The sequence below is a fragment of the Equus asinus genome, chromosome 2, assembly GCF_041296235.1.
Source record: "Equus asinus isolate D_3611 breed Donkey chromosome 2, EquAss-T2T_v2, whole genome shotgun sequence".
NCBI classification, from domain to species: Eukaryota; Metazoa; Chordata; class Mammalia; order Perissodactyla; family Equidae; genus Equus; species Equus asinus.
This window is the reverse complement of record NC_091791.1, coordinates 108789406-108933584: the sequence shown is the minus strand read 5'-3', so window position 1 is coordinate 108933584 and position 144179 is coordinate 108789406. Positions and strand designations below refer to the sequence as shown.

Here is a 144179-nt window from a genome sequence, read left to right as displayed (position 1 = left end):
ATTGGACCTATAATCTGTGGAATTAATGAAATCCTTTAGAAATTGAAGAGCCTCTAAGAAACGATTTAGAATTGAAGATCAAACTAAAGATAATCTAACCATTCAAAATATTCCATACATGGAAATATCTGATGGCACTCTAAAAGTACTCAATAAAACCAGTGCAAGTCAATCTGACAATTAAGAATACTTGTTGCATTGTTATTCCCTTCTTTTAACAGGGAGGTAGAAATTCTTTTAATAGGGAGGTAGAAATTATTAGAAGTTATAGGCACACTAGGGTGATTATAGAAGACGCTCAAATCCAAATGCAGTCTGGATTGTAGAGAGGGGGTGGAAGATTGATTCTGTTTAATAAACACTTACCGCTGTGGCAGGTCTGAGAGATGCACAGGCAAATGAGGCTCACTCCCTGCTCATGAGGAGTCCACTGTCCCATGGGAAAGAGAACAGGCAGTCAAAGGGACATATCACTCAAATACCGATTGAAGCATGCAATAACAGAAACATGCACAAGATACACAAGAGGGATGAAGAAAGAGCCAAGAGGAAGGCCAAGAGTTTCAGAGAAGTCCATATTTCACCCAGTAAAGACATCTTAGAAATAAAAAGTGGCCTCTCTCACATAGCTATGCTTTAATTGATACAACTGAGACTTATAAAGTCCTCTCCATGACAGAAAGGATGACCTAAGCAAGATGGGGGCCAGAGAGTGGAGTGATGTGGCGTGGGTGTGTTGGTGGAAACCCAAGTGGTTTTCTCTTGCTTGAATCCCAATACCAGTGTAAGAAGGCATCCAGGTTGAAAGGGGAAAGAGAGAAAAATGCTGTTAGAAGAAAGAGTCCATTTTTCTGCCCAGGAAGTACAATTTTCTGCCAGACCAGGCTCACATAGTATTCAACAAGCATATTGTGAATGCCGAACTTCAGCTCACTCTGTTTCTGAGCGAGAGGAATGAGAAAGTAATTTTCCAATTCATTTTGAAGACAGTCCTCAGTCATACTCAAACAACCAGCCAATCCAAATGGAGGGGAAGTTAGAGTCAGCATCAGCCTTGTGCTGGGAACCGGCAGGAAAGGTGATCCCCATGGCTGGGAGCTATGACTATCATTATCCTTACCAACTACTGACTTTGTAGAACAAAAGTGTGACATTGTACCTGCCCACTGGGTATACTGTGTGAATTTAAATCATCGACTCTCTTCACTCTTTTCTCTGGTTTTGCTGACTAAGAACTGTGTGAGCATGAGATACTTATGAATTCACACAAAAACCATCAGGAAACTACGCTCTCAGTCCCTTAATCTGCTGAACATTAGAACTGAACCAAACGAGAGGGATGTCTTCTTTCATTTCCTCAGGAGAGGAAACTGAGGCCTGAGGAGAAGTGCTTTACCCAAATTGTCAGCTCATGACAGGTAAAGGTGAGACCAGAATCCACATGGCTGGAATCCTTGTTTGGTGTTCTTTCCACAACACATAAAAGACCTTGTTGTCATTCTGATTACTGCTAATAACCCATTCATTTAGCCCACTCAGAGCCAGACATTCTCAAGAGATATGAAAGTGAACCTGTTGTAAGTCCAGCCCTCAAAGAACTTGTAGCCTGGTGGGATGACAAAGAAATAAGTGGAAACTGCAGTGGAGTGTCTAGCAGTGCATGGCACTGACTGGGGCTTGAATAGGCAAAGGATAAGGGCTGGGTTAATTATCATTTCTCTTTTCCTGGTTTCTACTCCTTTCGCCATGAGATATTATGCCTGAAGATCTTCAGCAGCTCCACATGAGGCATTAGGAACTCTTTACTGATGCAGACAATAGACAAACATGCATTTTGCATCTTACCAGAGACATGGGGTAAGGCGGCACAGACACAACCCATACTTCAATATGGGAAGAGACCCAAGCCCAGAAGCCATATGTAGATTGTTGCTTCAGCAAAATGGATAAATACTTATTGTGGCCTCACTTGTACTGTTCAATCATGGAGCAAGCTGTGAAGACATCTGAGAGCAAAGGGTATATGTTGGGTATAGGTGGTGCACTAGTTTCCTGCTTTCTTCTCGTCACCCTGGGTCTCTTGCTGCACAAAACTGTGGGAAATGCAAGACAACAGCTGCATAGCCACACAGAGCACACCATGCAGAGCAAGAGCCCTGAGCAAAACAGCTCTTTGCTCTCCATCCCACCATGTAGCACACACTTGAGATTATTGATGCCAAGTACTTTCCTTCAAGAATTTTAAATGTCCTCCCACTGAGCAGCAAATCATATACCATCCAGAGTTCTGAAGCGAGCAGCATGAGTTTCCCAGGGCTTTGCAGAAGACATATGGAATTGGTATTACTTGCTTCATGAGCTGCCAGCCCAAATGCATGGACCATTTCTTTCTCAGAAAGGTATGTGCTTCATTTCCAAAGGGTTTGCTTTATGACAATGATCTTGCAGGGCACAGAGGCAAGTCAGTGAATCAGCTACAAGTCTCCCTGTTGAGGAAGGTGCTGGTGGGAAATATCCTGGAGAACAGTCCAGATGGGGCACGTCCCTTCCAGATTGGTAACAGGCTATGTGTACCCAATTCCCCTTCCCCCGGCCCTGGCTCTGTGGTGGAAGACTCTCTTACTCACAATGAGATGTCCTGGAAGTGAAGTGTGAAGAGACGGGGCTGTGGCAATGCAGGAAGTTTAACCTAAGGGAACACCTGAGACTGAGGCAGTTGCACTCCAGGGTTCTCTGTGGCTTGGTACAAGCCAGCTTGGTACAAGCTGCATTTGATGGCCAGGTATTGGACTCAATGAGTGCTGTTACTGTAGCATTTTTCTGGAAGCAGGGAGAAGAAGTTTTTGCAGGAGTTTCCACATAACTACAGAACCTCTAAAATGTAGGCTCTAGAAGGACAGAGATTGTTGCTATCTAGTTCACTGCTGCATTCCCAGAAAGGCCCACAGCCTGGCACTCAATAAATGTTTGATGAATATCAATAAACTGACCCATCCCCTCCTCTCTCTCATCCAGGAGACATTTGGTCCAAGACCTCCTCTTACTCTCTACTCCAATCACTGCATTTCTCTCATTCAAATGGAAGTCACAAGAGAAAAGCAGCCAGTAGATGGAAAACAAAATAATAATTGAACACAGTTATACGATGCTTACTGCCTGCCAGGCTCTGTTTTAAGCATCTTCTTTATTTAACTTCACTTAAACGCTATGAAGTAGATACTGTTATTATTTCCATTTTACAGAGGAGGAAACCAATGCAAAGAGAAGCTAATAAGCTGCCAAGAACACACAGCTAATAGCTAACAGATCCAGAATCATGAACCCAGCAGTCTGGTACAGGATACCAATACTTTCTTTTCTTAGAACCAATGGGCTTTTCTGTATGCCGGACACTTGGACCTTCTAGAGAAATCTTCTACTGGGAAACTTATGGCCATGGTGTTTTCCTCAAATTGAAGAACAATGGGAAATGAGGGCTCACTCAAAGTCTCCCTTTACACATACCTTCAATTCCTTCGTTGATGAGCTACCATGGTTGAGATTGGCATTGTCCCTCTCTCTCCCTCTCTCTCTCTCTCTCCTCACTTCTAGTCTCACCAACCAAGGAAAGTGAATAAACACTGCAATGACTTCAGGGTAAAGGGGATGGACTTACTGCATGCATCTATTTCCAATAATGAAAAATAAAGGGATTTTTCAAGGAAAAAAACTACAAGGACAGGAAGAACTGAAGATGGTACACCAGCATCAAAATTTTCAAAGCTGTAAGTCAGATGGAAAAATAACTGACACAAGAAAACAGAATCTTAACCTAGCATAGGAAAAGCAGACAACTGACCTGATTTATACCAGGCATCCCCAAAAGACTCAGGCATTGGTACTATCACATAATTCCGGAAAAGAGCACGAAAACAGGTGCTAACACAAGGAGGGTTAAATGAAAGTGTGTTTTTAAGAAAATAATTTCGATTTCCAAATCCCTCCCCATTTCTTCTCACAAGGCTTAACTACTCTTCCTCCATCCTGGGAAAAGATGAGAGCTCCAATCTTTGAAGAGGTCAAAAAAAAGAGTGTTTGGACTGAGGGAACACCAGATGTATCTGAGGGTGGGCCTCATAGATGAGCCAGGGGGATTCCAGCACTGGCTGCTGTGGGACCCACAGCCCTCCAGCATCTATGCCTCCAGAAGGCTGGCAGCTTGACCTCTAGGCAAGAGTTTAAAAGACACTTTTATATAGGTTACTGCCTTCTCCCCAAAGGAAAGACTGGAAGATGCTAACATTGATGAGTCTTCAAATAAATGGCCCAGTTAAAGCACACTAAAGCTAAGCTCCCAGATGGCAAGCTCCAATCAGCTTTTAGAATGCCTGTCTCTCGAACACAAGAAGACAAAGGGAAATTATGACACTAGGAAATCCTCAAACATGGAAAACAGGGACGAGAAAACACAAACAGAAAAAGCAACTTGGAGGGACACAAAACTTCAAATAAACTATCATTCATATCCCCTCAAAAATAGGAGAAAGTAATGCAATTAGTGCAAAATTTTAGAAAATAATTAGGAGCAAAATAAAATAAAATAATGTCCCTTAGGGTATTATTTTTAAAGGAACATTTAGAAAACTAACAAAAAATATTAGAAATCAAAAGCATAATAGCAGAAATAAAAACATCAATAGAAGGGTTAGAAGTTAAAGTTGAGGAAATGTAAAAGAGTAAAGCAGAGAGACAAAAAGAAAGTATGTGAATGTTTCACATGTTCACAATATGTGAATAAGACCTACCTTGGACCTTCAATATCTAAGTAACAGAATTCCAGAATAAGTAAACAGAGAAATTAGAAAGGAGGAAGTCTTCAATGAGGTAATCCAAGAGATTTCCCCAAAACTAAAGGATATAGATTTCCAGATGGAAAGATCCCACTGAATGTCAGATATAATAAATGAAAACAGATCCACACACAGGCATATCATCAGGAAAGTTGAGAATGTTGGGGGCAAAGATAGGATCCTACCATCTGAGGGTAGAAGATAACGGATCACACAAGAAGAATTAGGAATCAGAAGGACTTTGAACATCTTCACAGTAACACTAGAAGCTAGAAACCAATAGCATAATGCCTTCAACAATTGAGAGAGAAAAAAAGCATGTCATCCTAAAATTCTACTTCTGGAAAAGCTAACAAATAAATATAAAAACGAATATAAACGTTCTCAGACGTGCTAGGTCTCAAAAACATTTTCCCTCCTATATCTTGTCTCAGGAAGCTACTAAAGGATGTGCACTGCCAAATTGAAGGGGTGAATCAAGAAAAAGGAAGATGGAGAAGAGAGAGAAAAGAAGACCCAACACAGAAGAGCAGAGAGAATCTCCAGACTCACAATTAAATGCTGGCAAGATGGCAAGTGAGCCCCAGGTGGAGAGGGCAGCCAGACTTGATGAAGCAGGTTCAGATCAGATTAAGGCAACTCTGGTAGAAAAGATAAAATTAATAGAATATGTAGTATATCTGATTGTCTTGAGAAGAGTGTTTGCATGGTGGTAATTATATAAACACTGAATATTGATCTAACCAAAATTTCAAAATAACTGTACTGGATAAATGAAGATATAGGAAAAGCATGAGTTAGTTTAAAACTGAAAAATCAAGAAATAAACATACAAAGCCTACCAGTTATAGATATGGAAAGATTATCAAAAATGATCAGAAAAGAAGAAAATACTTGCTCTGGGGGAAGGAAAATGTGGGGAAGTGGGACAGGAGTCTAGTGATTTTCAGAACAAGCCTTGTAGCACAACTGTGATTCTTTTAAATTGTACACATATATAACTTTGGTTTTTAAACAATGAATGGCATTGCCCTTCCAAGTAAATTGCTGCAGACATGACACTAATGAAATATCAGCAACAGTTAAACAAAAACTAAAATAAAAATTCTTGTATTGGCAAGGCAGGCAGCAAGAACAGAAAGGGAGTAATCAAAATTTGGTTTAAACGACCTCAGAAAAAATTGAAGTTACACCTAAGGAAGGACTGCTTGACCATCAGTGTGGCACATGGCCATGTAAAAGGAGTGGAAAGCTTCAGGACAGAGGAAGGAAAATCACCCACCTCCGATGGCTTGGCTGTCCAGCCAAATCATCTTGTATGCTTTTTATAATTCTTAATGGAGATAGTTAGCAATTCTTAATCTATTCCTACAGAGAGTGCTTAACCTATTAGCATGTTTGCCAACTAAAACTAAGCCTTGAATCTCAAGGAAGCTCAAGAGACATTAAAAAGAAAATGACCCTAAGTTAACTTTTTCTCTATTGGGGAAAACTTAAAATATGTTGAACTGAGTGGGGGAAAAGAGCTACTCTGTTCAAAGGAAGTAGTGTTTCTGCCATAGCACAGCCTTAAGCATCTTCCCCGATAATCCAGGGCTTACCCTGGTTTACTGTCCCAGCAGGTAACCTGCAACCCAGCCACAATATACTGCACATACCATTGCCCTCCACACTCCCAACTTGGGGAAAGGCCCCGTATTTCCTCCCCAGCATTCCATATCACTGACATCTTCTTATGTCCCATCTACTATCATGTCACTCACCCCAAGCACATGGGTAATTATGACATTAATAGGACACTAGTGAAAATCAGTTACCATAAAAAGAAAAAAATCGCTGGTTTGGAGCAGTTCCCACTGCACTTACTATAACTCTACCTCATTCCTCCCCCACTCCAGAAAAGCAATGTCAAGAAAATAAAGAAATGAAAGAGACCTTCTCATAGTATGACCAATATATTACTAACCAATTATTAGCGACACACCCAAGCATACGCCCCCAGCAATGCAATTGAGAATCTCTCTTGTGATGTAGTCCAGGTAAAGTCATATACTGACAACATCCCTTCCATGTGTCCACCATGTTAATATTTGAAGATGGCTTGTGAGGCCCGCCCCCAGAGTCATCTTTGCGGAGCAGGTATTTTTTAGAACTGGGTTGATTCCCAGTTTGAGCCTTTATCAAGTGTACATTAAAGGTTGTATTTTTATTTTATCTAATATTTACAGTTTTATTTTTTTCTTAACCCTCTCCCCGACTAATGCTCCACCTAGGCTTAGAATAAACTAAAGACTATACATCTGTTCTAATAGTTCAGCTGCTTGTTGATCTCTCCCTCGTGCTTTGATATATAAGTGGACATTTTTATTTTCTATGTACTCTCACCTTCACACGTTTTCCTCATAGAATGTGGTTTTGGAAGATTCAGTCCATCATCCCAGCCTGTTGTGATTAGTTTTTGTCTTGACTTTCTCAGCTTTAGATCTCACTCACATTCAATAAGTTCACTTATATCCTCAGAGATAAAAAGGACATTTTGGTCAAGAACAAAGCCAGGTGGCCAGCCACTAAAGACTTCTCTTTTGGTGGATCCAGATACATTAATCAGTTCCTTTGTTTTAAGAACATACTCTACCCTAGTTGTAGCCAAGTAGGAAAGCCATTCAAAAGTTGATGTGACACAGGGGCATGTCACCTAATTAGTTCCCAAGCCAAAGTTTTATCCAATTAGGTCCTCTCTTCTTTGAACACCTTGTATCTGAGTTGTCCCCTTTCCTGTTCTGTTCTTTCAGTCATTTCATGACTAGCCTTTTGGCTGTTTTCCCTCTTTCTCTGTCGACGGACTATAATGAAGCATTCTCTCTCCTGATATGGTGCTACTTTGGATTTCTATCCTAATAGCTCATCTCTCATGACATGACACTGAAACGTTCCATACCTGTAAGATACCCTGAGGGCTGGCATTGGCCTGGCTTGACTTCCTCTCTCTGGTCTGTATGTCTGTCACAGGGAGGCATCAGGGCACAGTGGTTAAGAATAGACTCCTGGACCAGACAACCTGAATTCAACCCCCGGCTGCACTCTTTCTGGGCTTTGTAACCACTTACTGGCTTTGCACCTTCTTTGTGCCTCAGGAATGTTGCTAGACACTTGTGATTCTCTCCCAGCTCATCACTGTCACCTCTGGGAATTTTAGAGACACTAGATCCTTTCTGGGTTTGCAGGGTAATGGCAGTGGTGGCACCAAAGGGATTTTGAAGAGCTTTAGCTTCCCTCATCCTCTGCCCTGTAATTTCAATTATTTTCCCAATCCCATGTAAGTAAATGCTCAATTTATGTAAAATCCAGATACTTACTAAATAAATGCATCTTTATGACAAGTCTCAAGTCTCCTTCTTGACAGCCAGATTCTGCCCCTAAATCCCTCTTATATTGGGAAACCACCACTGGTCAGTGGAAAGTGCTTTGAAATCAGAAACCTGGGTTCAAATCACACCTCTGCATTTAGATTTGCACATTTTGGAGCCAAATAGCTTCTTGCAAATGAATCAGAGAATGATCTTGGTTCATATGCAACTTCAAGCATAATAACAGGGTGCATTTTATTTTCCAAAATAAGAAAAGAACTGGAAAACTTCAACTGACTATATGAAAGTCATGAGATATTTCTGCATCAATGGGCAGGGTGGACTAATTCTAGAAGAATATCAGATTAGGGCCTAGTAAGAGATTCCGATACTTATGAAGAGAGTGACAATGATTCAGAATTTTGAAAGCAGAACTAGGAAGGAAATGTTCTACTGGGAGGGCTGAGCCTATGAGAGCTCCAATAGCGGTATATATCAAATAAAAAAGTTATTACCCCTGCGACATCAAACAGCTGTTTGCCATTTCCCCTAAAAGCAGCGGGAAATTGGCTTAAACTGCAAGAATTTGAGTTAGGCATAAGGAAAAAATTCCTGACAGTAGGGATTGTTAAACAATGGAACAAGTTAGTAATAACAATCATGGAATGGTTTTCCCAGGGCTCTTTGGACTGTGGACCCTGATTGTCTGGGAGATTTTGATATAACCCTGCTTATTGGAGACCTCCTAGGATCCTTTCCAGTTCTCTGGCTCTTAATTAGTTCAGCATGCTTTTGCATTAATAGCATTATAATCCTGGCCACAACTGATTAAAAGGCAAAAATCAATTTCCCACTCAAATCTCCCAAACTAGAAGGTGTTTTGCTCCCCTGTGCACAAAAAATGGGATGGTCTGCACATTTTCATTCATATGTTTTTAATTCCTTTGGGGAAGTTTCAAAACTGATATTTCTGTAAACCAAAGTTTAGCCCAGGAATACATTGAATTATAAACTCGTGGAAACACTGAATAGAGATGTATAATGGAAACATTAACAGAGCTTTAGCGATGATGGCAATAGCATGTCACTACAATGCAAGGAAATCGTGTTAAAGTAACTGCTATTGTAGATAAGGGGGTGCCGCTCTAACAATGGATTTTTCATGCATTACTTCTATGCTTTTAACATTTTTTCCATCGTGAATAGTGACCTTGGAATAATGCTAAGAATCATATTTTGTATTTAACCTAAATACCAAATTTAAAGACTTAAATAGATAATAGAAAGGGTTTGATTCCACGCTGCTGAAGATTGTGCAAGGTCGTAGAATGCTTCTACAAACTCATATGTAATGGAAGTAAATCTTTTTTTATTGAAAATATGCAATTCACAACTGCTTTCTTCCAACAAAGCCAGGAATAGTTCATGGAATGGAAAAAAATTGGAACTAAATTGACAGGTAGATACCATGTAGGTGTAAAGAGGTGTGGGAGGAGTTTTTGCCTCCTCCTGATCATCTCCATAGCCCCCCCACAAGCCACCCTAAAATGGGTTAAAGCAAAAATAGTGCACTTGCAGCCACAGCTTCCAGTGACTTCCCCAATCCTTCTTCCAACCAGACTGCTATCCTAAGACCCTCCTCCATCTAAATTCTAGAACTCCAGTTTGTATCAAGGGAAACTAACAAAATAAATTGAATGTACATTTATCTTGATTGTAGGAAAAACTGAAAAGTGTGGATTTAAAGTTTGTTGACCCATGCCTCTTCCCTTAAAACACTCAGCCATGCTTCCCCCTGGCATCTCATCCATCACCTGAGCGTACTTGTGTCACCCCTCATTTCTCTGGTTTGTCCCTGTCCTGATCCTGCTCACCCCACTGCACACCCTAGTCTCTATCTTTCAGGATCAGGATGCTAACCAGCAGGTCTGATAAATTCACCAGCTCCCTTGTCTAGCGGGAAAGAGGTAGGTGAGTGAAGGGCACATAATCTGAACAAGACTGCCCGCAGTTAAACGCCACCAGCTCCACCTCCACCTGTGACTGCTTGCACAGCGTGTTTAACCTCTCTTTGCTTCCTTTCCCTTGTCTATCAGATGAAGATGATAATAATACCCATCTCTTAGGGTTAGTAAGGATTAAATGATTTAATACACATAAAACATAGACAGTGACTGGAGCAAGTAAACACATAACGTGAGCTTGTTATCTGGCATTCAAGAAATGAGACCCTGCTTTCTCCACATTTTGGGACTACATTGGTCAGAATTTCAGCCCGTGGCAAGCAAACAACTGTAATCTTTGAGCCAATGGGTCCTAGAATGTAAGTAACCAATTTCTGTGCCCGTGAGCAGTGACTAGACAAACACATGTAGTGCACAATTGTGCATCTATGTACCAGTCAGGGTAGAAAAGAGGAACTTTTCCCAACAAAACCCACCAGCCAAACTGTCCCTTAAGAATCACTTTAGTTCTGGCTTCCACTACCTTCAAACTGTGTGACTTTGGGCAAGTCTGTTGACCTCTGTGAGCTTCATTTTTCTTATTTGTAAAATAGAGACAATACTGATCTTACAGGAGTTCTAGGAAGTGCAAAGTTGACACTGTCAGTGAGAGGAGTTTACGCCAAAGGAAAATTTAGAGAATGATATAATTTGATATATTACATTTTTTTTTTAAGATTTTATTTTTTCCTTTTTCTCCCCAAAGCCCCCCGGTACATAGTTGTGTATTCTTCGTTGTGGGTCCTTCTAGTTGTGGCATGTGGGACGCTGCCTCAGCGTGGTTTGATGAGCAGTGTCATGTCTGCGCCCAGGATTCGAACTAGGGAAACACCAGGCCGCCTGCAGCGGAGCGCGCGAACTTAACCACTCGGCCACGGGGCCCGCCCCTGGTATATTACATTTTTTTGTTGAATTTTCTCCGCGTGCCTAATTTCTCCAATTTGGGTCTCAGAGCAAATTGCCTTTCAGAAAAACTTAGTGTTTTTTTCCTGGTCTCCTCATCTCCAAATTTGCATGCAGAAAATCTGCTTCCTGTCTCAAAAACTATACTTGGAAAACTCACTTTTGTCTGCTCTGGGGTCGAAGCTTTACCTACCTGCCCCCTGCCCATTTTCTTTCACTCTCCCCAGTTGAAAAGGAAACCGTCTCTCATGTTGGCACAGCTCTTCACATGCTATTATTTATTTGGTCTCCTTTAAAAAAAGAAACTTCACCTGAAGAAATGACTAAGAAAGCTTTTCACCTTTCTAAGAAACTACTAATTCCTTCTCCACAGTCTATCATGTAAGAAACAACTTAAATTTTTTAAAAATCAAACTTAAACTAAAAGAATGCCAAAACTAAAAGCATAAGTTTTATTTTTTAAAGTTCGCCTTGGTCTCTTCTCTCCTCTGAGGATATCGTGAGCAGATGAACAAAGCATCAGATAAAAGGACCCACAACCATCTTGAAAAGATCCCATCTCCAGGGAGACTCTACATCTCCCCATCCCTTCCAGGTTCACCTGGACCACAGACCACCCAAGGTCAGACAGGATATCCCAGATATCCTATAAACAAATGATGAGAAAGAGAGAAAGGAAAAGAAAATGCATAGAGAATGCAGCAGCTACATTTATTGAGCACTTACTATGGACTAAGCATTTCCTTATTTAATCCTTATAGCAATCTGTGAGCTAAGGATTCTCATTTTCATTTCCAGGTGAGAGACGGAGGCCCACGGAGCTAGTAAGTTGTGGACCTTAGGCTCTGAACCCAGATCCGTCTTATTTCAAAGCTGGTCCTCTTGACTCCTGGCTTCTATAACCTCCTACCCAGCTTAGGTACATGTTCCAACTTTCATACTTCTTACATATAATCAAATTAAACTTGCACACAATCACAATCTAACAGGTCAACTGTTTGAGGTAAGAGCAGCCAACAAAAGTGGAAGCTTTTGATTAAGTCGATTTAAGACTTTGTTACTTTGATTCTTCTCTCCTCCCTGTGGAGGGAGTACTCAACAATGCATCCTCCAGAATCACACCCACTCTCTTTCTGACTCACCTTAGACTGGGTCTCAGTAGGTTTCTTATTTACGTAATTTTTTTTTTCAAATCTGTTTCAGGAAGCATCAGGCTAAGCGCTCAATGTTGCCACTTTGTAGAAAGATCACTCTTCCTTCCGAAAGACTCTTCCTTCTGCAATATTTCTGTGTTCACACTCCCCGCCAGAGCTTGCAGACCCAGCGAGATGTAAATCAAATCCAGCTCCATCACCAGGTGTGTGACAGTGGGCAAGTTCCTTGGTTCCCTCATTTTTAAAAATGAGTATAACTCGCAGGATCATCATGAAGATTAAATAAAAAGGTGTGTACAAAGTCCCAAGTATATAACACACTCTGTTAATAGCAGCTATTGATGTTGTTAGTCATGGTGAAGCCCAATAACTTATTCTACAAAGACGGTACCTCTCCTCAGACCAAAATATTCATACTATATTTCTTCCCTGGATATTACTGGAGAAACCCTACTAACTCCTGGTTCTTCTTGTGTCTTTTTATCAGGCCCTACGCTGGTGGTATACAACCTTTTTGGATAAGAAAACATTTTTAACACACACAAAATACTCACTGATGTCTCTTAAGATAATAGTTGTTAATTGAGAAAATGGCTGTCACTAGACCCCTTTCCCACATATTGAGAAGCTTACTCTCAGCTTCTTGTGTCCCTTCTTGTCAGAAATTCTCTCTCCAAAACACGGTATAAGAAAACACCTCTTTACTCACCAAACAGCAATCACATTCCTGCCTCCAGTCCTGCCTCCTGTTGAGAATTACAGGATTGCCTGGATTGGACTGTTGGCCATTCTCAAACTCTCCTGTTCAACTTTACAGAAAACGCCTTGGTTTACTCTCACAGATGATTCATCATGCCCATTGTTTATGAATTTTTAACAGTTTAATACTCTGAAAACAACCGTATTTCCCTTTATACTAAGTTCCTGGCAGAGCATATGGGAAAGAAAAGATCCCCCTTGACTCTTTGTGTTTACAACAGAGACATCCAGTAAACATCTCCTAATTTGGTTCATGATGCTGAGATTTAGGGTAGATATTTGCATTCTCCCTATTTGTCCAACACTTTCCCAGCTCTGAGTTTTCTCTACCCAGAGGTGCTTCTCTTCATATTCAAATTCAGGCAATGCTTCTAGACTCCAATAAGATTCTAACAGCAGCTCCTCTACAAAATTCTCCTCCCCTGAACTCCTGACAGCTTGCATCCAGGCCTGGCTAGGACTTTCTGTGGCTAGCCACAACACGAGGATGCATCAATGCCGTCATATGTTGCCAATGTGCCAGCTTACAACCAAAGCCCTGGCACAACGTCCCACAATCTTCATTGTTCTCCATGCTACCCACACTCTCATCTCAAATTTTCTCCACACTACTTGAATCATTCTCTTATACTCAAGACTTGGATCCCTAGATGTAGGCCTTATTTTAATTCGTATTTCCAATACCCTGGGGAACAGTAGATAGTAAACCATAGAGAACTGGAGTGTGATGAGTTTGCACTATCACTCTTTTTCTCCCCTTGCTACCTCCACTGTTTCTCTACTTCTCCATTTTCCTTCCTTCAGACAATATTGACATTTCACTTATAGCAAATAAACTCAGGGTGTCCCAGCACCCCACATCCATATAGATTCACATAAAAACCAACACAAAGTAAACAGAAAAGAAAATGGCTTATATTTCCCATTACATCTGCTATCTGATCATATTTCAGTTCTAGACACATTTTCCATTGCTATTTTTTTGGCTCAATTAGGTTTCTGGAATTACAAGGTGAAGATTATGGATATGAAATCCAGTGCCCATAAGTTCATATGAGATTAGGATGCTAAACAGTGGGTCCCAAGGATTTCTCCTACCCACAGGACTGAAATGATTAACACAGAGTACTATTAGATATGGATATAGATATGGATCCCAGCCATTTATTTTTTTACTTGTTGCCTAATACCTCACACAGTTCAGGAACCACTTTAGTGGTTACTCAATCAACAAAGCCCATCAAACCCAGGTATTACTTTTTACCTAATTGCCTCCCTCTTTTTCAGAGGGCTATACTCCACAGCATTGGAGTGTGCTTTGACTAGAGGGAAGGGGTCAAGGTGCGAGTGACGGCAGTGTTAATGTAGGTGTCACATAAATGCATTAGCTCGGTGGACCAAATAAGGGAAAATATTTTGATGAGAAAATGGCATTTAGAAGCGTTAGTGCATTTAAACATTTTCCCAGTGTGGTTACATTAGCAGACCTAAACAATCAAGGGCCAGGAGGCGTTGTTGCAGGGATTGTGAGCTTAAAAAGTTACCCTTGTTCTGACACCTATTAATAATCACGTTTAGAGAATTATAAAGCACAGTGAAAAGAGAATTGTTCATCTCTGTGCCTGCAAATATTCCATAACTGTGACTCATACAGATAAAAAAAAAATCTATCCAGTATGATAGGTTTATTCTCTGCTGAATAAGAGGCTTTTAGCAATAAGAAATCTACTGTACATAATTCTAGGTGCCAGTGACATTTAGGACCTTTTCCTGACATTTCCTACTGAAGAAGCAGATTTGTTGCAAATGCACAACATTCATTGGAAGAAGAATTCAGAACGTATAAGTTTGTTCCAGCTTTGAAGGAATTTTCACTCTCTAGGCTAAAGAAAACCTCGACATGTGGGAAAAAGAGAACTTTTTTCATCTTAAACCTTTTGATTCAATTGCCTCCTGCAGCAAGTTCTGGAAATGCCCCCGCTGGCATTAGCTACTTAAACTTTTCACTGGAGGAAGAAGATGATTGGTGGAGAGGGAGGGAACCTCAGGATGTGCTGATCTTTAGGGTTGTACAATCAGATGTCAAATACCAGCTTGTTTGACAGAGTCAAGTTTACAGGATCATGCTGCATGATGAGAAGAAGCTTTAACCAACCTTCCATCTCCACAGGTATTGCTAACTGAGGCATCTTGAAATCTGTCACTGATGTTGAGCTTAGACATCACTGGAAAAATCTTCATTTGTCCCTGAGGCAGAGAATTCCAAGTGTTGAAGACCACCAAAAGGAGTTAAAAATCCTGTGGCTTTTGCTTTAGTCAACTCCTAAAAAGCCAAATTTGAGCTCCCACATCTGACATGTCTGCCCTCAAAGTACAGAGCTTCTTTGACAGAATTCAGACTCCAACCAGGGGCCCTTGTACTTCTGTCTGGGCAGCTGTTGTAAAGTTTAAACCAAAAGAGAGATTCCCTCTGGCCAAAGCAATAGGGGCTATGATAAGCTAGTTGGAGTTTTAAGTCTTTTACAAAGACTTAAAAGGGACTATAGAGAAGACAAAAGCTTAATGTAAATTCAGCTCTGAGGCCAACGTCAGCCCTCAAACACAGGCTCAATCTGGCAAGGCAAAGCCAAGTGTAGAGGGATGCTCACATCGGAGGGGACGTCAGTTGGAGCATGTGGATCCTGTGTGAGATGTACCTCTGCAGGACCCAGGCAACAGTGGAGTTACCTTGGTTTTCAGGACTTGAAAGAGTTCTTTCCTTATTACAGATAAGCAAACTGAGGTACAGAATCATAAACTCACAGCAGTTCAGGATTGGCAAGGATCTTAGAGGTTGTGTTGTCTAATTCCCTGCCTCTTTGGATGTTCAAATCCCTACTGCCACATCATCATCAGCTTCAGCAGCAGCATCTTCAGCATCAGGGAAAGATCAGAGCATTAGTTGAGCAGCCATTATGCTGAGCCCTCCTCAAGCATTATTCCACTAATCTTCCCATCAACTCTGTGACTTGGGTATTATTAACCCATTTTACACATGAAGAAACTGAGAAAGTAAATGACTTTCCCAATCAAGAGGAGACAGGACTTGAATGCTGAATATTCTATTATTTCCTCAGTTGGTCACACAATATCACCTTGAATACTATTAAGAACAGGGAGCTCAGTACTGCCCAAAGCAGCCATTTCTAGTTAAAACAGTACCCTTTGTGTCTCCATGAAATAGGCTGAAATTCTGCCCTTTAATTGAAATTCAGTCTGCTGAGGTCCTGCAGAGCAGGTCTAGTCTCTCTTTTATATAAAAACCCTGAAACCCTGAGGAGACAACAATTATGCCTTTCTATTTAAGTCCTCTTTCCTTCAAGCTAAATTCTCATTTTTTAACACTTCCTATAACTAATGATGTGAGATCCTAGCCTCAAAACTCAAGGTTTTCTAGAGAAGGAACCATTCCTTACTCATCCCACATCCTCAGTACCTAGCACTGTGCCTGGCACAAAATGAGTTCTCTATAAATTCTAAAAGATATAGTAGGTGATTAATAAATTTTCAGTAGTAGGTGTTCAAGAAATGTAAAACGTCTTGAATGTCTGTCTTTAAAGTTGTGACAACTTTTTACAGTCCTTCAAAGAGTGTGGAGCCAAAATGAAATAGAATCTCCGTGTATGATGTGACTTTTAAGTTTGTTAAGACTAGCACATCCCTTCTGGGAAGTGCTACATTACACTTAATGCAGCATAAGATGACATTAAAATTTTGACCACTTTGTTACCCTGCTGAATCATGACAATGTCAGCGGAAATGAAGCTCTGGATCATTTTGTACGGTCTGTTCGTAAGCCATGTTGTGCTGGAACAGAAGCTTTCAGATCTAGGTGCAGGACATTATCCATAGTAAAGTTTATGCTAAGCCCGTGATCTAGCCTGCTAGAATGTTTTGGGATCCTTCAGTCTGCCACGGAAAAGAGTCATTACCCTTTCTGCTTTTATTTCACTCTTGAATTTATAAAGCAAGACATCCACAATCTTATTTCTACTGTGGAAGGAAGACCTTTCATGGGTGGTTTCCCCTTTAATCCCTCTTTTCCCATAAAGTGAAATCTTCACTCCCCATCAGCAAATGCTCCTTGTTCCTGCCTCTAAAACCAATCCTTATCCTTGAAAAGAGATTTGTATTCGAGATCTGAGCATACAGTCACCCTATTTCATCCAGTTCTGTTCTCCCAGACTTTTGGTTAATTCCTTGGTACTCTGGTTCCTTGGTTGGTAATTAGTCTAGTATATTAGTCACATGAGGGCCATATTAGTTCAATTAAGCTAGGCTATGCGCAGGAAAAAACAAACCCCTAAAGCTCAGCCAATAACACATGCAAGTTTGTTTCACACTCATGCAAAGGAGGAAAGTTGACTTCCAAACCGATTCCATCTTACAGTGCTACTGTTTCAACACATAGCCACCATAGTCACTACACAAGAGAGAGAACACAGGGAGCCCACTTGTGCTCTTGGGTGCTTCCTCACAGAAGTCACACAAATCATTTCTTCTGGGCCCAGTGTCAGAACTTGGTAAAAGGCCCTCACCTAACAGCAGTGAAGACTCCTTGTGTGCCTTGGGAGGGGAAAATGACATAGGACTTGATGAGCACAGAGCATTGTCTGTGCTGCAACTGTTGTCTCACATTCCCTTTTTCCTCTTTCCCTCTGGGATGAAATTCCTCCCCAAACCAAGGATGGTGATAAGGACTCTACTTTTTTGATGCTTCCTGCATGGCATAGCTCTTATGATCACCTCTTCTTGGATTTATCACTGACAAGCTCGGAAGATCCTATATATCTACCAGGACTCCTGTTACAAATAACAGAAAATTCCACACTGAGAGATTTAAGCAAGAAAGGAAGATTACTATCTCATATAGCAACAAAGTTCAAATGTAGATTTAGTTCTGAATTCACAGCTGGGACGATGTCATCAGGACTTGCCTTCTCTCCATCTCTTGGGCTATGTCTGTCTCTATTTTGGCTTCATTCTCAGGCTCCGTGCATTAGACACTGAAGGCACCAGACTCACTTCATCACATCATCAAAGCACAACTGGAACAGAGGGAGTAGTGAGTCTGATACCTACACAGCTCAGTCGAAAGTGCTGAATACATGTCTCCTTGTTTCTGATTAACCAGCCCAACCATGGGCACATTCCTGAACCAATCACTGTCTCTCATGAGATCTGCTGCTTTGTTTGGTCAGACCTGGGTCACATGGTATTTCCTGGAGCCAGAAGTAGGGCTCTGCAGGGACCACATGCACATAAAATAGGGATTTGGTAGATTTTCAAATGAAAACTTGGGCTGTTTCAGAAAATGGGTAAATAGGTGCTGGGAGGCCACAGACGTTGACTATCCACTAACCATCTCTTAGTTTTTGTGTTAACCAGTCCCTAACAGCAAATCTTGATGCATGCCAGGCTTGAGTTTCAGTTGCCATAGCCTTTGCCTGCTGACCTGCTCCTCTTTCAACCCCTTCCCACCCTCATCTCAGTAGTAAGTTCAGTTCTAGATCACATGGCCACCCAGTCTAGCCATTCTCACCAACAGAAACAAGCCAGGCTTCACTTGTATCCTGACTATGACAATGAGTTGAAAAGAGCCTTGTGTCATATTACTTCTTTACACAACACTCTAAAAAGCAATCAATCCTTCTGCCTCAAATTTCACTACTAATTTACATTTATCCATCTTATTTTATAAGGCTATGGTGAGAGACTGCATCAATTGTCTTTCTGAAGTTCATTCACACTTCATCTCCCTGACTTGTAACTGTATCCAAAAAGGAAATGAAGTTATTAATCTGGCAAGAGTTGTGCTCAGTGAATCCATCCTGGTTTCTAAGACCACCACTTCCTTTTGTCAAGGGCTCACAAACCATCCTATTAATAATCCATTCTAGAATTTCACTCAGGATTGACATTAAGCTCACAAGTCTATAGTTTGCAAAATCCCCTTTCCCCCATTTCAAAAGCCAGGGCTGTGCGTGTCAGCCTCCTGTCTCTCAGCACCTCCTCCTCTTTTTGAGAGGCAGCTAATGGAGGATTTGCCTAATGTCTCTTAATGAGGCAGTGCAGAGCCAGGATTAAAAGTCAGCAGACCGTGAGGGTCCAGCCTTTTGCTTCTCCTTTTCAGCCATGATGATTTCCCCACCCTGTTTTTTCCCTGAGATGAGAGCTCTTTACCAGAACCTCCAAGGCAAGAGTTCTTTACAGAAATTGGCCACCTTCCCTCCCCTTTATGTGCCTTTCCTAGGGCATTGGAACAACGGATCGAATGGAGGGACTGGGGCTTGAGGCCTCCATGCACAGTATAGCCCTAATCTCCAGTGAGGGATGATCTGTGTCACTGTCATTGCTCTAACTGATTAGTATTCTCCCAGTTCATTTGTGAATTGAATGTTATGAAGTGATTTCACCTGGAGGTCCTCTAAACCTGAATGTGAAGGAGTCAAGGAGCTCAGGATCACTTCTGTGCAAGTGGCAGGTTGGGATTGCCTAGTAATTTCCACTGTCTAGGCACCCACATTTTTCTGAAATTCTGCTCCCTCTGAGTTGGTCTAATTGGGCAGGGCTGCCTTCCTTTTAACTTTCTTTCCATTTTCTTATGTGAATACCTTTACCTTTAAGTATCAGCCCAATTTTCACCTCACGTTTTAAAATCTCAACTATCTTAACATAATTGGAAAATCCACATTACACCATCTTTTAGAGCTCAAAAATCAGAGTGGCGTTGGGCATATGTCTGGGCAAAATAGATTTCTAAATTGATGTAAAGTGTAGTTAATATTGATATCCCCGTAATTTCCAGAAGCAATCAGAATCAGAGTGATGTAATTAGGTTTTATTTGAAGTTTTTCTTTAGATTTAAGAGGAAAGAGAGGGGGAAAATCAATATATTACCTTGCTATGAAGTAAAAGTAAGTGAATCATTCATCTGTCTTAATTTATTCCATGAACTGAGGAGAATAGTACTCACCTCTCTGGACGATATTTTACATCATGAATAGTTACTCTGCTAATCTTTAAAGGCTAAATTTAATATTTCCACAAAACAGAAAGATTGTTTTTCACTCCCGACCTACAATATAATTGAATGTAGAAATGACACATAAAATTTATAGGCAACCTTTTATATTAATCTATACACTTAACATTTCCTTTACTTTGTGCCGCAATATGGATCTCATGAGAAAAAAAAAAATACCTTATAAGAAATAACACCACCAACAACAAAGAAAAATAATGAACCAAATGATAAAATTTCTACCCCTCTTCATGTGAAGGAGGGGAGGAAGCAGAGCCGGTGGAGGGAAGAAGCCACAAAAATTTGAAGGGGCTCAATTGACCTGAGCCACCTCCCAGTGGCAGGCCATTAACATCTCTGAGACTTGGTTTCATCATGTACATCACGGGAATAACAAAGCATACTGAATGTATTAGTCAGCTGTTGCTGTGACAGTGTTCTGTATCAAACATTCCCTAAATCTCAGTGGCTAACAGCACAATAATTTATTCACACTCAAGAGTCTGTATATTTGCTGAGGTTCAGCTGATTCTACTGTCCTTGACTGGACTCAGCTGGACTCGGACCTTGGGTGAGATCAAGGTTTGCTCTCCATGTTTTCATTCTGGGACTTGGGGCACACTATTCTCATGGAAGAAATCAGAAATTCAAGTGGGATGAAGAGAAACACATGAAGCCTCTTACAACCTTGGTTCCTAAGGGGAACATGGACCAAAGCAAGTTTTTTGGCCAAGCCCAATGTCAATGGGATGGGGAAGTATATTCCACCCATAGTGATCGGGACAAGGGTGTGATAGAAGAAAATGTGTGCAAATGGCTCATTCCATCCCACTCCACATAGTTATTGTTATAATAAAGATGTTCAAATGAGTTGTTATATGAAGCACCAAGCACCCAAAATATGTGTAGCTATTATTGACCATTTAATTATTTGATTAAGGGATCTTAAAATTATCAACACATTACTCAACTATGATTCTGATAAACCCACACAGACTGTCATTTTAATCACTTGATACTCAAGCATAAGTTTCTTTGACAAAGAAGTGTTTTGTCCTTTTGACATCATACACACCAGCACTTTGGATTTGACCAAGATACAAACTGAGGAATGTGTCTGGAATTGACATAGCTTGGTGACAAGTGGGATCAACTTGTTTCCACTTTCCCACACTTATCTGGACAGATATGAACAGGTGACTGCCTTCTTCTTGGTCAGCTGGTGAAACTGTTACAAGTTGTGTTCCTGAATAAAGAAACCAATGCAAATCGATATCATTTTTGGAATGTCTGGCAGAGCTACTACTACATGAGGTTTCACAAAATTCAAGACCTGCTTTTTTTGATTTTGTGTTTTTCAGTTTGTTTTCAAAATCTCAATGCTGTTTCCACTTGGGAACAAAGGATCACCTTAGGAAATACATCTTTATGGGTAAAAAAAAATCCTCACAAAATTCTGGCCAGGCAAAGGCAGCCCTGAGATGCCGTCCAATTCTTACTCTTTTCTTCTATAAGTACAACTCTTAATCTCTCTGCACCTCCCTCTCTTCAACTGTAAAGTAAGAGGATTGGCCTAGAAAAATCTTTGCGATCTTTTTAAGATCAAACATTCTATGATCCTAAATCCTGCTCAAATTGGAAAGAGTCTCAACAGAGATTTGGCCCAGATGCAGAGGTGATGTCAGTTGTCAGGAACACCGACGGGCACAATCTTGGTGATGCAATTGATCCAAAGGGTTTTGCTGCAACTAAAAACCTGTGTCATCATTGATATTTTTTCCCTCTTTTCCACCATCAACATTCAATCTTTAACAAATACCCCAAATCTGTCCACAACTCCTCATACCCACTGTGACAGCCTTGGTTCAAGCTCACTTTCTTTCGCCTGAATATGGCAGAGCCTTGTCATCAGCTTCCTGAGTCCACTTTTGCCCCAGTCCAATCTTTTCTCCACCCAGCAGACACAGTGCCATTTGTAAACTCAAAGTCAGATCATCCCCACTCTTGGAACCCAATGTCTTTCTCTTGTTCCTGGAATAAAATTGCAAGCCCTTCCATGGACTTTAGGCCCTTATAGCCCCTGGCCCCTTCTTCTTAGCACTCTCTTCCCTCGCTTACTGTGCCCCAGCCACACAGATATTCTCTAGGTCCTTGATCACATTGAACTCACTCATAAGGCCCTTTACTCCATCATTCTCTCTCCCTGGACATCCCCCTAGATTGTCAGGTGTCAGCTCCACCATCACTTACTCAAAGAACCTTCCTGACCATCCCATCTAAAGTATCTCCCTCCCCACCTGGAGTCTGTATCTATCAAACTACATTTTTTTAGACCCCTTATCATTCTGTGAAATGGTCTTGTTTATTTGTCTGTTTTTTACCCTAGTGCATAAGCTCTTTCTCGTCCCTGCTGGACCCTCAGCAGCTGAAAGTATTGCCTGGAACATAGTTGGGGCTCAACAAATAACTGTTAAATCAGTGATGAAAGTAATGAGGTGAGCTGGCACATGCTGTACTTTACCAGCTCAAACACAGAGAGGTAGTCTCCCAATGGCCCTTTGAGTGATTGGGACTGTGTTCTTCCGGGAATAATAAAGTAAAAATGATAAAGCAAAAAATAAAGTAACATCAGGTGTCTCTATCTCATGAGGTAAGCCAAGACTCCAGAAAGTTCTGAGAGAGGTGGAATTCAAGAAGACTTCACTGAGGTCAACACACAAACCATTCAACGTCAGGATGGCTTTCTTGACCCAAGGAAGAGAAAGACCCAGGGACCCAAAGGATCTAGGCAGTGAGCATCAAGGGAAATCATGAGGTAACCCAGGCATGAATCCAGCTTAACCTTTCACCTCTTAACTTCTATCTCTCTCAGTCTTGGGTTCCTTGTCTGTGAAATGGGAATAACGGCAATGATTGTCATCTGGTGGACTTATTGAAAGAACTAAATCAAATGTATGAGAAAAGGCTCTAATACATAATATACACTCAGAAAAATTATTCTCCTTATTTCTTTTTGGGCAGTTATGATGCTTTGGGCAGCAAGTAAACTCTGGAATAAAAGAGGTTTAAACAACAGGAGCTTATTTTCCTCAAACGACATGAAATTGGAGGAGGTGGTCCCAGGGCCCAGCTGCCCCAGGTAGACTTGAGTAAGATCCTCTGCAGCTTCTCCACAGAGGTACAAAATCACCACCATGCTCCATCAGTACCAACATCAGTAGATCTCCCAGGATAAGTACTGAAGGATGAAGGGAGGGAAAGGGATTTCTTTTAGGTCTTTCTCTCTCTCTTTCAAGCAGTACCTTGGATATTTTTCCTTTGGCCCTTCAATGTCCACTCTCCATCTCCCCACCTTCTCCACCCTCTCTGTGCCCTGGAGGTTGACCTTCCTGGACCTAGGTAGCCGCCTTTTACCTCTGCCTTGTAGTTGCATTGGCTTCCTCCGCAGTGAGTCACGTCCAGTGGGCTGCCTACCTTGACTGAAGGCCACAGCTCCTATCGAGCAGCCCTCTCCCACAGTGAGAACTAGTTTCCCCGGGTTCCGGTAACCACTCCCCACATCCCTTTCAGTCCTAGAGTGGTAATGACTCCCCGCTGATTCTAGCCCCACAGCAGATCCCCTTAACCATCCCTTGTAAGCTTCCCTTAACCCTGCTTAGACCCTTGTAAATAGTCACTTTATTAAATTCTCATTAATTACCCTGTCTGAGTGAGCCATCTGTTTTCTGCTGGGTCCCTAAGTGATACAGGAAGAAAAATCTTTCTCAGAAGCTGTCCCGTGCTCCCATCCCTCCTCCTGCCCACCCCGCCAAAAAAAGAAAATGTCTTTCCTTCAGATCTCACTCTCTAAAGTTGGATCAGCAACAGAGCCTGGGAAAGTAAGTATCCAACATTTGCAAACAATCACCATGGGATGCTTACTGGTTGGCAACCAATAACGTTTGCCTAAGGGTTACTCCAACTCTTTACCAAGAGAAGAAACGATGTCTATGGGCAGAGTAGGAGAGAAAGGTCAGACAGGTGGCCCCATTCCCGGTTTTCTGGCAGCCAGCGGGAGCTCTTGTGGCTCACGGTTTGCCAGCAGTTACTATGGCTGTGTGGTGGTGAGCAGAGAGAAACTGCTCCAGAGGTGACCAAGGAGGATGCGGAAAGCTTCCAGTCAGCTGCTACAGGCTCACAGAAGCCCCTCATGGCACTAGCAACAGCAAGAGGAGCTTTTATCTGGGACATAAGAGAGACTTTCAAATCCTCATGAGTAAGCCTTACTTTTCAAACTGAGACCCAAAAAGGAAGTGTGTGCTTTTGTTGTTGTTGTTGCTGTTGTTATTTTGCTTCGGGTTTTTTCCTTTGGGTCCCCACACAGACAAAGCATAAAATTCTCTGGCAAGCGTTGGAAAGTGCATCACTTGCATTTACACAGACAACATACGATTAACTCTTAACCAGCAGGAGCTAACAGAGACATCTGAGATAAATCACGACCTGGGAGGATATTTGGATGGCCATCTATTTTGATCAGATGTGGTCCTGAATGCCTTTTTTCTTTATGTCATTGATAGTGTCAAATGTCCTTTTGGATGGTCAGGATAAAAAGTCACCCTGTCCTCTGCCTCAGTAAGTCATTTTGTTGTTGCTTGTTTTTGTTTTGTGTGTGTATGTTTGTTTACTTGTTTTCTTTAGTTTTTTAGGGAAAGAGTTCTGGCTCTTAGCCATATGGAAATAAAGGGAAAAGGTCTTAATATAAAATGGGAATGCGTTCAACCATTGAACACATATTATCTGTCCAGTCACCCTGGATGTGACATGTAAATTTGATTTCCATGGTTTCTCCTTTGTTCATAAGCCTCTTATGACAGAAGCCAAGCTTGCTGAATATACACAATGTATTGTATGTACTTATCTTGTTTATTGAGTATGTCTCTTATTAGAAAGCAAGGACAGGGATTTTTGACTGTCATGTTCCCTGCCGTATCTCTAGTACATAGAATGATAGCTGGCATGTAGTAGATGCTCAAGAAATATTTGTTGAATGTAGGATTGTATTGATGGATGGGTGAATGGCCAAAGGTAACCTCTAACATTGCCTGCTGCCTGGAGTTTAGACAATAACTGCCCCCTCACCTCACTCTATCCTTTGCCAGACAACATGCTCAGGCTGTCCACAGAATGAGTAAGAAGCTTGAGAATTTGGAGGGTGCCATCTGGAAATTCACACACATCCGGGGCCCCTTGAATCCCTGGGTGGAGAGATCTAGCCAGCAGCTTCTTTATTTTGGCACCTCTCAGATGAGTGATGCCTGAGTAGGTGAATATACAGCCATGATGAAAGAGGACAGCTCAGAACAGTCCTCAGAAGCATCACATTCGGCTGGTACAGAGGGTGCTGATGCTATTGACCAATGTCCTGAAGCATCTCTACCATATTTGACAAATCCTCCAGGCAGACAATCGATCCTACTTTTTTCCAGAGGAGGGGGAATGTTTCAAAGACTAAGACAAGGAGTTAAACCCAGTAAGAACTGCCCAGTATGATTTAGGAGAGGAGGCCATGATGAGGGAAAGAAACCTCTATTCCCTCCCTAACCTCACCCCAGAAAGACCAGACTAATGTACAGGGCACCTGCAGTTTCACATTGCCTAATGGGCCATGCATTCCCAGACTCACGACTAGGTGGACACACCATACTCATCATTCACAGCCTAAAGGGCTGCTATCAAATGTTCTCCTCCTTAGAAGCATCCTTCAAGTCTATTACCCGCCAGTGCCTCTTTCTGGCCATGGCCACAATCTGGGAGGGCTGTGAATTGTACAGCAGTGATGACTGATGAAACCCAAAACTAGGCTTTTGACAAGAGGATCCCAATCTCTCTCCACCAAAGCCTGGCAGTAAATTTCTAATCTCTTTTTATTAGATCAGAGACTCTCAAATTTTTTATCTTATGACCCCTTTACACTCAAAAAAAAAACTAAGAACCAAAGAACTTTTCTTTATGTAGGTTGTATATGTCAATATCTACAGTATTATAAGTTAAAATTGAGAAGTGTTTAAAATATTAATTTTTAATTTATTTTAGAATAACCAAGATGAACCATTATACGTTAACATAAATAACGCATTTTCAATGAAAGATAATATTCACCAAAACAAAAACAATGAGAAGAGTAGGATTGCTTTACATTTTTACAAATCTACTTAAAGTTCACCTTAATAAAAAACAGCTGGATTCTCATCTCTGCTTCTGCACTTATCTAATGTGGTATCACACAGCTTGTAGCCTCTGGAAAGTTCCACTGTACACTCATGAGAGAACTAAAATGAAAATGATCCGGATATAATAGCCTGTGATGACACAGGCACACATTGATTCTTGCTCTGTATTTTTAAAACTTTTGGAAATTTTGAAAAGTAAAAGTAGCCAAAAATAGAAGTAGTTAACCCTTTTTTGAACACTTAGTCTATGTGAAACAGATTATGTTACTTAATCCTCAAAACAACCCAATTAGGCGATTACCATTATTATCTGTGGGGGGATTTCAGGCTTAGAGAAGTTAAATGCAGCTAGTAGGAGGCAACACTAGGCGGTCCAACTTAAGAACTCATGTTCTTGGCCTCTGTGCCACACTAGATTCTCCTTTCACCCAACCACACTCAAATCCCGGAAATAGCCAAGATTCTTTTTATCCTCTACCTCCTGATCTTCACGTCTCTAAAAAACAATACATGATAAAAGCATGTGCTGACTATCCATAGTATTCGTGCTTACCCATTTACCTAAACATAAATCACATAAAGCTCCACATCTACCATACCCAAAGTGAGTAAACTATTTACAAGCAAAATTGCCAGTGCCTGGGTTCTTCATGGTGACCACATTGCTCAGGACCCAGAGTTAGAGCCTTCCAGATCATAACATGCTGGGGCCCATTCAGTGTCAGTCTTCAACATACTCCACCCTTGAAATCGCTTCTGCCACTGAGCTGATAAGGGCAGGGGACTCAATAGATATATCCACTCCTACATGGCTGACCTCCAGGGAATGTGAGCAGATTGCAGTCCAATGATTTCCCTTCCACCCAACCTGCCCACCCACCATAGATGAAATAATAATACAGTATGAAACCCCTGGCAGATGACCTACAGCGTAGTTGGCATCACAAAAGTATCCACTTCAACCCGGAGACTAAAGTATTTTTGAGACTGTGCTTCTTTCAGAAATGATACTGAATAAAACAATAGTGCTCATACTTGTTTGATTTTATGCATTAATCAGAAGTCTTCAACACAAGGCATTTTGGGAACATTGATCCCCTTTCACTCCTCTGTTAAGGTGGAGAGGGCAGAGAAAGCACCCCTTCTTCTTCAGCAAACGTGCTTAGCTCACCCTGACATGGAATTTCTCAGAGCTTCGAGGTGAGAGACTGAGAAGAGCGCCCCCAGCCTCCAAATGGTCAGAGCCCAGCTTTACGATTTAGAAGAGGAAGCAGCTGCCTTGAGGACTTCTGGGTCAGCCTGATTTCCAAAATTATCTCCTCTGCAACAAGAAAATTCACCTTTAAAAGTTAATTTCTTTAATTAAAATAAAACAAAATTATGATGAATATTCTGTGTTTTTTTTTTGAGGAAGATTAGCCCTGAGCTAACATCTGCTGCCAATCTTCCTCTTTTTGCTGAGGAAGATTGGCCCTGAGCTAACATCATGCCCACCTCCCTCTACTTTATATGTGGGATGCCTACCACAGCATGGCTTGACAAGCAGTGCGTAGGTCCACACCCGGGATGCGGACCGGTGAACCCAGAAATGCCAAAGCAGAACGTGCAAACTTCACCACTGCGCCACTGAGCCTGATGCAGATAAAATAATAAATGTCAGCTACTGTTGTAGTTGGTTGCCAGGGCCAAGGAAAAATAATGAGTTATTTTCATTTAAAAATATTAAATACTTAAATCAAAGCATCCTGGATATTTCTGTAGCACTTCCACAGTTTCCTATTTATTCCAGAAAATTCAGGTATTTGGCAGATTTGCTATTTTGGAAATTTACTTTCCTTAAACCTTTCTTTCAGCCTGAAGATTAGAAAGTTTGAGGTTCAGAAGTTCACCGTATCTATTTTTATCTTTAGTTAGTGTAATAGTTTTTCTCTAACAGGCTGTGAAAGAATAAGCAGAAATATTATAACAGTACTATTGTAAAATGGACTATATGGACTGAATATATAGCCCACTTTATTTAAGAAACATCTATATTACAGAAACAGAAAGTTACAATAATAATCCTTAATGGTTTTTGAGAAAAGGCATCTATGGATCCATCATTCACATTTTTGTTTATTTTTAATTCAGAAATCCACTTAACTACATACAGGGCATCATCAAAGTATTTTGTATGCATGTGTTGACACTTATAAACAGGTGTACTCAGCCATTTATTAAAGGGAGTGATGCTGGGATAAAATTAGATGAGAAGTCACTTTTTACTTTTATCTAAGAGAAAAATAGAAGACACTCCAGGGAAGCTCCAAACCCTAAAAGTGAATAAATATGCCCAATAAATATCCATGTAGATGAAGTAACCGAATATTCCTGGCAGTTTTGATTTCAAATATCCTTCTCTGGGGTATGCATAGGCACGTTATTATTATTGCGAGACCATGCATCTCAATTTGGGATGTGGAATATGTGACCTTTGGGTACGTAACAGATTTGTCTCCAATGGCTCCCCAAGTGTGAGGTCCAATTTGGCCACTTGAATTCTGTGCAAGGTTCCCACTTCACCAGTCAATATATCTTCTCCTCAACCAATTCTATTTCAGATATTTCTGTGTAGGAAGCAAGGTGTTTTGATGGCCCCTGTCATGCCCAAGTCTTCTTGCTCATACCACATCTTTCGAGTTTTCCCGGTAATTAGCAGGTGACCCATCTCTCTTCCACAGGCTTCCATAGGTAGGATGTGGCGGGATGTCAGTACACATTTGGTACTCGTTACCCATCTCGATATTAGACTATTTTAAGTTTTATGAAAAATAAATAATAACTATTGATTAAATGCTTGTCATATTTTAAAGCCTCTTCTCTACTCCATTTCAAACTCTGCTGGGGAAGTGGAGGTAGAGCCTGTAGACAAGCCTGGGGAAGACCTGGTTGGGGTAAATTATTAGGCTCGTGTTAGTTGCAGGAGGAAGCCACTGACACTGATGGTTTCCCTGGGTCTCATAGGGTGAAGAGGAAAGGGAAATAGTAATCAGCTGAGTGTCCTTTGCCTTGCTAGCCACACAAGACAGCTCCCTTTGCCTGATAGAAGAAAGGGAAGAGAAACACATAATCTTAACCTTTACCTCATCCCTGTTCTGAACTTCTAGGTGTGTGTTCATCAGAAATGTACATATATCTTCACCAAAACCCATCATGAAAATGTTGTGGTAGTACTATTTGTCATAGCTAAAACCAGAACGTTGTGCAAATGCCCTCAATAGTAATATACCTACAAAGGGATACTGTACAGCAATGATAATGAATGATCTTCAACTACATACAACGTGAAAAAATTTACAAAAGTCAAACTTAGCGAAAGCAGCCAAACACCAAATACTGCAACATTCCATTTACATGAAGTTCAAAACGGGCCAGAGAAAACCTATATCATTAGAAGTCAGGATGATGGTTAACACTAAGGGAGGTGTAAGACTGGAAGGGAACCGAAGAAGGTGACTGGAGTACTGATAAAGTTCTGATACTTGTTCTGGGTGCTAATTACATGCGTGCGTTCAATTTGTGGAAATCCACTAAACTGAAAACTTTCAGGCACTTCTGTGCATGTTTGCTAGACTTCCATAAAGAGTTGTTTTGTTCTGCTTTTTAAGTCTCCTGACAGAGCTTTCACTTCTGGTCAAGATGGAGTAAAAAGGACCAGATACCCGCCTACCTTAAACAATGAGAAAACCAATATATGAGATAATGGTTTTCAAAAATTGAACAATAAGCAGCATAAGACTGTCATGCCTAAGAGAAGGGGAACAAATGAGGTGGTTCCTATCACTGGTCCAGCTTTCTTGTCTGGAGGCAGTTTCCAGGCTACAATACAGAGAGGGGCAACCCAAAGACACTCCAATTGTCTCACTAAATTGAGGAGAGACTAAGAAGGCAAAGGCAGCTATTGTTAGGGGTGGAGGACAGAATAGTAGAGAGGCAAGAACTACCATAAAGAGGGCTCTGGAAAACTGCAGTGGTGTCTCCATAAGTTTTTAGTTTAATACTAATTGGCATGTGCATGAAACTACCTTAAGACAGGGAAAGAACTATGAGAAATAAATGGGCTGAACACTCCCCAGGGCTCAAACAGGGCTGGAGATAATTTTGTTCCTGCTAGTCATAGTGAAAGACCTCATAATATATAAGGAATCAGGTTGAACCTCGGAAATGTATCACTTATTAGTAGAAAAAAAATTAGCCCTAAACTAAAGGCTGCTCTGGACCATTCAGAAGTCTTAAATGCAAGCCTTGAAATGATCAATCTGATCTCAAGTAAATTAACTGTGTGCAACACAAAATCTAACACTATTTAAAAGAGCACATCAAAATACAGCACCCAAAAATGTGAAATTCACAATGTCTGACATCCAATGAAAAATTGCTAGGCATGCAAAGGAGCATAAAAATATGACCCATAACCAGAAGAAAACTCAGTCAATACAAACTGACCCAGATTTGATAGAGATGATGGAACAAGTATTAACAGACAAGGATATTAAAATAGTTTTTATAAATATGCTCAGAGTGGGGAGGGGGTTGCCAACCCATGGCCAAGTGATTAAGTTTGCAGATTCCGCTTTGGTGGCCCAGGATTTCACTGGTTTGGATCCTGGGTGTGGATATGGCATCACTCATCAAGCCATGCTGAGGTGGTGTCCCACATAGCACAACCAGAAGGACCCATAACTAGAATATACAACTATATACGAGGGACCTCTGGGGAGAAGAAGAAGAAGAAGAAAAGAAGATTGGCAACAGATGTTAGCTCAGGTGCCAATCTTTAAAAGATAAATAAATAGATAAATAAATATGCTCTGGAAGTTCAAGAAAGCAGAAGAAAACAAGAACATAATGAAGAGGAAAATATAAGGTATTTAAAAAGATCCAAATGGAACTTCTACAAAATAAAGTATCTGAAAGAAAAAGTACACTGGCTGGAATTAATAGTAATTAGACACTACCGAAGAAAAGATCAATAAACTTGAAACATAAAGAGATTGTTCTTTAAATGAAAAGAGTATCAGATATGTGAAGCAATCTAGCATAACTATAAAGGGTGTCCCTGAAAGAGGGAGCAAGGGAAAAATATTTTGAAAAATAGTGATCAAAATGTTAAAAACATGAGGAAAACTATAAACAAGACACAAGAAGCTCAACAAATTTGAGGAGAAAGAACACTTAAAAAATGCATCAAAGCATACCATTACCAAATTTCTGAAAACCAGTGATAAAGACTAAAATTATAAAACCCCCAGAGAAAAATGACATATGTACAGAGAAACAAAGAATGACTACAAACTTCTGATCAGAACTTATATAGAGCAACCTCTTTAAAGTAATGGAAGAAAAAAGTCTTTCAATCTAGAATTCTATCCCAAGTGAAAATATCTTTTAAAATTAAGTCAAAATAAAGACTTTTTCAGACAAACAAAATCAGAGAGAATTCATCACCAGAAGTCATGCACTATTGTTAGAGTAGGTTCTTCAGACAGAAGAAAAATAATAACAGGTGGACATTTAGATCTATGCTAAAGAATGAAAAGTGAAAAACTGGTAAATACGTGGGTAAATGTAAAACATATTTTTCTCATGTTTTAAATCCTTTAAAAGATATTGACTATTTAAAAAACAATTTTTTAAAAACCACATTATATTTGGAGGATTAAAACATCTGTAAAAATAAACTGTATGACAATCACACAAATAACAAGAGGATGTGAATAGAAGTGTACTGTTACAAAGTTCTTAAACAGCACATGAAATGGTACAATATTATTTGAAGGCAGTCTGTGATAAGAGAACGTTGTATACTGTAAACTCTATGGAAACTACTAAAAAGTAAAACAAAAACAGCTAATAAGTCAATAACGGAGATAAAATAGAATCATAGTAAGACAGTACAAAAGAAGGTAAGAAAAAAGCAAATATAAAATAAATAGCACAGTCATAGATTAAACTCAAACAATTTGATAATTACCTTAATTGTAATGGTTTAAATGCATCAACTAAAAGGCAAATTTTGATTAAAATGCATGACCCAACCATATCCTAACTACAAGAAGGATAATTTAAATGTAAAGACAATGATAAGTTAAAAGTGAAAGGATGGAAAAAGGTGTATATGCAAATACTAACCAGAAGAAAGTTGAGTGGATATAGTAATACCAGACAAAGTAGATTTCATAACAACGAATATTACCAGGACAAAGAGAATATGTCATAATAATTCATCAAGAGGACGTAACAGTCCTGTATGTTTATGTGCTCATTAAGAGAACTTCAAAATATGTGAAGTGAAAACGAATAAAACTAAAAGAAGAAATGAGCAAATCCACAATTAGGCTTGAAATTTCAACATTCTTTCTCTCAATAATTGATAGGACAATTAGACAAAGTAGTAAGGACTTAGACGACTTGGACAACAATCAACTTGACCTAAATGCTATTTATAGAACACTTCCTCCAGCAATAGAAGAATACGCATTCTTTTCAAGTGTACATAGAACACTTACCAAGACAGACAATATTCTGGACCATAACAAGACTCAATAATTTTAAAAGCATGAAACAACACAATGTACTCTGATCCCAATAAAACTAAACTAGAAAATAATAAAGGAAAGATATCAGCAAAACCTGAAAATATTTGGAAATTCAACAATGCACTTCTAAGTAACCCAATTGTCAAAGAAGACACTACAAGGGAAATCAGGAAAAATAGTTAACAATAAAAATGAAAGCAAAACATATCAAAATTTGTGTGATGTCACTAAAGCAGTGCTTAGTGGAGTATTTATATAGTTAAATTTTTATATTAGAAAAAAAGAAAGAAATCAAATCAATTTTCTAAGTTCTAACCCTATGAAACTGTTAAAAAAAAAAGATCAAATTAAACCCAAATGAATGAAGAAATTAAATGACGAAAATAAGAACAGATAACCAAGAAAAGAAAAGCAGGAAAACAGCTGTTTGAAAAGTTAGCTTGCTTGAAAGGAACAGCTCTAGTCAAAATGAAGAGGAAAAAAGAGAAAGAATACACAAATTACTGTTATCAAGAATGAAAGAGTGGACGTCACTATGGATCCTACAGACGTTAAAAGGTTAGTTAGAGAATATTGTGAGCAAACTTTATACCAAGAAACCGAACAACTTAGATGACATGGACAAATTCCTGAAAGATACAATCTACCAAAACTCATTCACTGAAGAATAATTAGATAATGTTAGTAGCCCTGTGTCTATTCTAAAAATTGAGTTTATGAGTATAAAACCTTCCCACAAAGAAAAACTCAGAGGCAGATGCCTTCACTGGTGAAGTCTACATAATATTCAAGGAATAAATAATAGTACTTTATATGAACTCTTCCAGAAAATAAAGAAAGAGGAAAGTCCCCCCAACTCATTTTATGAGACCATCATGACCTTGGTTTTGGCCATTATTATGAAATCTAGACCAAAAAATTACAAGAAAACATACTTTCAGATCAGTATCCCTCAGGAACATGAACAAAAACTTGGTAAAACACTTTTTAGAAAATAAAATGCAGAAATATATAAACAAGATATTACATCAAGACTAAGTGAGGTTAACCCAGGAATGCAAGGTTGGTTTAACATTTGAAAATTAAGCAATGTGACTCACCTATTAACAGACTAACAAAGATGCCAGAAAAGCACTGGCAAAATTGAACATCCATGCATCACTCAGTAAACTTTCTCTACCTGAGAAAGAGAATCTAAAAACCAGAAACAAAACTACAGCTAACATCATGCTAATAGGTGAAAGACTGAAAGCTTTCTGCTTCAGAACAGGAATGAGATTCGATCTACCCTCACTATGCCCAATGCAACATTCTACTAGAGGTCCTAACGGGTGCAATAGGGTAAGGAAAAAAATAAGAAAAGGCCTATATATTGAAAAAGAAGCAAACTTTTCTTTATTCACAGACAGCATGATCACCTATGCAGAATATTCTAAGACAGCTATACTTTTTAAATACTATTAGAACTAATAGTGAGGTTGGCAAAGTTATAGATTACAAGATCAATATTTTAAAAACCAATTGTATTTCCATATACTAGGAATAAACAGTTGCAAATGGAAATATAAAAGATGTAACCTTTGCAACAGCATAAAAATATAAGATACTTCAGGACAAATTTAACAAAATATGTGCAATACCTTACTGAGAGAAATTAAAGAATATCTAAATAAATGAAGAAGTACATCATGTTCATATACTCGATATTGTTAAGATGCCAATTCTCCCTAAATGGAGACACGGACTCAATGAAATTCTAATCAAAATAAGAGAAGTCACGTGTGTAGAAATAGACACGTTATTCTAAAATTTATGTAGAAATTCAAAGGACCAAGAATATCCAAAACAATTTGAAAAAGAAAGAACAAATTTGGAAAACTTAAACTCTCTCTTTTTAAGACTCACTGTAAAGTAATCATAAAAGCACGGTATTGTTGTAAGTTTATACAAATAGTTCAATGGAATAGAAATGAGTATTCAAAAAAAGACCCAAAAGTACATAATGAATTAATTTTCAAAAGAGATGCCAAGGCAATTCAATGGGAGAAAGATAATCTTCTCAACAATAACATTCAAACAATTGGACAGGGACATGTGAAAAATGAACCTCAATGCTTCTCTCACACGATCAACAAAATTAACCAAAATGGATCATATTATACCTAAAGGTAATGGCTAAATCTATTAAACTTCTAGGGGAAAACATAAGAGAAAATCTTTGTGATATTTGTTTAGGCTAAATTTTTTGGATAGGATAAAGAGGCATTAACTATTAAAGAAAAAAATAACGAATTAGATTTCATCAAAATTTGTAAACTGTTGCTCTTCAAAAGACTCTTTAAAAACCAAAAGGCAAACCATAGACTAGAGTAAAATGAGTCTGACAAATAACTTTTATCAAAACATAAAAGAATTTTTAAAACTCAATAATAAGACAAACAATACAATTTTTAAAATACGCAGAAAACAACTAAAGAAGATACATGAATGATAAAGAACATAAAAAGATGTTCAACATCATTAGTCATAAGAGAAATGCAAATCAAAACCACAATAAGATACCACTACATACTCATTTTGTTAGTGCCATTGAGTGGATTCTGACTCCTCGTGACCCTGTGTACAGCAGAGCAGAACCCTGCCTGGTCTTTTTGCACAGTCCTCTCACCTTCCAGCTCGATATCAGACAGTACTCTGCTGCTATTCATAGGTTTCCATGGCCATGTTTTTTCAGAAGTGCATCTTAACCTGGAAGCTTCGCTGAAAACTGTCCACCATGGGTGATCCTGCTGGCATTTGAAATACCAGTGGCATAGCTTTCAGAATCACAGCAACACACAGCCGCCACAGTATGACAACCAACAGAGAGGCGGTGTGGGTCCCTACCAGCAAACAAACCTGGGCCTTGGATGAGAACATCGAATTTTAACCGTTAGACCCGCAAAGCTGACTCACACACTCATTAGAATGGCTAAAATTAAAAAGACTAAGAATAGCAAGTATGTGAAACGACTGGAAGTATCTTAATTTCCTCCTAAAATTAGTGATTTTTATTGTAGGTAAATTATAGTCCAATAAAGATGATTTAAAGAGAAAAAGTATCTATGTATATACATACACATATATACATACCACACATACACACATATATATTTCGAACTAAATATTTACATCCATGCAGAATAAAGTGCTAGTTATCCAAAATAAGATAACAGCCATAAAAATGACAAGTCTTTGCTAAAATCTTTGTATACATGATTGCTTCCTTTGCACCCAGAAAAATATTCTATCCACCAATTGTAGATGAAATAGTATTGTCAGTTTCCCTGGCAGTCCACCCCAAAACATTATTAACTCTAGACCCTGACGTAAACCATACTAAAAAAACCTTTCCATTTGTTAGAAGACAAGATGAGACTATGGTTGATGAAAACCTAATTCTCAAATCATATTCAGATATATTTTACCAGAGTCTTTCATTTAACAGTGTTTGTGAAGAGGTGTTCCATCTGTCTGGATAGCTGTTTCGTAGAGAAAAACTCAAAGCCACGGCGACTCTATCATCATATTGTGACAAGCATTTACTATTTTTCTCACAACATACAGGGCAGGATTCAAGGTTAAGGGTAGAATACCAAAGATTTGCTCCATGAGCAATTTTAATGGCAAAGGAACCTTGACTTTTGCTAATTACGTTACTTCAACTAAAACTGACCTTCAACATATGAAGATTTCATTTCCACAAATAAATGGTTGGACTGGCATCTTTTATTAGACTCACAAATAGTAATCAGCATAGATGCTTTCAAGGCCACAATCTTTCTTTTAATTCAAACTACAGATAACAGAACGGAAGTCATGGGAGGCACTAAAAGCTAAAGTAATCTTTGATTCTTAAGAACACATAACTATTTACTTAGGGATCACATTCTGCCACTTTCCAACATTATCAACAGTTATCATATTTATCCTGTTAACGGGATGGATTTATTGTTTGTGTATAATAATTTGGGCCCAAGCTGCATTGATGTGTTTTATGGCATGTAGTCAACGCCGATATATTGCGGGTCTATAACCGCTCCATAAACTGCAGATGCCATAGTGAAATGAATGAGCCCAAGGATCTACTGAGCTGTTTTTAATTATATGTTTATCTTCCCTCATTCCTTTGACTCGCATTTTATTTATACCACATGTGGTTACATGTGGTATAGAAGCAATTTTAGGGGGTTTTGGAAAACCCTAAGCAATCATCTTATTTTACTCAGCAAAGCCACATTACTTACATTGACAGCAATTATGTCTCTATATATCATAACATTCATACAATTTCTGGTCCCTTTCAACCACACTATTTCCATTTGAATTCTCCTAAAGACAGAAGACTTTAAAATGAAGCTTATTCATTGGTCCTGAAATTTTTAATGATTCTCTTAATTGTGTTCATAGTTATAACCATGACATAATACCTAAACCTAATTATTTGATTATAATATGTCATCCTACACTCAAAATAAATCACAAATATTTACTGAAAACTTTAAATTGTCATAGGAAATAATTGCCTATAGATCCAATTTAAACAGGTATTTTGATTAATAGAGTTTATCTCTACATGTAATACCATTGCTTTGATATAACAGGGCCTTGACAGGCTCAAATTATCCTGCCGCTCACAGCTGAGGATTCCTGTGAGCCAGACATGGTCACTTTCCACCTGTGTGGCCTCCAGCTCACACTTTCCAACCTCACCCCACACTGGTCGCAGTAATATGTCACTATCTACTGGCCTTAGTTTCTCAGAATTGCACTTCAGCTGCCCATGGAACGAGAACCTCTCTCCCAGTGTCCTCCTGGCAAGTGGGGCCCTGACTCCAAGCCTGGCTTTTCCTGACCTCTGCCCTGAAGGCCAGGGCTCTAACTACAGCTCATTCCCTCTCACTAGCCATGACAACAACGCTGGGTTTTTTCTTCTGCTCTCACCCCAGCCTCCTCTATATGGAAACTGTTACTAAATTTGCCATGCCTTTCAAACGTGTTTCATTTATCCCCACAACCTTGTACTGCCTGGGCCAAACTTCCTGCTTCTCCTACAGTCCTCGCACTCAAGCCCACCCAAATTATACCAGTGGCTTGGAAATATCAAACTTCCCTGTATTTTCATTTTTATATGAGCAGTTAATTTCTGCATATAAATAATTACTGTTTTACCTAAGTTTTTCCCATGCTTGCTCTGCCGCTCAGTATCCTGAATAAAATATCACTGGGATGACTTTATTAAGGGGAGAAGGAATGTTCTCTAGCTCTATAACTCAGTATTATCTAACTAGTCAGAATATCTGATTTAAGAGAAGCTTCAGTCTGTGAGTTTTAGCATTACGATTTGGCTCTTGGAAAAAACTCACAGGTTGTCCAGAGACAGCAGAGATTAGAAAAGAGCATTGAGACGTTGAGAATAATTACCATTACAAACCCACTTACATACTTGCCACTTTGGACAGGCGAAGGGTCAAGGGCTTACCAAACAATTGTATCCAGTGCATCCAGACAGCTGGATACAGCCAGGCTCACACACACAAGTTAGTCTCCATCGGATTGACTGACACTTACACTCACAACACTGCCTCCAGATCTGTCTACTTCAGCTAACTTGCTACAAACCAGATATACACACCCAGCAAAGTGCACAGGGAGGCAGGCTCCTCCTGGGAGATATTTCATCACAAAATGGAAGCCATGCCTACCTTCTGTAAACATTCTTGACTCTTCAGAGAAGGAATCTCAAAAAGCCAATGGTTTGTTTCAAAGCAAGGAAAGCAGTGAGTTGTAAGCATTAGTTCATTTTGTTTTATTTTTTTTTAAGAATTCAGATTGTGCCTAAATCTGAATTTACAATTCTAGGGAATACATTTTATAATCTAGAAGTATATGCAGTACCTTTCACGGTCTAAAGAATTTCTGAGAGCTCCTTTTAGTCTTAAAAAAGATGGAAACATTTAGGCTTTGAAGTTCCTTCCTTCATTTATTTGTTCATTTATTGAACAACTACTTATTGCTGTGTCTTCTGTACCAGATACTGTTCTAGATGTTGGGATACTGCAGGGGAAAAAAAACAGATAAAATACTGTCTTCATGGATCTTACATCCTGGTGGGGAAGACTGATGATAAAACAAAGAATCAATACACGGCAGAATGCCAGGCAATAATAGGTATCATAAAGAAATAAAAAGACAGTGCAGGCTAGAGACTGAAGCAGGTGGGGGAGGGAATTTATAGCTAGAACCGACAGGAAAGGCATCTCTGAGGATTGAATAGAGAGATCTACACACCTGAGAAGAGTAACCAGATAAATATTGGGGAGAGGAATCTTCCAGCAAAAGAAACAGAAGACCCAAAGGCCCCAAGGCAGAGAAAAATAGCCTTGGTCTGTTCAAGGAGCAGCAAGAGGCCAGTGTGCCTGGAGCTAAGGAAGTGAGGGAGACGGGTTAACATTCCCCAGCATGGTCATTTCATATCGAGTGAAATATTTTTTTCACTTTTGCACACGAGTAAATGCTGCTTTAAATCAAGACTCTTTTTCCTGACCCCCAACCTGGCTCAGAAGTCACCTTTGTTTGAATTAATTATTTAATCACTTTCATCACACATGACTTCAAGAACTGCCTTGTGTTTAATTCAAGACAGTTGGCTTTCTCTTTGAAGACAGATTAAAAACGGAGTGGCAGAGGAGAGAGGTGGTGTCTTAAGCTTAGGGCTGCTTCAGAGAAGAGCAGGGAGGGGCTGGCCATGGGGCTTTTCTTTGCTTCACAAAAGCTGTTTAGATTCTGGCAGTGACAAGCTCCAAATTTACTCAAGTGCAATGTTCACTTCACAGAACAGGGAGCTTGAGCTAGTATAATAAATAAGTAAGCCCAGTGTATGAGCCACACCTGCCCAATTCCTGTCATTATGCGACCAAGGGGTTCTGGAGACAAGAGCACGGGCGGGGGTTAAGCTAGGTTAGAAAGAGGGCAAAACCCATCGCGCCAAGTCTCGCTCGCAGGCTGGCGTGTGATCTCCTGGCTGCAATGCTGTCTGCTTTATCTGATTTTTTTTTTATTAGACAGCTGTGATCTTCTCCCTTCACTCCTTGTCACTGCTGTTCGCAGGAATGTAAGTGATATGATTAGGGAACGTGGCATCTTGTGTAATCGGTCATAATCACCATCTGAGGGTTTCAGGAACACGACATACTTCGAGGGCTGCGTGAGAGCAGGCGCACGATGACAGGAGCCCCACTCGTATCTCCTCCACCTCGTGCAACCGGGCGAGGGCTTCAGCAGAGGGCTCGGCACAGCCCTCCTCTGGGAAGAAACCCATGCGTTTGGAATCCCTCTGTTTTTCATTTGTTGGAGGAAAGATTTGCACTTCTTCTGTCAAGGTGTTCTACATAAGGGAATTTTCCAGGTAACTGAAGAATTTTCCTTTACGTGTTCAAATAATTCATCTTTCAATGCAAACTTTTTGAAATCTTTTAAAACAGGTTTTAATTCTGTTATTTAAAAGTGATATGGCAAACCTCCCTCTTTTCTCTAAAATAAATGTATCATTATGTGACAGTACCTTGAGGTCAAAGGAGTATCACTTTTATTGAATGAAATAATATAATGAAGTCCTCAGGATTTTTAAAGGTTTAGTGCTGTTCACCTAAATATATGATAGCCTGTGCTGGAAAAACCTGGTATGGGACCCTAGCTCTGCCACTCTCTAGCTCTGTGATCTTGGGCAAGTTGCTTAACCTCTCTGAATTTGTCTCCTAGTTTCTAAGAAAGGATATAGTATAATACACCTCTCAAAGTCGTCCTGAGCGTTTGTGTCAGTCAAGGTTCTTAGTTACAAAGAAGAGAAAGGCACTCTGGCTGATATAAATGGAAAACAAACATTTGAAAAAATATTAAACTCGTGGAATTAAAAGAAAATATGAAAAACTAGGGAAGGAGAGTGAGCAGGAATCAAGAAGCTAGGCAACAGAGAACACAGGAGAAGTCATGCTACAGGCTGTCCAGTTAGAAGACCTCACTGGACACACCACTGTCAGATTTTTGCTGCCACAACCAGGGCACAACCGTGCCATCAACACAAATGGTCTCTAGTTGATTCTCCGCCATCACATTACTCCTTACACGTTTCAAGGCCACCAGGTTGATGGAGAATGGGCAAAGGAGACTGGCTCTTTTTGGAATTCTTAGTGGGAGGCAAGGTCCTTCCTCCTCAAAACCCACACCACAGAGACACCCAAAAGAGATTGAGTTCAGGTGCTGGGCAGACAATAGATCCGCTAGAGAACTAAGCGAGGGGTTGTGTGTTACAATACCTGCCACATAATAGGGACTTGATAAACATCACTTCTCTTTTTTTTTCCCTCTTCTCCCCAAACCGCCACCCCCCCCCCAGTACATAGTTGTATGTCGTAGTTGTAGGTCCTTCTATTTGTGGCTTGTGGGATGCCGCCTCAGCATGGTTTGATGAGCGGTGCCATGTCCGTGCCCAGGATCTGAACTGGGGAAACCCTGGGCCACCGAAGCAGAGCACACAAACTTAACCACTCGGCCACGGGGCTGGCCCTGATAAAAGTCACTTTTCTACTTCCAAGCCTTTTTCTTGGCTTGCTTTCTATCATCTGGTCCTTCTATATCTGCCCTCCACCTCTGAAATGACTATTTTTCATTTACTGAGCTGGTAAACCAGATTACTGAACTGGTCAGAATGGTATGTAAAACTAAAACACCAAGGCTACAAGTGAGACCATGAAAAGTTTTAAATAAAGTGAATGAATAAAGTAAAGAACTAAATAAATTTAGGATATTTATATACATTGTTGTGTTACATTAAATTTAGATTCTTGCTTTCAGCGAGTTGAAGAGTGCTATTAGTAAGATCTGGACACATGAGGTGGCACGATAGCCAGTTTTGGCTCTTCACTTTTATTCCCTTAAAAGCAATGATTGGAGAGATAGAGCTGGCAGGACTTCAGTGCGTTCCACCTCGTTTCTGAGTCTCAAGCTGCAGTTAGAACTTCCCCTAGAGAACCAGAGAACAGTTGTATTACACAAGGTGATATGGATGCAATGCCCCCAGCCCAGTAGCCTGGCACTTAGGAGGTTAATTTTCATCAGATGCTTCTCATTCTTTAAAGTATGCTGAGACTTTGGTCTTTTCTTTTCTCTCTATACCTGAGGGGGTTTTAAAAGTCCACATGCCCAAGGGCCAGCCCCGTGGCCAAGTGGTTAAGATCATGCGCTCTGCTTCGGCAGCCCAGGTTCGCCAGTTTGAATCCTGGCCGTGGACATGGCACCGCTCATCAAGCCATGCTGAGGCGGCATGCCACATGCCACAACTAGAGGGACTCACAACTAAAAATACACAACTATGTACTGGGGGGCTTTGGGGAGAAAAATGAAAAAAAATAAAATCTTTAAATAAAAATCCACATGCCCAGACTGCCCTCCAAACCAATTCTATCAGAATCATCTGTGGGGGATCCCAGAAATCAGTATTTTTAACTCTACTCAGGTGATGGCCATAGGCAGCCAGACTGGGGAGAACAGCTATCTACTTTCTCATCCCTTCTCACAGCTTCACTGAACACCTGTCTTTGGTGGCCTGCGTCCTCCATCTCCAGGCTTTGTGATGTTAATCAGTTCCATATTTTAGCTACACATAGGTAATTAATATGCCTGTTGTTACGTGAAATTCAGAGGCTTCACGTCTAAGTTTTCTTCCTCCCCAGTCCTACCTGAGATGACGTCAGTTCTGCATCCCCAAACCTGCCCTCTCTGTGCCTGCCCCCACTGCTATCCTGGATACCAGGGCTCAGAATCGTGAGTCTACATTTTCTCCCCATCACCTGAGTGACCAACTTCTCTCTTTGCCATGTCTCTCTACAGTCATACACTGTTTATGATGGGGATACGTTCTGGGATATGGGAATATGGCAATTTCATCATTGTGTGAACATCGTAGAATAGTGTACTTACACAAATCTAGATGGTATAGCCTACTACACACCGAGGCTGTATGGTACTAATCTTACGGGACCACCATCATACATGCAGTCCATTGTTGACCAAAACGTTGCTATGTGGTACATGACTGTGGTTATACCTTGCTCTTCAATAGGCTATCCCACCTCTAGTACATCACACCTAGGGTTTCCTCATAGCTTTATTTTTCCCCAGTCCAAATCTATGTACCCTACCTCCATATCAATCTTCCTAAAACTTCACTCCTTTTTTCAATCATGAGCCTTCATTTTCCATTGTATAAATTCCAGGTTCTCGGTCCTAGCAAGATCTTCATAATTTACAAAAACTATCTTAGTCAACCTGTGAGAAATCAATATCTATCAGTAATCAGCACTGATTACTATATTCCAACCAAGATGCACCAGCATAATGAGAGAGTTCAGAGATTCTTGGCAGCCAAAATGGATACCTAATCCTACAGTGAGTAAATTGACCTATATGTGTGAGCTGCTCACCCTACTGAGTGGAATCATCTCCCCTAGGACACTAAGGCTTTTCTGAAATAATCTCTTGCACCCCACAATGGAATCCCAGAGTTAACTGAATGCATCTTATCCAAGTTTGCTACTGAATCAGATTGCCTTTGTTAAAGAAAATTTGCTCCAATCAGATCACCTCTGTTAAAAAAAAAAAAAATCATTCTTTAGGGTCAGCCCCGGTGGCCTAGTGGTTAAGTTTGGTGTGCTGTGCTTCAGCAGCCCAAGTTCAATTCCCAGGCGTGGACCTACACCACTCATCAGTGGCCATGCTGTGGCTGTGGCTCACAGACAAAGTAGAGGAAGATTGACCACAGTCGTTAGCTCAGGGCAAATCTTCCTCAGCAAAAAAAATCATTCTTCATAGAATTTGCAAACTCACTAACTTGTGCTAAGCACTTACTACATGCCAAGCATATTCACTTTTCAACTACTCTCATGCCATTATTGTTCCCATTGTATAGATGAGTAACTGAGATTTCTGGTGGTTAAGAAATTAGTTCTCACAATTAGTTAATGACAGGACTAGAACTCAGTTCTTTTTGCCTCCAGACCCAAAGTCAGAACAACTGAGCTCCAAGGCCCACTGAGCTTTAGAACTGGGAAGAACCTTGGAGACTTTGCTCTAATGCTATCATTTTACTGGTAAATTTTTCATGGTCTTACAGGATAGAAGCGTCAGAGCCAGAACAGGAACTGGGATCTCCTGCTTCCTGTGATCTTTTGCTTATGCAGCTCATAGAATCTTGAACAAACGAGGCCCATTGCCTCACCTGACCTCATGCTATTCTTGACCTTGTTTTCCTTCTTTTCTTACCCAAATCCTACCCTTTTCTCCAAAGCCAACCTAGAGCTTCATTCCCCAAGTCCATTGAGTTCCATCAATTCTTCCCAGTTTTGATGTATAGTGGTCCTGCCTGTATCTGCCATCTCATCATTTAATCATGTGCCCTCTGGTCTTGTTTCCTACTTGTTTCTTGTGAAGACCTTGTCTCCCTAGTGAGATTTTTACAGGCTTTCCGCAGAAGCCATCGGATTCTTATTGAGCTTCACCCCAACGTGGGTGTCCCAGAGGCCTTGTGAGGGAGAATAGTGTAGGTGCTCAATAAATGCATGATAAATTAAATTAAATGTCTATAATACTAACAAACAGCACCTGATCATCAATAATAGATGCTTCAACCCCCTGCATTTACTTTTTGAATTGTATTTACATCTGGGCCTTTCACAGCACATCCAATGAAGACAGAAGACTAAGGTTAAGACTGTGTGTTCTTGGCAGTGTTGGGTGACCAGAAGGCCAGGAACAGCTGACAGGTCTGTTTTCTTAAGTCCTTTTCTACAATTGCCTTAAAATATTAATATTGTTTTATTTTCAAATATAAATGAGCCAATGTTTTTGTACCAATTCCAAGATAGATGGTTTAAAATGCACTTTTCTGAATTGAGTTGATTCAGGTCAAGGCTTAAAAGAAAATCGCATGCGTGGATAAGTAGTTAGAGATTCAATCTGCAAACAGCCCTCCCTTTGCTAATGCTCTTTTGTCTTCCTTGGTTTTCTATTTCGCAATGAAATGGCTTGAAGAATGTGTTGACATCTAAATATATAAATGCAACCTACAAAATTGATTTAAGTGAAAAATGTGTTTTAGGGTAACAATTAGAGTAACAGTCAACAGATCATATAAAGAACATAAGGAGAAAGACTCAAACCTAGTGGAAAAATTCTGCAAATTCCAACATCTACATTTTTCTATTAGAAGCTCCACATGCTTCATCTTTCTATTTAGACAACAGCTTGTGTTTCCTCCCTGTGTGTGTCTCTAGCTTTTCACAAAAAATATTAACTACCTGCCTCAAGCTTGTACTAGGAAATTAACATAAGATATTTTCATTTGACCGTGATCGCATGAAGCCCTCTCTAATCTCATTTGGCACATTACCCATCAGATTTATGGAAATTCTCCGTGAACTCTGACACTGAAGTGTAACAGTTGCATAAACTGTATGTGAGATGCGGCTGCAGTGTTCACAAGGTATACCCTTGACCTTGGCTACCGGCTGAGTCTTCACCTGGGTCTACTAGTCACCCTGGAATCCAAAATAAAATGTGCAATGAAACCAGCCTTCCCAATAGATGACACTGAGGCTGATTAGAGGGAGAGGGGTAAAAGGAATTAATAATGAAGGGAATAAAGATAGCCAGAAACTGCAAACAGCAGGGATCCTATTTCCACGGAACTTGAAAATAAAGTAACAATAGAAAGAGTAGTCACCTAATTAAATAATAATTTTTTTCCTCTTTAATGATGTCCATGTTATTTAATGCTTTGACTTCTTCAATCATTGGAACCATAATTTCAGCATAATTATCAAAAGGAAAGTTGTCAAACTTTTAACAAGCTCATGATCTAACCATAGCAAGTAATATGTCATAGATGGAAGAAAAATTTTTTAAAGCCATTTGGCAGCAAGGTGCACTTTAATAAGGTTGATATTTGAAACCATGTTGGTAAGCTTTCAAACAAGGAGTGCTTTTCAAACCTTATCATCTCCCACAGCTCTGAGGTATTATAGAGGAGGGGAGGACAGAAGAAATTACAGAGAAAATAATTATGAATTTCCTTCAAAATAAGCACTACTGTCATCTAAAGGGAGCACTGGGCAGTGTCTGTAGTTATCTATTAAACCATCTACATTGTCAAATGTTTGTATTTTGATGCCAAAATATATTGCAGTTCAGAGCACAAAGTCAACCTTCTTGGTGTGAATTCCCACCCTGCCGCTCATTAGCATGTGTCCTGAGAACAGAACTTAACCTTGCTACACCTTGGTTTTCTCATTTTGTAGACCTACCTGACCTCTTAGGGTTTGCATGAAGATTAAAATTAAATAATAATTTATGTAATGTGCTTAGTACTGGACCTGGCGTAGAGTTCATATAGGTTAATGCTCAATATATTCTTCTTCTTCTCTTGCTTTCTTTTCTTTTTTTCTGAGATATCTTCTTTTCAAAATAGGGACATCTTCTCCTGACTCCTTTCAGACACATGCCTGAGTAAATACAGCCACTAGTTTGCATTTTTCCATCATTTAAAAAATGCCGTATCATAGATTCCTAGAATCATTGTTGGTTGGTGTCAGAAGACCAACCAATCTCCTCCCAAGAGATAAGAAAATTGGGGCTCAAAAAAATTAAATGGAAACCCAAGCAGTAACCCAACCACTTGCTGCTTTCTAAAATAACAAAACAAAACAGATTATGTCACTCACACCTAGACATTTTACCAAGCATGCTTTCACTGGTTGCTATGAATTACTATGCTGCTACTCAGGATTTTCTGAAATAGATTTTCTAATCTACCGAAAATCCTTTGTCAAACAAACATAACTACTAATTTTTCTTATTGAACTACCTTGCTTAGATTTTTTTTGTTTTTGAATTTTTGATGGCAAGAGGCAAGGTCCAGAATTGCTGAACCCAGCTGCATATCAGAACCACCACTTTTAGAACTTTCTAAAAAATACCTATTTCTCAATCTCATCCCAGCTACTAAGTGAGGACTTCTAAAACATTGTTGCCTGTGATTCTGAGTCTTTAGAACATTGTCTCTGCTGATTCCAGATGTTGGGCAATCTTTGGATAATGTTGATATTATAAAACATCATCTTTTAGGCATAGTAGAGTGCAATGACGGAATGCAACAGAAAGTGAGAGATTTTATAGGCTCTGAACAGTTTTTCTTTGTTTTTATTAACTCGCTTACTAATAAATATTCTAAAGATATATCTTATTTCTTCATAACACGCCAATATATGCATACATGTCTAAATAGTATTTTCTCACTCAGTATTTTTAATTCTGTATTTATACATCTGCAGCCATGGCATCATTGAAACCTGTAATTAGCTACTGTGATCCTGGTTCTATCACCAAGATAATCTCCCTATGTTAAGATTAACTTGTTCCCCAACTTTTATGATGCCCCCACAACTTATCAGATTTAGGTTGCTTTAAAAGAACTTGTCCTTCCAAAATATCACTAAGAGTCCATATAGACATATACATATTATTTATCTAATTAATTAAAGGTAACTTGAATTTAAGAATTTCACAGCACCCCTGCAACAAATAAAGGCAATTTAGGGTGTCACAAAGCCAGAGTCTCTGAACTAGAAATCATACATTTAAAGTGGTAATTTCCAAAAATTCACTTCTCTAGAGCTGTTTAGAGCATGGAAGAATATGTGGACACACTTCTTTTGGCTTGTAACACTTTGAACCACCATGCACGTTTTTTTCCCCTTTAATCTTTATAGTAACTTCTTTTCTACTGGGTCTCCACCTATCTTAAGAAAATCCCCCCTTATGTGCCAGCATAGTGAGAGGTTTCAGAGATTCTTGGGAGCCAAAATGGAAATCTAATCCTACCATGAGTAGATTGACCTGTACAGGTAAGCTGCTCACCCTGCGGAATGAAATCAGCTCCCCTAGGACACTAACACCCTTCTACAAATAATCTCTTGTACCCCACAATGGAATTCCAGGGTGAACTGAATGCATCTTACCCAGGTTTGCCACTGAAAGATCAGCCCAATGTAGCTTTACAGGTAAGTCACCCTCCTTTCTACTCTGCTGTTGAAATCATTGGTTAGAAAAGTAGTTGCAAATATCAGCGCTCAACAGCACCCACAAAGAAACAAGAGAGAGCTTCTTTGATTGTCCCAGGGAAATGCTAAATGAAGACTTTGTTTTATACTTTGTGTTAGCCATTTGCTATTACTCTTTAACACAATGAAACAAAGAAACATGGATGGGACATTGTAATGGAGTTTGAGTGAGTATCCTGGGAATGCGACGTTTCTTTTCTGCTATAATTGCATTACTGGTGCTATTCCATTCAGCATAAATGTGGCTACTAGTATTCATCTAAAAGATGCCCTAAGGCTTAAATCTTCCCCAAGTGGTGAGTAAGGATAGTAGGAATGTGGTCAGGGAATTTAAAACCCACTCAAACATCATTAATTAGAAATTCCCCGATGAAATTAAACCTTTTTATTTTGTTGGGATCATTTCTCAACATTCTGAGTGATTCCGTTTGTTTTAATTGCATGATATTCATAGCCATGTTTTTAAAAGTGTACTGAATTTCTAAAAAACTTACCAGATTAGCAATGTTTTTGCAAACATCCAAAGCTAATGAATAAATACATTGAAAGACTTTAAAGAATTTCATACTCAAGTGACTTCCATGTACCTAATTCCAAGGCCTGAGGCAAGATTTTCAACCTCCAAATCCAATGTCATCACTGAATACCCTTATCAGGCAAGTGGGTGGAAGCGTGCGCCAGGAGCACTCATGGATGTCAGGGGCGTTAATGACCTGAAGCACAGCAGAGCAGGGGGCCACCGGGCCTAGAGAAGAATAAGAATTATTTTAGCTAATTTTAATTATATTTTAGCTTCTGTACATTTCAAACACAGAAACAGAGGGAGATAATAGACTGGAAGATTCAATATTCTATACCAAAGGGGGCAGCCACAATCCATTAACCCTATAAAGTCCATCATAATTGTCAACAGGAAGTTGGTCCCTGTGACCAGTTTTCAGTCTAAAGCATTTTTCCACCAGTGTCTCTATAGCAAGTCGCAGTCTGGATTGTCTCATATATCCTAATACCTAATCATATTAATACTAGTTATGGGCTATATAGAGCCATCCATTATTATTTGTTAGTAGCTACTGTTTATTGAGTGAATAATATATGGAAAGAACTGTGCTAAGCATTGTATACACTATATCTCACTTAATCTTCACCATGACTCTCTGAGATGAGTATCATTACTCTCCCACTTTTCAGGTGCGGAACCTGAGACTTAGGAAATGTGAGTAACCCTCTTAGGTCACACACCTAGTAAGAGAAAAAACTGGGGGGTCCAAACCAGGACCACAGCAAAGACTCATTCAAAGACTCAACTCCTGATGCACTTTGTTCAGAATAAGTCTCAACACATCATAGTTTCTCAGTGATTTCTTTTGAATCAAATTTTTTATTTGAGTGTATAAATCTAGATTAATGCATTACAGAATACTATAAACTACTCACTTTAATGTTATTGAACTGAGGGTCACGTAGAAGTTGGTGAGGCTAGAGTTATAAAAAGATGTTTATCTAGTTGCCCAACTAACAAACTATAGCTTCTGAAGACAAAAGTAGTCCAATCTGTTGACTATTGACATCAACATGAAAAATGTAGAATGTACTTTAAAAAGTTAATATCTTCTTTAACCACCTTAAACTTGTCAGCTGGTATAATTCTTCTTCTCCCAAATGGTTTCATGAGTATACTTAGCTTGGGTCCCCACAGCCTATGATAAAAACCCTGATGATGGCTTCAGGAATTGTCAAAGCTTAGTTATCAACCATTACCAATGCAACCAGCCCAATGGTGGAGTCAAAAGTGCAATTGTCTGGGATCCAGGAGAACTGTGTCCTAATCTTGGGTGAGTGATCTTAGGAGAAACACTTAGCCCCTTGAGGCTCTAGAAGATTGCGTGGTTTTATTTTCCAGGTTGATGTTTCCTTATGAGGGAATTTAAATAGCTCTTTTTTTTTTTTAGCAACTCATCATTCAATAAAATGTTAACTAGAAAAGGAGATTTTTGCTGTATCCACCTCTGACACTATAGTCTGAGAATAAGGACTGCTGTCTTTATTAGATGACTAATTAAAGAAGCAAGCTAATTTCAAGAGTCAAGATGTGTACATATATGTTCAAGTTTGCATAATACATAGAGAGCCTGGCTATAACTTCTGTCACAAAAACTACTTATTTCATTCATCAAAAGTAAAAAGATTTATTGTACCAACATAAAATCCAAGATCCACCAACGTGATTATATCAGCTGGATTTTATGTCTGTTTCTTTATTCCATGATCTTTCCAGAGAAGCACATTGATTGGGGGAAAAAAAGTGTTTTTCTTTAGTAGGAAGAAAGTATTTGTACAAGTGAAAACTTAGGGTCAGAGAAAGCAAGTGAAGACGTTGAGCTGTATGTCTTCAGGCCAAGCAATAAGCCAGAAGTTTCCCGGTTGTTTCAGCAGGGATCCATTCTCTAACCCAAAGATCTGGAGGTGGGATACAAATGCTGGTGGTTCATTCTGAAGTCCTACTGATGAACTTTGAGTAGCCATGACTGCCCAGTTGCTCAGGCAGAGCTAAAACAGGTGTGAGCTCTTGGAGTGTCCACTCTTCTAGTTACATAGCAGAGCTAAAATGAAAGAAACAAAACAAAAGCATTCACAATGACCCAATTTTATAGATATTTTCACCTTCTGAGTTAAATACGTTTGTACCATTTGAAATTTCACAACCAGTATGTTTTAATTTTATCATTAAAAGAGAACAATAAAGATATCAATAGCACTTTACAAATGATATTTTATTTGACTCATTCCTTTCAATAAATATATATTAAGACAGGTTTGAGCTAAGTCCTGGAAATACAAAAATGAATAGGAGTAGCTGTTGCCTTAAAGGACGCTCAGATTTTTTTAACTTTTAAAAAACATAATACATTTTATCATTTTCTTAAAAATCTAGGTCAAAAAAACCCCACAATCTAACAATGACTCAACAGCTTGGGAAAATGTGCCAAGAAAATTGTTAGACAAAAAAAAAAAATTATTTTCCCCAGAACAGGATAGAATTACCTGGACGACAGACTGTCTAATTTCACTGCCAAGGAATTCAAGTAATGATTTTCTGTGGTGTTAATCTTCACATTTTACAGCCATTTCGTTGGTTTTATTTTTTTAATTGGAAAAGACAAACAAACCACCTATAGCAGATATTTCTGTCATTTCGCCCTTCTTCATGTCATCTTTGAGTAGGACTCATGGATTTTGCTGTACAAATGATGCTTAAGCATAAATATTCATATATACGGTATGTTCTCCTCTAGAGCTTAAATTATTCATATATGGTTATGTATGCATATAAATATACACAACATAAAATGCCTGGAATGGCATATATCAAATGTAAATAATATATTTATTCTGTTGAGTGGAATTCTGGATGACTTTTATGTTCATTTTTATAAAATAGCCCAATTTTCTATAATGATTATGTGTAACTTTTATAATTAAAAACATAGATTTATAGGTTCTTTTACTTTCCAAATTTTATACAATAATCGTGCATTATTTTTATAATCAGAAAAAGTACACATTTTTTATTCTTATAGAATAGAAATTTTTATTCATATAGAATATATATGTCTCATAAAGTCACAATTATGTTTTGAATACATAGAAAATATAAGAGGTGGAAATACACATACCTATCAATAGTGATTCTCTACATAGAGGGGGGCCAAATGGAACTGATCCTTCTATTTTCTGCTTTTCTCCCTTATTTTCTAAGATGAGCATGTATTTATTTCATAATAAAACATGAACTTTATTCTTTAAATGCAAGCCAAATCAGAAATGTCAAATTGACCTAACTGGAATACATAGTTTTCTTATTTTTTTAAATTTCTGCAAAGCTACTACCTTTTATGTACAATCGAAATATGCTTTAGGCTTATGGACAACTTTTAGAGTTTAAGCAAATAAGTAATAACACATTTTATGATAGATTTAGAACAAGAATGTTCCAAAGTATGCACTAATAAAGAAAAATTGAGTTCTAAAGCATTATAAATGGACTCCACATCATGACTGCATAGCCATCAATTAAGGCTAACATTGGAATCCTATAATGAAGGTTAAAAATCCAAGTGTACTATCCTATTTCTCTAACACAACGGAAGTGAGATCCATCAATGTACAAGTCTAACCATATGGAAATGTAAAAGCCAGGCAGAAAGACACACAGAGTGACTAAGTCTAACAAGTCTGAACTGCCCTCCTGGAAATCTGACCTGTTTATCGAGCAGGGTTGTTGCTCATCTGACTAGGCAGAAAAGAGAAACCAGGTTCACAGCATCACAAATACAAGAGGGTTTGAAATGGAGGGGCAGAAGGCACAGCCCAAGTGGTCTCCAGGGCTATGAAGGCAGCTTCAGGGACTCTTTCTGGGGTATGCAGCACCTCAGCCACTATCAAGGGCTTAAATGGAGCCCTCCAAGACAGAAGAGGTAGGCACATAGTAAGCTCCCCCAATCATAGAACTTCAGGGAGGTTTCAATCTCTGTGTATATTAATTTATTCATCTCAAACTTGGTGATAATTCAGTTATTCATTGAAGGTATATTTATTTTGCATATACTATTGCCAGACACTATTTTAGGTACTAGAGTTATAAGACTGAACAAAAAAGTAGCATAGTGATAAATATCATAAAGAAAATGAAGCACAGTAAGGGATGGAATAAAGGGGAAATGATCTGGCCTCGTGAACTGTTGGCGTTAATGTAAATTTGTGCAGCCACTATGGAAAGCAGTATGAAGGTTCCTCAAAAAATTAAAAATAGAACTAACATACGACCCAGCAATCCCACTTCTGGTTATATATACAAAGGAAATGAAAACAAGATCTCAAAGGGGTACCTGCACTCCCATGTTCATGCAGCATTATTCACAATAGCCAAGATATGGAGACAATCTAAGTGTCCATCAACAATGGAATATTATTCAGCCATGAGAAAGAAGGAAATCCTGCTATTTGCAACAACATGGATGAAACTTGAGGTCATAATGCTGAGTGAAATAAGTCAGACAGAGAAAGAGAAACACTGTATGATATCATTTATATGTGGAATCTAAAAAAAGCTGAACTCATAGAAACAGAGAGATGAGTCGTGGTTATCAAGAGCTTGGGGGTGGGGGAAATGGGGAGACGATGTTGTTCAAGGGTACAAAATTCCAGTTATAAGATGAATAAGTTCTGGTGATCTAATGTACAGTAGGGTGATTATAGTTAATAACACTTGAAAATTGCTAAGAGAGTGGATCTTAAATGTTCTCTCCACATAGAGGAAATGGTAATTATGTGACATGATGGAGGTGTTCGCTAACGCTATGGTGGTAATCATTTTGCAATATATACATTTATCAAATCAACATGTTGCACACCTTAAACTTACACAACGTTTTATGTCAATTATATCTCAGTTAAGCTGAAAAAGAAAAAGAGAGAAAATGGTCTGAGGAATCTCTGAGGGAGTGAGCAGATTTCTAAATGGAAGGAGAGAGTGAGCAAGGAGAAGAACCACAAGATCAGCCTGAGCAGTGGTTGGTCAGTTTGAGCAACACACAGAATATTGTGAGACAAGAAAGCAGCAACCCCTGAGCAAGTAGTAGGAGAAAAAAACTGGAGGGGTCTGGGGGCAGGGGAGCTCATCATAAAGAGATGTTCTTCAGGGGATGGGAAGCCATTGGAGAAGGAACTGAAAGGTAACTTGAGCCAATTTGCATCTATGAGTTCCCTCTTTTATGTGGAGAAAAGACTATGGATGGATAAGAGTAAAAGCTGGAAGATGAGATCAAAGAGCCACTGCAGGTGTTCAGTTCTGATCCTGATCGAGGAGTTAGCCTTTAGGAAGCCAAGAAGTGATCCAAGTCTGGGTGCATTTTGAAGGCAGAGTGGATAGGGCTTGTTGATGGACTGGATATGGAGAAAGTGAGAAGTGGGGAAAATCAAGGATGACTTATTATTTATGATCCATTGGGTGGGTTGTGGTGTCATTTATTAAGAGTGGGAAGACTGGAGAAGGGTGGGGTGGGAGGTTGTTGAAGAAGGAGGCAGAAACTCAAGACTTGTGATTTAGTCATATTAAGTTTGAGATCTCTGTTAAACAGGCAGGAGAAGATGTAAACTAAGCAGCTAGATAACACATCTGGAGCTTGGAAGAGAGGCCAAGACTGGGGAGAAAAACCCGGAAATGATGGTTTCGATAGTACCTAGAGTCGTGGCAGTAAATGAGATCACATAGGGAGAGTAAATATAGAAAGAAAGAGGGCTAAGGACTGAGCTCTTATTGAGCACACCAACATCTAGAGGTGAGGAACAGAAAAAAAGATGCTGAAAAGGAGAACCAGTGGAGTGCAGTAGCCTAGAAGCCAAACGAAGAAAGTATTTCAAGAAGGAGAGGGAAAGATTACTTGTGCCAAATGCTGCCAAGAGGTCAAGAGAGACAAAGAGAGAGTCAGATATTGTCATTTGGAGTTCATCAATGATCCTAAGAAGAGTAGTTGAATAGAGTGGTAGGAACGGGGAGAAATAAGGAGAGAGGAAAATTAATAAAATTGTTTCAGGGTGTCGTTGACAGGTGCTGCAAGCATGAAGGAAATACACTGACATATTGTATCCACCCTAAATTGAACTCTATGATGGGATAATGGACCAGATGCCTATATGGAATCACATGCTTTCCTCTCATTTACGCTACTTATTCTAAGCTTTATAAACTCAAATAGAAAATGTTGATAAGATTGTGCCATAGGATTTTAGAATTGTCATTTTTTTCTTATTAATTGCAAAGAAACCTGTCTTACTCCAAGTAAAATAAAATAAAGACCTAATCTTTTAGGAAAATTTTCCCTGATATGTCTCTTATGAAATTTTACTTATTATGTTTACATGGAGTTAGTGGTTTATATTAGCACTCTCTTAAAATAGTGGTGGAAAAGTCTGTCTCCTGTCTCTTTTTGCACTACAAATATCAACATTTTAAAAAATTGAGATACGTATTAGGATGTCTTTCTTTAGTCTTTTGAAGTGTGTCTCTCCCTTGAAGTTTTAATTAATTATTGATTGTTTTTTAATCCATTCTATGCCTTCCATATTCTTTTTTGTAAGAAATTTAAGTTGATATCTTAGAGAGTCTGAAAACGTTTTGTTTCTGCCTGAAATATTTATGACATTACACATGTACTTTCTTCCCATAAGACGCAAAAAAGAATAACTTTATATTCTTATCAAAATATTTTGGGGAAAAAAACCTCTTTTGACAAACATAGCATATCTATCCCCTTACGGTATATGTATTTTGTGATCTTCAAGCTTCAGATTTTTAGTTGTGGTTTTTTTTTTTTTTTGCTCAAGAATATCTGTCCTGAGCTAACACCTATGCCAATCTTCCTCTATTTTTTAGTATGTGGGCCACCTGCACAGCATGGCCACTAACAGAGCAGTATAGGTCTGCACCCAGGAATTGAACCTGGCCTGCCAAAGTAGTGCATGCTGAACTTAACCACTAGGACACCAGGGCTGGCCCCAAATTTTTTTATTTTTGATGCTCATAGATCATTATAAACTTAGATATCTCAAATCCTTTTATTTAAAGAACATATTTATTGATTCGTTTTAGTTCTTTATTTTTTATTTATTTTCATAAATTGAAAAATGAAGGATGAGGGCTAAAATGAGACTCATGGTTTCTTTTAGGTAACCCTGGACATTTGCTTCTGCTCAGAATATCAGCGAATCCTTTTCCCATATGCATAAGGAAAACAGTACATAGTGCACTGAACATGGACTTTAAACTCAGACCTGGGTCTTCAGCACTTCAACAGATCTTGAGCACTTCACCTAAACTCTCTGAGCCTTCCTTTTCGTGTGTACAGTGGGGATGCTTATATTCTCTCCTTCACAAGACTGTTGACAGATGAAGGAGACAATCCCTGCAAAGTGTGAGGCACATGGCAGGCACTCGGTAAGTGGATTGTATCTCCTTGGTGCTCATCTATGTGAATGTAGACGTGTTGCGTTGTGATTAATCCGATGAAGGTGTTTGCACTCTATAAAATATAGCCAGAGTTTAGAAACAGTTTCTGGACTTTATTAACATATGAAACCTTTCATTAAATCTATACTAGGTAATATTAACTTTTAATTAATTAAAAACCTGACTGGGTATTAAAAACGTCTTACTGTTTGATTAATGGAAATAGATTAGAAGGCAATGTTTTGTCATACTAAAGGTGCATTCTATTGCACAACCAGAGAGAGAGCAAATGACATGGGGCCCCATCTAAACAAAAATCAGCAGCTACTAATGAGGCTTGTTAGTGATGCTAATCTATGTAAATGTTATTAATTGAGAACATCTATCTTTTATCTCCAACATTTGGTAATCAGGCAATTAAAAAACAATGACATTCCCGGTGGTTGTTCTTCCTAGGTTTTTTTTTTTTAAGTGATCAAAGAGTTCAGAATAAGAAAAAAGAAAGTCCCTTATCAAGAGGTAGGCCCTTGCCTTGGGCTACTAGGCCTCATTAAAGGCAGAAAAGCTCTGTTGATCACCAATTAACCTGATTTGTAGGAACTCTGATAAAGACCCCGAACAACAGGAGCTTTCTTACCATAAATGACACAGTTTGTTGACAAAAATAAAAGCAATGCATTGAAAAAAATAAAAGAACACTATAAAGGAGTCATTGGAACTGAAAGTCATTCTACACATGGGGCCGTGTTTCAGGGAGAGGAGGCTTTGCCCCTCTGGTGGCCTAATACTCACACCAGGAGGAAATCTCACCCCCAGTCAGGTAGAACCAGAACACAAAGATGGCTTTTCCTTTTCACCATCTTGTAAAATCTCTGCCTGCTCCTCCAGGTATAGCAGACATCAGATTTTATCAATTATGTCAAGGGAGGCTGGGCCCTGTAGAGTGCGCCACACTCTCAACAATTGCCTTGGGAGCCAATCATTGAAGTTTTCAAGTATTCAGTTTTGAAATCTAACCTGGCTTTAAATTACACCGTATATTGTATATTTTTATATATTGAAAGTATAGTTAATCATAGAAATAGCAGTAAAGACAGCAATAATAGAAAGAGTTATCTTTTGGGTACCTTCTACATACCAAGCACAGCATTAAGCACTTTGCAATGGATTACCCCTATTGATGTCCACAATAACCCCAAGACATGCATGCCATTCCAGAAATAGCTAGATAAGTAGACAGATATCCTGTATTTGGCAGCTCACTCAAAAAGTTCACAATTCATCAAACATACTTCAAAACCATTTATTTTAAGCAACTCTATTTGGTTCTGCCTTTCTCTTTCTCCAAAGTATGAAAGGTCTTTGAGAACCCGTCAACTAGACAGAGTTTAAAACCACTAGTAAACTGTGAATTTTCCAGTTGGGTGGTCAACATGCAATGTAAATTCCCAATGACAGAGTTAGTCCTCCAGGGACCCAGGGTTGGGCAGCCAAAGCAGGGGGTGGCTATTTCCAATGTAAGCCGTAGAATTCTCTAAGGGATATAAAATTTCAGTGAAATCATCAATATGATTTTAAAAGTAAATGAGTGTGAATGTGATATTTCTGGCTCTTTTTTATTTCCCCATTGTTTCCCCCAATAGCACCTTAATCTCTTCCCAGTGGAGCGATCCCAAGCAGCCCAACACAAGCCAGAAAGGCCCCATTGGGCATAAAAATGATACATTTGCTTTACATTTTATGTTATTCAGGAATAACATAAAAAGGAACATTTTATTAGGACAGTCAGAATCTCTATTCTCATCCTTCTTAACATTATTTCTTATTGCATTATAGTTGTTGATGGTTGTTAGCTTCAAATCAGTATAAATTTGAATATATTGCCATTTTCATATATTGTCTTTAAAATACGAAGTCTCTGCGAATTAAAAAAGTTTATAATACTTGGTGTAGCATGCTGTTTTATTTGTTCCATTTGACGGTTAAGGATAGAACATCAGGACTGAAAAAGAACTAAAGATACAAGTTAGCTCATTAGCAGGCTGGACCACACTGAAATTGACTCTGATTCTACTCCTATAGTGATGGATGTTGCAAACAGAAGACTTAGGTACAAGACTGACTTCTTAGAGTCTTCGTAACTGCAGATTGTAGCATGTGGGTGGAAGTGTGAGCTGTAGGAAAAGGCCTTAATTGGGTACTTATTTTATCTGAGCTAATATATTCCAAATGCTGGGTAAAATTTATAACAGAGTACATCTGAATATTATCATGAGGCAGTGGTTTTCAAATGTTAAATTTTTATGTTAATGTACATAAAAATTCCCTCAGTGCTTGTTAAAATTCAGTAAATCTAGTGTACAGCCCCAGAACCTGAGCTTTAAAAGGCACCCCCTACACACAAACACACACACACACACTCCCTCACACACGCAATCCCTAACCAGTGACTCTGTTACTAGTAGTCCAAGAAATAAAAAAGCTTTGAGGATGGTTTCACTTCATCCAAAACATATGTACCGAATGCTTGCTTTGTGTAGGGGAAGATGCCCAGAGGCTACAAGATATGTAAGACGAATTTCTTTCTTCCCTTTTTATCTGATGGACAATTAGAAAATAAACTTAAAACAGTAGATGTGGTGACCCATTGTCAATTGCATTGAGAAGCTAGGAAATCTGTCTCAGAAGATCTGAATTCATGTTGCAATGACAATTTGGTTCTTGCATTCCTTCTTGCAAGGAATATTTTGCAACAAGAAATTAATTGCATTAGCCCCAAATCTAGAGTACTAGATTATTCTGTTTCCATTTTAAGAACTTACTGAGTACTGGTAAAGAAACATATGCAAGAGGAAAGAGAAGACAATTGATTTATTGATTAATGGTTTAGGGGAACCACCAACAGACCTGGATAGTGTGCAGAGAACACAAATTACATCATCTCTGTTTTTTTAATACCTTCCTCTGTTTGGTCACCTCTACATGGTTTGAGTTAGAGGGGTTCCTGGACAACAGACCGGTGACTTTTGGGTTTTCCTCAGGCCAGCAAAACCTGGTTATACAGTTATCAAAACCAGTAGTAGCCAAGGTTTGTGGGGAATGTTCAACACTAGGATGGCGGGAAAGATGGCTAAAGTCAGGTGCACATAATCTAGAAAGTTTTCCCTTGTAGGCTGAAGCAAGCAGTGCTCATAAGAGAGAGAGAGAGACAAAGTAACAAGGATTGCTTGGTGAAGATTCTGACAGCCACAAAGGGAGCAGGAAGGGGAGAGATTAAAAGTGACATAAAAAGGGATTGCTTGACTAAAGGCCTTGAAACCAATAGGTAATAATTTGAATATGACCCAGAAGCTAATGGGAAGTCATTTGAGGGCCTTGAGAAAGGGAGAATGGAAACAGCAGGCATAAAAGATTATCCGAGGTACAGAAGATTGGGCCAATTGGCAGATGAGAGGCAGAGGACTAAGAGAGGCTGGCGGGGAACCCCAGACCACCATGAGGCCCAGCAGCAGATGGGGCCCTGGTGATTACAATGAGGAAGCAAAGCCTGGCAGGTTAAGTGGCTTGTCCTCCTTGCCAGTTTCTTTGCTTGGTTATTTGCATTCTGTATATATTTATGTATCTCCCATCTCATTCTGAACATAAGATTGAATATAGTTTGTTTATTATGTATATCTGTTCCACCAATTTCCAAAAGGATTTTCCAAATAAGCTGTAAGCCAAAATCAATTAAATCAGAATTTCTGGGGTGGATCTCAGGCTTCAGTATTTTTTTAAAACTGCTCAGAAAATGTTAACATGCCACTAGGGTTGAAAGCCTCTTTTCCAAAGTCGGCAAAGAGAACAGATGCTCTCACGTCCCTGAGATGCTCAGTACCGATGACAAGTTAGAGACAGCTTTCTGGTAGCTGAGGTCCAACAGGACATGCACTGGGCAAACAGTTTTCCTTTTCTGCTAAGAGAAAAGACAAGCACCAGTTTTCAGTGACAAAACTTCTTCTAGAAACTAATCTCAAGTCAGAAAGTAGTGCACGGTCTTTTCATAAGGTTATTGTGAAAAAAGTCACTAACTTCAACTACAGTTTTAGCAAAGCAGTACACACTTTGTCCTAATGTTTCCCTGCGGACATTCATGAGTCACTGGGTTCAGACCATTTATGTGCAACTCAGGGAAGGCATTACTCTAAGAAGTTGGGCAAAATGACTTGACTACTTAAAAAAAAAACAACCTAACATTCTAGATGAATATGAGATGTTTGAACAAACCTCTAGCAGATGCTGAATTGCCAATATCTCATGAGGTAATTCTCTAACAAGAACCTATAGTAAAGATAGTTTATGATCTTATTTAAGCGAGAATTGTATGCTTGAAACACTAGATATGAAGAAGGAAAAGGTTATTAATCTGCTGCTTATATTTTAAGAGTGAGATTTTTTTTCAAGTTCAGCAGAAAGCTGACAAACAAAAACTAAAGGCTTTTTCTTCAGGGGGATCAATATTTTCACCTGAAAGTAGGTCTAGTTCTTTTCGAGAAATGCAGATACCTGGTTGAAATCCAAAGTTGTATGCCATACCACAGAAAAAGAGCTAATTAGCAACCCAGCCAGGACTACCACTCTGCTCAGATCTTACTCCCAAAAACTATGCCCCTACACTGCCCCTCCCCACCTTCTAGGCCATGATTTTATGGTAGATGTTAAGATTGGATGTGCAATATGAATACAGGGAAGGAGAAAGGGGAGAAAAGCAGAGACCACAAGCTTTGGTAATAGTGTGAAAGAAAAAAAGGACAGAGTGATACAAGTTGGAAATTGCATGTGTTTGCCTAACTCCAAAACACCGAGATGAAAAATAACTTTTTTTAAAAAAGCCAGTGATCTGGATGGTTATGCCTACATGATACCAAATATCTAGTCATCTGGGACATCTGGAAGTTTGTCCACATTCTTCATTTTCCATCCGAATATTTGGCATCATTTGGACACCACCAGACATCATTTATGGAGAGCATGGCTGAGAAGATATCTAGAAAGGGGAAAATGATTGTGGCTTACTTTGTCAGAATCAAATTAATCTTATTAATAAGATAGGAAAGTTTAAACCCAAACAGGAGTCTATCTGGTTAAATCTGGATCAACGAGAAAAATGCCACAAAACAACCCTAAACAAAGAACAGCAGTAATTATGCCCACATGAAAGACGGGCATGAATTAAAATTGCAGCAGCGGACCAGAGAGCACGCCTCGCAATATGGCGAGGTTGCTGCAGTTGTCTTAAGACGTCTTAATTATATGATTGATGTGGGCTTCAAAAGAAAATTCAGAAGCCACAGTGGCTCCGAGGGCATGAGTATTATCGAAAGGATAAAGACAGCTTCCCCAGAAGAAAACCACTCTGAGAGGAAGCCTGGGAGGTTTACATGGCAGAACTAATCAATAATGTCTTGGTTTTATCTATATTAAGTTTAATAAAATTTGATGACATCCATGATTGAAGATCACACACACAATTATGGCAACATCAAAGGTATTCAGTAGCGCACGTTCAGCTTGAGAAGTATAGCAAATCAGAGCCTGAATGTATATGACACTGCACACCACGGGAACACGCAGACCCTGAGCAGGAACAAGGGCTTGCTGAGTGCCTTCTTCTTCCACATTTATGAAAAGCAGTGGAAGCTATCTCGACAGCCTAAACCACGTATGCTTTCCTCTCATTCTCCTGGTCTTTTGATCTCCAGATTTTAGAACAAGAGGTCAAAAGCATGATGCCAAGGTAACTCCAGAGTCTGCCAAGTCAAGTCTACACTTGATTGGTGCTCCCTTTTTCTCATTCCCCAAAGCCAAATGAAACCAGGGCATTTCAAAGGAGACACAGCAGACAGGGAAGGTGGAAATCTGGCGAAATTTCCACCCAGTTACTTAGAAAAAACGGGGGAAGAGGACTTCCTTGTCGAATTTCCAATGCTGCTCCGCAGAACAAAAGAAGAAAATGAGACCTACAATTACCTCAGCTTTAAGAGCTCAGCGCAAATCACGCTAATCCCCCGGACTTTGTACCACTGTCATATTTTATTTTCTCTTCAACAGGTGTACAAATTGTTTGGATTGGAGCTGGAAAACACCATTCAGACCCTACGGGCTGAATGGAAGCAGATTATTTCATTAGCTCAGTTGCTGTTGGTCCTCTGGTATTTTCTCCAAGAGTGAGCACGTTATTTGTGTCATTGCGATTTGTTTTAACCAGATTGGCAGCAGGAAATATTACAACTTTCCTCACAAGAGTGATTCAATTAGTTGAGCATTTTCTCTGCTTTTATATCAGACAGGTAAAGCAACTGTTGCTAGCTTTAATTTAGCTCTAATAATTTGGCTGAGGAAAATCATAAATTTCAGTCCAGTCATTCTTATACCCGTGTTCGATGCCATTTTATACTTGAGGATCTCTTATAAGCCGATGCTTAACTTGTATGACTGACATCACACACTGTGAAAGTCGGATTTTCTTTTTTTACTTTGCTTTGAGAAAAGCAATAAGATTCAGACCCTAAAAAAAAGGTTATAAAGCCATGATAAGTTATTAAGAAGGTGAACAGGAACTGTACTTCTGAAAGTAATTATTTTCTGAAGAAAACTGAGTTAAAACTCTGATTTGGTTTCATCTCATAACTTAAAGCACATAAGAATTTTCTAGACAAAAGTGAAGTGATCTATTTTTGACAAGCACAACATCCTCTTTTCTCTATCTGAGTTAGTAGAAAGTCCAAGACTCTGAAATTACGGCTTTCGACTCAAAAGCCATGCCGTTTCTGTCATACCACACTACCTTTAATTAAAGAAATCAACAAGTATCCTATTTCAAATATCCTCATTTTTCTTGGCTTATCCCATAGTATATTCTACAGCTATTTAACGGAAACCTTCTGGGGTCATTTAGATACCAAGGTGAGAGGACCCTCCCCTCTGCCACTGCCCATGCCTACATTGAGGGCCAATATGCATAGTGGTAAAAAAGTTTAGGTTCTACATCAGTTCAGGTCCTCTGAGAACCAGAAGCCAAGATAGGATTTGCCCTACAAAACATTTGAATTGTTAAATTTGTAAAGTCAGGAGCTACTTTGGTAAAAGCAAGTCAGATCCTGAGAAGGTTGCTACCAATTTGAGTGTTGCTTCACCAAGCAGACATCACATCTCTCTGTCCCCGAAAGAGGTAGGCTGCACGTCACGTTTCCTGGCCATGTTCGGAGACTGTATACTTTCAACTCGCTGGAGCCACCATCCTCAGTGAAGAGTGATATTATTAGCTCTGATTGACCAGGTCTGACAGTAAGAGAGTGAGAGTGAGTGCCACATGAATTACACAGAGTGTGGATCCCAATGAAAATAAAAACTGCAGTGTGCAGACAAGAGGGGTGAAGGGTCCATTGAAAATCAGAGAGATTAGCAACTCATCACATTATTTGTGGGTTATCAGGAGACAGAGGTAATGAAAGTGAGACCTATATCCTTGATCAATAAGAGTTTGACTGCATTTTGAGTTCATTTTCCCCTGCCGAGAGAGAGACAGCAGGCTTACTATTGATCACCGTGTTAATCCATAACCAGACTGGGCCTTAGCCTGGTGGAGCAAGCAGGAAAAAATAAGATAATAAGCAGGAACTCTTGATCTTTTATTATGGTGTGCTAGATAAAGAGAGCGCGGGGGTTCAAGGTGGAATACTTTATAGTTAACCCTTACGTTCCCTAGTAATTTGGAATGCATAAGAAGAAGAATTGCATCCCACCTTACTCTGACTTTTGTTTGACCTTATCTTGTCTGCTTCCTAACTAAAGCATATCAAGGACGTTTTTTAAAGAGTGGAGGCAGATAGTAATTGGGCAAAGGGACAGTGGCAAGGATGTTAGACCCGTGGTAAGGAGGAAGCTCTGCCAGACCCCTCTCATGAAAGCCAAGTGAGATTCAGTGTTAATAGTATCTGTTCATATTTTCTTTTATATTTTACCCATTTGTCACGGTATTTCAGAGTCACTAAATCTCAGAACCTTTATACACATGAATTGTCAATAATATGTTTTACTCTGTCTCAATATGAGCACCATTTAGTTTCTGGTTAAGCCAACAAGACACTTGAGTTCTGTTGGAATGACTCCATGATCTTATAGAAGTCTGTTGGGTCACTAAAGCTGGCATTATTGCTGATCTAGAACCATCTTAGAAAGACAGCAGTCCGTCGTTTCTTACAGAAGCTCCTTGATCTAATCTAAGCCCCTGCTATAATTTAGGCATTTATGTCCCTGCCTTATCTATAAAAAATCAGCTCTTAGCCAGTGACTTAATATTTACCCACAGTAGTTTTTGCTGAAATTTAGACTAGCTCCACCTCTAATCCATCTGATACCTTCATACAAATTAGGAAAATGTGACCCTTCTCACAAGCACAGCCACAGGCAACCAGGTAGGATTTCAGCCCTTTCTCCCCCCTCCCCCAGGGACCCTTGTGCACCATTCTCAGAGGTGGCCTTTATATCCACACAACAGCAAGGAAATTGGGTTGATGGTGTGAATTGAAGCCAGTCTTCTTGCCCCTTGCACAGACCCAGTTGAGTTTTCACTCTGTGTCCTTGTCCCAATTCAGCTGTTTCTCACTTAGATGGTTCCCGTGCTTTTCCAACCAAGTTTCCATCTAGTTCTTCAAGATGCTCATCCTTGCACCCAACATGCACCTATTAGTAAGTGGCAACTTGTGTCACCCTAGAGTTAAGTTTTCAGAAACAAATGTAGAAGGGAGTGGTATATGTGTCGGCATGTCAGTCTGTGAGAGAAAGAGTAAGTAAACGTGACTTAAAGCGTTCTGCTTTGGAAGCATGATACTCAAGCTGCTCTAATTAGAATGAGTGGAGGAGCCATTTGAAAACAACAAATTTAACTATAAAGCATTTTTTAATGAAACGCCTTGTGATTACTTAGCCCTTTATCATTGGTTAATGAGGGAAGGCAACTTGAACAAGTTCACATATTATTATGTGAGGAAACTAGACACGAACCCAGGCCTTCTGAAGCTGGAGCCAGAGTTATTTACATAAGAGTCAGTAAAAAAAATGAAGTTTGTTATCTAATCCAATGGGATGTTCCTTTGCGTTGAGTTGGCTCTTATTTTAAGAAATGAATAATTTAATAGAATAGGTGTCATTCAAAAAAGAGTTTACAAAAGCAGGGGACAACTTGTGATGACTTTGTGCAAATGTTTCTTTTTTTTTAAAAAAAGATTGGTATCTGAGCTAACATCTGTTGTCAATCTTCTTTTCTTTTTCCTTCTTCTTCTTCTCCCAAAAGACCCCCAGCACATAGTTGTATATTCTAGTTGTAGGCACCTCTGCTTGTGGCATGTGGGACGCCACCTCAGCGTGGCGTGATGAGCAGTGCCATGTCCGCACCCGGGATCTGAACCGGTGAAACCCTGGGCCACAGAAGCACAGTGCACGAACTCAACCACTCAGCCACGGGGCAGGCCCAAAATGTTTCTAATTTAATAAAAATCGAGATCTAACTTAAAATGAAAAAATAAAATGTTTGGAGATGGATGCAGAAACTGAGAGAGCAAATCCTCTTCTAAATAATATTTTTTTCTTGATCATAAAGAGAAACAAATTCCTTGCAGAAAGTATAACAAATACCAAAAAAAGTATAAAAACAAAACATTTGTCAAAGCCATCGTAGACATTTTGTAGCATAAACTCTCAGTTTTTTGTCCTATGCGCATATATAAATGAAGATTCTTGACAAAATTGGAATCATATTCTAAAAATTAAGCTGATTTATTTTGCTTAATTTGTAAATTACTTCTCCACATCCTTAAATATTCTTTGAAAACTAGAGAATGAACCTTCTAAAATGTAGTCTCTCCTTCCTCTAAATAAAATTTAAAGTCTATTTTCCCTACTTGTAAATGGGCTAGTGTTACTGGGTCAGATTCTGAAAGACGAAGATGATTAATTTTCAAATAGCCACCTCTATTTAATAACTAGAACATTCATTTCTTTTAAAATATCTACAAAATCATAGTTTCCAGTTTTGCTTTCATCTAATAGTAATTTCTAGGTGATTTAGGATATGAATATAAAAGAATAAGAATAGGATAAGATTTCTGGAAATATTGCTATGCTCTATGCACTTTTGGGTATTGTCTTAGTCCATTTGGACTATTGTTACAGAATACCATGGACTAGGTGGCTTATAAACAAAAGAAATTTATTTCTCACAGTTCTGGAAGCTGAAAAGTATAAGATCAAGATGCCGGCAAATTCCGTGTCTGGTGAGAGCCTGATTCCTGGTTCACGGACGGCTGTCTACTCCCTGTGTCCTCATATGGTGGATGGGATGAGGGAGCTCTCGGGGGTCTCTTTTATAAGGGCACTAATCCCACTTCGTAAGGGCTCCTATCTTGACTTAGTCATCTCCCAAAGGCCTCATCTCTTAATACCATCACATTGAGATTTAGCATGTCAAAGTCTGAATTTGGGGAGGATGCAAACATTCAATCTATAGCAGGTTTCATAAGATATTCTCTTATCCACTCCATGTAAATATGCAGATACCTCTGGAGCAAATAAAATAAAATTTCTGAACACTTTTTGGCCTCTCTTTTTACTTGGCTTTTTTTCCCCAAAATATAACAACCTGATTTCAAGTGTCTAACGTTTTTGTTGTTTTTCCTGTACCCGTAAAAAAAAAAATTCTAAAGACTAATTAAAATACACACTCTTGCATTTGCTCAGCCAAGCCTGCACCCTGCCACTCACCTGGTAGAATTCTTCTCCATCAGGATTCCACTATGCCTAGGATGAAACGAGGCTTTATTCTGCCAAGCAGGTTAATAATAAATACACAATTTCAGGTAGCTCAGGAATCCAGGAGTATTTCTGAGGCTCAAATCAACTGATGCATCGCAATTTGGGTTGATAATTTTCCCTTTGTGGCAGGGGTAGCCTTGCAAGCAGGCAGAAGCCGATGCAAGCAGATGCATGAGAAAGCAGGCAAGATTTCTGCCACAATCTTCTCCCTTCACAATAGTGTCAGCTACCAGGCCCCGTGCTAGGCAGTTTTTATTTATTCTCTTTAACTCTTTAGACAACTCTTCATTGTAGGCAGTATTAACTCCATTTGGCTGACGAGCCACTATTAATAGGTATGTGTATTTCCATCTCCTATATTTGCTCAGGGTTCTGGAAGCCCTAATTAAAATGCATATGACCCACAGAGTGGTAACAACTGATGCTCTTATCTTTTACTTAGATGGCTCAGTGGGCACCTCAAGAGCAGGAGACCACTGTTTAGGGTGTCAGGAGAGAGAATGGCAGCCTAGGAAGGGGAATCTGTGGTCTTCATAGATGACTTCCGCTTGGCTATTCTCAGGAATGTATTTTCACTGGAAGTCTTCAATCTTCATCCATAAAATGTCTTGACATTCATGTGGTAGATATTATCTCAGCATTTGACGGCAGCTAGATCAGACATCCTCTAAAATCTCCTCCCATCCTGAAATTCTAGTACCCCTAAACCATCCCACAAATGCTTTGGTCACCAAAAGGCCTGATAGGCATCCCAAATACTGGGACCTTGTCGAGCCCGTGCGCTATTTTTGGAGAAGGCACATTGGCTCCTGAAGAGAAAGGCAGAGTGTTGTTGAGTCTGCAGTTCACTATGTCAATAGAGAAGTTAGCATTACTTCTGAGGTCGGACTTTTGATTATGGTATTCCCAGTTCTCATTTCACTTAATTCCAAAATCCAGGACAGCAGCCCCAATCTCATCCATTTTTGCAAATTCGTATGCTATGGTCAAAAGAGAGAAGATGAGAGAATAGTATGATCTGTTCAAATGCATCACACAACCAAAAAAGTACTCTCCAGGACTAGAAGAATAAAATATTGATCTTCATTAAATGTTCAAGATCCCCGACTTCAGGAATGCAACAATTCTCCAAGTTCTTTTTTCTCAACCAGAAAGTGGAAAGAGGGAAGCAGAACATGAACTGAAAAGTTTATACTTTCAAATGTTTTTGTTATTTCATTAAGAAAACAGTCTTTGAATATGTTTTTAACTCTACAGTTGAACAATAAAATATTTACAATTATAGTACAGCAAAAATCTAGCAGCAAGAAAATGAAGAATCATTCCAAAATCCTAAGCAAATGTTATCACATGAGTATACACATATACTTTCACTATTTTCTCCAACCCACCAAATTCTAGAAAAGGATTTTTTTTAAAGACATACAAGGAGAAGGAGAAAGACTTTTGAATCTGGAAAGCAGGTGGAATAATGGTAACTACATTATCAGATCCCAGAAAAATGAATCATAAGACAAGCATCGGGGAATCTGCGAACCAACGCAAATTACATGGAAAAATTTCCAAGGATGCAAATTTGGGTGGCACCAAGTATTTCTTTTTTTTGTTCCCCCAAGGAAGATCAGCCCTGAGCTAACATCAGCTGCCAATCGTCCTTTTTTTGCTGAGGAAGACTAGCCCTGAGCTAACATCTGTGCCCATCTTCCTCTATTTTATATATGGGACGCCTGCCACAGCATGGCTTGACAAGTGGTGCATGGGTCTGCACCCGGGATCCAAACCAGAAAACCACGGGCCACTGAAGCAGAATGTGTGAACCTAACCTCTGCACCACCAGGCTGGCCCAGGTACCAAGAATTTCTGAAAACAATAGTGTGGAAGTGAGGGAAAGGCAGAAGAGTAAAATAAGGAAAATTGGTTGAAAAGTCTGTTTAAGAATAAGTCAAATCTCTACATCTTTTCCCCAGATCACACAGCCCAAAAAGATCCCTCCCTCATCCTAGAAAAAAAGAACTGGAAATTTATTCTCTGGGGTAAAAATTTCAAAATTTTGAAGGCAAATGATTTCTAACTTAGACTTCTATACCCAGCCAAACTAATTATAAAACTAAAGGCTAGAATAAGGGCATTTTTAGATAGGTCTCTAAAATTTTCCTCCCGTGCACTTTTTCTCAAAAGCTATCAGAGAATGTGTTCCACCAAAACGAAGGAGTAAACAAATTAAAAAGAAGATGGGAGATGTAGGAAGAAAGAGATAGCCGCAAATGCAATGACTTTAAGAATGAAGATTTTTATTTCTGTCTCCCATAACAGTCTTGAGTGAGAAGGAGGGTTGTGAGGTTCCACGTGACTGTTCAGAGACCCCTCCCCCAGTTTTCATAGTCACTATTTCAGGGCCAAAGTTGGAAAGTTTTCCAACTCATGGGAAGTGGAAAGAAAACTCAGAGGAGTGTAGGTACGATGTTTTAAGACCTGAGCATGGAAGTGGTGTATCTCGCTTGCATTCTACTGTGTTATTCACATGGGCACATCTACCTGCAAAGGACTCCTGGAAAATTTAGTCTCTACCTGGGCAGCTAGGAGCCTAACATATTTACCATCAAAGAAAAAGAGAATGGATAATGGATTTGGGTTACATTTTGAGACCGAGAGCAAGTGTCTGAGACTATATATTCCAACAGTGAACCCAAGAATATTACTCCAAAAAGGCCAGATGGGAGCAGAACAGTAAGAATATAGAGGATGTTATGTAAAACCAAGCCTCCTTCGACCCCAGCCACCACAAGGTCGTCCTAGATGCTACCTTGGGAACAAGCAGCAGGAAAGGAAAGAAACCCAAAAGACTGTGTGTTGGCCTGAAAGAGGGAGAGTTTAAAGCACATAAGGCTGTAATTTCATTAAGTGGCACAAGGAAAGTCCAGTCACCCATCATTAACTCCACTACAACTTTTCCCCTCCAATAAGTTAGGGCCTCATGAAAACATCCAATCAGATGCCAAGAAATAGAAAGACTTCATTTTCTTTGCATATTTATGGTAAGTATGTGTCAGAACCAATCCCCATTGACCGACGTTCAGTATACTTCTGGTTTATTGTTGTTTTAAACAATGCTACAATGAATATGTGTGTGTGCGTAGCTGTGTGTGTATGTCAATGCACTTGGCAGATTTTATTTCCTTTGGATAACATTTTAGAAATGGAACTTCTGGGTTGAAGGGAATACACTTTTTAAGGTTGTTGATGGCCCTTGCTAAATTCTCTCCAGTAAGGTTGTACCAACCTATAATTCCACAGCAGTGCATTGGAGAATTAAGCTTTCCTCATCCCGAGTATTGGAGATGCCTTAAGTATTTCACAGGAAATTCTTGTCCTAAAATGGCCCACAAGATAACTTTGTTTTCTTTATAGCTCATATACATTGAATAAGGGTCTAAATGGAGAAATTAGTAGGGAAGTGTTAAGCTCAATAATGAGAAATAATTTATTTCTAATCATTTAATAAGACATTCTGTGAAGAGATCTCTTCTAAAGACATTCTGTAGAAGGAACACTGAACTGGGATCCAGAGTCACTATACTCAATAGCCACTTCTGGTAGTAGCTAGCTGTGTGACATTAATAAATCACTCAACCTCTCTGGGCTTCAATTTCTTTGTTCTTAAAAACAGGGGCAGGGGCCGGCGTAGTGGCATAGTGGTTAAGTTCACATACTCCGCTTCGGTGGCCCAGGGTTCACAGGTTCAGATACCGGGTGTGGACCTAGAACCACTTGTCAAGCTACACTGTGGCAGGCGTCCCACATGAAATAGAGGAAGATTGGCACAGATATTACCTCAGCAATAATCTTCCTCAAGCAAAAAGAGAAAGATTGGCAACAGATGTTAGCTCAGAGCCCGTCTTCCTCACACACACACACACACAAAAAAAATAGGGGTAGTATTAAATTTATTAATTTCTTGTCCCATAAAGTATCAGAAATCCTAATGATAACAAATTTTATAATTTTCATTTGAGTCAAAGATACTAGCCTAACAACTAAGCCATGCATGATTGAAAGAGAAAACTCAAAGGAAAAGAAATGTTTCATTTTGTACTATCACTAAAATAATCTCACTAGAAACCTGAGTATTAATGATTCCCCTATGCAAAATAGCAACTACTGGTTTCAATTCAGACGAATGGTTTTAACTAATGTAAAATTTTCAGCATCATTTCACTTAAATTCAAAATTGAAATTCAACAAACATTTATCGTGCCGGGAACTATTCCACATGAAAAATATAAAACAATGACTCTGTCCTGAAGAAGCTGACAACATAGTGAAGTCGTTTTCTAACACTAGGTTTTCAAACAGAATTATTTCATTTAAATAACAGGAAAGAATACTAAAACCAAGAAATACTAAAATTAAATAAAATTTCCACACTAATCTCAAAATTGAAGTTCACTTTTACAAGTTACTTGCATATTTTTCTTAATATTTAAAATATTTTGCATATATTGTAAATAAATGTTTTTAAGAGATTTGAGCTGTGTGTGTGTATGTTCTGTGTGTGTGTGAATATAATCTTACTAATAACCTATACTAATTTTAGTATTAAAATTATTTATACATTTAATAATACTTGAGTCAAAGTTTCAAAATTAACATAGAAATATGATTGACATCGGCACAGTAACATGTTATAAAATACAATTACTTAATTTTAAAAATTAACTCCATATAATTAACTAATACACCAATTAAGCAATACATAATTAAGTTATAGTCCTTGCCACTTAGTCATTTAATCGTAAAAGCGAAGCATATTTTTATAAACAAATGAAATAAATAGGAAATCTATTAATTAAATGTGTGGTTGGTGCTAAGAATAAACATTAAGAATAAAAATTATCTATTTCCACAGTCTATGTAATCAGAAAACAGGCCTTATTATCCAGTGCATGATTATTATATCAGCACAGAGCACATGGTATACAGTGTAGCTTGGTACCTCAGTTGGATGCTGGCTCTGCCACGTACCGGTAACTTCCTTAACCTCCTTGTTTATTTCTCCATCAGTAAAATGAGGATAATAACAGTACCTACTTCATCATGATGTTTTCAGAATTAAATGAGATGATGCATGGATAGGGCTTACCATAACCCTTGACACCTGGAAAATCCTAGGCACAATTATTATGTACCCAGCTTGGGAAATGGTCAGCTTTGTGCATAATTTGATATTAAATCAGAATTCCATGATAACTGGTATGCATACAACCTAGCTCATCTCTATGATTGGCAGGGAAATTGTAAGAACGGAAACAGGAATACTATTATTTTGGCAAAAGGCCATAAGAGTCCTCTTTTCCAACACAGTCCCCTTTCTGTTCACAAGAATCAGGGTACTGTTACTGAAAGTTTCTCTCAGTCTCACTTGCAAACTACTTCAGCAAACTAGACCTGATCACTGTGGGTTCATGTTTCCAAAAGAGAACTTACATAGATGGGTTCTTTGAGAGGAGACAACAACAAAATGACTTTGGCTAACGTCAAGTGAAGAAAATCTCTAGAGGGAGATTAGGAACACAGGATATTTTGGGGAGGGCTGGAGAACCAGGTTTGGGAGCAGGCGGGAACAGAGGCAGCACTGGAGTGTGGAAGCAGGCCTACGAGGACCACCCTTACCTGCTCAGAAAAAAACTCTAGGGAGAATGAGGTCTTACCCTTTCATTCCTCTGTTTACAAGGTTTAGGACACACGCCAGGCCTGTCTGTACTGGGACAGAGCAAAGAAAGATCTGTCCCTTTGGATCACTCTGGCAGGATGCCAGTCCCAGAACACTGCCGAGGATGGGTGCTTGGAGAAGTGTGAACAGATTCTGGACAACCTCTGAACATGGGGTGGCCACAGTCAAATACATGAGGCATCATAGAACCTCATGAAGCTTAAATATAATTGCGTGAATGTTACTGGGAGGAAAACCAGTCCAAGCTCCCATCAGGGAACTTTAGCATTAATACTTTGAAGGATTTACATTGGGAGAGGGTACATAAAACCATAAGATGACTATAAACTAGCAGAGCTCTAACATTTTTCTAGGATTAAACAATACCATGGCTATGAAAATCCTTCATAAAACACAGCCCACTATGTGAATGCAAAGTGTTATCAGTCTCAGGAGATGTCTGTTAGAAAAGTAGACGCCATATTTACACACAATCAGTGGGAAACCAGACATTCTCTTGCCCCACCATTGTTCCCCTATCGACCAGCTCTCTTCCCTTTTAACAAGATCACGTTTTAATCATAGCAAAAGTAGAATTTTAAGAATTTTTTTTAAGAATTTTAAGAAATTTTATTCAGAAAGAACGCATACCCTCAGGGTATGCTAAATACATAGTCACACAGACACACACAGGCCCCATCTGAAAGCTATTCATAAGGTAGTTCTCCTACAGGTTTAATTGGCAACATTCAGGTATTGCACAGAAGAACCTAAGAATGGGAAGTGATTTCCAATGAGATCTGTCTCGGGAGCTGCAATCAAATAGGAATTCAGGGGATGTTCTGACATCAGTTTTAGGAGGACTAGTTTGTTTGCATCTGTTAAATTTACAGTGCTTAACTTTTCAGCGCTGAGACTGTCAGATTTCCAGGAAATGTTTTATTCTCTCAGGTTTCTTTGTCTGCAAAATGAAGCTATCACTGAAATATTTCCAAGGAAATCCCAGTGGAGATCTTTATAGACAGAGAGGTAATTGCACGGATGGAATGAATTGGCTCTAAGTCCTTGTACATGTAGAAAGGCAAATAATATTCTGATGATACAGAAGTTAGCAAATCTGAGGTTTGAGAGGTAAAAGCCACAGAGTAACGTATATGCTTAATATCAACAAAAAAAAAAAACAAGGAAAGTTTTAGGGAGAGAAAGCAAGTTAAATCATACCATTTTGAAGCAAAGTTCAAAAAACTATACATTTTGATAAATAGTAAAGAGCCCAAATTATAGCAAAGTTTTTTAAAATGGAGACAAAAACAAATCCTATTCATTCTCTTAATATTGTCTTTTTATATACAGGACTTACATTTTGATGAAGTAATTTATGTTTTTTTATATTTAATTTTTATCTTATTTTAATGCCTTTATATTCTCAGAAATATTTGCCTACTCCATATTCTTAGTCATTTTTTTTCCTGGAAGTTTATAATTTTTGCTTTTACTTTAGCTCCACGGTCCATCTGAAATTATTGTTTGTATATTGTGTAACGTAGGTACCATGTTTATCACTTGGATATTCAATTGTTCCAGAACCATTTATGGAAAACATTCCTTTGTTTTTCACTTAATTGTTTTGTGTCCTTGTAGAAAATTCACTCTCTCTGTATATATGGGACTATTTGTAAGATTGCACTTTGATCTATTGGTTTATTTATCTTACCTCATACCATACAACACTGCTTTATTATGTAATTTTATAGTGAGTCTTGAAATCAAGTAGTTTAAGTCCGCCAACTTTATTCTTCTTCTACAAACATTCTTGGCCACTCTAGGTCCCTTGCATTTTCATATAAATTTTGGAATCTACTCATCAATTAAAAAAAAAAAAAGTCTTGTTAACAGAGCTAGTATATCAGCCCTAAACAGTCTACCTCTGGGCTTTTCAGGGAGAAATAACACATATCTTGTTTCAGCCAGTTTCTTTGGGATCTCTTTTCCTGAAAACCAAAACTAACCCTAACTTATACAAGCTTTGATTGGCTCTGATGGACTGCTTGCCAAACCCTGGACCAATCACTGTGGCCAGGAAGTATGATGGAGGCAGCTTCACCAGAACCCCAAGAACTGATAGTGGAGAAGAGATGGCTCCCCAGGAAAATCAGGGCAAGTGCTAGAACTAGAAGAAGCTGAAAGGATGAGAGGTAGATAAAACAGTATATGTCTACCACCCCGCCAACATAGCCCCAAAATAAACAGGCTAGAGGATACACGTGCCTTGATTTGTTTTGTGTTTGATACTATCTCTTTTTGAAAAAACTCATTTGGTTTAAAATATGCTTCTAGCTATCAAGCTGTCTATACACTCTGAAATACAAACAACAGCACCCAGATCAAAGTATGTGAAAGAGACATGATGATGTAGCAATCCCAGAGATCTCAGAGCATGCTCTGGGGAAGAACTGGGCAAGCCAGCTCAGCTTTTGGAGAAGCCAGAAGCCAATCTTTTGAGGACAAGCTATCACATCCGCCAAATGAGGAAGCCTCAAAAGGTGCTTGTTTGTTTCCTTGCTTGGTTTTGCTTTATTTGTACTAATCAAACAAGTTTAAACAAAAAAAGAAGGGACATCTTTTCAGGTTGAGATTCAATATTGGAAACAACTTAAAAAGCAAGTACTGAAGGGATAGCCTCTGCCAAATATTTTCTGAAAACCCAGATGAAGTTAGGAAACACGGATGTGGCAGATGTATAAAGCCCAAAGCAAAACCCAGGCCAGTCTCCCTATTAATGCCTCACGACACTGCACGAGCATTATAATTGGAATGTGATGTTGAAGGATGACTCAAGTAATCCACTTGGCAGAAGATCTAAATTTTTTGGAACTGCCTTCCAGCCTGGGTTGAATTCCCTGCTCTGAGCTAGCCAGCTGATCTCTAGGTGTACAGCTATGAAATGAGAATGAGTGATGTGTCTATCCTGTGAGCTGCAAGGCTGCTTTGGAAACCGCGTGGCTACATCTGGGATGGACGCTCAGCTCTGGTGTTCTGAGGATTCCTCCCTCTTCTTTCTCCTTTGCTCATCTCTGATTCCATCAAATCACAGTCCAACTAACGCCTTCCCAGTGCTAGAGCTAGAAAGAAACTTAGAGACCAGGAGAATACCAAGCCCCTCATTTTCAGATGAGGAAACGTGCAAACTAAGCTCTCTGGAAATTTTTTCAAGCGTAAGATAACTTCTTTGCCCTTGATCAAGAAATCTTCCTGTTTTGTGTTTATCTTGTTTCTTTCCCACGGCTCTTTATATTTCTTCTAAAAGCATTCATCTTAAAGCCCTTCTATATGTTTCAACCAACTAAGTTTGTTGAACCTTAAAACAAATGAGATGAAAGACCAAAAAATGACTCCCAGTGTTGAAGTATATGAAGGGCATGATTGTACATTTAACCTAAAGCAATTAGTCTGAAGTATTATCCTCAACATGATGATACTGTTTTAACTAAAATTCTATCTATCTATAGTGCTGTGCCAGATACATTACAATGGAATTAAATGGACAAGATCCCAGACTTCAGATTTACCATACCATAGAGATTGCTCTGGGTCATTTGCAGTAAGTGTTCTTCAGAGGCATCAACCATCATTTCTCCAGAGATCTTGGGTACAGGTAGATCCATGAGCACCGTGAAAGTCTTCTCAGGTAGTCCCAAGAGGGCATCCTGGACTAAGGATGGAGACCAGGTGAGAGTCCCATTTGGGAAGTGAGACAGCTTCATGTCTGCCTTCACATGGTCCACATCACCCATTAATATGGTGCCCTTAGAGACTGCTCTTTCTTTATGAACTCAGAGTTAAGTTCATGACCCACTATTCGCAAGGGAATAAAGATTTTATGGAATGCCATTTTATATTCCATCTTCCTTTCATTCTTGTTTTATTTTGTTTGCTTCTAATGTGTTTTACATTTTATTTATAATGTATTTATAATGTGCATTTTTGATAATCACTTTGAATCCTTATGGGGCAAGGTATGATTTTCATATCATATTACGTTATTATGTCAAGTCATATTAACGTGTGTGCACATAAATTTGGGGGTATCACAGAAAGAGAATAGGCTTTGGAATCATTCTGTCCTGCTTTCAATCTCTCTTCTGTCACTTGGTACCTGTGTGACCTTGAGTGAGTCATTTATCCTCTCTGAGATTCAGTTTCCTCGCCTGTAAATTGGGAGTGAGAATATCTACCTCAGAAAAGTTTGTCAGGACTGAAGGTAGTATCGTCAAATTACCTCGCACATTGCCTAGCACCAAGTAATCACTCATGTATCAATGGATATACTTATTTATGAAGCAGGTTACCTGCAAAGTATTTAGGGATGAGTTTATCTTCTAAACAGGATTGAGTACAAGCTACAGAATCAAAAATCAACAAGTGGGCCCTCATCAAAGTGAAAAACTTCTGCACACACACAAAAACACAACCAACAAAATGAAAAGGCAATCTATGGAATGAGAGAAGATATTTCCAAACCATAAATCTGATAAGGGGTTAATATGCAAAATATGTAAAGAATTTATGCAACTCAATAACAAAAAGATCCAAACAATTCAATTAAAAAATAGGCAGGAAAATCTGAATACATATTTTTACAAAGGCACAATCCAAATAGCGTCTCAACATCTCTAATCATCAGAGAAATGCAAATCAAAATCACAATGAGATATCACCTCACATCTGTTAGGATGGCTATCATCAAGAGATAAGTCTTGCTGAGGATGTGGAGACATTGGAACCCTTGTGTACTGTTAGTAGGGAGTAAATTGGTGCAGCCATTATGGAGAACAGTATGGAGGTTCCTCAAAAAATTGAAAATAGAAATACCATATGATCCAACAATCTCACTTCTGGGTATGTATCCAAAGGAAACAGAAGTAGGATCCCAAAGAGATGTCTGCACTCCCATGCTTATAGTGTCGTTATTCACAATGACCAGGATATGGAAACAACCTAAGTGTCTATCGATGGATGAATGGGTAAAGAAGATGTAGTATATATGTACAATGGAATATTATTCAGCCATGAGAAAGAAGAAAATCCTGTCATTTGGGACAACGTGATGGACCTTGAGGACATTGTGCTAAGCGAGATAAATTAGACAAAGAAGGACAAACATTGTGTGATATCACTTATATGTGGAGTCTAAAAAAGCCCAACTCATAAAGACAGAGAGTAGAATGGTAGTTACCAAAGGCTCATGGGTGGGGGAAATGGGAGAAGTTGGTCAAAGGATACAAACTTGCAGTTAGAAGATGAATAAGTTCTGGGGGTCTAACGCACAGCATAGTGATTATAGTTAAGAATACTGTATTATATACTTCAAAGTTGCTAAGAGACTAGATCTTAAATGTTCTCACCACAAAAAAGAAATGATAATTATGTGACATGATAGAGGTGTTAGCTAACACTATGATGCTAATCATATTGCGGTATATAAATGTATCAAATCAACACATTGTACATCTTAAACTTACGCAATGTGATATGCCAATGATATCTCAATTAAAAAGTAATAATAAATAAATAAGTAAACAGGATTGAGCATTTTCTGCCAACTTAAGAAGACTGAATCCAACAACATCAATACTGAACTTCTTCTCCTGTCCCAAAGCAAAAGTGCCAGCTTCAATCAACCCTAAGTTGTCATCTTGACAGAGAGAGGGAGGGAAAGAGGAGAAGCAGAGGAAGAGGGGTCAGGGAGAGCCCCTGGATTAATCCTTAAGTGAATAGCCACAACTATCAAGACCATGGAGGCAGCAATATGCCCAGCTCCCCACTTGCGTGTTCATTGGCCAGTGTCAGTCTCAGCATCAACTGGGAACTTGTTAGAATGGGAGAAAATATTTCCAACCATATATCTGATAAGGGGTTAGTATTCAAAATATATAAGGAATTCATGCAACTCAATAACAAAAACACCCAAGCAATTCAATTAAAAAATGGGCAGAAAAACTGAATAGACATGGCAATGCAAATCAGAATCTCTCCTGTGGAGGCCAGAAGTGTATCTTTAGAGTTTAACAAGCTCTCCAGGTGATTCTTATGCACACTAAAGTTTGAGAAGCGCTGCTGGAAGATACTAATGCTAGAAGGTACATTTAGCCATCAGACAGTCCAAATGGAACAAACCAATGACCCACAGGCCAGATCCAGCCTCCTGGATTATTAGTTTGGGACTGCAAAATAATTTTTTAAATGGCTGCTTTCAAATTTTGAAAATCTGAATTTTCAGGTGATCTTGAAAAATCAAAAACTACAGTAAAATTAAATCTGCATTTCCATAAGGCTATGTTTAATAAAAGGTAAATGGCAGTGCTCCTCTTTAGAACAAGCCTGCACTCCCCAGTTTGCCATAGTCCCCACCACGCCCAATGATATCACACCTGGTCCACATTACCCATATATCATCCCTGTCAGGCCTCTGTGGGCACTTGGTTTAAAGTTAATAAGGAAATTTGTTTTAGACCCAGCCATATATCTGACTTGTTGGAAGATGAACCTTGCAAGATGCCAGCAGCAACCTGTCAAATGCTTGATCCATTGCTGGATCTATTGCATGCATCCTCCCGTAAGTGTAGGGCATTGAGAGATTAGCTTGTTAGACTCTTAAACACAAGACAAGGGCCCCAACAGCATGGGGGAAAGACAGCCAAGTATTCACTCCTGAGGAGCCTTCATGAAGGGCTGGGGGGCTGACACTACATGTGAGTTTTGACCATTTAAGTGTGGGCTGTATATGGGAATGTGGAAAACAAGGGGGAAGGGAAAAGAGCCTGGGTTGTTTGTTGTGTGTTTTTGTTTTTTGTGGTTTGGGTTTGATTTGGTTTTGCTAGTCCCTATTCTCCCTGTATTCTTTCTCCATCTTCCACTTAAAAATGATAATAAATAAACAAAAATTTAATTTAAAAAAGGAACCGTAAACTATCATTCCAGTGAATAACCCCAAAAATAAAGAGTAAGAACTACAAGATGGTCTGACATGCTCAACCAATGTTCATCTTCTTTTTGCATCTTATACGGGAGGCGTCGTGAAACCTTATGCCTTCCATATATGTGCTGGGAGTTTTGTGTATCTTTTTCAATATAGCGATGAGTTAATTTCAGAGACCTTCCAGATTTCTGTTAGGATTATACTTTATGGTACTGCATACCTTGGGACAATAATTTTATTGGAAATGCATTTGTAAGATGCGACTTTTCACTATTTAGAGAATGGAGTCAAGCGTGTTCAAGACTTATTTACATCGTAGATATTGTTTCAAATTCTGTTGAATGGCTGTTTCTAAAGAAAATTAAATGTGAACCCCAATTTATGTTTTTATTTTTAAATAGCTTACACAAATTGATTCCTTTTTAATTGAAAGTTACTTGGTTTGATTAAGTAACCTCAATAACAATAGCAAAGTCAGTTTGCAATCGCTTGATTTATTTCATGTTTTGCCACTCTGCCATTATTAAATTAATTCACTTTCTAATAAAAATAATTCCTAATGTTGAGAAAATACAGACAAGTAGAGAGAAGCTTTATTAAGATCATCAGTATTAAAACTAAATCCTTTTTTCTCATTAAAGAAGATACAGTCAATTTAATTAATTCACATTAATCCCTAGTTGACATTAAATTCATCTAAAAATCCACACTCATATAGATTATTAAAATCAACGCATTAAAATGTTTAAAATGATTAATATATAGAAGAAACACATTTCTAGAGACTCAAGTGATTATACCGTAAAATGTTCTATAGATGAACTAATCATTTGAGGTCATTTCTTTAGTTTATCAAATACTTTTGATTTAGAAAAATAAGAAATAGAAAAGTATCTTTTCTAAAGAAAAAAATTAGAAAAACTTACTAGGATACTGATTTAGAGTTGATATTTCCTTCTATATGAACTTAAAATGATCAAAGTATAAAAATTGAGCCCAAAATTATCTTTATACTTACGTCATTTAAATCCTTATTTTGAGAGACAGCTCTTTTTTGTGAAACTCTCTGATATTTTCTTCTTTTACTTTTTCTAGAAAAAAGAAATTATAAGGCAATCAACAGTTTACCTCCAATATTTTTTAATCATTCTATATTGTAAAACTCTTTTATTTTAAAACGTCTTTGTATATGAACTTATATGAAGTGGACTTTGGGAACTGAGTTCTAATTATAAGTAGATGCTAACTGGCATATTTTTATTCGGGCTTTATCAATCTGTTGTCAGGTCACTTAAAAAAATGTCATCATGCACGTTAATGCTAATTTCAGATTGATTTCTCATCCCAAGTCCATGCAGATCAGCCTTAGAAAAGTTTAACTGCAGTTTGTGAACTTCCTTATACAGGGCTCAAATCTTCCACCAGGGCAAGCCAAGCCAAACAAAACAACTGTCTTTTTAAAGCACACTGACGTAAAGAACTTACCTTTCACATGAAATAACAACAACAAGAAATAGACTTGTATTTCATCCAGCTTTTCAATTTAATGATAAGCTCTAGAGCTAATTAATTTAATAGCCTAAAAGATGCCAATTTTCTTTATTTACCTTTTTTGTCTTGATAAACATTAGCGTGCTTGAATGGACACCCCTATTTTCCTCGGAGTTTTAAAGCTTTCTTTCATGTGTGTGAAAAATGGCTAAAGATGTCAGGGTTTATCAAACAGAGCCTTGCTTTTTTGGCTGGTCTCTTTCACCTTATCTAGCAAACACATTAGCCTCTCCATCAAAATGTGGCAGGGCAAACACCGCAGTAGGCTCACACACACAACTGGGGCTACCTTTAAACAGCCTCTAGACTCTTTAAACTCAGCTAGAAAGCTGATTAGGTCCCAGATCTTGGGCATTATCTTATTTTTGATAGTGGGGCTATGAAAAGGCAATAAAGAAAGAGCTGTCTAATAGGGTGGTGAGTTAAAGTGTCTGCTTACTTAAGAACTGTACTTAAAAGGAAGGGGAAAAAGAACTGTGTAAACTAGTTTAACTATTTGCAAATCTCAAAGGGAGCAATGTTTTAAAAAGGAATTTATATGTGAGTTAAAGGAGAACCGTGATATTCCCTCTAAATCTCAACAGTCACATGCAGGAAACAGCCGATTGCCATGGTGGCTTTCCCTTTCTGCGAATATTCTAACATCTCTGTTTAGCATCTTTGAGGCAACTTTGAACCTATTATTGGTCCAAATATGAGAAAGTCAAAGGTTCCTTCCGGGTTTATGAAACAATCGTGAAAAGACATATAGACTGTTACATATATTTCACGAATGTTACCTTCCCCTGGTCTAAAACAGCAAATTAAGTAAAACATGAGAAAATATCTAACACTGCTGAGATTCACCTTTCTTATCAAATCGAGCAATGACAGATGACATTTAGAAGGAAATATTTTAGCAGATGCGCAAAATACATGCCTGTTTTTCAGAACTAACCTCACACAAAGTCCAGCTTCTGGGGACCTCATGGGTTTTTGGCACAGGTACAGAGTGAAAACAGACTGTCTTGCACCATGGAGCAGGTTGAAAAGAAAAGATGTGAGTAGGATGTGGAATGCTGGGTGTGGTTCAAAGTGGCAAGGTCAATGTTAACATGTGTAAGAAAACACCAGATCCTGTCCCGGCTTGTTTGCATGATTTAGTTTGGGGAGTGACATAAAATGAAAACTATTCATACGAGGGGTTCTGTGATCTAACTGTAACCCAAGCAAGTCATATTCTGTACCCCGTGCAGGGTGACCTAGAAGGAAAGGGGAGGGGAGCTGTCAGCTGCCTTGCAAGCTCTCTGCTTTCACTTTAGCTCTGATCTCAAGTTACTATCTGAAGTGGCAGTAGGTCAGCTCAAAAGCAGAAAGAAAGATACTCCATAGTCAAGGGAATGCTGATACTATTGATACTATTATTCCCAAGTGAAACTGGTTTGTCTTAACTTCAAAAGACAACATGTGAAAAAATCAAATCCCGAAACATTTTATTATTTAATTCCATTTGTTTTCACATCAAGATCCTAGTTTTTAATCAATATTCTAACATATTATCAGGAAATAACTCTTTCTGTTAAGAATAAATTTAAACTTGAATAGCCTAACGGAGGACAGTGCCTGGCACATAGGAAAAGCATCATGAAGCCCAGAGGATGTTAAAATACGCTACGAAGGACTTAGGTACCGAAGGCAAAATGAGGAAGGAACCTGCTGGCACCCTTACCAAACACAGTGGCTGGAGAGAAAGTCACATGGCTGTTGGCCTTTTTATGGGCTCTTGATGGCATCTTCCTGTGATTTGGCGTACAAACATTTCACTGGTGTACCTGCCACTCTCTGGAGCTACATTTTAGCTTGGCATTTATGTAAAAGGTTCCTCAGTGTGTCTGGGGCCTAGGGAGACAGCAAGAAAGACAGAAATCACTTTGCCTCTTCAGGGGCAATTTTACACTTCAGATAGTACAGATTTGAGCACAATGCCTCAATAGAAGCACTTCAAATTTACAGTTTAAGTTTTAGAGTCGGTCATGACATTCTGGGTGACCACAACTAAAACCGCTATTGTTAATAATGATATTAGTAAGACACGAATGCATACCATGGGCCATAATAATAGCTGATGCGAATCTAGAAAGAAGGTCACGGCAGGCACTGCTTCAAGAGCTTCACATGTGTTAACTCACTCCCGACAGGAACCCCTGAGATGGATACTCTATAATTTCAGCCGATTGGGAAACTGAGGAACAGAGAAAGGGAGTAACTTACCCAGGGCTGCACAGCCAGCAAGTGGCTAAACTTTAAATAAGTTAATTTGTATGTGTGTCTGCGTGTGAGCATGTATTAAACAGGTAAAAGCATCTCCTTAAAAAGAAATAGGACTGCGCCCAATTCGTGTCCCCAGGAGACAACAGGTGAAAGTATTTTCTTCATGATTATGGGGAACGTACATTGTATTCTAATAAAGAAACTTAGTGGTCGGTGGCTTTAAAAGGTTTATTTTTAGTGCAAACCAATGATTTCTAAAACGTTTTGGAAAATGGCTGCAAATAGACTCATACAGTATCTCAAAACTCTTTAGCTCAAGTGATTAAAATGCGTAGATTTTGTTCACCTCAAGCAAACTGGCCTTTCCTTCACTTGCTTGACCTGCCTTAGTCCCCCCGGATGCCAGTGAGTCAGAGGTAAATATTTCCTTTGTCAGCCTGCCCTTTTTCTTTCTTTCTGGATATTGTGTCTATACTTACTTTTGATAACGGTTGTTTTCTCAGCAGAAAGATGCATCTCCTGGAGTTTTGCAAATATTTTGGGTTTTGTCATTGAACATCATCCAAGGGTAAATAGCAATATTTTGGGATAAAAAAAGTTGCTGAACATGATATTATCAGCAAAGAAGGTATACCAAACCTGCCCCAAACATAAGGGATATTTGCTAGAAGGAAAAATTAACTGGAATGCAGTGTGGATCACACTTGGTTAATTTCTTTACCATCATTATAAAGTACAATCAAGAAAAAAGATGCACTTTTGTGACTAATAATATTAAAGAATGAGGATGAATGAATGAATTAATGATGAAGAAAGTTTTAATTATAAATGTTGCCAGTTGTTGCCCAATATTAATAAAATATTAATTTTTCCCCCAATATTAACCTAAGACCTAAAGGTAAAAATAACTACTTCAGAAGTGTTGACTTATTTGGGGGGCAATTATGCAATTAATATCTTTTTAAATGCTGTGTATCTCCACCCTCCGGTGTAGCATTATATACATATCCAATTAACCACCTTGGTAATGACCTTCCCATCCGAGCTAGAATGATGGACAAAGATACCTAATAGTGCTAAGACTGCCTTTCAAGTCTTCAAGAGTCATCCCAAGAGTTTCTAAAGGACAAATGTAAAAATAGCAAGCACAATACATAGCATTTCAATTACTGGAACATAGCACACATTTGAAGTTTCCATTTTACACACACACACAACCATTGCGAGCCAGAATAATAGTAATCCAATAAGATACGCAGAAAAAAATGTGTCCCATTTTCATTATAGCAAAAAAAATATTTTTTGAGCACACTTTGGTTAGTACACATACACATGCACTCTGTTGGTGTAATCAAAAAAAGTCAAGGAGAAGTCTTCTTCCTTAAAGAAATCTCATAGGAAATAATTATTAATTGGTCCTTCAGCAGGTGATACTAATTTCAGGTCACAGATTCCAGAACCTCTAGGATGTGCCCACATGATTTACTTGAAAAGACACGAATATCATGGAAGCTTATTCTGCACACTGGACAGTTTGTCACTTGTAAGAAAATGTTTCTTCACTCATGGGGCTGTGGGTGGGGACTGAGTACTGGTAGGAAAAATCTAGTCTGCTGCCAAAGGACCTTATGAATTAAATCCCAATGCAACCTCAGGAGACTGCCCGTGAAAAAGAACCATTTTGTCTGTCTTTCTCCTGCTTCCACATCCTAGACCTGTTATTGAAAGGAAGAGAACAAACAGAAAGCCCACAATCTTTCACATTTTCCCCACCCACACCCCACCTCCATGCCACCCCCCAGCTAAGGAAATGTTGGTCCAACCACAAATTAAAATGAATAATCTGATCACACTTGGGGAACCAGGGTAAATAAAGGTTGTGTGCCCTGTAATTATACAAGCTGAACCATCTCAAGAGGTATTTAAAATATTTGGGGGTTGCAGGTGGAGAAAGGTTTCTTGGCGGTAGTTGTTCATTGAAATCTCTTACAGGAATTTTTTTTCTTTTTTTTGAAACCTAGTCTGTGATGCAGAACCTGCTGTGCTAAATTATGAACCAAAGGCTTTGGGGTGGGAACAATCAATCAAAATACCTGGGGTAGTGTGTAATGTGCATGCTCTTGTCAGCGTGAGCAGGCTGCCCCTGAACACAGTGCCCCAGCAGGTTAAATAAATATGATACTATAGACAAACCGACAGGATCACACGGCGGCATCAATCAGCTGTTGATAAAATACAATCTTCCTTTAATACACGCTGAGAAAGTTATTTAACACTTACAAAACCTATATCCATTTCTTGTCCTTTTTTTTTTTTTAAGTCTTCTCCGAAAGTGTAACTCTTTTAAAGGGCAAGGGAAAGAAGTTGCATGTTCCCGGGGAAGGAAGAAGATTTAATGGCGCCAGAGAAACAGTGAGGCACAGCTATTTCACTAGGGGGTGTACAAATAACAGCGGTGGGGGGTGGAGGAACTGTCCAGAAGGTCGGGGAGAATGCAAACCAAGCCTGAAGCTTTTCAATGGATCTCGAAAACGTGGATACCTTGTTGAAACTACTCCTGCAGTGAAGCCCCTGGTGCAAAAGCAAACCCATGTTCTTTCAATTCTGTTCTTATTTCAGCTCATTTCAGCTCTGCAGTGTGCGTGCATCTGGAGCGGATGAGGGAACTATTCTGAATTCGTTGGGGGGAAAATTACTGGACAGGAAATCATTTAAAAGGAGGGCGCCCCCCGTGAACTAAAGAGAAAAGTGACCCCATAGAGCTGATGGTCAAGAGAAGATCCTGGACGACTTCACACCGGTGAAACTTGGGGGTCAGTAAGAGGGAAACAGGAAGACAATCGCCCTGAGTTCGCAGCGAGGGTGTTAGCGCCCGCGTGCTTTGTGGTTTAAGAAAAAGCTCCTGGTTATGATTAAGTATTCCACTCTCCCCACTCGCAAATAGGCAAAAATAACAGGGGTTGGTGCCAGGACCCTCTAGAGCGCCGGCCCAGGCTGGGCTGTCATTTCAGGCGGTTTTGACTGTAACCTTCGGCTCGAGCCAGGCGTCTCCCACACGCTCACCTTGCCCCAGTTTAACCTCGGCTTCGTATCCCCTGTCGCACGTGGCCCCGCGCCCCTGCGCGCCTGTGTCGGCGCTGGGGAGGGCATCCAACGCCGAGAGTGGGAAAGCCCCGGGTAAATGCTGACAGGCTATCTCTTAACAAGTGAAGATTAATGTCCCCTCTAAAACTAAGCTCTCCTAAGTGCGGTCGGGACAACATAAATACTGGGAGTGAAGAAAGGCGTCGCCTGCCACTCAAAATACCGATCTTTCCCAGCCTGTTGAAACAACTCGCCAGGGCAGCTCGAGGTGTTGACGGCCACGTTTGTCAGCGCGTGGTGCCTCCCCGAACCCTCCTCGGCGGCGCCCCCAGCTCGGAACTGATCCAATCGCGGCAGCGGTGGCGGCCTTAGTGCTGCTCCTCCCAGCGTTTCCCCGCACGCCCTCCAGTCCGGGTTTCCGAAGCTCCACACCAGGGCGGAGACTGCCCTGGCGACCCAGGGGCCTGGGGTCCGATTGACCTTAGATTACTGCAAACCAGTCCCCGTCCCCAACACACACACCTTGTAGCAGCCTCGCCCGGGCGGCGGGTGCCAAGTTTGCGCACGTGGGGGCAGGTGGAGACTAGAACAGCGCGGGACCTGGACGATCCAGTCTGGACCGCCCTCTCCAGCCCCCTCCCAAGCGCCCCACCCAGCCCAATACCCAATTCTGAAGCCCTTCTGGGCAGGAGGCGGAGAGGGATCGAGGAGGTAGGGATCTGGCTGGCCTATCAGCACTGCCCGTCCCAGAAACTCTCTTGGGGTTCCCCTCTACGCCCCCACACCCCCCTGCCCCCGCCCGTCGGGTGCAGACCCCTCCTGCGGTAGCGGCGACCCGGGCCGCGGGGCCTTGAGGAGGCGCTGGAATCCTTGTAACCTTTTTGGAGACTTTGCGCTTTCAAGAGCTCTTTACCTGAAACTGACACCCGCAAGCACTCTCCGGGGGCCTGCTGGGCAGATGGAGTAGCAGGGCCAGGCAGGGCCTGTTGGCGAGACACGGGGACATTTGTCGTGGGTGACCCGGCGCCTCGGCTTCTGAGCCCACGCCGGCGCGAGGAGGCCCGCGCTAATGTAATAAAGCGAGAGCGACAAGAGGAAAGGCCTCTCTCGCCCCGGGGCAGCCACATGCTCACTCCGTTTTACTGTCAGGGCTGGTCGAGGCTGCGGCTTCATTTCATATTCCATTAATATTTACAGCAGCTATTGAATTTCCCATTACAAAGTTCACCATACACACTGCTAATATGAAATTTTAATAGTATTGTGCACATTATGAAAAGTCCCACAATTAAGAGGGGAGGTGGGAGGGTCCTGGGGAGAAGTGGTCCTGGGAAGTTATCTGCCGCTGACCGCTGGAAACGCCCCCCAAGTCGTTAAATGTATTCATTTGCAATTATTACCATAAAGATGGGAACCAGGGGGCGTGCTATCAATATTGAAATCAAAAGTGAGGGAGGGAATGCAGTGGGTAAAAAGCTCCCTGGTTAAACTGAGTCTGCATAGTTGTGTGCGTTGGTGTTTTGCCCCATAGATTTTTCTACTCTTCCACAGCTAGTGTCCTCGGATAAAAAAGAGAGAGGAACCAGTAGAAATTTCTAGGTCGTGTTGGGTTCTAGCTGCAGCCGGTCCCAGGTGGAGGTCCCAGGGCTGCCGGGGCTGGCAGGTGTGGGGGGGGGGGGTCCTCTCCTCCCAGCTTCCCCGCACCCAGAGTCCGGAGCCCCAGAAGTTCCCAAAGCTCCAGTCCCGGGGGTGGCCCCGGGGGAACAAACTGGACCAACAACTGTGAGATTCACCTGTCTCTCAGCTTTTCAGGATTGGCACCCCAAGGTTAGAGAGTTTTCCTGGGAGAAAGATTGTCTGGGAAATGTGGTTCCTTTTCCAAGTGATGTGTAACCCATCCGAGAGGGATAAATGCTAACTTGGATTGAAAAGGGATGTGAGGAAGAGAGAGAGGGAGAGAGCATTTGGCCTGGACCTTTGGAAGGACTAGTGCACAAAACCCACCCCAAAGCCGTGGTGCCTAAAGTGGCCCAGAGGGTGGCAAACCTAGAGGCTCTGGGCCGGGCCACGCTGAGTTGGCGTAGAGTTTCTCTCGCCGGCCTCTCAAGGGCCGCGCAGTGGAGCGGTGGGGTCAGGATGTGCCAGTGGCGGGCTTCGGCTTCGGCTGGAGGCGCGCCTTCTGACACAGAGGGGCGGCCAGGGAGAGCATAGTCCTCTGTCCGGGCCGCAGGCACGCCTCCCCCGCGGATGGAGAAGCTCTCTCATCTCCTAGTCCTGTCCCAGACCGGCCCGCGGCCCTTCCACCGCGTATACCCGATCGCCACACGCACGACACCCGCCGAGATGTGTGGGGCCTTCCCACTTTATAAACTGTAGGGACAGTCAACTTCCTGGGAGAGCCAACCGGTCCCCAAGCCTCTCTCTCACCTTCTGCATTTAACCTTGCCCTAGAGTGGATAAAGTAGAAAGAAAGGCATACTTACTTTATCTTGGGGTGGGAGTGGAGGATATGATGAAATGTCTGTAGTCTGCACCCGGCGCGCACACCCCCTGCTCACCCACCCTCACACCATCCCCTCCCCATACTCCTGGGGTGTAAATTAATGACAGTATTTTGAGCATCAGTGTGGTGTCTTAATAAGCTTCTATTTCTGCGATGAGAAGGCAATTTCTGAGTCTTTAGGTTACTTTTCAGCTAAAGGAAAATGACAGTGCCAGAAGGTAAAGAGGGGTGACATTTCCACAGGAAGATCTGGTGTTGATTTTTTTCCGGGTTTTAAAAATTATCACTATTATTATTATTCCCCCATTTTGTCCGTTTTTTTTTTCTTTACAGTCCCGAAATGTGTCATGCTTTGTCACATCCTCTGTGTGTGTTTTGAGAGAACATTTGAATAAAAGGCTCGATGCCAGGTATTGGTGACACAGGGGGTGGAATTTTCAGCCGTTCCACAAAGAGTTGGCCGCCTCTATTTGCATAAGGTCAGAGTAGTGCTTCTGATAGAACTTTAGCAGCATCTCTGTCTCTTAGCAACACTCTTGCACTCTTGGTCCCTGCATTAAATTGACTGGTCCCTTCCTTTTCTTCCTTTCATTGGGAGGCTTACAATAAAATGTCACCCTTCCAACCTGTGCCTGTCACCCAGTAGGTCATCTGTATCTCCCCCCTCCCCTCCCCTCCTCCTCCCCTTTCTCTCCAGTGCCAATTAGATGATGAGATGATTCACTTGGTGGATTCCCAAAACTGTTTCATTTTATTGTGTTAATTAATATTAATACCATTTCTCCCTTTGTTATTAATAAAAAGCCCTCATAAACAGAGGTGTGATAAGGAGCAAATTGCCAGCACCTGCTGAACAATGGGCCTGGAGAGGGGTATAAGGCGAGTGGGGATGGAAGGAGCAAGGTTTGGGTCAGCCTCCCCACCCACTTAGTTGATTTGGGGTTGAGCACAGCCTGGAAGCCCTTGAAGTGCTTGGAATATGCCAGGCAGCCCTCTTGGCTCTGGGATGGGACATGGTGACAGGATCCAGATGCTGATAGGTGGTGTTAATGGAGGGTCACATTTGGACAATAGTATCCATCACTTGCCTCCTGGCTCTTCTGTCACATAGAGTCATTTCTGACTACTCCATCACTCAGATTTGGGATAGATTCAATTATTATCTTCACCTTGGCAACAGGATATACAAATCTATGCCCAAAGGACTAAATTATCATTGTTGCTGTTATTACTACTATTATTATTATTTTGACTTCTCCCTTCCTCTTGTCCATTTTAAAAGAAGAAACTCCTAAGTATTCAAAAATTCCTTCCTATGTTAGCTTAAAAACAGCTGCCAAGTTACTCAACTTCAGGGGATAATGGGTCCTTAATTAGTACAAAGAAACTTTTGTTTGAATGCTTGAATGATTATTGCTGATTTTTATAATGTTACCAGTTGCCCAAATTAAATAGTCTCTGGAAGTTTTCTAAAGTTTTAGAAGGGTCTAACTTAGAAAGGGTCTTTGGGCTATCTTTAAAAGTGCTATAAAATGTCTTTGCTTTTGAGAAGTGTTTGCAATTGAGTGAAAACAGGAGTTGTAACGAAAAGGAAAGGAGGAGGAAGAGGAGACAGAAAAGAGAAGCCTCCTTTATACGATTATTGTTCATAAAATTAAGAATTAATTTAAATCAAGATAAAGAAAATTAAAATCTGAGATGTTCTTCCCATGGAGGAGGAATCAGAGAGACTTAAGGGGTGATGCCAAAGATCCTTTCAATTCTGTCCCTGCTTTCTTGGACAGAGAAACTGACCCCCTTTTTAAAAGAGACGTCTGTTTTTCTGTAACATATTACTCATCCCCTGGGTGGTACAAACGGGAAGGTGAAACACGCTGTTTTTCCTTGATATTTTCACAAATCCCTAGCTTCGCTTTCTCCTCTCTTCCTCCTAGCTTCCACACCCTGTAATTCTTGCAGTGTATTGCTAGATAAATTTTCAGGTAATGGGGTCTGAGAAAAGCAAGCAGGGTGAAAAGTCAACTAGCTCCTCTTTAATAATTCACGTGTCATATTCCTTCCACTATGTCAAGTTTGCTAAAGAAGATAGACAGAGGCTGACGGGCAGCCACTTGAGTTTATTATCCCAAGCTTCAGAAGGGAGGAAAACCATGGAAAGGGAGGTCCTCATTCTTCTTAAAAAGGGGCTAAAGCAGCCTAAACCTTCCTCAGATCTTCATCTCATCTTCCTAGCCTCGCTTTCCATTTCTTCTCTAAGCTACCTGGAAGATATATAAAGATAAGGGTGCAAAAAATATTCCTGGGGACTTTGTCTATTTTCATTTGCCTCTCCTTGCAAATTTGTCCTCTTCCCTCCTCATGAGTACCTTCATCCTTACTCACTTCCAAGTGGCAATTCTGTTCATATTTTTGCCCCAGATATAGAACACCTCTGCCAGGGCAATTTCACTTACAGATGACGCCTCTTGTTTCAACTTTCTTACAGAGAACCTTCCTTGTTTTTACAGCTGTTTTGTGTGTCTGTGTGTGTGGCATTGCTGGTGACAGCTTCACATATCTTCTACTTAAAACTCTCTATTCTCTTTCTTTTGGGACAGGTGTGGGGGTAAGTTTGAGACATGCGATTTTCTTTACTCTCAACAATTTGCTGTTTCCAGAAAGAGGGAGGGACACAGCGTAGAGAAAGGACAAGAATGTGTGAAATCAATGGAGTTTTAAGCATATGTGAGTTTGATTCTGGAGGGCTAATTGATATATAACTAGATTCCAGAAAGGAAGAAAGAAGAAAAAGAGAAAGAAAGCTGAATTCTTACCTGTTAAGACTTTGCCCAAATGCAGAAATGAGCATTAAACTTGACCAGTTTGCATTTCCCTGTTGCTTATGCTGCCTCAGCAGATTTTTAAGCATGCCAATTTACACAGACCAAGCCAGGGAAGCGATTTCGTTTACAATTTCTCTCCCCCAATCTTTGCAAAAGCAAAACATTAGAGAAAAGTTTTCCATCACAAGGGCTAAAACTTTTTCTCTGTGTTAGTTATTTAGTGAAAAGAATCCTATAGTTCAGCAGATCTTTTAGCTGGCTAGCTGCTGATAGACAATCATTTTTAAATCAACTGTTTTCATTTTTTAGTTCTGAAGTTTAAAAGAAAAATAACACAATAAATCGATCTTTTGGGAAATATAGTTTTATCTTCAAAATAATTTTTAATTATCACTAAGGGCACATCATGACAGAAAAATAAGTACTATCTCCCATTCCAGTCATTTCATGTCTTCAATGCCATAAAAATTATCTATTTTCCAGGAGCCTTTTCCACTCAGTTTCATGGCTCTTTAAATTTAGCGTATGTTTTTGCAGCAGCTGCTCTGCACTCACTTAGGACTTGTTTTTCCAGCTCGGTTATTTTAATATGAACCTTCTCCAACTTCAGCCACAAATTTACCATAGAGATCTGTTCATATGTCTGATATAACTTGGGTGAGGGGAGGTTTAACTGAGAGTTCCAGAGAGAAAGCAAATAATTAAAGTTTATAAAAATCAGGCACACTTTGACATGGGGAGAATAAATAGTTCTGAAAGAAACATAGTAAAATATTGAGTTGTGGTTGGGAAAGAAAACAAAATTGGGTTTGCGTTGGTCTATCGCATAGTGGGGCGAGGGGTAAGATATGTCCAAGATTGTCACTCCAAGAAACTGCCTCTTTGAAACCACTCTCTAGAACATTTGGGAGTTGTTACATTTTATCCAATTCAACCATCGTGCTAGCGCTGGTGCAACTTTTCAAACGCCTGGCAAGACCCAGCCCTCATTCCGAGAATGGGAAACCCGAGGGACATTAGCTACATATTTGCAGTTTATCTGTTGTGTCCCTCCTCAATGATAGAGGTAGGCAGGGATGTTCTCATTTTATTTGTATCTATTTCTTTTTTTTTTTTTAACTAGAAAATGGGGGAGAATTGAAAGATGTGCAGAGTTTGTTTTTTAAAGCATTTTGCCATCGTGTGCTAAGTGTTGCTGGTAGAAAGTTTCTAGTTTCCGGCTTTGATCGAGCTCAAACCTTTCCAAGAAACGAACTTTGTAAGGAAGCTTGCGTTTGAAACTGCTAACCACGACGTCTCTAGATTTGGGCGATGGGAATGAAATTTGTTAAACCTATCATTCTTCTTGGAACACAACCTTGCCCCCTACTCCTTTCCTCCTCCGTTTCTCCAGAGAACTCTCCCCTGGAACTCAATTGGCATCCTCAGACCAACCCAAATCTTGCACGTTCCACTTCCAGTTGGGGCACGGGTTTTGTGTTCTGTTTAGGGTCCCCCACCCCAGCCGGGGTTCAGAGCACGACAAAACTCTGCAGGTCTGGGCACTCACACAGACAGAACTATTTTCCACTGGCGATGGGTGATGAAAAGGATTTGAAAAGCTGCCAGGAAGAAGGAGGACATGTTCCCCACCCTGCAAAATCAGCTTGTCAGAGGGACCCTGAGCAAGTGCTAAGCCTGGAGTGCTGATTTAGCAGAAACCCCAAAAGACGCATCTCCCACCTGGCAGGAAATATAAGTCTCTGGCTCGCTCTCATTTCTCTTCTGTTTTAACTAGGTGAGAGGATGTAAACTCAGAGAAAACCCAAAAGAACTCAGAGAAAGTCTAGTGGACGTGTGTATGGGACACAACGTAAATTACGGGATGGCCCTGCCTCTTCTCACAGACTTCCAGAAAGAAAGAGCGCCCCGGAGGGAGGGAAGTGCATATTTCCTCTGTATAACCCAAAACACAACGTAGCAAATATGAGCGGAGGGGGTTGGCGCGAATTTTCTCGGACGATGGATGGATCGGTTGCAGCAGTGGCTTAAGGTGGCGGCGGGTGGGCGGCAGCGGCTCCAGGCGGCCGGGTGGCCTCCTCGTCCCCTCCCCGGCCGGCCGCCGACGCCGCGCGGCTCCCAGCGACCGAGCGCGCAGATTCCATCTCGGGTCCTGCTCACACCTATCATTTGAAGCCATCTTCGCTCTGTCGTCCAAACATCTCGAGCATTTCTGATTCCTCTGCCGCGCCTTCTTATTGAGTTCTCCGTGTCTCTCGGCAACTTGTCATAACCTGTAATAAAATGGCCTTTCCGGCGGGAGGTAAAGTCCAGAGGGCAGCGGTTCTATTTTCAACTGACAGCCGAGAAGAGGAGGCGCGCGGCCTCCCTTTTGTCTGCCTTGGGCTTTAACTCCTGCGGGGCCAGCGGGGGGACACCCTGCCCCCACCCCGTGATCGCCTCCCATCCTGCCGATCGTAGCCTCCCACGTCCTCGGTGGGGGGAACCCGGCCCTCGAGTCGCCCCTGGGGAGTTGCCTCCCCAGCTCCGGCTGGGCCCCGCGGGGACCGCTGCGCTCCGGGCGTGGCTCTGGGAGAAAGTTCTGGACCCCGGGGGCTGCGCGCACTCATGCTGCTAATGCGTGTTCCTCAAAATGAGAAGAGCCTGTTTGCACTTTTCTGAACGGGATGGGGACAGATAGGAGAATGATACCAACATCCCATGAGCTGTTCACTGGGCTAGTTATTTAACTGGTTCAAACCATTTCCTTAATAGTCAGACCCATCCTATAATTATTTTCATAAGCCTGGAATCAAAACGGGAAGATTTCTCGAGATTTTCTATCCGACCTGTGAATGCTAAAGGTTCACACGGACTGCGATTTAATCTCACTAGGGGAGGGGGAGCGCTCGAGGGTCGGGGGCAGCATCCCCAGAAAGGGCCGAGAGTCGGGATGTCCCAAAAGCGGCCTGGCTAGGTGCACGGTCTTCACAGCAAGGGTGAGTGCCACTGAACGCATCCTCTGGCTTCACATCCTCCTGACCGAGGGGCACTGCGGCCCTGGTTCCTTGGACCATCCCTCTCCCACCACCGTTAGTTATCTATTTAGAATGACCCCCACTTCCATTTCTTCTTAGTTGACTACCCCCGGAGAAGTCACCTCAGAATACCATAGGATTGCAGATGGAAGCCAGGGAGTCTCCCAGACATTTTTCATTTGTCTTCTACATTTGTGACACAGGAGAATCAAGATGGCTGTGATGTAACCCGATTAGGGAGGAGGATTAGGAAGGCAGGTGAGGGGGGCACATGACTGGGAAAGGCCAGCCAAACCAGAACCCCTGCAGCTGCCTTGCTGGGCCCTTCTTTTGTCCTGGTCTATTTGTTTCAAGACGGAAATAGGGTGGACCCTCATGGAGATGGTGCCTGAGTGTCCTCTCCCTGAACCCTGGGGCTCCATGTCCAACCCCAGAATTTCTCTTGGAGGTCCCCAAAACAGGTGACAGCTATGAGATTGTTCCCATCCAGCTGTGAAATGGAAACAGCCTATCATTGCCTTGCTCCTAGAGCTGTCACCCTACCTTCTCAGGGGTGTCCCCAAGAGAGAAGTGCACTGGCTCTGGCCCGTGTGCCTGTGATTCCAGAGTTCCTGTGCCCACCCCACCCCAATTCACTCACTCTCTACTCGTTTCTTTCTGCACTGGAGGAAGCTAGTTAAACCTTAAAAACAATACTTTCCAAACCCAAACCACATTCTATTCCCTAAAGGGAACCTGCAGATATTGGCCAGCTGAACTCTGCAAATGATTTTCTTTGGGGAGGGAGAAAAAGAGTTTGTGTCATAAACCGTGATAAGAGAAGGAAAGTAGAAGGATTTGATTTGAGAATAGGGGTTATTTGCTGTCCCTCCACATAGAAGTCCATTCTGCTCAGTTAACAAAACAAATGCATTTCTGTCTTCAGCCTCCAACGGCCCTGGTGAGATGTAGTGGGGAGAAGTTACTATATCCAGGAAAAACTTAAGCAGTGAAGGTTTTTTATCCCCTGAAGAAAAAAAAAGTTAGTGAGAATATAGAAAAATGCACTTGTGATTGAGCAAGCATTTTAGGAATATTCTACTGCACTGTCGACTTTTCCCTTTTTTTTCCCCTTTTTGTTTTGTTTCTAAGGTGGATCTATGGGTCTCGAGTATGGCCCTTGGTGTGGACACCATAAAGTGGTAGTTTGCCATCAGTGGTGCTGGCACTGCTGCCTGAATAAAGGTGATTATTACTGTCCCCTTTAATCTCTGGACAAAGCCACAGTCCTTTTCCTCTGTGTGTCCTACTTTTGTAGAAACTATGAGGCTGTAGATACTAAAAACAGTATTCATTTAAAACACTTTTCAGAAATACTCAGGACATATTTAAGGATGCTGACAATTATAGTCTCATTCTCCCCAGTTAGCTCATAGGCTCTATTCAGAATGAAGCTATTTGGGGGCATGTAAAAGCCAGTAAATTTCCTCATGCACAAAAGAAAATGGTGCTTTCTGCCCACTGCCTATTTCCACTCAAAAGTGAATAATGCCCCAGTTACCACCAGGCCTGACTTGATTTATCTTGGTTAATAGGATTAACGTGTCAGCCCCTCTCAAGAATTTCCAAATGCAGATCTGGAGTGTCACTGACTCGCTGGTGTCTTTTTTCCTCTCTGATGGGCATAATGATGCACCTACAAGCAGAGGGCCTTTGTCCAGTGGGAGCAGGCAGATTATCTGTCTCCAGTGAAATAAGGCGTGTTGCAGCCACCTTTGCCAAGACTCAAAGCCAGAACCCAGTCGCTATAAAATAATTGTGTCACTACCTCACCAGTGCACTGTTCGTCTTTCATTTATCTTTTGACTGTAATTGAATGGTTGAAAAGCAAAAATGTAGACAAATTCCAGCTGTACGAGATCTGTTTCTTCCTCCACTACCTCGGCCCATCATTAGATACTTTCCCTCTCTGTGCAGGAGGTCAGAGTGTATAAATATAAATTGCATTTTGCATTACTTCTAGATGAGTGAAGCTGTCAAAGCAATAATATGAGCTTTCAGTCCCACATTCTACCACTTCTTTCCCATTTTTTGGCCAGGAGGTCATGTGCAAATTGAACGTGACAACCCAGAAGACATGTCCAACAGACTCGTATTGTTACCCCGCTCGGCCGCCTGGCTCATAACAACATTAAACCCACATTAGTGTCCAGCCTACACCAGGCGGGAGCTCCTAAATGCAGGACCCAGGCTTCTCAAAAAGTTCACTTCAATAGTGACATTTCGTCTGAAAGTCGTAGGCAGCACTAACCTAAAATATTTTTCACCCAAGATTCATGAGAATGTTGTACTGAGAAACACCAGGCCAGTGTATTACAAGACAAAAAACAAAGAACAAGATGAAGAAACTTCAACACACACACAAACCCACACACTGGAGAATATACTTGCTTCTATTTGAAATTATGCAAATTTTCCAGAATCCAATAGAAATGTGGTTGGAAATCATTTTTGTCATTGTTTGAACAATGAAATGTCATTCAGGAAGCCACTTTGAAATATGGATTGACTTTGGCTCTTATTAGCAAGTTCTGGTTTGCATTGTTTCAAAGACCCAATTGCACGACAAAAATTAAAGTTTCAGCAGCTTATTATCACCGCAATTAAAAGATAACCCTCTTCAAACTGTATTGCAGCGAAGGAATCAGAATCTTTCATCAATCTGAAGGAAGCTGAATGGCTCGGAGGATTGGTAATTGGCTATCGATGTGACCCATTCATGTCTTGCCCAGATTGCAGTTAACGGAGAGCTGTTGTTCACTGACAGGGTGTTTGATGGTTTCTAGGAAATGAGTGGCTGTTTTCATTCCTGTTCCAAATGGACAGGTGTCTACATCAGAATTGGCAACCTGGTTGGCAAGCTCAAAGAGTGGCCAAAGAGCGAATTGTTTATGGAGAATAAACTTTCCTCCCTCCTGCGATGTCTCTGCACATGTGTGAGTGCTGGCAGTGGGGAGGGGGCAGAAATGGAGATGCTGGAGGCAGAAAGATTGATATAGGTCCATGAAACCTAAGTAGGCTGAAACTCTTTGGTTCCTAGTGGTGCCATATGCAACTGCATCTCTCCTGCAGTTCATCTTGTGCTTTAACACGTGGTACAAAGAAGTGCACAAATGAAAGTCCATGAGAGGCACTTAGTCTTCCTTAGGATGCTTTTATCAGTCTCAACACATAAAATAAGCCAAGAGTTCTTTATACATTGTTAAATAAGCATTATTTTCATACATCTTTCTTTTCTCAAAGAAAGTGTCCTTATTTTCATTTCCTCCTCTATAGGTCAGATGAACTGCATGTTTTTAATATTGGCTGTGAGGGGGTGGTAACTGTAAGAATCACATCTTGGAATACCTGGTCCAAAATAGGAAGTATCTGTCTTGTCTTCGGTGTCTAATGTCACATTTTGTCACATTTATCTAAGCGGCGATCGTCAAATCTAAAAATGGATTTATCTCTCCTTTCCCTTTTACGCAAAATCTTTACAATCCCAAGTTATTATCCATGCAAAATGACTTTCACTTCCTGAGTGAAGTGAGTCATATTCTTAAGAAAAAAACAATCTTTGTAACACCCCAGGATCTGACATCATTTTATTGTCTAACCTCTGCTTTCACAAGTATTAAAGTTGTTTAAAGTTGTAAAAGGTTTTAAAAGCAAGAAAAGAAAAAGCACATGTGACTATGAAACTGAAGAGTCACTGTTGTTGACACTGAAGAGATGTACATTTAATTTGGGGTAACTTTTTCATTATTATTGAGAATGTTTAGTTATTCCAAATTTAAAAATTTTAAGCTTCCAGTCAGAAGATTTTATAATTCTTCTCCTTTGCCTTGACTTTTTTCTTCTCTTTTTAATGAAATATTTGTGTAAATCTGATGTTAATTTTTAGTTCATTTTTACTCCACCTCATTGCTGAAAATTGTATTAATAAAAGGCAAAGGCTCTCGGGACTGGCCCTGCAGCCGAGTGGTTAAAGTTCCACATGCTCTGCTTTGGTGGCCTGGGGTTCTCAGGTTTGGATCCTTCTCCACTCATCAGACATTCTGTGGGGGCGCCCCACATACAAAGTAGAGGAAGATTGGCACAGATGTTAGTTAGCTCAGGGCTAATCTTCCTCAAGCAAAAAGAAAAAGTGAAAGGCTCTAGAAGAGGCTGCCTCTTACACCTCCGTGTGATACATTTTATGACCTTGGGCAGGTCAGTTAGCCTCAGTTCCTTCATCTGTAATATGGGGATATAAATCATCCTTAATTTACAAACTTGTTTGAGGATTCATGAAATAACATGCTTTCCATGTTCCTGGAACAGAATTACTTCTCAGTCAGTAAATCATCATTATTGCTGTTTATGAAGATGACGATGATGTAATGTAAGTGTTAGAATCTTCATGTGTGGAGCACAAATAATAATACCAGTAAGGTTGTAGACAGAGTGTAAAGCATTGGGCACAGCGGCAGAACCAGAGCAGGCCTTTAGGGAGTGGGCATGGTTTGTTGTGGCTTATTCAGAACGCCAGTAGAAATGACTGTAATATTCGCTTTGGGAAAGAAATCCATTCTTCAAGAGTTCCACTGGGTAGTTCTTCATGTCTTCATCTAGGGACTCAGTTGGTAGAGGATGTCATGAATAAAGCCAAAGCTGAGAACAATGCCTGGCTAGCTTCTTGTGTCCCATGACTGTAATTCATACCCCACCCTCTCATGGATTCATCCCACTGGGTGAGGGAGATAAACCCCAGCAAGAGTGAGTGGGGGTAGACAGCCCAAGTCCACCTCAACTGTTGATGAAATCAGACAAAAGGAAACTCAGGGAATGTGTTTCACTGATTCAAAGATGAGTCTTGAGATCTGAAGGAGAACGTAGAGAGTTGGAATGTATCATTTACTTCCTGATAGTATTAATTCATTTCTAAAAATAGGATCAGACCTTTCTGGAGTTTGTATTTAAGGATAGACCATGGTGCCATTTAAAGATTCATCTTGAAAGAACCTAAAGGAACCCTGAAGCCAGCAGCCTCTAGCACCTGTAGAAAGAGCCAGGCATTTCTCAGAAAACTTACACTGCCTGAGAAGGAGCCATCAGTCTTGGTTTTCTAGGAACTTTGCATTGAGCCAACATTTAAATTTTATTGGGGCCTTTGGGGGATCCATATATGCAGAATAAAATTTCATGTTGAAAATAATATTCCATAGCTTGGAAGATTCTCTTGGTTTTTTATTTTATTTCTTTCATTCTTTCTTTTTCCTTTTTGGTGAAGAAGATTGGCCCTGAGCTAACATCTGTTGCCAATCTTCCTCTTTTTTTCTTTTCTCTCCCCAAAGCCCCAGTACGTAGTGGGATATCCTAGTTGTAAGTCCTAGTTCTTCTATGTGGGATGCCACCACAGCATGGCTTGATGAGTGGTGTGTAGGTCCGCACCCAGGAGCTGAACCAGTGAACCCTGGGCCGCTGAAGCACAGCATGTGAACTTAAACATTACACCACCAGGTCGGCCCCCAAGGGAGATTCTCTTGTATATCAGAGTTCATGGGTATAGTGTCCTCACCAGGTGAGGGAGTTGGTAAGAACTAGAAGTTTCCAACTTGAGCCATTTATGTGTAACACAATTAAATAAAATGCTTGTCCTGGCTGTCTCTGTATATGAAACCAAACATTCCCTGAAGCATTAGATGGAAAACCAGTTTGTCCAGAGAGCCCCATCCTTGATTCATTGTATCAGATTTGGTGTATATATGTGTTTCCACTATAGCAACTGTCCAGTGAATTTTAAAACTTCTAATGTCTTCAGTTCAGCAAGAAAGCCAAATGGAACTGGGTTTGCTCCTTTCTCTCTAAACATGACTGCCTCATTCTTAAGAGCGAATTACATTTAGTGAAAATTAAAATGTAGGCAAAGAGAAGTAACTTCTCTACCCAGTCACCAAGAAGAACCACACATCCAAGTGTTTGGCAATGGCCTGGCGTCTGCTTTTCTGACCATGGGGAGCAGCTCAGATGACAGGCACACAGGTGGACGTGTTGCATGATTAATGGCATCTACTAGGCCTGGTGGTGAGGATGCAGGAAATGGCGACAGACATGAGCTGATCCGCTTTTTGGTTTGATACTCCTTCCAAGGTTCAAAGTAGAGAGGGATCAGGAAAAATTCCAGCCCCATTGTTTGCTAGAAAATCTGAAGGCAGCCTTCTTTCTTTCTCCAGCATCTCTTGCCAAGACCAGACCTTTCATGGGAAGCTATACTAGCCTTCTGACTGGCCCATCAAAACTACATTCTCCTGGGGCTGGCCCCGTGGCCGAGTGGTTAAGTTCGCGCGCTCCGCTGCAGGTGGCCCAGTGTTTCGTTGGTTCGAGTCCTGGGCGCGGACATGGCACTGCTCATCAAACCACGCTGAGGCAGCGTCCCACATGCCACAACTAGAAGGACCCACAACGAAATATACAACTATGTACCGGGGGGCTTTGGGGAGAAAAAGGAAATAATAAAATCTTTAAAAAAAAAAAAAAAAAACTACATTCTCCTTCCTCCCTCCTTGCCTTCATTCCTTCCTTTGTCTTTCTTTTCTTTCTCTCTTTGTTCTTTCATTCTCTTGCCTTCTTTTTTGCCTCTGTCTCCCCAGCATTGTCTTACCTCATCAACCCCAGAGGGCAGACTGGCCCACCAGAGTGTGCTCTCCACAGAGTATCTGAGGAACACATGAGAGTGTGTGAAGCTGGGAAGGGTTGGAGCAGGCAATATGAAGGCCCCTTTGACTAATCCCCGGCCACTTCCTAACCAAGTGAGTCCTTCCTGAGCACGGCGTTTCTAATGCAGCAAGAATATGGGAGACCAAGATTCCACCATTAAAAACAGGCCAAACTTGGAGTCACAGCCTCAGGATCACACCTAAAGTTGAGAATTCTTTCCTTTGTTGGCTTTTAAATTTTTAATTGTTTTGAACAAGTAATTGAGACAAAAACAAGATAGGAAAGGGTGAAAAATCTTCCTCCAGTCCTATCTTCCAGCCCCTCCCATCCAAACACATGAATATCCTTTTTTTTTAAATGGGCCTTTTTTTGTGGAGTAATTTTAGGCTTTTAGAAAAATTGAGCAGAAAGTATAAAGAGTTCCTGTATATTCCCTCACACCCCTTGAAACCTTTCCCCCCATTATTAACATTTTGTTTTATGTCATACATTTGATGAGCCAATATTGATATGTTATTATTAGTTAAAGTCCATAGTTTATATTCGGGTTCACTGTTTGTGTTGTATGTTCTGTGAGGTTTGGCAAATGCATAATGATACGTACCCACAATTATGGCATCATATGGAATAGTTTCACTGCCCCAAAATTCTCCATGTTCTCCCCATTCATCCCTTTCTCCCCATAAAACCTCTGGCAACAGCTGATCTTTTCATTGTCTCCATAGTTTCACCTTTTCCAGAATATCATGTAGTTGGAATCATATGTTATGTAGCTCTTTCTGACTAACTTCTTTCACTTAGCAATGTGCCCATAAGATTCCTCCGTGTCTGTTCACGGCTTGATAGCTCATTTCTTCTTATTACTGCATCCTATTCCATTGTCGGATATCCCAGGGTTTGTTTACCCATTCACCTACTGAAAGACATCCTGATTGGTTCTAAGTTTTGCCAATTATGAATAAAGCTTCTATAATCGCTCTTGTGCAGGTCTTTGGGTGGACATAAATCTTCAACTCATATGGATTAAATACCAAGAAACGTGATTGCTAGATCAGATGGTAAGAGAGTGTCTAGTTTTGGAAGAAACTGCCAAACTGTCTTCTAACCCAATGTTTGTTTTTTATGGTTAGCACAATGGGCACTGAGCAAAGATGGAGACTCAGGCCCTGCCAACAGCTCCTGGTGGGCACCAAGCCAAGAGCTGCCTCCATTTACTGTCGCTCAAGAGCATGAACTTGCTCAAGCTACAGGCAATCACTTCTTGCCTTTGCTACTAATTTGCTCTGTGACCTCAGGCGAATTACTTACCCTTTCCATACTTTAGACTCCTCAACTGAAATTAGGCTTGAACAACCAGACCCTAAGGTTCTGAGAATGCCCTTAGTAATTCCATGCACATCTTAGCACAAGACTTGGTACAAGTAAGTGCTCAGTAAATATTAACTATTTTTATATCTTATTACAAAAACCAGCATCTTTCCTCCAAAAAGATCTAGTACATTCTTTAGCGATGAATTTCTATAACAGGGCATTCAGGAGCACCAAAAACAGAACAATTTGATAGATTGTGAAATCTGGTGAGAAAAAACGAGCAGCCGCTGAAATAAAAGGAAACCAGAGCTAGAAAGGAGCCGTCTTTCAGTTCATAGGTTTTGGTCCACAGAATAAATTCCCTCACTCTGCTCTCTCCCTGGGCTCCCATTAGTGACTTGCTGGCTCAAAATCCTCTGGGGTAAATCCTGGATTATGAAATGCCCGCTCTCCAGTGGCTTGCCAAAGCCTGCTCTGCAGACACCCAGGCTAGCCTGGCACTGGCTCGTGGTAAGACAGCTCCTCACCCTGAGGGCTTGACGCATGCTCATGTTTTTCCTTTCTCAGACAACTCCACAGAGAGGCAGAAGGAGGGCCGTTAAGCAACCTGTGTGGTAATTTTTAAAAATTTCTTTGGGCAATTTTTGTTTGATGACATAATGATATGCACTAACAATGAAAAATAAATGATCTGTAGTTGTATCTCATTGTATTGGGTTATTTTGGAAATTAACAAACAAACGAAGAAGAAATTCTCTCCCATGCATTTCTGATTAATAATCTATGGCTCCCCACAAGGCCCACTCACCAGTGGAAATGGAAACATCTGAGTGTCTCTACCAGCTGATTTGCCTTCATGATATCAGATAACTAGCTTCCCTGTTTTAACTGCACGGGCAGGGTTTAGGTGTCATGAGGTCAGAGCGTATGGAATTTTTTTTTAAACTAAGGGTAAACAATGAAACCTGATAACTTATTCAGGGCATATGGCTCAAAAGCAGACACTCACTAATATGAGTCATATCACATCAATAAAGCATAACACTGAGGGCATATTTGGATCAAAATATTTTTGAATAACCGTAACACTGAAATATGACAGCAGAGCTCAGAATCTTGTTTAGGAATTACGAACGGGGCAGGTTTGAAAAGTTGAACCGTAGGACACGTAGGTCTGCTAGAGTGCTCCAAAGGGATGACCACAGCCAGGTTTTAAGACTGTTCAGCCCATCAGTCCTGTGGGAAGGAGAACAGGAAGAGGGCAGAGGATCAGAAGGAGTCGGGTCTTTCTTGTGCATCTCTCTCATCCCCCACAAGTGTCTCACTGTTCCTGGCACAGCTTAGTTGAGTTATGAGAAAAAGAAAGGAAGAACAAAGGAAAGAAGGAAAGAATCTGTCCTAAAGAGTGGTCTCCCACTCTAAATTTGCTTTGGCTGTACTAGTGCCCAGGGAGGGGAACCTCTCTTCTTTTCTAGAATCTTCTGTGCTTTAAGATCCACTCTGGTAAGTCTGGATAATGATTAACAGCACAGTATCCAGAAACAGACCACAGAAACCAACTTGGAGTTCTGGGTCCACCCCTTACTAGCTGTATGACTTTGAGCACTTCTTCTCTAAGCCTCAGTTTCCTTGGTTGTGAAATAGAAATAGCAATAGCAACATGCCACCTCCAGCTGCTATAAGGATCACAGAAAATAAGGGTGCTTGACACAGTCCCTGATGCACAGTGAGTGCTCAGTCTAGGTCATTATTGCATTATTGTTGTCATCAATGCTATTTTGAGTAGACTACCTCAGTTATGGATATTTTTCTCTCTGGAACAGGAAATAGGCATTAGAGGAGTTAGCAGTTGTAGGGTTCCAGCATGGACACTGGGGTTGGGTATTTCAGCATCCTTAGATGCCACCAGTTGAGCTGGGTCAGCCACCTCAACAATTTAAATTAATTCAGTTCAATAAATGTGTTTTGAGGACTTTCTCTGTAGAAGATTCAGTGAGGGGTTCCAGAGAGTGTGCTAGGATACAAGTGAGCAACGTGTTATCCCTGCCTCACAAGCACTTTGTCTGTGCAGGGGAATTCCACAAACATGGCTGTCTAGTTCAAGTGATGTCATGTGAAGTAAGACACATGACAGAATAAAAGATTGGCCTCTGAATCTGAGTTAACACACACTTTATCCTGACCCTTATCCTCCCCAAAATACATATATTGTATTTTAATACGATAACTTCAGTTTAAAATCCATTTAAAGTATTATCTTCAAACTTCTTTAAAATGTATCTAAGCTGAAGAATTTTGTCCTATATATTCCTTGAGGAAAACAGGTTCCAAATGTTTTCAGCCCTGTAGGGGATTGTATGCTGTTTGTTCCTTGCATCCAAAGCATTTATTTGCCACTGTGTAGACATGGATGAGTCATGGCTACTTAATAATTTGGCACATAATCTCTACTTCAACTTTAATTTTTTCCGGTCATAAAAGGATGTTGAAGCCAGAAACCAAATAATACTGTATGATCCTACACTGACTCCCCCAACCAAGCTTCAGAATATATTCGTACCTTTGCAAAAGAGGATCTGTATCTTAGGTGTCTAAGGCCTTTGTTCAGCCAAACAGGAAAACATATTAAGGAGTCAACCAAGATAGATAAGCAGATAGTCTATTAAACTGAGGAGTTGAGCTGATTCATCAAGAATGATTTGGAAAAAGGATGTAGTCCCAAATCGCATTCTTGACGTCCAGCAATTTAGGACTCTATCAGGCAGAGCTATGCTTGCCTCCAAGGAGGCCTTTTCCAGCACATTTTCTTTCCCATTTGAAGTTGAATGTCCCTGGGTATCCTGTCAGTGATGGCGACTTGGATCACCATCACTGACACTGGATGGGTGACACTGGATCCACTGACTTGGATGGATGAATGAGGAGGACTGGGGCTTTTATCCTCCTGCAGTTACCTTTCTGCACCAGTGGGAGGATGGGCAAGGGAAACATGGCCTTGACCTTTAACTTTCTTTCATTGTCAACAGAGTGACCCTCCCCCCTGGGTGGGAAAGCCCAAAAGTTGCTTAATTTTTATGACTTTTATGGCTTTGGCTACAAAAAGAAGAAAAGAAAGAAAACCTTTGAGAGCTAATATTAAAGTATTGAGTACCTGAAAAAGTATCTTCTATGGAATCTCTAAGTTGTATATGCCTGGTACTGAGAGGAGTATACTTAAAGAGAAATCTCTCCACACCAAGTGAGCCTCTTTGCCAGTTTATTGATAGAGTGACCCCCACTGCACCCAGCTAGTTCTCCCTTGGCTGCCCCGACCCCATACTCAGGTCCCCATATGGGGAAGAGGAGGCAGGCATGCAGATGTTTAGTATATTCTTGAATTTCTAATGTTTTCTTCTTGGAAGTCCTTTGTCTTGCCCTAACTCCTTCTTCCCTGGTCAACTTCCACCCATCCCTCACGCATCAGTTTTAACATGGCTTCCCTCAGGAAACCTTCACAGCCCCCTCAACTACGTCACATGCTCTTTATCCATGCTCCCGTCATACCTGTAGGATGATTCCTAACGCACTGTATGCAATTGCTTCTATTTTCATGAGGAAGATTGTCCCTGAGCTAACATTTTTTGCCAATCTTCCTCTTTTTGCTTGAGGAAGATTGTCACTGAGCTAACCTCTGTGCTCATCTTCCTTTATTTTATGTGGCATGCCACCACAATATGACTTGAGGAGCAGTGCTAGGTCTGCAAGCAGGATTCAAACCTGTGAACCCCAGACAGACCGAGCTGAGCGTGCAAACTTAACCACTACACCACCAGGCTGGGCCCTATGCGATTGTTTTTTCATTGCCTTGTTCCTGCTCTGAGTTCAGGGACTATGTCTGTCTTACCATTATATCCCACCTCCTAGCACAGTATTTACACATGGTAGGTGGTCAGTAATCTTTGATGGAAGTAAAAGAGAGAGAAGGCAGGGAGGGAGAGAGGCAGGAAGGGAAGAGGAATGTTAGAAAAAGTGAAATAAAAGAAATCATTGGCAAGGCATTCCGAATTGGTCCTACTTCCTCCCGCCCAGCCTCATCCTTCTTCTTTTTTCCTCCCTCCTGTATCTTCTCTTCATAGAAACACGAAAATTAAAACAAACTTAAAACCACCCCTGCCTCAGTGTGTACCCTAATTTGATATTTTTTTCTTTTTCTTTCTTTCTTTTTTCTTGGTAATTCTGGGCCCCGTATCCATAATTCAAATATATTTCCAAGCCAATTGACTCAACAAGCACGAGGTATCATGTCTCTCTCACACACATCTTAATAAACAAATGAAACATGAAATAATTAAATGAAATAAAAAATGTTTTATTAAAATACAATTTTTTCATTTAAGGTTTGCAAATCTTACAAAAGTTTTCTGAAGTCTTCAAATAATTCCACCTTGACAGTGACACTGCAAAACTAATAAAAGGAAGACACTAGAAATAATACTATTTGGGAGTGGAGGTGGAGATGAGGCACATCTCAGCAAAAACCTGGAGAATATGTGGTCTCAGAGTAGGCATTTTATTTCATTAGTAACCAATGTTGAGGTGTCCATTTACTTTATAAAATAGATGTCTATTCTTTTTTTTTTGAGGAGGAGGAGGGTTAGCCCTGAGCTAACTGCTGCCAATCCTCCTCTTTTTGCAGAGGAATATTGGCCCTGAGCTAACACCCATGCCCATCTTCCTCTACTTTATATGTGGGATGCCTACCACAGCATAGCTTGCCAAGAGGTGCCACGTCTGTACCTACGATCTGAACCGGTGAACCCCGGCCACCGAAGTGGAACGTGCACACTTAACCGCTGCGCCACCAGGCGGGCCCCTAGGTGTCTATTCTTGACCCCACCCCAGGGCATGCAGAAATTGGAAAAGATATGTCAAAGGCCCTTTAAGACATTTCCGATAGGATAAAAAATCCCAAGCTGTGTAGTGCTGTAAGAGGGAACATTGAACTGTATGTGAGTATGAACGAGATAAAAATCTTTCAAAAAAACACCTTCCATTACTTTCGATGAATTTCCCCTTTTTTGTGCAGAGAAATCAAGAAGATAAAAAAAAATGAGGGAGGGGCCAGCCCTGGTGTCCTAGTGGTTAAGTACGCTCTTCTTTGGCAGCTGGTTCGGTTCCTGGGTGAGGACCTAGACTGCCATGCTGTGCTGACCGCCCACATACTAAAAAATAGAGGAAGATTGACACAGATGTTAGCTCAGGGCAAATCTTCCTCAGCAAAAATAAATAAATAAAAATAAAAAAATAAGAGGGAACATAGTACAAGAACATTATAGAGGAGAATAATACACGTCCATCCGCTTTATCATCTTCATCCTTCACATCTTCACCTTAAGGAATGTAGTTCTGGGATGGCAGGGCTCCAGAGCAGGGCAAGAAATCGAGGGCACTGTAGATTCACTCATGACCAGAGATTTCAAAAATTAGAATTACTAAGCCTGGGCTGGAAAATAAGAGAGATTTACTTAGACATTAAAGATACGTGCTGAGCAGTAAAACTGATAGATCCTTATTACATTGTCCCATAGAGATTGGGCCACTTGGAGCAGTTAATGCTAAGGAAATTTAAAGCAAGTTATAGGAAATCTCCTTCACCTAGTAGAACTCATTCTGAGGAGTTTGCTGCCACAGGCAGTCATAAAATCAATCACTGAGTTGGATTTTTCAAAGGGGCAGGATAATGCATGAAGCACCCTTCTGGCTAGTTGGGGAGGATAGAAGCAATCAATTCACTTGCTTCTAGGTGATCACAGTTGATTACAAGTGGGGTCAGCAAAAAGACGTCTCCTACATTTGATCAGGATAGTTAAAAGGTGTTTTCCCATGCTCACATGTCCTAGAAGGAAAGTGGAACTAGGACATAAAGATCAAATGACCTGAACCGATATGACAAATGTTTTTGGACAGAGGCAAAAATCAATTCCAGAAACTAATTATAAGTGTTCCTAAAATATATTTTCACAGAAGCAATTTTTCCTGGTGCCATAAATATTACATAATGTTTTGGGTTTTTAATCTGATTCTCTGACAAGCATTCTCAGAGTACACCTGCTAAACTCGAAAACAGTTAACATGCACGCATTTCTTCTTCCCAAAGGAGAGTAGAGTTCAGTCAAAAGTTGTGAATGCGCTATAATATTAGCAAGGCAGTGTTAATTTTGAGGTTGTCATTTTGAATGTCAGTAATAAAGTCCTTTGATAAAGTCAGCACAGTTTAAATTCAGCTTCTTCTTTTTATTTTTAATCTACCTGACCTCTTCAACTTATTTTTCTTGAAAACCTGGTGTCATCTCTAGGACTTCACTTTATGCTACTAGAGATGCATCAGAAGGGATATGACACCTTTGACATTCTAAATTATGAGCTTTTGAAAAAGACACTGAAAAGGCATTTCGGGTATCGTTGGACCCTGCATTTTCATTTTGTGAACAAAAGAACATCACAGATTCCACAAAAAAGAGAAATTTTGCTTTAAAAATGTATAAAATTCTGAACAAGTCATAATAAAATCTAGTCTTTGAATTTCAATAAAGTGTAGCAGTAATGAAAAGGCAAAGAAAAGGCATCCTTGTCACCTCCTAGGAACCAGGAAGTGTTATTGACTTTTGTGGACATCGCCCTGTCTAGTTTCATTACCCATGTTAAAGAATAAGTGAATTAAAGATAAAGATGTCTGGAAATACTTCCGTGGAAAACCACCATAGTTTGCAATAGTAGTTATAATTTGAGCTTAAAGACATCCTTATTTTCATAAGCACGTTTTATTAAAACATCTTCCTAACCAAAAATGAAAAAGATGCAAGGGAAAATATCTTATTTTAATGTCAGGAGAGTTTTCTAGGGGTGCCATGACTGTGTTGGAAGCTCTACAAGGCGCTCCTGAATCAGCTCACGGGACGCCTCACTGCTACAAGCATTCCTTGTGGAGGGGACAAGCTCTGGAGCCAGACTCCCTGGGTTCCAGGCCTGGCTCTGCCTTCATAAGCTAGGTCATGTCGGGCAGACCATTTCACTTCCTTTGCCTCAACATCCTTACCTGTAAAATAAGTAGAACAATATTGCCTACACCATAGGATACTTTTAAGTTTGAATCAGTAAAAAAAGTAACTAAAACTGCCTGGCACATATAAGAGCTCAGTCACTGTTATTTTCCTTCAACCCCCAGAAAGCCTGAGTTTTAAGGGACATCATCTTTGTTCTGGGAGAGAGAGGGACAGTGGAGATCATTTCCTCTTTTGTGAATTTTGGGGTGGGAGTGGGAGAAGTCTCCATTGTTTCACTCTCTCCCCATTCTGGTCCCAGCCCTTCTCCTGCCCCCTCTCCTGCCAGGTTTCTCCTTAAATTCTGCACTCCACTTCCAGCTAAGTTTACTCCCTCCTCACAGTCCTTGCATCTGTTCTTTCCTTGGCCTGGAATAGTTGCCTCCTCTCTCCTCTGACCAAACTCTGACCTGGCTAACTCATACGCATCCACCTCTGGAGAAATGTCATCACTTCTGGGAAATATTCCCAAAATCTGAGTCAGGGGCTCCTCATACATGCACTCACAGCCCCCTCTACTTCTATCACCATCTTTCATTTTCTGCTCACTTTCCATATCCACCATGAGATTGCAGGCTCTGCTTGGCAGGGATTGGTCCAGCTCATTCACCACTGCTCCCCATCACTGAGCTCCATTTCTGACACACTGTTCAAAGCCCCGAATGGATGAAAGGAACCTGCCCCTTCTCAGGACCCTGCTTTCTATTTTCATTTGCCTTTCCTCCACAAAACCACCTTCTGATGAGGGACTGCTCAAATGAAATGGACGTTTTGGCCACTATATTTAAAACCAACATTACAGAAGAAACCGTGTTGGGGTTGTATGGAGATAATTGGTTTATCTTTTATAATATTAATACTGGGAAAATCTATAATGTAGTCTGAATTGGGAGAAGTTAAAAACAAAGTAAAATAGGAGAAATACTTTCTTTGAGGTTATTTAGTCTAAGAAGAAAGACTCAAATGGGTAGTGGTGTTTTTGCAGAAGTCTAAACTTAATTGTTTAATCATATTGCAGAGTTTACACTTACCTCCTAGAATATGAAAAATGGTATTAATCTTTTGAGTCCATATAGCATATACTTGGCTTTATTGGGGGCAATCAGAATGGAAAAAAATAAATCAAGCAATTAGAAGGTAAGCATAGTGAGATAAAGGACTGATTCACCCTCCCATTTTACCCATGCCTGAAAGATGCAGTTAATAGAGGAAGAAGCATGGGGCAGTGCAGGTCAACGACTCAGTTCTTTATTTCTCTTTGTGAAAGCAGGTTAAATCTGCACTTAGAGATGTATGATAACAACAATAACAATAACTAGCATATTAAAGCAAGGTTAATACACAACCTCTGCTAAGAGCTGTCTATGTATTATTTCATTTAATCATCACAAGAATCCTATGCAGTATGGAATAAGTGTAACATTACAATTGAATAATTTGAGGCTACGTGATTAAGAAATTTGCCCAAGGTCATACAACTAATAATCAGCAGAGTTGGTCTTCAAACCCTTGGTTATTTGATTGCTGAGTTTGTCCTCTTAGCTTCTAACCAACACTATGCCCTCACTCAAACCAAGGTAATGAGATCTAGTAGAAAAACCTGGGGTCTGGAATCTGAAGACTCACATTAATTATCAACTTGAGTAGATCACTCCATTTCTGTTTCATCATTTTTCATATGAGAATAATAATATTACTACCTGCCCTGTCTGTCTTCCCATGATGATCAAGTGGGATGGTTTACATGCAAGCACTTAGGAAACAGGAGTCTGCTATACAAACATCAGTTGATAGGGTTTATTTACAAGCATAGTTTGTTGATGAATTTGTGTGAATTTAGTTGGTATATAGGGAGTATTTTAAGTGTGACAGTTGAAAATAAGTTCCACCAAAACCACATATGATAAATGGATGAAAGTGACGGACTTTGCCCACACAGATAAATGAATGTGATTTGAAGAAGGAAGCGGCTGTCCCATAACTGTGCACTCCAGGTTTGGGAACCTGTAACTGGCACCCACAGAAAAGCAGAACATCAAAGACAAGTTTCCCTTTCTGAACACAGTTGTCCTTGGGACTTGTACTGCTTACAGATTAAGCAAAGGTAAATCCATTTGAATAACAGGAATTTCCTGGGGATTAAAAAATTATCTTAACCAAAGAACAGACCAATATCTCATACTTATTTATTTGGAGAAAACTGGTCACTTACAAGCCTTTAACATTTTGTTGTATAGCGTATGCATCTTCCCCCAATACAATTTTCTTTAAAATCATGAAAATATAAAAGATGTTATCTACCTCTATTACACGTGCAAAGCTCTGGGAAAATGTAGCTTTAAAGAGAAGAAGGTAACTTGAGATCCAATTTCATCTATCAGATTTTTCCACCTGTCCTTAGCATCATAACTCTCCTTGCTTTCAGTATAAAATAACACCCTTGACCACAATAATTTATTTTCTATCCTGGATTTGTTGAGTATTTGAGGATATAGTTGAGTACTAGAATAGATATCTGTAGCTTTTCTCATCCAGCATCCATTGCCTTTTTTTTTTTTTAAGATTGGCACCTAGACTAACAACTGTTGCCAATCTACCTTTTTTTTTTTTTAAGGATTGGCACATGGGCTAACAACTGTTGCCAATCTTTTTTTATTTTCTGCTTTACTTCCCAAACCCCCACCCCCCCCAATACATAGTTGTATATCTTAGTTGCATGTCCTTCTAGTCGTGGGATGTGGGACGCCACCTCAACGTGGCCTGACGAGCGGTGCCATGTCCGCGCCCAGGATCCAAACCCTGGGCCGCTGCAGCGGAGCGCGCGAACTTAACCACTTGGCCACGGAGGTGACCCCTCCATTGCCTTTTTATGTAATAGCACCTCCATTTTCCTTTAGGACATCACCCTTTTCTCTATTTTCAATCCTTAAGGTTTAAATGACGCAGACTCACCCGTTGGTTCCAGAAATTGGCAGATAACCTAAGTTTGTCCAATAAAAATGATGGTGATTTTTTCTTCAAGGTTGGCTATGTGACCCAATCAAGACCCATGGGTACTAACCCTGGAATGTTTGATGCAACTATTGAGAAAGACGCTAAACTGGTAAGATACAATCTTTGAGGTACTAGTAGCTATCATTGCTGTCACTTGAAGAAAATCTACTTGAGAATGAAGCTAACACAAAGGAAAGCAGAGCCAAAAAATAAAAAATAGTTTCCTAGGTGCCCCATTGGCACACTTGTCTCTTCCTTTGTTCTCCTCCATTATCTGAGCTACTACATTCTCTTTTTGATTAAGCCATTTCCCAATTGGGTTCTATTACTTGCAACTGAAAGCAACCTCACTAACCCAAGGAGATTTACCAGTTGAGCAAAGTTTCTACAGATTATGTATATTGTCTGTCAGGTCTCTAATAGCTTCTCAGGAATAGAAAATGGAAATAGAAAAAGAATTTTTAGAGCTGGATTTACTCCTTTTGTTTCATTTGCTTTCCCTATTCTTGATCATTCCAGAATATTGAGTAATAGTAGCAGCAAACATGCGTACAGCACACACAGTGTGACGGACACTCTTCTAATCCTATATTTTAGTTATAATTATCATCCCCATTGTACCAACTAAGGAAACCAAAACAACAGAATTGTTTTCAGTATTTCAAAAAACATCTAAGCACAGAAGATATAAGTTGAGCCACAATGTAACACCTTCCAGATGTCAACACGTGTTGTATTTTTCTCAACACAAGAACCTGGAAAAAGCATTGTAGGTTAAGAGTCAAAACATACTTCTCATCCTGCCCCTGAAAAGCTGTTGAAGCTTAGAGAAAGTCACCTAATTATTGCTTTCACACCAGGAAATCCAGGAAACAGAAAGGAATCAAACCAGCTGGTGCTCTAGCGTTGGTCTGGAAAATCGGAGCTTTGGATTCTAGTCTCAATGTCACCATTAACTAGCTATGTGAGCTTGGGCATAGCATGTCACTGCTCTGAGTATCTGTAAAATTAAGTCATTGACACTCAACCTGCTTACTCTGGTACATTATGTCTGAAGCAAATGAGAAAAGATATTAGAAAATGATTTGAGAGGTTTAAGTTTCTAAGTACATGCAAGATATTGTTGCTACTTCTAGTGTCAAAAATTCACATTTGCCTGAGTGAGAGAAAATTTCCTTCACCATGGTACTAGAGGATATGGTCTGGAAATCCCCAAGCCCCAATCAGAAAATAAAATTTGCCAGGAGTGAGATAGGAAATGAGAAGTTAAAATCAAGCAAGGTCATCATTCTTGATTCATGTTTGATGATTTATCCCACATATTCTATAGCTCTGTGACATTTTTGATCCATCAACTCCTATACAGAAAAAGAGTTAACTACTGTAAAAGTAACAGCAGAAATAATACCTGCTATTAAAAGAGCTGAGTTCAAGTGCTATTAAAAGAGCTGAGTTCTAGTACTGGCTCTGCCACTAGCTTATTTTGTGACCTAGGACACAGCTCCCTCTAGCCCTTGGCTTCCTTGAAGGGGTTGAATTGTGTAATATGGTGGACATCACTGGTGCTTGCCAATATCTGGCTTTCTTCTCCCTTTCAAGCACATAATAGACTCTATTTCTCAGACTTCTTACAGTTATTCTTGACCAGGTAAACTAGTTCTGGCCAAGGATATGAGAAGAGCTATATGTCACTTCTTAGCATGAGACCCTCTAGTACCCTCTTCCCCTGCTACGGCCACAGTGGATGCCACTAATTCAAGATGATCCAGTTGTAGATGGTGGAGCCTCCATCATCTTGGGACCTTGAGAGGGTACATGGAACAGAATTCCCTCATTCAATCTGCAATTGATATGTAGTGTAAATGAGAGATAAGCCTTTGTTTTGTTAAGCTGCAAATATTTTAGTGCTAGTTTGTTACAGCATTATAAACTAGCTTATTCTGACTAATACAATAATTTTGTTTCTTTCTCTCAACTCTCACTTGCTTAAAATTGCTATGCATAAACGTTTTCTATGCTGAAAGCCATGAACCCCGCAGGTCTGCTGGGATATATTTCTTTGTAAATTTCAGGGAGAAATGGGAATAAAGAGAGGCCCCATGGAGTTTCTCTACACCCAAGAGGGGACATTCTACAAAATTTCCTTGCATATGTCTTCCAATTCCTCTCACCAGGACTTTTTAAAAAAATTAATTAAAAGATGTGTTTTATCTTACTAAGTATGAAAACAATAGGTGTCAGACTTGAAAGACACATGTTAATATAAAACCTCACAGAATACGAGTGTAGGTTTAATATAATTGGATATCGCATTTAATTTATTACTCATATTTGTTTGCAGATGTGGCCCAAAGAACTTGAATAATAAGTACAATTTAATAAGTCAAATAAATAATATCAAATCTTAACTGTGCTCATTATATCTTTACTTTCATAACCAAGGAGTGTGTTCAAACTGGTTGGTATATGGTAAATTTTATGTTTCTATGTTTTGTTTGGTTTTTTTGTCGGAGGTCAGAAGACCCATTTAAGGAAAATAGCAAAAGGCTGAGAATAAGAATTATGCTGTTTGTAATTTGTGGATCAAACCATAGATTTATGCCCATTGTCCGTGAATTAGTACCACTGAAATGTTTTGAAAAACGATCTGCATCAATACCATAAAATCACTAAGAAGCCAAGGAGCAAGCTAAATGAGAGGGATATTTTGTCCACTGAAATTCTCACGTGTTTTATCGACACTCACATAAGCCCTAGATTTCTATCTGAAACACAACTGGATTCACCTGAAAAACTCATTTGCTTGGCAAATTCCGAAATGCTTCTACAATGGAAGCATGTAACGTGAGTAAGGAGAAGGGAAGAAAGGGAGGAAGGAAAGTGATGCCAGTCCCACTCCTGGTTTTCTTCCTCCCCTGCCTCACCATGAAGGGAAAAAGGGAGTGAAAAACTGAGGGCAGTTGCAGGGGGGGTGAGAGTAGAAGAAATTGGCAAAGTAAAAAGAGTTAACAAGACAAATAGAAAGGAGAAGAGAATACGCAGGGAGGCTCACACAGTTTCAAACATGGTCGAGTCATGGTGAAGCAGCCAAGTGAAAAGGAGAACCACTTCCTGGCCTCATTCCTTCACTTAATAGCCTAGAAATCTAGCTGAGCTAACTCTGCTATGGCCCATACATCTCAAACCTCAGCAAAGTAGCTTAGAGACTTGCAGGACCTACCATCAAGGTCACTTTGAGCAGTGCAAGAGAAGCCTGCAAATGCATTAAGAGAGATGATTCAAAATGCAGAACCACAACGGGACAGAAGGCCACATGGAGCTGAGAGAAGAGTAGCATGAGTGTTCAGTATCTTCTCCAGAGTTGAGCCCTTATATTTATAGTCTGTAATATGTCTACCTTTATTCCATCTCACCAGACTCCTCCTCCTAGGGTAGCAGAGAAGTCCAACTATGCTCTAATCATATCCTTGACTCTAGATATTTAGACAATCCCACCAAACTGTACATAGATAAAGAGAAGGAGATGCATGAGAGCAGGAAACTGGTCTAACGATGTAGCAAACATGAAAACTCACCAAAGGAAAAGTAGCTAATAATTTTTGAAGTGCCTCCTACATGCCAGGAAGTAAGCTAAACCTTTCACATTCCTTGTCTTTTTAAAAATCCCATATCATACTATTTGTTTGCTTAATTTATAGAGGAAGAAATGAGACTTCAAAGGATTAAATGAGTTCTTTAAGTTCTCACAGTTAATAAATGGAAGAGGTGGGATTCTGAGCCAGATTATCTGACCCAAAAGTCAGCTCCAGCCACACGTCACATCACAGAGAGTAGGGGCAAACCACATTTCCTCCAAGTTGCTCCCAGTAACTATTGAATGCCCTGCATTGCTCCTGTCCCTCAGTTCAGTGATTGATCTCATTCTCACGCATGAATACCTTGAATATGTCACTGTACAGATAACTCCTGTCTTTCCACTCATCCTCCACTTTTCTTGGTCAGTTGTGTCTACCTAACCCAAAATCTGAGTTTTAACTTCTATAAGCAGAGAAACTTGCAGAGAGAAGTTCAATAAATATTTCTTTATAAAAGCTTAGCAGATGCTCGAATGGACTCACGAGTATTTCATAGTTGAAGAATGGCTCATGGACAAATAGTAACAGCAATAAATATTTGTTGAATGATTGGATGTTTAATAATTAAAGAGATCCTCCCTCAGAAACGTTGTTCTGTGAAGCTACTTTAAAAGAGGCTATAAAAATAGGGAAAGATGTGGAAGGATATAAATTAAACTTTCCATTTATCCATTTTAACTCTTGCGCCCACAAATATTTATTAATTTCCTAGTCAATACCAGCCGCTGCGCAAGTTACGTCTTAGGGATACACTAGTTATCTGTTACTGTGTAGCCAATTAACCCCAAATTTGGCAAATTAAAACACAAACCCATATGATCTCACAGTTTCTGAGGGTCGAGAAGATGAGGCCAGCTTGGCAGGGTGATTTTGGTGCAGGTGAGGTTGCAGTCAAGCTGGACCGGAGCTGAGGTCATCTTAAGACTGACTGGGGCTGAAGGATCCAGTTCCAAGTTCACTCTTATAGTTGTTGGCAAGCTCAGTGCCTCGCTGGCTCTTGGCAGAGACTTCAGTTCCTTGCCATGTGGACCTTTCTGTGAGGCTTCCCAGAGCCAGAGATCCAAGAGAGAAAAAGGGAGAGCATGCACCAAACCAGAGCCACAATTGGCTTTTTATTACCTAGGCTCCAAAGCAGTTCTATGTCACTTCTAGAAATTAGGCTCTGCCTCTGAAAGAAAGGAGCATCAAAGAATTCCAGGATAAAATTTTAAAACCATGGAAGAGGGTTGAGTAGAAAGGAAAAAAATTTTCTTTATATACTTTTTAAATTTTTGACTAACAACAATTAACATGTGCTGTTTTGTAACTTAATTTTCTGTTAATAGACTATATATAGCCATGGACTTGGGATGGGAAGGGAGATAGACATGGGTCCAGGGGTGAGGCTAGTCCCTTTTCTCATGTTCTCCATAGGAGACCCAGAAAGCTTTAATTTTTCATCATGCGATTTGGTATCTTTAGATGAGGGTTGTTATTTTCCATTCATGTCTCAAGGTATTGCCTAGACTCAAATTTCTAGCTGGGCACCTTAGTAGTTCAAAGACTGTGGGGAAAACTTAAGATGACACAGAAAAGTCTATGCAAAAAAGATCATTGGGGAACCAAAACACGGCCACATAATTGTATTTCCCAATAATTTTCAATGTTCCGATTCATTTAACTTTTAATGGTCTGACTGTATTTTGACCTGTTGAACTATTTAGCAGATTCAAATTTTCACCACTGTCCTTCACATCAAATAATGAGTTTTGAAGCAGAATTTCCGTCTGTCAGATTGGAGAATGCAGCCTCTCGTCTTCGCATTGAAATCAAGTTCCCCTCACTTTTCAACTGCCAAAGTACCACTTCATCATCAGCAGTGTGGAATGCCACAGATCAATTAAACTTACCTGGCATTTACGAGTACCCATGAATTACACTTACAATGGTTTTACAAAAAAAAGATGGTAACGCAGGGCTAATGGCACATTTGGGGTCAGTGACACCTTCCCTCTTTGTCCTCTCTGTGACTCCAGCAGAGTTCTTTTTTTCTTCAGGCCCACTGCCACATCAACGTTGCAATATTCCTCGCCTCTTTATTTAAGTCTAAGAAGAAAACCACACACAGGTTTCTGAAGAGGCACGTGTGGCTAAGAAAACCTCAGGTTGGAATGCAGTCCTTGTAATCCCCCTCAAAGAGGTAGAGAGGAAACCACTCTAGAGAGGATTCCAGACACAGCCAATGCCCCTTCAAGCTAAATTCTTCATTTTGTTTTCTGCTTTAAAATCTCCATTCACTGCACATCTGAGAAAGCCTAAGAACAAAACTTATTCTACATAAGGTTTCCAGTAAATTATGCTCGCTAAATTGGCAACATAGGAGTCATTTTTTCTTTGACTACCATGGAAGATTATTAAAGGCCATCTCAAGCAAGTAAAAACAGCGCAGGCAGAAACATACTAGCATCCTGAGCTTTAAATTAAAATAATTTTTATCTTTTTAATTTATAAATTTATAATTTCAGGTTTTGGATACCTGCGATTTCACACAGAATCCTTTTTTTGATGGTCCAACTCCAAGACACTATCCTTTCTTAGTTTCTCTTCCTCAAGCCAGGTAAATCCAAGAAAACCTTATTTCTATAACTCATTCTACTTTCTTTTTTTTTTTTTCAATTTCAGATTTATACCAAGATAATAGCTCAGTGCTCTGAAATATTTGCTTTCTTGACAGGTAAATATTAACTATTTGTTCCAAGCTTTATCTTTCTTAGCAAGAGAAAGAATTTAGTACCAGCTTTTCCTTTATTTTGTCCCTGGATGGAAAACAGATTGAATCTATGTGCACTCAGCCAAGCCTACAGTTGCAAAGTAGGAAGGTATTCCATGATTTATACAAAAACTCCTAAACATCTAGATATTAAATATCGATTCAATGATTAATGAATTTTTCATTTTCCTCCCAATTCTTTTTGTTCATCCAATAAATACAATCACATATTAACGAATGTTATTTCTGATTATTTCATAATGATGTAATAGATCTTTCGTCCTTATTATTTCTTGGGAATGTTTACCTTGGGAATCTTACATTGATGCATTTGTTGTAACAATTTAGATTCCTAGGTGTACATAGCATGAACATAATTCTCCAAGGTGGTAGAGGATACTATACTGGCTTCATATCAGAACCTCACAAGGGAAGTCTCCACTTTTCAGTCTTCACAGAACCATCAAAACGCAGAAGGGTTGGCAATTGATGGAAAAATGAATTTCCCATCTTTTGCATTTGCATTATCCAGTCCCATCTGAATCTTTTGTTATGGGTTCTCTGGAATCATATTTTAATATTGCTAATAAGAGAATTTGAATCCAGTAATTTCACTTCTGGGCATTTATCTGAAGAAAATAAAAACACTAACTCAAAAATATACGTGTGCCCCCATATTCATTACACTGTTATAGCCAAGATATGGAAACAACCTAAGTGTCCACTGATGGATGAACGGATAAAGAAAATGTGATCTACACATATACACAAACAATGCAATATTATTTGGCCATAAAAAAGAAGGAAGCTTGCAATTTGCAACAACATGGATGAACTTTGAGAGCATTATACTAAGTAAAATAGACAGAGAATGACAAATACTGCGTGATCTCACCACGTGGAATCTAAACAACAGCGACAACAACAAAACGAACTCATAGATACAGAGGCAGATTAGCAGTTGCCAGAGGCAGGGGGTAGAGGGCAGGTGAAATGGGTGAATGGGGTCAAACAGTACAAACTCACAGCTATAAAGTAAATAAGTCACAAGATGTAATAGACAGCATGGTGACTATAGTTATTAATACTATATTGTATATTTGAAAGTTGCTAAGACAGTAGATCTCAAAAAGTTCTCATCACAAAAAAAAACTTGTAACTGTGTATGGTGACGGGTGTTAACTAGACTTATTATGGTGATCATATTGCAATATGTAGAAATATGGAATCATTATGTTGTACACCTGAAACTAATCTAATCCCTTATTTCAATTATATTTCAATAAAAAATTTTTAAAAATTTAACAAAAAAAAGAATGAGTTGGATTCTGTCTTTGTCCCTGGAGGCCCACAGCCCTCAAAGTTTTGGCTTTCTCAGAGTCACAAGCTGGTGGCTTGATGACATTTGTGCAGTACCTCAGATGTCAGGATACTAAGACATAGCCCAGTATCTCTAGATGATTATCAAGCTAACATGACCTCCTCAACTCAAAGCAAACAAAAGCTATAAACTTCTTTACTGAAAATTTCTACTGCTCCCTAGAGCTGTGAACAACAGTAAATATAGTGCTCAAAAATGTATTCTATCTCACTTGTGAATTCCTATGCAATTTGAATTCTAAAAAGAGAATTCACAGGAGAGATGCGGTGGTGGGGAGAAATTTTCTTCTTTAAAGCGAGAGTGTATTTAGAAAAGAAGAACGAGAAAATGTCTCGCCACTAAGCCAGTGGGAATTTGAAATTATTCCAAGCTAAGGAGCCAGTAGACTGGCTAAAACATAAGGTAGAATTCAGAGGGAGCTGATCATGTTTTGATTTCATTTTACGCTTTTCTTCATGCTTGTTTCCAAGATCTAATTGGTGCCTATGTTGGAAAATGTTAACACAGAACAGCGGTGCAAAAGAAGGCCATCACAACATCTAAGATTAATCCCTCTTCCTACGCAGATCTCGCCCTCTCCCTAGGCAAGTGGCCATACATAAGATACTGACTTTTAAGAGTCCAGATTATTCCTATTCCTTAGGTCATCCAAAAGTTATATGGAAGCAATAGGAAGAAGAAGATACTGTCTTCTTAACCATACTTTAATTCAACCAAGAAAGTATCTTGACTAATGTTCAGACTATATGTAAATAAGAAACAGCAGCAGCAACAAAACATATGCACAAAGGTAAGTTTTGGTCAAATGAGATTTTACTGCGGCTCTGAATGGTAAAAAGACCAATATAGGGAGCACGACTGAAGTTTATTATCATGCTGAGAAGTGACCAAAGCTATGGATTGGACAACACTGATTTGAAGCCTCTGTACAGGGATTTTCAAATGCGGGGCTCTTGAGCTCCTTGGAGGTCACCGTCCAAGCCCGAGGCAGAGTACACAATCTAATGTCTTCTGCACTCATGCCCTTCATTTCAGCCAGGCTGGTCCCACTATAAACAAGAACTAGGCTGACAATGATTGCTCTATGCATCACAATTAAAACCCCCAAAGGACAAACATAAAAAGATATTCAGATGCTCCAACTACCATTAACACAAATTAAAAACCAATATTCTTGGGGCTGGCTTACTGGCTAAGTTCACACACTCTGCTTCAGTGGCCTGGGGTTCTTGGCTTTGGATCCCAGGCACAGACCTACACACCACTCTTCAGGCCAGGCTGTGGTGGTGTCCCACATACAAACTAGAGGAAGATTGGCATGGATGTTAGCTCAGGGGCAGTTTTCCTCAAGCAAAACGAGGAATGTTGGCAATAGATGTTAGCTCAGGGCAAATCTTCCTCACAAAAAAAAAAAAAAACCAGTATTCTTAAACTTGCATCAGCCATTCATTCATAATGTACTGAGCTCTTATTATGTGCCTGGCATGGTGACAGGGGCTGGGAACATAAGTGAATCAGCTATATCCCAGCCTCCAAGGAGCTTCCAACCCCAAGGGAGAGAGAGACACATAGAACCAACCAAAACAGCATGTTTCATCTGTTCTGAGAGAAGCACAAGAGGAAGCCGATGGTACCAATACTTTTGGCACGCATGCAAAGCTAGGAATACATTCTGGCATGAATTTTTTTTTGGCCACAGTGCTCCTTGTACTAATCTCCTCTGATATTTCCACAACCTTGTCTACTTTTATGTGTCCTTCTCTCTGTCTTAAACCTTCTGGTAAATGCCCAGGACACAAGGAGCTGAACTTATTCACTCTAGAAGGACCTAAATGTGGCTCATCAGTTAGGCTAAAAAGAAACTCCATCCTCTTGGAAACAATTTCAAACCCACTCGTCCCCCCATGAAAATGACAGGGAGGCAGAAGACACACTCTAATTAAGAACTGTGTCAGAACCCTATGGCTTCTTCACACAAAACTCCAGTAATGCAAGGAATAAGGACCTTGATTGTCCCCCAGGGGAATAAGAAACTGATCTGACCTTCTGTGTCTTTGCTCTTTGCTTCCCTCCAGCTGGAGTTCCCATTTCTCTCTGCCTTCCCCACCCTTGCTCAGCCTCACTTCCCACATCTTCTGAGTCCCCAAGGCCAAAATCACCTGCACTGTAAAGTGTTTCCCAAGCAGTTTTCCATGGCAGGAGGGAACATTCTCTCTTTCAAGCTGCCAAAGCTCCTTGTACCAGTTGTCAGAGTATATTATGTCATGTTTTCTTGCCTCTCCCCCACAAACTTAAAAACTCCTTGAGGGCAGCGCCTATGATTTAGTAATCTTTGCATCCACAAGTGCCTTGTACCATGCTGGGAACATCCTACCCAGTCAATGAGTAAATGTTAAATAAAAGAATAAATGAAAAAGTTTCCATGAAGAGCAGAAAAATAATCACTCTTCCTCTTCCTACTAGATTCCTGTATTCTCCATGCTACATTCAGACCCATGGCCTCACCCACCCTCCTACCTCCCAGCATCCCATGACCCACTTTCCAAGCCAGAAAGATCTAAATGCAGAATAGGCTTGAGATATAAAACCAGGTAGGCACAGCTGATCTTGACTTACAATATTCCCCTAGGACTGGCTCACCCAAGCTGACCACCTCCCACCAGGTGAGTAAGACACACATGGGTGGCTCCTTCCTACAAGTTGAAGATTCGAATACTATCTGTCACTCTGTTGTTTGGAATCAAAAAAATAATGACTAACTAGGCACACTGGGTTTTTTTTTCAAAGTAGCCTTAAAAATATTAAATGCTTAGTCTCATAGAGATGCCTTAGCCTCAGGGACATATAACTTTACTTTGCACTGGGCCACCAAATTTTAATCTGAACCACCAGTTTACTTTACTCTAGATTCTCCCTTCTGTTTGGCTGAATACACACTTTTGGTTGACTTCCAGTGCCCCATCAATCAGCCAAAGAGGAAGAGCAAGGAAGCCGGGGCTGTCCTACCTCTGTGCACCAAGGTTGGCAATTCTGATTTGAGTCAGTCAGCCCTAGTAGAACAGCTTGAGCTGGTTTCCCAGAGGACAAGGCTTTGGCTCCTTAGCATCCAGCATCCATGTAGGTCCTGCTCATCAAGGACCCTTTCCTAGCATGGCTCTCATATGCAATCATACCCTCCCTGTGAAGAACAAGCAAAGATCCTTCTCTCAGAGGAGAAAATGATCCCAAGCTAGCAGCAAAACAGGAAAAGATCTGGGCAAGCTTCTCAAAGTTAGTGGACACCTACACACGTGGCATTGCATCTAGACAGGGAAAACATTTGGATCTCTTAAGGAAGTGATAATTTTGAAGACAGTTATGAAATGGAAAAGTAAAACAATTGTGAGGAGGAATATAGTTACCTTCGCATTCCCCACTCTTTGATGCACCCATCCTCCATAAAGAATAGATTCTTAAATTTAGATACCCTTTTGCATACACCTAAAATAGAAAACTGTGATATCGATTTTATGAGCACGAAGTCTGGGGTGAGAAGACCTCAGTTCAAACCTTGCCTCTGCCACTGATGAGCTGTGTATGACCTTGGACATGTTACTTAACCTCTCTGTGCCTCAGTGTCCACATCTATAACATGGGGATAATACAATTAATTGTGTCCTATGCTTGTTGCAACAGTTAAATTAAATGACATAAACAAATGCAGTAGGAACATGCCTGGATGACACAGTCAAGAGGTTCTTCAGATAAGAGTTAACAACGGATGCTACAGGTCTTAATATCAGAAGTGATAAGATACAGACACAATTGTCCTCACAGTGCCCACTTGCTTTGGCTGGGTCTACATGGTTAAAGTCAGTACAATCACAGGTTTTGTTTGTTATTTGTTTACTCGTTATAAATATATAGATGCATATAGTTTCTAAGGAGGGTATTTTCTTAAAGTCAGTGAATATGGACCTGTTTAGCTTAAGAAATCACCCTCGAGAGAAAGTTGAAAAAGAAAAACTAAAAACAAAAAGAAAAAAGGTTAAGTGGATCACTACCCACGCTGATATAGTAGGATAGTCAATGGTTCTCTGTCATCGCCACTACATCCATCTATTTCAGTTATGCTCAAGGCATAATCTGCTTTCCCGGCTGAAAAGAATCAGTTTTAAAGTCTTTGATTCCTATTGAACTCTGTGAAAAGAGCATGGAAGTAGATTAAAAGGAAAAAGTGGGGAGATGCCCTCCTTGCCACTTGTCCCTCCGTTAGCACCTGTAGACAGGTTCCTCTGGTGACACAAACGGACAGCTCTCTGCCTCAGCGTGAGAACATGTTCCTGGGGTCCCATGAGGCAATGGGACTTCTTAGTAAAAGACAGTTCTCCTGTGTGAATTCACATCAGTGTCTCTCCCCATTGTAACAGGAAGCGTGTTGGAGTCTTTGAAATGTAACTGTCCTGATGTTGCAAATAGCACCGTTTGCCATGTAGCAACCGGTGTTCATCTCCCAGGATAAATATGTCCCAGTGCTGTTCCACGTTATATGTGCTTTCTTTTATTTTTCCCTCTCCCTACCCCTCTCATAAACACAAGTGCTCTTTTTAATGGGTTCTCAAATAGGAATAATTATCCTGCACTCCTTTTTCATGGACACATGACACAGTAAGCACCTCTGGTTCATCTCTAAAATACAGAAAGATCAGGGTCACACTGACTCCCAGCCGTGGAAGCAGTAGGCTGTGCCTTAGAGGGGAATCACTGGCCTGTCTGCCTACTGCCTCCCAGCTGAGTGGTCCAGGCGCTGGAGCCTACTAGGAAACCCCTTCCTGGTCCCCGTCGGCTGGGACAGACCTCCAGGGAAGGGCACCACCTTGTCCTGAGAGAGGTTCCAGTTAGTGTCCAGGTGAGCCGGGTTCTCTCCTGAGTCCAGTCTGGGATGGAAGCCAGCCGCCAGAAGGGCCAGCCCGGTTCCATTCAGGCCTGGCCTGAGCTTAGCTGGCTAAGCTTGGTCAGGGCTCTTAACTTCCCCAAGCCTCAGCTTCCCCAACAACAAAAAGGAGACAATAGTAGTACCTATGTCTTGGGGGATTGGGGTACTGTAAGGATGTAAAGAGATAGCGCAGGTAAGCGGCTTAGCCGCCTGCAGCTCTCCTTATTTCTATTTTTTCTCAATGTCTTTTCCAAAAGAATCTTTCTAGCTGTAGGCAATCAACTTTATTGCTCAAAGGTTAATACCCAGCAAAAATCACCGCGGAGCAAAGGCTAGAGACAGGAAGGTAAAAAATGCAAGAATATGGATTTCGTCAGGACTGGGGGGGGGGAGGGGGGTGGAGATGGGCGGCGGGAGTTGGCGGAGCGGAGCATTGGGACCGGAGCCGGGGCGCGCATCACAAGTTCAGCCTTGGCCGCGGCCTTCCGAGCGAAGGGAGCTCCATGTCAGCCAAATCCACCCAGGACTTGCTACTGACCCAGGGTGAGCAGAACGAGGTTTTGCCCCTGACTCCTAAGTGTGCTCTGAAGCCCTTTCTCCCTTGGGCGCCTCCTCGCCCTCGCCACGGTGCCAATCGAGGCAGGCGCGGGCCTGTAGCATCTTGGGAACGTGAAGGTGCAAATCAAAGACCGCGGGATTCTCCCGAGAGAAAACTGGGTCCAGATGCGTGGGTCCTGCCTTCCTCCTGTCCTCAGCTGAGCCTTAAAGCAATCTACCCCCAGCTACCGCCCCTGAGGCCTCCTCATCAAAGCCAGCACCTCACTTTCCCGAGTTTTTGCAGGTATTACCGCCCTCCCCAATTCCACCCAACCCGCTCGCGCCGCAGGAGGCCACGGGACAGCGTGGAGCAGGGAATCCTCCGCACTCCGTCTCCTGGACACTACACGCAGGAAAGGCAAAGAACTTAGTTTCTCAGAAAAGTAGATGTAGACGGCGGTGGGTAGACGGGGGATGCGCCCGGTTTCTCAGGACCGCTGAGCACATCTTCGCTCTCATTGCTGGATGCCTCCAAGAGCGATAAACTTTTTGGTCCCGAAGACAACCTTAGGTCTAGCAAGCCCCTGAGGAAGCTGACGATCTCCCAGGAAAAAGGAAGATTAACTGAAGTCACATTGATGTGCGTGGTGGACGCCAAGCCCCTCGTCCCATGTCTTCCTCTCACCACCCCACCTTGCTTGCGGACACACACACACACACAAACACACACACACGATAGGTGAACCTCCAACAAAGGCCATTACGCTTCTCCACGCAGCCGCGGAGGGCCAGACCCCACGATGGTTCCTCCTGGGGAAACATGTGCATCTTCTCGCCTCTTCAGCCCTCCGGTTTCAGCCCCACCCCGACCCAGACAGTTCTTCCGAGCCTCACTGATTTCTGCCCTGCAGGGCTCTGGGTGCAGGTGGGGGAAGGGCCTGGGCGGCCGCGAGGTCTCCGCCTTGCCTGGCTGACCTTGGGCGGCGAGACTGAGGATGCCCAAGTCCGCGGGATTCCCTGCTGGCCCAATGCGCTGGTCCCAGGCGTACTCTGGACACGTCCCAGGGCCAGTGAAGCACCCTCCAGCCTCCAGTAATCTCCCTTCCCTTAGGGCCTCTTTAAACTAGGTATAGGGATCTCATTCCGGGCAGTGGGGTGGGTAGATGCCCCTGTCCATCCCCCGCCCAGACACTTCTCTCAACCTGCTCCTGGTGACCAGGCCAAAGGCTATACTGAAGGCCAGGAGACTCTGGCTGTCCAGAGGGAGGTGGAGGAGGGGAGAGGGAGCATGTGAATCTAAAGTTTGCTCTCTGCCAAGAAAGCTGTGTGGAGCCCGCGAGAAGAATCAGTATCGAGTGAGGGGTGGCAGAGAGAAGAGGTGGCCCTCAGGTCAAACCGAGGACCCTGCTGGGGGGCAGGCAGACGCGACCAAGAGTGGGAGCGATGAGCAAAGTATCCACGGGCTGAAAAAGGAGGCCAGAGGCTGTTGCTGAGAGATGGAGGTGATGGCTCTTGCTGGCTCCGAGGTTCTGCCCCGGCCCACAGGGCCAAAATCCGAGGCTGAGGGCTTCGATCAGAGCCAAGGCGTGGTGGGGTGGGGTGGGGGTGGGGGTGTGGAGAATCCCACGGGGCGTCACAGCATCGGGCTCCAACTTCAGGCTCTTAGCCCCGGGGCAGGAAATTCCTATTTCCTCTGGGAGAGTAGGTACCCAGAGAGGTCAGGCTAAGGCTGGGGAAGGGGAGGGGAAGGCGGCGCTGTGGAACTATCCCAGGCAGCGGGCAGCGCCAGAGAATCCAAATCCAAAGGAAGAGCAAAGGTAAAGGCCTTGGTGGCGCCGAGTTTACTCCCGAACGCATATTGATTTCCCAGTTTCTGCAATTCCCGGTCCTATCCTCATTCCTTGTTCATTCTCAGCTTCGGGTTCGGCCCTCTTGGGGTCCCCAGCATCCTCAGAGTATCAGCCGGGCTAGGGACGTCCACTGCCGGGCTGGATTCGTCAAGGGCCAGGTTCCTCCAGCTCCACCCGGGGGCGCGTCGAGCCCTGTGTCCCCAGTCCCCCGCGAGGCAGCTCTGCCTGGAGGGCGGCGGGCGAAGGCGGGAGAACAGCCAGCCGCAGGACGCGCGCAACTTTTTTTGATACACATTGCTGTCCCCCTGAAAGGTGTTATAACAGCAATTCAATTACAGTAAATGGCGCGCACGGTCCTCGCAGCTGGAAAGTCGGCAACTAACCGTGACTGACTGGAGTAAAGGAATGCGGCTAAACGCACGTTACTTTCCTATTTCCCTCTCCTCTTTCTAATTCCTCCTCTTTCCGTCTTTTCTTCTCTCAGTATTAATTGTAGCTGGACCACAGGTTAATTAACTCCAAAGAGCTTAGACTATCTGGAGAGAAACACGCCAAAAAATTGGCACGAGATCCTAAAAACTGGACATGGCATAAAAAAGATGGCCCAAAGTTCCCCGAGGTTCTTTCCACCGCTACAGCCCTTGCCTCCGAGGAACAGAGTTTGAGTCTCCAGAGGCAAAGCCGCCTGGCAGTGTAGACACCTGGGCGTGCACGACGCAGAAATATCCGTGTCTGGGCTTAGATCACAGAGCCTCCTACTAGGACGTGGTGCCCCTAAACCCCACATGACACGGTCTGCAGACACCCACGGAAAGGTCGGGTCTGCCCTTGGTGTGTTGCCATTTCGAGCTCATTGGAGGTAACCGACACACTCGCCATTGTGTCAGGGCACGTGCATTTCATGCTAAACTTTAAATAGTTCCATGAAATTAATAATGTCAACAAAAACGAGGCAAGGTGTTGGGGGGAGTGGGGCGGGAAGAGCTGCTTGCTTTCCAGAGTGGCGTTAAATCATTACTGTCCTCCATATGTTAAAATCTAGAGGGAGGACTGGAGGAGGGGGGAGCCCCTCACAGGTCAGCCTCGGCAATCATTCAAATAAAGGTAAAATTAACATTCGTTCCTTTGAAGTTAAGAGTGTAGATGGCTTAAAAGCGGATTTTGTTTAGTGGATCTCATATCAAAACGGGAAGAAAGGAGTTGCCTCTCCTGGAGTTTTTGGTTTCATAATTTTTTTTTTTAAAAAAGCATCATTTTAGAAAAGGCCAAGATGGCAATGCGGGAGTTCGAGTGTGTTTTCGCCGCCCCGCGGAGCGGGCCTCTCCCAGCGGATACCGGAGGTTTCCAACTCCGGAAACGCTCAGTTTTCCGCGCCAGTGTAACTAACGCCGCCAGAAAATGCCTCCCGTCGCTCCACTTCTCCCTACGCAGCACTAGGCTAGGCCCGTAGTGTTTTAGTGTTTGACTCCTGGGAAGAGTAGGGCGCGCGGCACAGGGGTTGGGATGGGGCCCCGGCCCTGGCTGCCCAGACTCCAGCGACCCTGAGCTCTCCACTTGAGCCCCGCGCCTTCCCTGCCCTGGGCGGCGCCCCCCACAGCCAGCCTGTCCCAGGGGTCCAGCAGCTGCGAAAAGGGCTGCACTCAGGGTCTCCGGACTCACGGGCAGCCAGGCAGAGAGGCGCGGGGCCCAGCTCCTGGTTTGGCCGGGATGATCCCGGAGCAGAGGGCTTGGCGCCCACACGGCCCTAGCCGCACCGAGCTCTGGCCCACCGGCAGCCAGTGGTGGGTGGGTTGTTTCCGCTTTGTTTGCTTTAAAACCTAGAGGCACGAGTCCCTCTCAAGCTCCTTGAAGCCTGTGACCTCCAGTTTGCAATTCTTCCCTGGACTCCGACTTTTTTGTTTGCTTGTTTAAGTAAGGCGAGAATGCGACGGCGAGAGGAAGGTTACTCGCAAGTCCTCATTCCCAGGGCTGGAGATGGTAGGAAACGATGGTGGCCCATCAATATAACCGGCGGTCACCGGCAGCCCGTGATTTAGAGTTGTCGCCCTCTTTTCCGCCCCTAGAGTTCCTAATTAGGTGGTTGCAGGGGGGGTACTCCTCGCCCGTCCCTGGCCGGGACCGAGTTGCATGAGTTTCACCTCTCCTCCTGGCCGGAGAAAATCCCTCTGGGGTGGGCAAAGCGGGTGGCCCTCAAGACCGCGTCGTGTGGTATTTTTTACAGAGCCTCCTGCCAGCTCTGCATTCTGCAGGGCGGGTTACCCCAAGACCTCCCCTATTCCACCAGACGAGCAATGAATCCCTCTCCGGCTCGGGGCAGGAGGACTCCCGGGCGCCTGCGGTGGCGTCGGTCTCCTCAGAACCTCGCCCGGCTGCGCCGCCTCCCCGCTGCGGCCCGGGCGCGGCTCGGGCTCGGAGGCGCACTGTCCCCATTCGCCAAGAGTCCCCTCCTGCTTCTCTCCCCTTCCTTCCGTTATCCCGCCGGCCTTTTTGCACTCCAAGCGCTTGTCCTAGAAGCCAGGATAGGCTCCTTCGTACTCACTGCACAAAACCCCGCCTTTAAAGCCCGGTTGGGGGCCTTGGTCCTTCGTAGGAAACAGAAAAAGAGCGAGATTGAGAGCCCTGTGGGTGGCCCTTCTGCAAAGAGAAGGCTCCTCTTCGTTTGCATCTCTGCTCAAGTTTTTAAAAGTTATACTTTGGGACCTGCTGTCTATTCCTTTACTACCCTGGATCTGGAAAGAAAAAAAGTTGGAGAAGCTGATCTGAGGATAGCGGCTGCCCTCAGACATAGGGCTGCTCTCTCCTAAACCTCCAGGTCAGGAAGTTCTGCGGCCAGAATTGGTAACTTGGGCGTCTGCAAAGGCTCTAACTGTGGCACTTGTGGGACAAGCACACTCCACTTTTCCCCGCCTACCGTCTGGAATCACCAAACCCAGGGCACCAGGGTCCGAGTTCCCCCCTCTTTGGCCTGGCACACCGGAGCTGCGGCAGCTGGGGCCTGTCCCGCCCGCCCGGCCCCCCGCAGGGTCCCGTCGCTGTGCCCCAATTCCGGGGTGCCCACAGCGGCTGCCCCAACCGACAGCCGCTGGAGGAGTCAAGGATTGGAACTTGTAAAACCAGTTAGAGCAACTTTTACACTTTTCCCTTTCTGCCCACCTGTTAAAGAGCATACGCTGTTAACTGTTTGAATCGATAATTCAGAAAACAGGAGACATTCTTCAAACTGGTGTTTCAAGACCCCTCGTTGACTATGGGAATGCCTTCTCAGGAGGGATTTCTTAAGCTACGTACTTAGGGGAAGTTCTCAGGAATCTGACTTCTGCCCATCTAGGTTTCAGAGTTAATGCAATCCAACTATAATTCAGATTATTTCCCCCGAACATCTTATTGTTGGTCTAAGATAGCCAGGTAAAAATCAAAACGGGCAAAGCGATGATAAATTAGTACTTTCTCCTGCTCTTCCTAAAGTTCGCCAAACCAATGGAAATCAATTTTAGATGATTTCCATTTTGGCATAATTGGCATTACTTCTGGTGCTTGCAAAGTGTTCTCCACTCCTTTGCATCAACTCTAGTCCCATTTCAGAATTCCTTCGTTTGATCTGCTTTTGTAGAACCCCCCTCCCCAGTTCCTTTTATTTTCTTTCCCCTGGTGGATCAATCACAGAGACAATTGATTTTCTGTGTCCTGTTTGAACCAGAAAGTGCTGACATCTTGGGGGGTGAGCAAAATATGAGTGAGCATTAACTCCCACGAAATATGAGGCAACCAGGCCAATCTCCAGGTCTAGTGATTAAAGTTGCGTATGCATAAATATATGTGCAAGTGGATACATTTGTACTTGCATACAAGTGACAGTGGTAAGAAATTTCAATGGAATGCAGGAACATAAACTTAATGAGAAATCATCTTAATAATCTGGATAAATAAAGAAGAGAGCCAAACCTCAATGTCTAGGAGTAGATCACTAATTCTGAAATCCAAAACTCTTTTGAGCTATGGTTCCATGGTTGCTAGAAAAGAATCACTTATTTCCTCTTTTATTGGAAATAAGACATTAAATTTCTTTTGACTGAAAGGAAGTTACGAGACAAGATGCAATTTTCTCTTTCTTTTCTGACAACTCTGTCATCCAAGGGATCACAGCCATGTCAGGGTGTCTGTCTGGGAAAGAAAAAAAAGAGAGCTAGCTAGTGAGAGAAACCCTGCAGCCCGTGGCCATCTTTGCATCAAAATTTTCCAGACCTCTATTTTTGATTGTGATCCCACTGATCTGAGTTTGAAATGCGAGCCCAGTGAAGCCCCTAAGCCTTCAATCGTGTGAAATTTTCAAAAGATCTCTAGAAGCAATCTCGGGCTGCCTGACCCCTGACAGGCACCGATCTCTTTATTCCTCTCTCTGCCAGCACTTCATTTGTTGGAATATCTTTCAGATTTGCACCTCTGGATGACAAACCTGAGTGTTTATTATGTGTACATGAATCGGAAATCTTCAAGCCCGCACAAAAGCACCATCTTAAACATAATATTTAATTTCCCAGCCTAAGTGCCTGCTTCTTTATTTGCTTTTCATTAGCTTAAATATTTTTTCCAGGTCTCCCCATGTGTCACTTTGATATTTAGATGATTCTCTCTTTTAATCATCATTTCCTCCTTGAAAAATCCCCTGTCGTCCGCGTCTGCGGGGCTCACACTGCAGCGTGACTGTGCGGCGGGCGGCGAGGCCGCGGAACTGGACGCAGAGCAGTTCCGCGTGTGGAGGGCTCGTCCCGAGGCGGGGTGGGGGTCCGGGGTGACAGAGAAATGCTTTTTAGCCAGCAGCCTGGGCTGGGTCGGAAACAGTGACGACTCTCTCATCTTATTCCACCTCTCCTCCTTCAGGCCCTTTAAAATTCCTTATATTATTACTATTTTTTTTTTTTTAGCAAAACAAAACCTCAGGTGGCTTGCAAAGGTGCTGGGGCAGCCTTAGCTGCTGGAAGTCTGCCCCGCCGCTGACATCTCTGAGCGTGGGCACAGGGTTTAGACAACCCACCCAAATTAGTCAGGCACTGCTTCCTGCCCGGGCATCCACTCCCACCGGCCTTTCTGGGGATCCCTAAATCCTGGGGGCTTGAGGGCACTGAAGAGAAAGGGAATGGGGACAAAGCTTCTTGGGAGAAGCCTGCTTTGTTAAAATGCCCTCTGCCAAAGAATTCCAGGGACAAGATTTTGGGGGTGGAGACGTTGGCCACCCCTCCCCCAATCTCAGCCCCAGCCTGAGGCTTTAGATCCCGGCCGGGCACCCAGGTGGACTGAGCAAAGACAGAATCAGCACCCACCCCTGCACAAGCGGGAGGTGAATCGCCACTCTTAGCACCGTCCCAGGTCCGGAGGTGGTGGGCTGAAGCCCCGACACCCTCCCTGCGTGTTTGGATGGGCCTGTTGTTATGATTAACTTATTAAACCCCCTCGTAATTATTTTAATTTGACTCGAAAAAATACTTTGGGCGGCGTTGCGATGTGTTTGTATTTATCCATCCCCCCCATAAAACCTGTGTTAAAACAAATGTTACTTTTCTCTCTCTGTACATAGACCCTCCCTTTTTGAAATAGACCGCAGGGACTGCCATTAGATCGAATGGCAAGTCTTTATGGAAAGTGTTTTGCATAATTACATACCAAAGCCAGAACAGTCACCTCCACATTTTATGGGTCACAAACCATCAACAATTGCCACATTATTGTCCACGAAACCTTAGTCCCTTCATTGATGGAGCGGACTCCACTGCCTAATCTAGAACCGGAGAGGATGGAAATTTCTTCTAATAAGAACCCGAGAAGATTATGTCCCCACTGACAACGTGTTTACATATAGTTATAAAGTTCAGAGGACCGACGGGGAGAGGAAAGGAAATCGGACTAGGCCTGATTAAGAGCGCACATCGGTCTAATATAGATAGAGCATCAAAAGGAGCTGCTGAATGCCTCCCCTTTTCAGATCCGACCCCTTTCCTACCTTTGTGATGCAGTAATTAAGATATTCTTATTTAGACAGACAGCTTCTCTGGTAACTGAATAATATTAGCTCCTTTGATGTCAAACTTTTGACAGTTATCACACCAGCACTGGGCAATTTAGCACAAATGCCCTCCTTTAAAAAAAAAAAAGATAGAAACCCCCCTCGGCTTTGAAGAAATCTAATAAGTGTGATCCTTATCACCAAATGATCTAAATCGCCGCCGACAGGCCGCCGGGCTATAAATTACATTCGGTGTTACATAATGAAGCCGAATTTGGGTTTTAGCTCATTGAGGCAGTATTGGCTGAAAATGGAGCGGGAGTCCCACGATTCCTGCTCCCCCATTCCCGACCTCCAGAGCCGCTGCCCACAGTGGGAGGAAAACCCCACAAAGTCTATGGGTTGAGGGCAGGGATGGGGTATTCGGCCGAGATGGCGGCGGGGGCGGGCCGAGCTCATCGCCCTTGCCCCAGCTCTGGAGAGTCCGACAGGACCAGCCACCTACTCCCGGGATGACACGTCGCTGTTGCTTTCTGAGCTTGGTCGCCAAATTTGGGATTTGCCAGATGGCAGATTATCTTCGCGTCTGTTATGTTATGTGTGTGTGTTGGGGGGTGGGGGGTGGAGAGCGAAGGCAGGGAAGTCCGGAGAACGCGCTGGTTCCTTTAAAATACTCCCAGGTTCCCTTTTCGCCGCTCTCGGGCTTCGGCGCCTCGACCCTCACCGGAGCTCTTGGCATCTCCGAGCCGCCTCGCGGCAGGCAGCAGGCGGAGTCCCCGTCACTCCCACCCTTCAGTGCCAGCCCCCAGCCCGCGTCTCTAGACCCAAGACCCAGCGCCCAGATGCGCGAGGCTGGGGAGGGGGAGGAGAGAGCTTCCCTCAGAGGATAAAAAGGCGATAGGAGAGTTGGAAGTGAAGGGGGCAGAGAGCGCGGGTTAGGAGGGACGAGACTGTGACGGTGACACCTGGAAGGCATTGTCCTTGAGAGCGACACCTGTCAATCTCCGCTCCGGCGTCCCGGGGCCAGGGGCGGGGAGGCCGCGGGTCTCCGCGGTGATGTCATCGCAGAGTCCCTTCCCAGCCGAGGGCGGAGAGGACTGGGAGGGGCGCAGAGCCCGGCGGGCTGGGAGAGGGGTGGGGGAGGAAAAGAAAGAAAAGAAACAGAAGTCGCTCTCGAACTCGCCGTGTCCTCTACTTCAGATTTGCATAGAAATCAATAATCCAACTTTAGTGTTATTTCTAATTTTGAACGACCCGTGTTGCCTTTTCATTGGAGAAGGAGGAATCGGGTTAGCACATCCCATCCCACAACCCGCAATCCTAGGGGGAATTGGAGCCCTGTCATCCCAAAGCCTTGAAGTGACTGGCCCTCCTTTCAGACCCAGCTCCCTCTTTTCCTGGCGGGTGTTCCAAGCGTAGGCTTCAGGCTTAAGGAGGAAACACTTGGGGATGAGTTTTGGAAGTCTTCCGATATTGCAGGGGGCAAGGCGAGAGTTAATTAACGCCGAGCTTGCTCAGCGAGTAGGAGAGAGGGCCTCGGCGTGGGTGGGCGGGCCAGGTCCAACAGGGGGGTGCGCACAGTGCGGGAGGCGTGTGATCCGGAGGCCCCAGCTTGGAGGCCCCGGCTTGGGGGAAGTGATCTGCGGTGGCCTCGGCGGGGGGCTGCTGAGGGGCCCCAGGAAGTCGGCTGACGGTCCTGGGGAAATTCTGATTTCCCACCTACTGAGCCCCCACCCCCACCCCACAGAGCACTACTGGATTCTCCCTCTTCCTATTCTTTTCGGCTAGAGCTAATTAGCAGCCTGCCAGCGGCCTGATTTATGGAAACGTTCGGGCGGGCGGAGACGCGCCGCGAGCTGAGTCGGGGCTGCCCGGGAGCGGAGTGGAGGAGGAGTCTCCACTGGCCCTCTCCGACCAGTTTCCCTCCGCCCGGCTGGAAAATGAAGGTTGTCGTACCCCACTCCCCACCCTCCATCCTGGCAGGTCCAGGAGGGCCCCGCGCACTCAACGCCCCAGCCTGGGACGCTGGGAACCCTGGCGCCAGCGGGGCGGGCGGGGCGCGGGGGCTGCGCAGCCTACAGCATAGTCCCAGTTGGCAGGTTCCAGCACCAGTTGACCCGGAGGGCGAGCTGGGTGCGGATAGAGGGGGAGCCTCCTGCACCGAGTTGGGCGCCTTAGTTCCCATGTCCGGGTCTCCAAGAAGAGAAATCGACCTGAGGAGCGAGGATACCCTGCAAGAGGTGGCCATCAGTCTCCTAGGCTGTGAGAAGGCGTCTCAGGCCAGGGTGGGGCCGAATGGAGCCACTAGCCCAGCTTGCCCCCAAATTGCTAGCGATTGTCCAGGGAAGGGCGTGGTCCCCTTCTCTCTCCCTCCCCCTCACTTTCTCCTGGGTCTCATCCTCAGAGGAGTCCTCTAAGTGGAGCCTCCAGCCAAGAGTCTGGGAATTTTGAGCTAGGCGAAAGCGGCGCCCCACACAGTCTCTAGAGCCGCCTGGCCGGGCGCTTGCCCAGGGACCCCGGGGCGGTCTCCTCGCCTTCCTTGGGTTTCTCTCTGTGGTCAAGGGGGAGAAGAGGCCAGAGGTGCTGCCTCTCATCCCAGTTGACCCCAGAAATGAGGATGGAGAGGAAAGGCGTGGAGGAGGCACGGGAGGAAGCGCCGCAGGACCTGTTGCTGATGCTCCAGCAGGTTGGCCTCTCTGGGAGGATGTTGTATGCCCGGCTTCTAGAAGCAACAGCGGAGGGGGGCATAGGAGAAAGGGGGAAGCATTTGGGCCCTCCTTTCCTGGGGGAAGTGTTGGAGGAAAGAGAGACTAGCAGACCCCAAGGGCCAAAATCCCCAGGTATGTTCCCCCCTCAGACTTGGGATGGCATAGGGATGCGGGGTTGAAGTCACTGGAAAGAGGACCATCCCCCCAAGCCTGGCTATGACCGAAATTGCAGTTGTGAGGAGCTGAGATCTGCAAGAAAATGTGTAAAGTTTGTTTTAAAACATTCCAGCAGTTCGCCTTCCTCAGAAGTCACGTCTAGACTCCCTGACTGGGACAGGTGCAGAATTGAGACCCCTCTCCCTCATCAAAAGACCTCCGGATGCCTGCCCCTGTCTTCCTCCTTCCCAGGATTTCCTCACAGATGAGGGCCATTTGATGTCACTGAGAACCCGATGTCCCCTCACACCGGCCCTCCCCCCAGGGCCCCTGCCAAGTTTAATTCCCTGCTCTTCTTTCTCTCCTTCCTCCACTGCCCCTGCCACCCCCATTTCCAGAGGGTTGGTGAGATCGCAGAGGCAGGCATGCAGGCCCTGGCCCTTCTCCGCCCGCTGGCGAAAGAAAGTTGACAGATACCCTCAGCGGGCTGCGGAGCTGGGCTGAGCGCCCATCTATATCATGGTATTTAGTGTCCTGGGTGGTGGCCCCTCTGAATTTCCAGCTGTGCTGAAGGCTGGGATCACCTACCCAGAGACGCTACAGCAGCCCATGGCAACCCATATCCACAGCCAAAGTCTAGGCGGAAATGGAGACCCGCCTCCACCAAAATGTCGCCTTCAAGTAGCACGAGTCCCCAGCTGGCCCCTTCCCCCTGGGGACAAGCGCAGGGCCTCGCCAGCCGCCACTCCCATGGCGCTGAAAGCCGACTCTGGGACCCGAAACCTGCACTGCAAATGCTGTTGGTTAGGCACCCAAGTAATATTCTTCATTCGTCTTTTTCAAAGTTGATTTATAGCAATCGACAGGTTAAAGCCTCATCTGACTTCATTACTTTTAAAAGCTGTCTATTTCACAACTGTCACTTTTCATCGTTTAACTCAAATAAATACTTGAGGAAATGAATTGAAAGAGACTTTTAGATCATGTTTATAATTCTTGGTCGCCACGTTAACATTCCTAATGACCTGACCCTCTGAGTTTCTGTAGACTCCAAAATGGGCTGAAAATTCCTGCATTTATACTAGAAAACTTCAAGGAAGAGGAGATGGCCTGAAATACGAGCTAAAAGAAGTGCAGCTGGTGACAAGTTGGCGACCGGCTGCAAGCTCAGCAAAGCTCCAGGGGGGGCCGGCCGCCAGGGCCCAGGCCGGGTACCCAAGGCCACTGGTGAGGGGCAGCACCCCGGGTCAGGGGTTCCGGTGGAACGAACTGCTGAAAAGAGGGCCCAGCCTAACAGCCTCGGCGCTCGCCTTGCTCCCGTGCCTGCCTTGCTCCGGTGCCACAGGGCCTGGCTGCAAACCCACAAGACAACACATGCAGGATGCTCTTTGTGACTATTATTGTTATTTCTATCATTGTTTCAAAATTGATTTTAAAGGGCCCCATGGCAGCAGGTTGAGAGTGGCTGGGTGAAAGGCCTTTCCTCCCCGTCGGCTTTGACTTAGAGCGTGTGAGATGGCATGGATGGAAGTGCATTTGATAAATCGAAATAGTTTCTTCTTCAATTTTGCTACCATTTGCCCAATGCTGGGTCTTCTAGGGCTGGTCTTAATCTCTCTCTCTCTCTTTCTCTCTCTCCCACCCACCCAGCACATAGAACCAACTCTTAGAAGTAGACAAAAAAAGAAAAAAGAAAAGAAAAACAGGGGGAAAATGTAAAGAACGGAAAAGGAACGGAAGGAAATTTACAGGGAAAGAAAAACCTATCAAGCAAGAAAACTGCCTGGTTTAGGGGACAAAGCAATATCGAGTGTATAAGATTTTCTTTCTTTTTTTTTCTTAAAAAAAAAAGAAAAAGAAAAAAGAAGCGAAGTCTCCCGAACCCGGGGTGGTGGAGCTGGGCGACTCCCTGGTGTGTCTGGGACTGGCCTCTCAAGGTTGGCCCGAGGCTGACCCACTCTCGGGTCCCTGAGCCTCGCGGGGCGTCCGCACCCTCGCGTCGGGCCCCCCGGGATGGCCCCCCCACTAGCCCCCGCGAACCCGAAACTTCGCAGATTCCCTGCAGCATCGGCGCCCGAGCGCCCAGGAGCGTGCCCCAGCCTCGGCCGCGCGCCCAGCCACCTCCACCCTTCCCGGGTCGTGGCCTCGGGCCTTCGTCCACCCCGCGGACCTGCCGGCCTAGCGGGATCGAGGTTCCCCGACGTTTAGGAACCCGGCGTGCCGGGTGCTGGGTGGCGGCGCCCTCGCCGCTGCCCCGCGGCCGACAGCCGGGCGCGCTGCCGTACCCTGGAGCGCCACCTCGCTGCGGAAACTGGAATTACGCGGCCATGCTCCCAGCCTTCTGCAGCCTAACTTGACCGCCACCGGACTTTTTCCTTCGTCGAAACGCTAAGAGAAGCCGAAGTGCACAGGCCTCTTCCCACCCGTTAAAACCCATAATCTGTGGCCGACATATCCCACAAAGTCTGCATTGAGATGAAGGGAAAATAAGAAGAGAAAGAGAAAAAATATATAGGTACAAAATCACCAAGTCTAAGCTGTGAAGCAGCTTTCTTAGAAAAGATAAAGTAAATGAGAGATGTCTTCTCGGAGGCCACGGGTTCGGGCCGCCGAGTGTTTTGGGCCGCCCAGCTGTGGCCAATGCAAATATCTCCCATGAGGCGGCTGCCTATCAAGTCATCCCGTCCCAATTACGATTTCCACTGAAATCCACTCATTCTGGTCAGTGGGACATCAGAGGGGCTCTGCCCTCCACTGACCAGCTTACTGGGGCCTCCGATGCCTCAGCCTTCGGTTCTGCTGACAAAATAACCACAAAAAACAGCCCCTAACATGTACACCTACCGGTGGGTGAAAGCAACAACGGCAAGAGTAACAAATTACACAGCATTTCTCTCCGAGGTGCAAGTGGGCATTTGACCCTATTTTATCCAGTTGGTAACTTTAGAGGTTTGCCCCACTCTTAGGTCCACACGACTAAAAACATAGAGAAAATTTAATTCCTTTCTATGGCGGATTTGTTTTCAAAGCGCCCAGCCCCAGAGATAGGTGTTACATGTAAAAACAAATTTCACAAAACAAGGTTTTTCCTGAGAAGACACCATACGTGGTGTTAAACGTATAGCGTCCTGTGGTCCTGTGAGGATTTGTGTGGTTTCTTCGTTTTGAGGGGGATGCAGAACCTTTCTCTAATGTAGTTTTGACTGCGTTTGTTTTTGTTGTAAGGAGCTCAGTGGATCCCACATGTGATGATGGCTGAACTGGGAACTGTGGAGTGGGAATACAGTGTGTATATGGTGGTGCATAAGCCCCTGCATTTCCTATCTGAGCGAACCCAGCATAGAGACCCTTTCTTGAAACTTTGCACTCCCAGAGATGACAGGACGAGCTCCCCAAAGGCTGGCAGGGGATAGAGGGAGCGCCCCTCCTCCCTGTAACCAGCACACCTCATTGCAGATCAGGAGGGTCTGGGAGAGCCCTCACTCAGAAATTACAGGGCTGCGCCAGGAAAATAGCCAGGTTGGCTTTCTGGGTGGTTTGTCCTTTCCCCATCAGACTAGGAAAGATCCCTGGGAGACCATACAGGAAAGAGGACCCAATTTCCTAGCAAGACTTGAATAAGGATTCCCTCACCCCAGCCAGCCGAGGAGAGGTGGCCTCGCCCCTGGGAGTCCAGGGGCCCTCTCTCCCAGAGGGATGCTACAGCTGGGGAGAAGGGGGCTGCTGAGAGATCCTGGGAGCTAAGAGGGAATTCCTGAGAGGGTCCTGGGGTCCACGGAGGGACACCAGTGAGGAGCAGGGACAAAAACAGAGGCGAGTAGAGCACAGAAAATGATATGCTTGAATCTACATGCCTACAGTTTTGAGAAGTCTCTCAATTGGAAAGGTTTTGCTTCTCTCTCCCTCCCTCCTTCTTTTCTTCCTTTCATTTTTCTCTCCTTCACCCCTTCCTCTTCTCACATTCAGATTTTCTGGGGGGTGGGGGGGAGTTTCCATCGAATAATGCCTGGAGATGAAAAATGATTTTTATTGCTATTACACTTCCTACCACAAGATGCAGTGCAAGGCGGCAGAGTTTGTATTACAACTATGTCACAATGTTTCACTGATGCAAAACATGTAGCCAGAGGGTGTTACTAATGACTCCTGGATTAGAGCGAAATTGAGACTGGGAGAAGGAGGAAGAGAGAGAACAAGAGAGAGACAGAGGAAGGGAGAAGAGAGAGGAATTTCTTTAGAGAAAGCTGGGAGGGGATCACCATATAATCAGGTCTAATCATCTAATCAGGATATTTTCAGATTTCAAGGTTCTTTCCACACTTGAGAGTGTGAGCTAGAGAGAGACCAATATCCTTTTAAACACCACAAAGGTGTTTTGTTTTTTTTTTTTTTTGCATGTTAATAACTATTAATTATGTTTACAGCCAGTTAACTGAAGAACTCTCCTTTGGAAAGAGTCAAACTTCGGAAAACGCTTTATATCAGATTAAAGGCTCTTCCAGGACCCCAGGGCGCTTGGAGGGAGGGGGACCCGGGAATCATCCTAGGGTGTGCGGAGCACAGCGCGGCCTGCAGCGCTCCACGCCCCCGCCCCTGGCGATGCACACACAGGGACACACGCCTGGGACGGCCTGGCAGGGCCCAGGGGGCTGCCCCTGCGCAGCCTGCGGCCCAGGGCTAGGCCTCCGTTCGATCTTGGCGAAGAGATCCCTCTAGGCTCGAAACTCCCCGGCGCCCTCCCCCGGGAAGAGCTCTACTTAGGGAAGCGGGAGGTTCCGCGGTTCCTACCGTGGCCCAGGCCGGTCCCACTGCCCTGCAGTCCGCTTCTGCCCCCGGGGCACAGCGAGGAGGGCACTCCCTGGGGGCTGCGGCCCTTTGAACTCGGGAGCCCTGGGCTGGCCGGACGCGGAGTTCGCTCCGGCCCGGCTGCAGAGCGGAGTGTGGGTGGCGGGTGGGGTGGAAGGGGACTGGGGGAGGCGGGAGGGGGCGGAGGGGCGGGGGCGGGAGCCGGCGGTAAGCCTGGAAGCTTGGCTGTTTACCCAAACGATTTTCCTTTCAGGCCCGAGACGCCAATGAGACAAGATCAAACTCCCCTCTTCTCAGTGTGTGTGTGTCTGTGTGTGTGTCGCCTCCTCCAAGCGGGGCTTTGTGAATGGGGGCTCAGGGACGCCGGCTGGGAGGGACCAGAGGCCGCCCGGGGCACCAGCGCCTCCTCCCGGGGGCTGGGAGAAGCCCGGGCGGAGGGCGCGGGGTCTGAACGCACCGAAGGGCGCCCCCAACGCACAGTGCTCCGGAGCGACAGGAGCGAGCGACAGGGACACAGGCCGCGGAGAGCTAAGGGCTGCGTCCCCAAAGGGCGAGCAGGGAGACACACGGTCGTGTGTGGGAGGGGGAGGAGGGAGAATAATATGAATCACATCCTCCTTCCAGTCCCTTAATTTCCGATCCCTCCAAAGCTTAAACCTAGCTCCTCAGGCTACTGATTTCTTCCGACTCCCTCGCTCGAAATCTATTAGCTGCAAATTAGGCCAAGGTTTTGGCGATTACGGTACAATGCAGGCCGCGTGACACGCGCCGCTGGGCCTGCGCCTGGGTCCCTCCTCGAGCCGAAAAATGATTAGAACGCAAGAGGGGATGGATGGTCTGTATTGACAAGACATTTGTCATTTTAAAAGGAGTCCACATCCAAGAATATCCATCAGGCCAGGGGGCTTAGGGGGAAGGAAGAGACGATGAGGGGGGTGAAGTCCCAGACCAGCGCAGCAGGTGATCGCCATCCTGGGGTGGCTCGTGCTGCTGCTCCAGGGGCTGCCTGAGACTGAAACGTCGTTTGCAAAACAACGACAATATTATTAGTATTATTAATAAGAAGAATCAGGAAGGCAGGGTTATATTTATTTAAGGTCGTAAGACAAAATCCCGTCTATATGGCGTTGTACGTATGTTTAGTAGCTTTGTCTCTGACAACTCATTCCTCTCGGCCCAGACCAATTAAAGTCTTGCCCAAATAATTGTTTCTGGAAGAAAAAGGTGTCATTCGATGCTTCTGACTCAGCTACTATTGCTTCTCCTGCCTCGGCCTGCCCCTGGTTCCCTCCGGTCTAGCCCAAACACACACACTCTTTCTTTTCTTCCCTGAAGGGTCTGTTTTTTATTGTTTGTTTTTAAATGACGAACAACTGTCCCCTTTCCCAGGAGGTTCTTATTTAACCGAAATTCCCCTCCCCTGGCGCTGTCCTTGGCAGGGGGCATTTGGGACCTGCTGACACTTGCTTCAGGCCCCAGTGTCTTCTGCTCTCTGTGGCCAAGGCCTGGACAAAGACCCCGGGGGAGGCAGCACCCGGGCCTCGGCTTTTCTGCTGGCATGTCGGGTGGAGGGCTGTGGCTCCAGGGCACAGAGGGTACAGAAGCAGCAGGTGGGCCCCTAGAGGAGCTTGGGGACCACAGCTGTGGCTAGTCTGGGATAAACGTGTGTGAGAGAGAAGACGCTCATGGAGGAAACCAGATGTGCTTCATACTGATAACAGCAGCTAACATTTATTGAGTGCTTACTATGTACCAGTTATTGCGTCCATACCCCTGGGAGCCTGGAAACCTGAGAACAAACCATCGTGGGCAAGGATAAGACTCGGAGTGGAGCAGGGAGGCAAAGACAGGGCAGGTAGCCCGGTGGGTGGGATTGCATGGATGAGGGTAGAGTTTTGTGCCCCACAACGCATTGTGCCCCGGAAGAGGCGGGGAGCTGCTGGCCGCTGGAGACAGGCGGAGGCATCCTCCCTCCCAGCCTGCGGGGCCGTCTCCGACAGCAGGCCTCCCCCACGGGGTTACGTTGGCCCAGGCCTCTGGCCAGAGACCGAAGGCCAACAGGTTCCAGGGACGGTCCCTCTTCTTCGCGCTGGAACTCTGGAGGAGAGGAGAGCGGTCGGTGACGGCCGCGGAGGCTGGGCCCCGGCCGGCGGCGAGCGCTCGGCGTGGCCAGGCCGCCGTCCTGCCCGACTCCGCAGGGATGCTCCAGCCTCCGGTCCAGGCAGCCCCGAGAACGGGAGGACGGCTCCTCTCCCCGCCTCTCCCTCCCATCCCCCTAAAGCAGGGGCTGCGCCTCGCCTGTGACCCCGTGCCGTGCCCCGCGAGGGTGGAAGAAGCAGGCCTGCCTCTGTCTGGAGACAAAAGGCCTCCGAGCTCGGGCTCCTCCGGGCTCCGCCGCTGCGCGTTTCGCACCCGCCTCCACCTAGGCAGAGGAGGCGGGAGCAGGTGGATGTGTCGTTGTGCTGTAGCGGTGGCTGGAGTAGAGAGCCTTGATTGATCCTAGAA

The 144179-nt window shown here is 42.0% G+C and overlaps 1 long non-coding RNA gene across 2 annotated transcripts; it reads right to left on the bottom strand.

Annotated features, from left to right (window-relative positions):
- Positions 1–49480: 49480 nt before the first annotated feature.
- LOC139041766 (uncharacterized) lies at positions 49481–142941 on the bottom strand. Of its 2 annotated transcripts, XR_011497617.1 has the most exons (5): positions 141657–142941; positions 83243–83380; positions 82868–83037; positions 80627–80687; positions 49481–50663 (listed from the first exon to the last, which is right to left on the bottom strand). It is a non-coding gene; the product is annotated as an uncharacterized lncRNA (long non-coding RNA). The 2 variants fall into 2 exon arrangements; XR_011497616.1 differs by lacking the exon at positions 83243–83380 and having other exon boundaries at positions 49483–50663; positions 141657–142761.
- Positions 142942–144179: the final 1238 nt, after the last annotated feature.